This window comes from Phascolarctos cinereus, unplaced genomic scaffold (genome assembly GCF_003287225.1).
Source record: "Phascolarctos cinereus isolate Bilbo 61053 unplaced genomic scaffold, phaCin_HiC Scaffold_4;HRSCAF=312, whole genome shotgun sequence".
NCBI lineage: Eukaryota > Metazoa > Chordata > Mammalia > Diprotodontia > Phascolarctidae > Phascolarctos > Phascolarctos cinereus.
In genome coordinates, this window is record NW_027555847.1 from 659,237,029 (window position 1) to 659,343,739 (window position 106,711).

At 46.4% G+C, this 106,711-nt stretch overlaps 9 protein-coding genes and 2 non-coding genes across 15 annotated transcripts; 3 read left to right on the forward strand and 8 right to left on the reverse strand.

Annotated features, from left to right (window-relative positions):
- Positions 1-21,865: 21,865 nt before the first annotated feature.
- Positions 21,866-40,614, reverse strand: MAN2B1 (mannosidase alpha class 2B member 1). Its single transcript, XM_020994900.2, has 24 exons — positions 40,352-40,614; positions 39,745-39,847; positions 38,008-38,181; positions 37,639-37,832; positions 37,378-37,510; positions 37,057-37,202; positions 36,587-36,703; positions 36,397-36,479; positions 36,188-36,308; positions 35,830-35,908; positions 35,563-35,672; positions 35,358-35,465; positions 35,060-35,176; positions 33,813-33,998; positions 32,286-32,383; positions 32,042-32,159; positions 24,928-25,046; positions 24,724-24,825; positions 23,706-23,793; positions 23,138-23,218; positions 22,784-23,026; positions 22,533-22,688; positions 22,340-22,448; positions 21,866-22,161 (listed from the first exon to the last, which is right to left on the reverse strand). Exons 1-24 carry the CDS (start codon positions 40,463-40,465, stop codon positions 22,046-22,048), a joined length of 3,015 nt encoding a protein of 1,004 aa, XP_020850559.1. The 5' UTR covers positions 40,466-40,614; the 3' UTR covers positions 21,866-22,045.
- Positions 40,615-40,710: 96 nt separating this feature from the next.
- WDR83OS (WD repeat domain 83 opposite strand) lies at positions 40,711-42,376 on the reverse strand. The gene is made up of 4 exons (XM_020994908.2): positions 42,268-42,376; positions 41,661-41,766; positions 41,412-41,509; positions 40,711-41,231 (listed from the first exon to the last, which is right to left on the reverse strand). Exons 1-4 carry the CDS (start codon positions 42,315-42,317, stop codon positions 41,165-41,167), a joined length of 321 nt encoding a protein of 106 aa, XP_020850567.1. The 5' UTR covers positions 42,318-42,376; the 3' UTR covers positions 40,711-41,164.
- Positions 41,764-45,276, forward strand: WDR83 (WD repeat domain 83). 2 transcript variants are annotated; one of them, XM_020994907.2, is made up of 10 exons: positions 41,764-41,872; positions 42,493-42,609; positions 42,805-42,925; positions 43,212-43,317; positions 43,674-43,722; positions 43,814-43,940; positions 44,031-44,098; positions 44,173-44,281; positions 44,731-44,845; positions 44,920-45,276. In XM_020994907.2, exons 2-10 carry the CDS (start codon positions 42,507-42,509, stop codon positions 45,070-45,072), a joined length of 951 nt encoding a protein of 316 aa, XP_020850566.1. In that variant the 5' UTR covers positions 41,764-41,872; positions 42,493-42,506; the 3' UTR covers positions 45,073-45,276. The 2 variants fall into 2 exon arrangements, with proteins under 2 accessions (XP_020850566.1, XP_078010050.1); XM_078153924.1 differs by lacking the exon at positions 41,764-41,872 and having other exon boundaries at positions 42,407-42,609.
- Positions 45,092-48,393, reverse strand: DHPS (deoxyhypusine synthase). 2 transcript variants are annotated; one of them, XM_020994906.2, is made up of 9 exons: positions 48,051-48,393; positions 47,285-47,449; positions 46,998-47,119; positions 46,821-46,917; positions 46,583-46,669; positions 46,268-46,373; positions 46,028-46,131; positions 45,471-45,596; positions 45,092-45,380 (listed from the first exon to the last, which is right to left on the reverse strand). In XM_020994906.2, exons 1-9 carry the CDS (start codon positions 48,279-48,281, stop codon positions 45,285-45,287), a joined length of 1,134 nt encoding a protein of 377 aa, XP_020850565.1. In that variant the 5' UTR covers positions 48,282-48,393; the 3' UTR covers positions 45,092-45,284. The 2 variants fall into 2 exon arrangements, with proteins under 2 accessions (XP_020850565.1, XP_078010049.1); XM_078153923.1 differs by having other exon boundaries at positions 45,471-45,514; positions 46,010-46,131.
- Positions 48,394-51,310: 2,917 nt separating this feature from the next.
- Positions 51,311-57,545, reverse strand: FBXW9 (F-box and WD repeat domain containing 9). Of its 2 annotated transcripts, XM_020994904.2 has the most exons (10): positions 56,615-57,545; positions 56,297-56,436; positions 55,024-55,152; positions 54,811-54,923; positions 54,604-54,695; positions 54,186-54,334; positions 53,891-54,004; positions 53,451-53,540; positions 53,304-53,369; positions 51,311-53,215 (listed from the first exon to the last, which is right to left on the reverse strand). In XM_020994904.2, exons 1-10 carry the CDS (start codon positions 57,075-57,077, stop codon positions 53,141-53,143), a joined length of 1,431 nt encoding a protein of 476 aa, XP_020850563.1. In that variant the 5' UTR covers positions 57,078-57,545; the 3' UTR covers positions 51,311-53,140. The 2 variants fall into 2 exon arrangements, with proteins under 2 accessions (XP_020850563.1, XP_020850564.1); XM_020994905.2 differs by lacking the exon at positions 55,024-55,152.
- GNG14 (G protein subunit gamma 14) lies at positions 51,804-52,424 on the forward strand. The gene is made up of 2 exons (XM_020994910.2): positions 51,804-51,896; positions 51,985-52,424. Exons 1-2 carry the CDS (start codon positions 51,804-51,806, stop codon positions 52,108-52,110), a joined length of 219 nt encoding a protein of 72 aa, XP_020850569.1. The 3' UTR covers positions 52,111-52,424.
- A 98-nt stretch (positions 57,546-57,643) lies between the features above and the next one.
- TNPO2 (transportin 2) lies at positions 57,644-69,905 on the reverse strand. 2 transcript variants are annotated; one of them, XM_020994903.2, is made up of 25 exons: positions 69,753-69,905; positions 69,082-69,194; positions 67,961-68,036; positions 67,119-67,268; positions 66,855-66,961; positions 66,500-66,633; positions 66,178-66,259; positions 65,871-65,993; positions 65,660-65,778; positions 64,907-64,967; positions 64,541-64,712; positions 64,201-64,353; positions 63,871-64,096; positions 63,424-63,595; positions 63,247-63,333; positions 62,922-63,029; positions 62,680-62,838; positions 62,132-62,219; positions 61,770-61,868; positions 61,571-61,666; positions 61,032-61,107; positions 60,746-60,845; positions 60,562-60,636; positions 60,352-60,484; positions 57,644-60,235 (listed from the first exon to the last, which is right to left on the reverse strand). In XM_020994903.2, exons 2-24 carry the CDS (start codon positions 69,178-69,180, stop codon positions 60,377-60,379), a joined length of 2,670 nt encoding a protein of 889 aa, XP_020850562.1. In that variant the 5' UTR covers positions 69,181-69,194; positions 69,753-69,905; the 3' UTR covers positions 57,644-60,235; positions 60,352-60,376. The 2 variants fall into 2 exon arrangements, with proteins under 2 accessions (XP_020850562.1, XP_020850560.1); XM_020994901.2 differs by having other exon boundaries at positions 61,032-61,137.
- Positions 63,674-63,743, reverse strand: LOC144457336 (small nucleolar RNA SNORD41). Its single transcript, XR_013486649.1, has one exon. It is a non-coding gene; the product is annotated as a small nucleolar RNA SNORD41 (small nucleolar RNA).
- On the reverse strand, positions 64,796-64,866 carry LOC144457337 (small nucleolar RNA SNORD41). The gene has a single exon (XR_013486650.1). It is a non-coding gene; the product is annotated as a small nucleolar RNA SNORD41 (small nucleolar RNA).
- Positions 69,906-71,904: 1,999 nt separating the features above from the next.
- Positions 71,905-75,543, forward strand: LOC110214258 (RING finger protein 11-like). Its single transcript, XM_020995083.2, has 3 exons — positions 71,905-72,249; positions 73,400-73,569; positions 74,166-75,543. The coding sequence occupies exons 1-3, from the start codon at positions 72,088-72,090 to the stop codon at positions 74,335-74,337; spliced, it is 504 nt and encodes a 167-aa protein (XP_020850742.1). The 5' UTR covers positions 71,905-72,087; the 3' UTR covers positions 74,338-75,543.
- Positions 75,544-76,419: 876 nt separating this feature from the next.
- On the reverse strand, positions 76,420-79,842 carry TRIR (telomerase RNA component interacting RNase). The gene is made up of 3 exons (XM_020995082.2): positions 79,405-79,842; positions 78,478-78,555; positions 76,420-78,203 (listed from the first exon to the last, which is right to left on the reverse strand). The coding sequence occupies exons 1-3, from the start codon at positions 79,804-79,806 to the stop codon at positions 78,096-78,098; spliced, it is 588 nt and encodes a 195-aa protein (XP_020850741.1). The 5' UTR covers positions 79,807-79,842; the 3' UTR covers positions 76,420-78,095.
- Positions 79,843-106,711: the final 26,869 nt, after the last annotated feature.

Consider the following 106,711-nt stretch of genomic DNA (forward strand, 5'->3'; position numbering starts at 1 on the left):
TCTATCTATCTATCTATCTATCTGTCTACATACATATAATTTTTCCCCTCCCACTACCCTAATACTGACAAAGGTCTCATGAGTTATAAATATCATCTTTCCATGCAGGAATGTAAACAGTTCAGTCTTAATAAGTCTCTTATGATTTCTCTTTCCTGTTTACCTCTTCATGATGGAACACATTTCTTACCAGACTTATAGATTGGCAAAAATGTTATGAATAAATGAGATAACAAGCAAATAACAAGCAAAGTTAGATGTAAAATGGATAATTTCAAATATATTAAATTTAAAAGTTTTTTTAACAATAAAACAAACATAGCCAAGATCTTAAGGAAAGCAGAAAATGGGGGGGGGGGAATTCTATAGACAGTTTGTCTAATAAAGGTCTCCCATCTAAAATATATATAGAACTTTGTCAAATCTATAAGAATATGAATCATTTCCCAAGTGATATGTGGTCAAAAGATATGAACAGGCAGTTTTCTGATGAAGAAATCAAAACAATTTATAATCATATATGTCAATATAGTCAAAAAATGCTCTAAATCATTATTGATTAGAGAAATGCAAATTAAAACAACTTTGAGATGTCATTTTATATCTACCAGATTAGCTAAAATGATAGAAGGGGAAAGTGACAAATGTTAAAGAGGATGGGGGAAAATTGGGACATTAATTCATTGTTGGTGGAATTGTTAACTGATTCAACCATTTTGGAGAGCAATCTGGAATTATGCCCAAAGCATAATACCTATAGGTAGTTTATAGCTAGTACCTTTGACCCAGCAATACCACTACTTGGTCTATTTCCAAAAATAATTAGGGAAAAAGGAAAAGAACCTATATATTCTAAAATGTTTATAGAAGCTCTCTTTGTGGTGGCAAAGAACTGGAAATTGCAGGGATGCCCATCAATTGGGGAATGGCTCAACAAGTTGTGAGATATGAATGCAATGGAATACTACTGTGCTATAAGAAATGATGATCCTGACGATTTTAGAAAAACATGGAAAGACTTGCACGAAATAATGAAAAGCCAAATGAGCATAACCAAGAGAATACTAATTGCAGTAACAGCAATATTGTTTTAAGAACAACTTGGAGTGAATAAGTGTTTTGACTATTATAAATGCCCAAATTAACTATAAAGGACATATGAAGAAAGATGCTATCTGCATTCAGAGAAAGAATTGATAAATAGAAGTATGTATAGAATAATTTTACATATATGTATATATATGTACATATACATATATATGTATTTGTTTCTAATGGTAGCCATGGGGGGAAGGGAAGAAAAAAGAAATTCACATAATCATTTTGTTGTATATTTGAAAGGAATAGCAAGTTGTACATAGTACATAGCAGATTTGCAGTTTCATGTGCAATCATCTTTTTTATTATGCGGTGTTATGGAAATGCTTGTTTTATTCCATAAATTAAAAAATAAAATAAGATGGCGATAACAACACCTTCTTTATAGAGTTGTTGTGAGGATCAAATAAGATAATGCATGTGTGATGGGGATCTGACCCCACCAACTTGCTCAGATGATAGAATCTCTCCACATGGTGGACACTAGGTCCCTAGAGGGTTTCAAAACGTTAAAAGAGCAAACCGAGGAAAATAGGTGGCACAGTGAATAGCTACCAGCCCTGGAATCTGGAGGACCTCAGTTTAAATTTGCCTTCAGGTACTCACTAATTGTGTGACCCTGGGCAAGTCACTAAACCCCAATTGCCTAAGAGAGAGAGAGAGAGAGAGAGAGAGAGAGAGAGAGAGAGAGAGAGAGAGAGAGAGAGAGAGAGCGCACAAGCCACCAGAATCCTGGAATGAGAACCTAGGCTCCATGCATCTTCCTACTGTGCGGAAGTCCCCAATTATCACTTCTTACTCCTTGAGGCTTATATCAATTCTTATCAATTATATCAATTCTTATTGCTGTTAGGCTGGCTGTAAAACTCAGTCTGGATTCTGACTCCTAGATGCCCTATAACCTCTTGAAACTCTCCAGGTCTTGGAGACTCTACTCTCTCCACCTAAAATGGGAGTGGGAGGGGAACGGCCAGGGTCTCGGGTCTCTTTCAAGCTCCCTCAGAGGGGAGAAGGCCTTAGGATCCATCTCCTTGCCATGAATCACCAGATACCTAGAGCATAACAGGCGCCAACCTTCCCCAGAGGCAGAAATAGAAAAAGGCTCCTCCCAATCACGTGGGTAGCCAGCCAGAAAACAGTTACGGAATGTCAGAAAAATAGTTGCAAAATATCTCTTCAAGGCATTTCCCCCACTTGTCCCAATTCTCCCACAAGCAAGCTTCCTAGTGGGGATGGTAGGATCAAGTGAGGAGTTCTTTTTGTTTTCTTTTTTTCTTTTTAGGCAGTTGGGGTTAAGTGACTTGCCCAGGGTCACACAGCTAGTGTCAAGTGTTTGGTCTGAGGCTGCATTTGAACTCAGGTCCTCCTGACTCCAGGGCCAGTGTTCTATCCACTGCGTCACCTAGCTGCCCCTCAAGTGAGGAGCTCTTAAAGGATGGGGGAGACATCCTATATATTTGTAGCATCAAAGAAAGAGACAGTAAAGGGTTGATTCTGGCCTAGCTCTTAGGTCAGGCTTTTACATCTCCGCTGAAGTGTTCTCTGGTACCCTGAAGGAGCAGGGGAGTCTCTCTTCTTTACCATTGGCTCAAGCCCCTACCACCCTCACTAGTGATAATACTATACCTCTTCTCCTTTCCTCAGCTAAATTCCCTAAGGAAGCTGTCTACACTTCACTTCTCCATCTCTCTATCTTCTAAACCAAACCTTCTCTATCTGGCTTCTGACCTCATTATTCCACAGAAACTGCTCTGTCCAGAGTTAGCAATGATTTCTGAATTCCCAAATCTAATGACCTTTTCTAAGTCGTCAAGTGCCTTGGACCTTTCCCCAATCTCTCACTTAATCATTGACTTCCCGGAGGTTCTCTCCTCTCCAGATTTTCATGACCCTGGTGTCTCCTGTTTCTCTTCCTAGATGTATGGCTGGTCCTTCTCAATCTCCCTTTGCCGGATCTCCTCTTTTTACCCTATACCATCTCTCCTGCTGATCTCTCTGTCTTTTTTTTTAAACTTAACAGTATTTTTCCCAATTACACATAAAGATAGTTTTCAACTTTTATTTTTGTAAGATTTTGAGTTCCAAGTTTTCTCCCTCCCCACTCCCCAAGGCAGCAAGCAATCTGATATAGGCTCTACATGCACAATCTCGTGGAGATCTCATTGGCTCCCATGGTTTCCATTATAATCTCTGTACAGATAGATTCTCAGATCTACATGTCCAGCCCTAACCTCTCTCCTGAGCTATAGTCCTGTAACACCAATTGCCTTTTGAACATCTCAAATTTAGTGTCCAATAGATATTTCACATCAACATGTCCAAGACAGAACTCATTATTTCCTCCCCCAAAGCCTTCTCTATCCTTCGTTTTTCTGTTACTGTCAAGGGCACCACCATTGTCCTTGTCTCTCAGGCTCACAACCTCGATGTCATCCTGGACTCCTCACTCTCACCCCTCATATCTCATCCATTGCCGAACCTTGTCATTTTTATCTTCTCAACATCTCTCTTATACATCCCCTCTCTCCACTCAGCCCCAATTCTAGTTCAGACCTTTATCATCTTGCCAGTATCCCAGAGGACTAAGGTACAGCAAGGCAGTAGAAGAGCTGAATACTAGTTAGTCGGTCAATGTTTATCCATTTTTCTCTCCATAAATTTAAGTATCTTTATTTTCTTGTTTGAAAAAAAGAATTGGCTAATAGGTTACACTCTGCTGAAAATTATATTGGAAGAATTAAGACCCACATTAATGGCCAACCTGTGTTGAAAGAAGCAACTATATAGCTTGATTAGACAAAATCCATTAGAATGATTTCCTTTCATTAATTACACAGGCCGGAAGTCTTCAGGAGTAAGACACAGTTAAGACAGCTGGTAGAAATGTCTCCTACCTACCCAGTGAGTAAAGAGTGAAAAAAAGTCTTGACTTGTAGTGAACTATGCCTCCGTCTTCCTGCCAGGAAAGAGCACATGCAAACACAGGAAGTTGTGGTTTAACAATCTGCCAGATATATTCTATACAAAGAAAGGCAAAAATAGTCCCTGCTTTCCAGAAATTTATGTTCTAAGACTATAGCATTATTAAAGAGACATTAATAGAATTTGATAAAATAATAACAAAAATCATTTGAAAAACAAAATATCTAAAGTATCAAGGGAAATAGTGAAAGGGTTCTAAAGCCACAGTTATTAGAAACATCTGCTATTGGTTAAAAAAAAAAGGTAGATCAACAGAACAGACTAGAAAAGGGAAGATTAAAGCTAATGGAACTCAATAACCCAGTATTCAGTGAAGTAGAAAACATAAATTACTTAGGAAAGAACTTCTTTTTGATTAAAAAAACTGCTGGGAAAACTGGAAGCAGTCTGGCAGAAATTAGACTTAAACTAACATCTTCCACATATTCTACGATATGTTCTAAATAGACATGTGATCTTAATATTTAATATTATACTATATAAAACTAAAGAGAATCAGAACTTAGGCCTCTCACAAATGTGAGCAGATGTATTCTTGACCAAACAAGAGATAGAGGCAATTACCAAAGATAAAATAGATAACTTTGATTACATGAAACTAAAAAGATTCTATACAAATAAAAATTTTAAAATAAAATTTTATGATTTTTTTCTTTCTTATATCATCATAAGTATCCTTCCTCCTTCCCCTCCCAAACAGCCATCCCATATAAGAAGTGGTATTTATTTAGAAAGAAAAATCATTAGCACAACTAATCAATATATTGAAAAAGTCTGAAAACTTGTGCAAGGTACAACATCTGTGAACCTCCCACCTCCACAAAGGGGTGTGTTGGGAGCATCTTCTCATACCTCTTCTTTTGAGTCTTCCTTGATTGTTATAATTTTGTTACATTTGATTTTGATTTTTTTGATGTGTCATTGTTATTTACATTATAGTAGTTACTGTGTTTTCTTGGCTCTGCTTACTTCACTCTGCATCAGTTCATACAGATTTTTCCATATTTCTCTGTATTCATAACACATATTACTTCTTACATCACCAAAACTACAATTTGTTTAATCATTCCCCAATTGATGGGCATCTATTTTGTTTCCAATTCTTTGCTATCACAAAAAGTCTGCTATAAATATTTTGGAGTATCTGAAGACTTTCTTATTATTAATTGCTTCCTTGGGGTATAAGCTCAGTAACAGAGTCTCTGGTTCAAAGAGTATGGATATTTTAGTCACTTTATTTGCATAATTCCAAATTGCTTTCCATACAAAAGTAAAATTAATGCACCCAGGATACGAAGGGAAGTAGTAGAAAGGGAAAAAAAAAATCTTTGTTTCAAATTTCTTTGATAAGGGTTTGGTTTGGGGATATATAAACCATTAACATATATATGCATATGCATATACTATATATGTATACACACACATGTACGTGTGTATATAACAGATACATATATGTGACCAAAAGCCATTCCCCAATAGACAAGAGGCTAAAGAATACGTTTTTGTTTTTTGGCTAGGCAATGAGGTTAAGTGACTTGCCCAGGGTCACACAGCTAGTATTATGTGTCTGAGGCCAGATTTGAACTCGGGTCCTCCTGAATTCAGGGCCAGTGCTCTATCCACTATGCCACCCAGCTGCCCCGAGGCTAAAGAATATGAACAAACAATTCTCAAAAGAAGAATTACACATGATAAGCAACCACATGAAGAGTGCCCTAAATCATTAATCATAAGGCAAATCAAAACAACCCTGAGGTTTCACCTCACACCCTGCAAATTGGCAAAAATGACCTCAAAATGGGAATAGTCAGTGTTATGAGAAGACAGGAATACCGGTACGTTGTTGATGGAACTGTGAAATACTACAACCATTTTGAAAAGCAATTTGGAATTACGCAAATAAAGCAGAAAGAAATAAGAAAGTCCCCCACATACACCAAAATATTTATAACACTCTTTGTGATAGCAAAGAATTAGAAAGAAACAAAGCAGATGTCCATTGTTTGGGGAATGGATAAATAAACTGTAGTACAAGAATGTAATGGAATATTACTATGCTATAAGAAATTATGAATGTGATGAATACAGAGAAGCATGGAGGGGCAGCTAGGTGGTGCAGCGGATAGAATACCGGCCCTGAAATCAGGAGGACCTGAGTTCAAATCCGACCTCAGACTAAACACTTGACACATACTAGCCATGTGACCCTGGGCAAGTCACTTAACCCCAATTGCTTAAAAAAAGAGAGAGAGAGAAGAAAAGAAAAAGAGAAGCATGGAAAGATCTACATGAACTGTGGCAGAGTGACGTAAGTGAAGCTGAGAAAACAATATGTACAAATGACTGCAACAATAGAAATGGAAAGAGCAAACACACACACACACACACACACACAGAGTAAATGTTGCAAAATTTTGAAGAATAAGCGTGACTTAAAAGAAGACATTCCCAACCCACCCTTTTATCAAGGTAGGAGATCCACAAGTGTTGTAGGTCACACATATTTTGAGACTTTTCTGATAAGTTGATCAGCTGTCCTGATTTTCCCCTCTCCCCCAACTTTAAAAAAAATGATCTTTATTATCTTGACTTCTTGGAAGAAGCATTTCCCTGGGGATGGGGGGCATCTGATGACTGTGGATCAAAGTTAGGAGGTCAAATTAAAAGTAAACAGAGTTATTAGAATGCTAAAGAATTTCTATCAGAACGCTAAGGAATGCCAATGCTCCCGATGAGAGCAAATTCATATTTGTGGGGTACAGATTTCATTTGTATAACCTGATAGGTAATGCTTAGAGTACACAAGCCATCAACAGCTTCCCACAGCAATTTAAGATAGAAAAGTAAAGCATTCCACAGGAGAGGGATGGATAGAGATATAGGAGAATCAGCCAAGAGAGAAAAAAGGTGTATTTGGAATGTAACTGACAGGATTTAGGATGGGAATAAGAAAATATTCCCTGTTGAGGAGCAGGAGACAAGAGGAGAGACCAGATACTTTTACAGTTGTGAAAGCAGTCCTTTCAGACAAAATTTCAGGGTCTTTTCTCCAATGACAACTCATAGTTGTTACAATAGTAGGTGAGACTATTGGTCCTTGCACAGGATTTGGGGACTTTCTAATATTAAACCCTAGGTTGCTGGGGGATTTCTATATTGTTGTGGTTCCTAATTTGCCTTCACAGTTATATGGGATGATTCTCCTGGTGGGAAAGTTATGGTAGGGAAAAATATGGTGATGCAAAAAATAAAGCTGTTATTTTCTAGCCATTTTTCAGTCATATCTGACTCTTCATGACTCCATTTAGGGTTTTCTTGGAAAAGATATTGAAGTGGTTTGCCATTTCCTTCTCCAGCTCATTTTACAGGTGAGGAAACTGAGGCAAACAAGTTTAAGCCCAGGGTCACATAAGCTAGTAAATGTCTGAGGCCAGATTTAAAATCAGGAAGATGAGTCTTCCTGACTGCAGGCCCTTCATTCTATCCACTGCATCACCTAGCTACTCGTGAAAAACAGAAGACAACAATAAAAACTTGTTTTTTAAAAAAACCTATTACATAGTTTTCTAACTGGCTTTGTTCCACTCAGATCTATCCTCCACTCAGCTGGAAAGGTAGTTTCCAGTGGCTACCTATTACCTCCAAGATCAAATATGAACTTTGCCAGTTAAAACTCTTCATAACCTTCCTGCTGCGGAAGCATATTAAAAACCTCCTTCTTAGTAAACTGGAAAAATTTTTAAAATATTTTCTCATGCAAATTAAAACAACTCTGAGGTACCACCTCACACCTATCAGATTGGGTAACATGACAAAGCAGGAAAATGATAAATGTTGGAGAAGATGTGGGAAAATTGGAACACTAATGCATTGTTGGTGGAGTTGTGAATTGATCCAACCATTCTCGAAAGCAATTTGGAACTATGCCCAAAGGGCTATAAAACTCTGCATACCCTTTGTAGGTCTATATCTCAAAGAGATCAGAGAAAAAGGAAAAGGACCTATATGTACAAAAATATTTATAGCAGCTCTTTTTGTAGTGGCAAAGAATTGGAAATTGAGGAGATGCCCATCAATTGGGGAATGGCTGAACAAGTTGTGGTACATCAATGTAATGGATGTGGTATATGAATGTATTGTTCCATAAGAAATGATGAGCAGACAGATTTCAGGAAAACCTGGAAAGATTTGTATGACTCATGCTGAGTGAAGTGAGCAGAAGCAGGAGAACATTGCACACAGTAACAATAACATTGTTCAATGACTGACTTTGATAGTTTTAGCTCTTCTCAGCAATGCAACGATCTAAGACAATTCCAAAAGACTCATGATGGAAAATGCTATCCACATCCAGAGAAAGAACTATGGAATCTCAATGCAGAAAGAAGCATACCATTTTCTTTTTTTTGTTTTTGTTTTTTTTCTTTCTCATGGTTTTCCTCTTTAATTCTGATTCTTCCTTCACAACATGACTAATGTGGAAATATGTTTAATATGATTCTATGTGTATAGCCTATATCAGATTGCATGGTGTCTTGGAGAGGGGGAAGTGGAGGGAGGGAGGGAAATTTGGAACTCAAAATCTTATAAAAGTGAATGTTGAAAACTAAAAATAAATTAATTTTCAAAAATAAAATAATGTTTTCTCTAACCTAAAAATGCATTCCAGACTTCCCATTTTGAAAGTATACGACAAGTATACTGAAACTCCTTAGTGTTGCGGATTAAGGGTGGAAACTACACTTCTCCAGTTAAGAGCATGGTCTTCTCACACTGATTGGCTGCCTGGCACCATTAAGGGCAGTGTCTTTGGTTGCATTAAGATATTGAACTGATCTCAAAGAGGTCATTCTTTTCATTCCTTAAAGGGAGTGGTCCAGGAAGGAGGGAGCAGTGACTATTTTGGAACACTAACCCCAAAATGTCTTTTAATATATTAAGATCTTTTCCCCATAAAAGTGATCCCAAATTATCATAGGGTAGAGTCATATTGGAGGGCATGGAGTAGACCATACCAGAAATGGTTTGAATAGAAATGCTATTAGTCAAAATAGTTCCTGGGAGACATATACAGTATACTCCTTTCCATACACTCTAATGATCTGTCTACTTGCAATTCCTCAGACACTTACTAGCTGTGTGACCTTGGGCAAGTCCCTTAACTTCGTTCCCCCAATTGTAAAATGTAGATAACAACAGCACCTACCATGCAGGGTCGTTGTGAGGATCAAATGAGATATTTGTAGAGCACAGTGCCTCTCACATAGTAGGCTGAAGGGTTAATGTATAAGACCTTCCCTACCCACAGCCTAAGCCAAGGGACAAGGAACTTCCCTAACGTATTGTTCTGGGATTTGTTCCAACCAAGACCACCTTGGGGAACTATTCCTTAAAAAACAGGTCTTGAGGTAAACATCCAGGGACTTGGCTAGTTCCTGGGTATTGACCCGAGACATTTTTTGACATAACAAAGTTTGTTCTTGAGGTTGGAGAGTTTTGGCCAAAACTCTCAGGTCTTTAGGATTAATCACCTATACCCTGGTTCCCTGCCTTCTTTGTGTAAGGATGATAAAAAGGGTCTCTCTTGGGAAAGTAACTCTGGGAGTCTCCCCTCGGAGAAGATGCTCTGCCATAGGGACTTTCCCAACCGAGACCCTGACAGCTGTGACACAGGACTCCCCCAGCCAGATGTTCAGAAGTTGGTGCTTCCTAGGATTGGTGATGTATTTCTTCTTCTTTATCTCTCTTTCTGCTAATAGTCTTTCTTTCTAAGATTGTATGATCATATGTCATCACATTTATGTGCATGTATGTTTATGATTATTACCATTATTAAATCATTTATAATCTAGGAAAAGTGTGAACGTGTCTTTGTGGGTACAGATCCGAACCCAAGAAACAAATTTCAAGCGCCGTGCAGCCCCTAACAATTGGCTTACTCTTCCAACTGGAGTCACAAACAGGATCTGTGTCACAATGCCATTCCTAAAAAAGTCAGGAGAAGTTAAAGTTAAAGAACAGGAAATTCCTGGCTGGGAAGGGCTCCCAAATTCCTCCCTTGCTGAAGAGTGGGCTAAGAATACTGGCCCTTGTGAGGATTGGGGGAGCTGTCTCAAACAAGCTGAACCACTGAATCTCATTAGCTGTTTAGAGGAGATTCCAATAGAAAAAGGGAAAGAGATAGGGGGAATAAGTAGAAGAGGATGGGCTTTATTAACAGGATGCCCTGCTGAAGAAACTATACCCTAGCCTTCAGCATTTGAAAGGGGATTAGGATAAAGGCCAAACTCCAGTGCAAATTAGGGAAGTAAAACATAGAGATTATAGGCCCCATATTCCCATAACTATATATTGGAAAAACAGTTCTACAACTGTAGCAAAAGCTCTAATTGACACTGGAGTGGAGGCCTCCCTAATTTATGGGAATCCTGATAAATTTAAACAAGGAAGACCCATGATATTTACAGAATTAGGAGGAAAAGAGATACGAGAGGAAAAGTTACTATACCCATTAAAACAGGACAATTACCTTGTCGAGATTATACTGTAGTAATAGTACCCATTCCTGAATATATAATTGGAATAGACACTTTAAGAGGAAAGACTTTTCAATATCAGTTTTCTGTTCAGGCCCTGACCATAAGGGCCGTGCTAGTAGGAAAACTTAAAATGCCCTCTGTGTCTTTACCGCCACCCACTAAGACCATTACCCTAAAGCAGTACCATATACCGGGAGGGCAGGAGGAAATCACTGCTACTATTAAGGAATATGTTGATGTAGGAGTACTGATTCCCACTACTCCTGAATGGAATAACCCTGTATGGCCAGTGAAATCGGATGGGACATGGAGAATGACTGTTGATTGTAGGCTATTGAATAAAGCTACTCCTCCTTTGCTCACCAGCAGTACCTGACACCATTACTTTGATCTAGGGCATTGGTATGTGGTGATAGACTTGGCTAATGCCTTCTTTACCATACCAATAGATCCAGCCCAGTGGGATTACTTTGCTTTTACTTGGCAAGGGAGACAATATACATTTACTGGCCTACCACAGGATATTTATATAGCCCCACTATTTGCCATCGGATAGTGGTGGAACATCTAGATGAGTTGAAAATGAAAGGAAGTGCAGATAATTATACTGATGACATCTTAATACAAGGTGAAGACTGTCAAATGGTGGAGGGAAATTTGCATATTTTATTAGAGCATATAAAAAGTAAAGGATGGGAAATCAACCCAAACAAAATTCAGGGACCGGCACAGGCAGTAAAATTCTTAGGGATTTACTGGAATAAAGGGCACAGAGAAATGCTTCCTAAGGCGAAGCAAAAGATAATAGATTTTCTTCCCCCTGCTAATAAAGCTGAGGCCCAGAAATTCATGGGACTTTTTGAATATTGGAGATCATATATTCCCCTTTTAGGACAAATATTGCGCCCACTTTATAAGGTGACTAAGAAGAAATATGAATTCAATTGGGGCAAGGACGAGGAAAAAGCATTTGAAGAAGTCAAAGCTGCAATCCAAACTGAGTTAGATTTATGGTCTATGGAAAATGGCTCTGTAGAATTATAAGTATCAGTCCAGGAGGGATACGCTAATTGGAGTCTATGGCAAAAACAACAGGGCAGGAATGTTCCCTTAGGATTTTGGTCAAGAAAGCTGACCTCTGCAAAATAGAAGTTGAAAGAATCCACTGAACACCTCCTGAAAGAGATTCCCAAAGGAAAACTCCTAGGAATATTGTAGCCAAATTCCAGAGTTCCCAGGTCAAGGAGAAAATATTGTAAGCAACCAGAAGGAAACAATTCAAGTATTGTGGAAACACAATCAGGATAACACAAGATTTAGCAGCTTCTACATTAAGGGACCGCAGGGCTTGGAATATAATATTCCAGAGGGCAAAGGAGTTAGGATTACAACCAAGAATCACCTGCCCAGCAGAACTGTGCACAATCCTTCAGGGTAAAAAATAGGCATTCAGTGAAATAGAGGACTTTCAAGCATTCTTGATGAAAAGACCAGAGCTGAATAGAAAATTTGACTTTAAGGTACAAGACTCAAGAGAAACATGAAGAGGTAAACAGGAAAAAGAAATCATAAGAGACTTATTAAGGTTGAACTATTTACATTCTGCATGGAAAGATGAAATTTGTAACTCATGAGTTCTTTGTCAGTATTAGAATAGTTGGAGGGAAAAAAACATATGTATGTATATAGAGAGACAGATAGATACATACATACATAGAGGGCACAGGGTGAGTTGAAGATGAAGGAGTGATATCTGGAGAATAAAATTAAGGGGTGAGAGAGGATTACATGGGGAGAAGGAGAAAGGGAGAGGTAGAATGGGGTAAATTAATTCTCATAAAACACAAGAAAAGGCTTTTACAGTGGAGGGGAAATGGGGGAAGGTGAGAGGGAATGAATGAATCTTATTCTCATCGGCTTTAGCTTAAGGAGAGAATAACATACACACTCAATTGGGTATAGAAATCTGTCTTACCCTACAGAAAATGGGGGGGGGGAAGGGGACAAGAGAGCAGGAGGATGATAGAGGGGAGGGCAGATTGGGGGAGAGGGCAATCAGAAGCAAACACTTCTAAGGAGGGACAGGGTCAAAAGAGAATAAAATAAATGGGGGTTGGATAGGATAAAGGGAAACGTAGTTAGTTTCTCACAACATGACTACTATGGAAGTGTTTTGCATGACTACACATGTATAACCCGCATCAAGTTGCTTGCCTTCTCAATGAAGGTGGGTGGGGAGGGAGGAAGGGAGAAAATTTGGAACCCAAAATTTTAAAAACAAAAGTTTAAAAAAAATTGTTTTCGTGTGCAACTCAGAAATAAGATATACAGGAAATGGGGTATAGAAATCTATCCTGCCCTACAGGAAAATTGAAGGGGAAGGGGATAAGAGAAGGAGGGAAGAGATAGAAGGGAGGGCAGCTTAGGGGTATTCAGAATGCATGCCATTTTGGGGTGGGGGAGGGACGAGAAGGGGAGAAAATTTGGAACTCAAAATCTTGTGGAAGTGAATGTTGAAAACTAAAAATAAATAAATAGATTTTTAAAAAATAAAAAAAATAAAGCTGCCCTCTGCTGGGGAAAATTATTCCCCTTTTGAACAACTTTTAGCTGCATATTGGGCATTGGTAGCAACAGAACAATTGACAATTGGTCATGAAGTGGTCTTATGACCCAAAACTCCTATAATGCATTGGATAATGAGCACCTCTGCCTCTCATAAAATAGGGCATGCCCAAGAAGCTAGTATTATTAAGTGGAAATGGTATATTTAGAATACAGAAAAGACTGGGAAAGCAAGAATTTCTACATTACATGAAAAAGTTTCAGAATTGGGAATGACACAAAATGAGATACCACTGGCAAAAGCCACCAGGAATTCACTAGTAGAATGGGGACAGGGATATGACAAGTTAAATTCTGAAGGAAAAAGAGATGCATGGTTCACTGATGGATCGGCTAAATATATAGGACAAGTAAGACATTGGAAATCAGGGGCATATAACCCTACTACAGGAGTTACTTTGGAAAACACAGGACAGGGAAAGTAGCCAATTAGCTGAGCTAATAGCCATGCATTCAGCTATAAAGAATGAACAAGGGAAAGAATGCCATGCATTTACAGATTCCTGGGCTGTGGCTAATGGATTAACTACTTGGATGCCCATACGGAATGAAAATGATTGGCAAATTCATGGGTGGGCTATATGGGGAAAAGAATTGTGGCAGGACATATGGGATTGGTCTCATAATACTAACATTTCAGTTTTTCATGTAGATGCACATACTTCGGTGAACACCCCAGAATGTGAGTATAATGTACATGTGGATCAGCTAGCCAAAATAGCAACAATACATCAAGAAGATCAAGAATATTATTCATTAGCGCAATGGGCTTATCAACAAGTGGGATACCAGGGGGCAGCTAGGTGGCACAGTGGATAGAGCACTGGCTCTGGAGTCAGGAGGACTTGAGTTCAAATCCAGCTTCAGACACATAACAACTCACTAGCTGTGTGACTCTGGGCAAGTCACTTAACCCCAATTGCCTCACCCCCCAAAAAAAACCCCAAATAAATAAATAAACTGAGTTATAGACAAGTGGGACACCTCGGAGTCCAAGCCTTACCCAGGTGGGCCTTGGACAGGGGAATTTCCCTCCCAATATCTCTATTAAAACAAATACCATCTGAGTGTTCCATATGCCAAATGGAAAAGAAGAGACCAGTTCCCCACACCGTGAAAGGTGAACTAGCCTGAGGAAGGCTGCCCGCCCAAATTTGGCAAATTGATTATGTTGGTCCCTTACCATTGGACAGAGGTTGCCGGTATATTTGTACCCATGTAGATACTTATTCTGGAGTATTGGTAGCATGCCCATATAAGAATGCCACTCAGAAAAAATACTTGTAGGACTACAGACGTCATTACTTTATATTACAGATCCCCTCTACAAATACAAAGTGACAATGCAACACATTTTAAGGGAAAAGAAATAGACCACTGTTGTTTATATCATAATATAGAATGGATTTATCATATACCTCATTATCCCCAAGCAGTGGGATTAATTGAAAGGATGAATGGGTTATTAAAAAAGAAACTTGGACAATTTGACAACAATTCTTATGCAGGTTGGAAAGATAAAATTCATTTGAAGCTTTACAACAGCTAAACAATTGGCCTCTAAAACCCCTTTAGGATGAATGATGATCCCTAATATTCAAATAAAGATGCAGAGGCCGAAAAATCAATAACATCACAATGGTGGGCTTGTGATCCACATGCCACACTCTCCTTCTTAGGAACAGCCGGATCTGCTGGTTATGATTGACATACTTTAAATCCTGTAGATCTTCCTATAGGGAAGATAGTTATTATTTCCACAGGAATAGGAGTAAAAATCCCATCTAAACATCTTGGGCATATACTTCTTCAGTCAGGCTTCGTTGTTAAGGGGATACATATCTTAGGAGGAGTAATAGATTCAGATTACATGGGGGAAATGAAAGTGATAATGCAAAACCTGGGTCCATAACCAGTGGTTTGTTCTGCGGGATCTAGGGTGGCACAATTAGTAATTTCCATCTATTTCAAGGAACAACGGGAGCAAGTAGCAGAACCACCTTCAATTTCCACCAGGTGTGGAGGATCTGGAAGTGCTGATTGAAGAGCAGGATCTAAAGTATGGGTTAAAAGACATGCCTCTGATATGCCTCGAGCTGGCGAGATAGTGGCAGGAGCAAGGATGGTACCGTGGTAGTGGCATTTGCTGGAGGTGACAAATTGTACCATTATCCCCTAACACAATTGTTTTTAAGTGAATAGTGTCTTACAGTTTATCTTATACTTATTGGAAGAGTAATGGCACAATGGGAGAATACACTGGTGCGATTGGGAGAAGCAGTGGCAACCACTGGACCACGAGACTGTTGGGTTTGCCAGGAACATCCTCAGTCCAGAAAGAAACCTCCCATAGGGCGTGGACTGAATAAGACAGTGCAACAAGTGCCACAACCATACGCTTCCTCCCCATTAATAACATCACCTGATCAAAAGCCTTTATTGAATACTCCCTGCTTTTCCACAGGAAATCCATTCTATAATGTGACATATAAGGAAAGTCAACATTTTGGGAGCATTTTAATATCCCCAGAGGGGAGAGTCTAAATTGGCCCTTTCACCTGTTCATGTTTTACTAATGATGATTTCACGAATTTCCTGCCTAATTTTATACATATAGCTTGTGATAATGGTACTCGCTCTCCTACTTTATTTAATAGAACCAGTGTGTATATGTATGTACCTACTAATTATTCTTACTGGTTTATACTAAATGCTTGACTTCTTTCATTTCAGCAAGGTTACAAGCTTTTTCTTTTTACAAGTGAAGCCTTTGTATTGGCTGGTTTTCTCCGCATGGTGATGCTTGTGACATGCCCCATAGGAGCTGATGTTTTTGGTTTTCTCCATATGGGTGATGCTTGAGGCACGCCCCATAGGAGATGTTGTTTCCAGTCCATGGACAGGTCAGATCTAGAGGCCGACTGAAGGGTTAATGTATAAGATCTTCCCTATCCACACCCTAAGCCAAGGGACAATGAACTTCCCTAATGTATTGTTCTGGGATTTGTTCCAACACAGACCACCTGGGGGAACTATTCCTTAAAAAACAGGTCTTGAGGTAAACATCCAGGGACTTGGCTAGTTCCTGGGTATTGACCCGAGACATTTTTTGACATAATAAAGATTGTTCTTGATGGAGAGTTTCGGCCAAAACTCTCAGGTCCTTAGGATTAATCACCTATCCCCTGGCTCCCTGCCTTCTTTGTGTAAGGATGATAAAAAGGGTCTCTCTTGGGCGTCTCCCCTCAGAGAGGATGCTCTGCCGTAGGGACTTTCCCAAATGAGACCCTGACGCTGTGATACAGGACTCCCCCAGCCAGATCAGATGTTCAGAAGTTGGTGCTTCCTCGGATCGGTGATGTATTTCTTCTTCTTTATCTCTCTTTCTGTTAATAGTCTTTGCTTCTAAGATTGTGTGATCATATGTAATCACATTTGTGTGCATGTATGTTTATGATTATTGCCATTATTAAATCATTTATAATCTAGGAAAAGAGCAAATGTGTCTTTGTGGGTACAGATCCGAACCCGTGAAACAAACTGTAAGTGCCGCACAGCCCGAACACCTTTCTGTTACATGGGTGCTTAACAAATGCTGGTCCCCTTGCCTTCTGGTGTATCTCTCTATCTCTTGTGTCTATGCTGGTACGTGGTGATTGCTTAGTGTTTATTGGTTGACGTTGTCTCCTATCAGACTCTATATTCTTCTATAGCTAATATAGAGGAATTTACTTTGCTCAGCTGGGCATATTTATTATAAAAGTTTTTTTTTCCTTTCTCCCCTCCAATTCATTGGGAGATAAATGAGTTTTTGCTCATTAAAGAAACAAGTTTAGAAGAAAAAAAAACAAGCAAAAAAAAAGGTGGGGGCTGTTTCTGCCTTTCTTTGTATCCCCAGGCACTTAGTACAGCATCCAGCACGTATTAAACATTCAAGAAATGCTCCCTATTGACTGATTTAGAAGCAGTGGCCAGGAGAGTTTCTTAGGCCATCACAGTGCTGTCGATTCTAAATAACAGACATGGCCCAAGTATCTTTTATACACTCTCAGGGTTAATATTCTAGGCTATAATTTCTTTTTTTTTTAATTTTTATTAATTCATCTTAATTTATCAACAATCACTTCCACAAGCTTTTGAGTTTAAAATTTTTCTCCTGCTCCCTCCCCAAGATGGCGCACAATCTGATATAGGCTGTACATATACATTCCTATTAAACATATTTTCACATTAGTCATGTTGTAAGGAAGAATTAGAACCAATAGAAGAGACCACAAGAAAGAAGAAACAAAACAAAACAGAAGAAAAAAATAGCAAATAGTGTGCTTCGATCTGCATTCAAACTCCATAATTCTTTTCTCTGGATGTGGATAGCGTTTTCCAGCATGAGACTTTTGGAGATGTCGTGGATCCTTGTGTTGTTTGAGAAGGGCTAAAGTTTATCAGCATTAGTCATCCTACAATGTGGCTGTAATTGTGTGCAACATTCTGCTGGTTCTGCTCACTTCACTCAGCATCAGTCCCTGCAAGTCTTTCCAGGTTTTTCTGAAGTCCACTTGCTCATCATTTCTTATAGCACAATAGTATTCCATTACGTTCATACACCACAACTTGTTCAGCCATTCCTCAACTGATGGGCATCCTCTCAATTTCCAATTCTTTGCCACCACAAAAAGAGCTGCTATAAATATTTTTGTACATGTGGGTCCTTTTCCCATTTGTATGATCTCTTTGGGATACAGCCCTAGAAGTACTACTGCTGGGTCAAAGGGTATATGCATAGTTTTATAGCCCTTTGGGCATAGTTCTAAATTGCTCTCCAAAATGGTTGGATCAATTCACAACTCCACCAACAATGCATTAGTGTTCCAATTTTCCCATATTTCCTCCAAAGTTTATCATTTTCCTGTTTTGTCATGTTACCCAATCTAATAGGTGTAAGGTGGTACCTCAGAGTTGTTTTGATTTTCATTTCTCTAATCAATAGTGATTTAGAGCATTTTTTTTCATGACTTATAGATGGTTTTAATTTTTTCGTCTGAGAACTACCTTTTCATATCCTTTGACCATTTATCAGTTGGGGAATGACTTGTATTCTTATAAATTTGACTTAGTTCTTCACATATTTTAGAAATGAGGCCGTTGGGGCAGCTAGGTGGCGCCATGGATAGAGCACCGGCCCTGAAGTCAGGAGGACCTGAGTTCAAATTCGGCCTCAGACAAAACATTTGACACTTACTAGCTGTGTGACCCTGGGCAAGTCACTTAATCCCAATTGCCTAAAAGCAAAAAAAAAAAAACAAAAAATGAGGCTCTTATCAGAGAGACTGGTTGTAAAAATTCTTTCCCAGTTTTCTGCTTCCCTTCTAATCTTGGTTGCATTGGCTTTGTTTGTGCAAAAACTTTTCAATTTAATGTAATCAAAATTATTTATTTTGCATTTCATAATGTTCTCTATCTCGTTTGGTCATGAATTTTTCTGTTCTCCATAGATCTGATAGGTAAACTATTCCTTGCTCTCCCAGTTTGCTTATAGTAGCAGCCTTTATATCTAAATCATGAACCCATTTTGACTATTTTGGTATATGGTGTGAGATTTTGGTCTATGCCTAGTTCAGGTTGTAATTTCTGGTCTGGCAACTAAGAGTAAAATGTTACAGGAATAAACTCAAAATCACCTATTGTAGTGTTAATAAATGATTATATAGCATATAATCCCAAGGATTACAGCAGGCAGCCCAGTGTCATAGATACAGTGTTGGGCCTGAAGTCACGAAGATTTATCTTTGTGAGTTCAAATCCAGCCTCAGACACTAGCTGTGTCGCTTCACTCTTTGCCTCAGTTTCCTCATCTGTAAAAAGAGCTGGAGAAGGAAATGGCAAACCAGTCCAGTATCTCTGCCAAGAAAACCCCAAATGGGGTCACCAAGAGTCGGACATGATTCAACAACAATCCCAAGGCCCCCACAGAGAGGCCTTAGACTTTACTTTTAATTCTGATACATTTTCAGAGAAATTTCTCTGAAATTTCTCCTCCCCCTCCGTCCACATCTTCCCTGCCCTTTTCTACTAGTTTGTATATACTTAAATTGGGCTGCAGTTTGAACATCCTTTCATATGTTCCTGCAATAGAACTATAGATTTGGAGCAGGAAGGAGCCTTAAGACATCATCTAGCCAATGTCCTTCATCTTACAAATCAGGCCCAGAGGGGTTAAGTGACTTGTCACTTCAGGTCCCATAAGTTATTAAGTATTGGGGCTAGAATGTGAAAGCAGATTCTGATTCCAGGTCTAGCACTGCTTCTCCTGTATCACAACCTGAAGAGTAAGGAGGGTGAAGATAACATTGGATAGCCAGGCTTGAGCCAGATCATGGGGATGGGGGTGGAGGGAAGGGAGAGAAGGACAGGATTGGGAGCAGAAGCTTGAGTTTCCAGGCAACGGGAGAAACACATAAGACTTCTGAGTGACAAGATCATAGCAGTAACTTACAAAGAGTAATTGGGCCTTTGTGTAGAGAATGGGTCAAGGGAGTCAGGAAGACCATTCAGGAACTGTGCCAGGATACCCAGGTGGGTACACGAGCTCAGGAGATAGACTCAGCTATTTTCCAGGCTTGCTTCCCCTGCCCCCCCCCCAATTTAGCTCTGCCTTCCCACCATTCTGTCCCTTCTCCCATTTTGTTTCGATTGATGGGTTTGTATAACAGTAACTAAGGCAGCTAGGTGCTGGGCCTAGAATCAGGAAGACTCCTCTTCCTGAGTTCAAATCTGGCCTCAGATACTTTCTAACTGTGTGACCCTGGGCAAGTCACTTCACCCTTTTGCCTGTTTCCTCATCTGTAAAATAGAGAAGGAAATAGCAAACCACTCCAGTATCTTTTGCCAAGAAAACCCCAAACGGGGTCACCAACAGTTGGACACAACCAAAACAATTAAACAACAACCACAGTTAACATTTCTATATTTCACATATATGATGCATCCTGTGTCATCACTGCCGATTTCATCACCATTTCATCCCAAGCTTCTTTGGCAGCATGGACTCCCACCTTTTTTTCTTCTCATTACTCTTTTGATAACTGTTTCTTCCTTGAATAACTCCGATGTGTCCGTGACTCATTTTATTGGATACTGAGGAATTTCTCTGTGGTTTCTTAACGGTCTGTGGGTTCAATTTCAGGACGTCTTCCTTCAGATTTTTGTCCTCCATCTATTCCCTAGCCTTCCTCCCCTCTTCCCCCAACCCCATCAGGGTTCTTCATTGGTATGTTTTCTTTAAAAGTTTCATCTTTGCCTTTTGCCTTTCCATCACATTCATTTCCAAATATATTACTTTTCCCTCCAGAGCCTGGGAGCCTTTCCTTGGACCAAAGATTTGAGAAAAAAGTTGTTTTTAAATGTCTTTTTTATTCTTTCTCCTGAGGGATGGTGAAGGATAGCATGGGCAGATGAATGCAAAGCTGGAGTATGTCAATGAAACTTTAAGTGCAGAAAGTCCAAAGCACCTACTGCATTGGACAGCACAGGCCGTGCACCGAATCTGTGTTCCCCTGGCCATGGGAGGAGGATGGAGTCGTGTCTCCACCTCTGCCAGCAGGGCCAGGCTTGGACGTCAGCACCACAGGATTCAGTTGCCTTTTCTTGTTCTGTTTACATTATTGTGGGCACGGTGCCAGCTGACTCCTGTCTCTGACGGCTCCACTCTGCAGTTCTTCTAAGTCTCTCCATGTCTGTCTGAATTCCTGTCATTTCTTACAGCAAATTAGCATTTCATTCCATTAATGCGCCCCTTTTGCTTTACCATTCCCCAGTGGATGAGGTACCCATTTTGTTTCCAGTTCTTTGCGGTCATGAAAGTTGATACTACCTAGGACTTTTCTGTCTTTGGGTTAAGGTAAGGTTAAGGGTAAGATCTTTGGGTCGGTGAGCTGCTTTGTTCCTTGTGGTGTGATTTAATTTTCTTCTGAATATTTCTGGCTGGCATCGTTTTTTAATGTTTTTTATTGGTGTTTTTAAAGGGAACACTGAGGAGATAGGCTTCCCTAAGGTCTAGGTCACTTTTTAGAAATCTGGTTGTCAGTAAGGCCACCCTGGGCCCTAAAGCTGGCCTCAGTCCTCTGGCTGATTATTTTGTTTGCTAAAAAAGATTAAACTCTTCTAGTGGCATAAGGCTGTGGCTGGGCAGGGGAATCTGCCCCTAGTCCCAACTTCTCATAGGGTTGCTGTTGTGTGTGCGTGCATAAGTGCATGTGTGCGTTTTGGGGGGAAGGGAGTTGAAGGGAGAAGGAGATCAGGGCTAAGGCCTGGAGAGATGGAGTGAAAGAGTCAAGACAGACAACTGCAATCCGTTCCAGAATTCCCTTCCCCTTTCTAGGAGCTGCAAAGGGCAAGGGCCAGGTCAGAGAGGGAAGTGTGAGGGGGCCTCTGGATGGCACTGATGAGGATCTCTCCTCTCAACACCTCTACCAAGGGGTGTAATGGAGGGGTTATTTCCTGTAGAGTTAGGCCCCCCTCTTCTTCCTCCTCCTCTTCTTCGTCATTTGGTCACACAGAATGACACACAGGAACACCTGCCCTCCCCGCCAACCCTACACTCCACAAGGAAAAAAGCCATCATCTGGGAGCCACAGTCACGGACACTTTAATGTCTTCATTGGTGATGGCAGCAGTAGGAACCAAGAAACTCCTTTTTTTGAGGACCTAGAGAGTCCAGCCCAAGGTACAGAGGGGCAGCACTCGCTGGTCCAGCCTCGGTGGAAAGAACATGGTCTGCGAAAGGCAGCTCAGGGCTCAGAACCTCATCTGTCCCTTTCCTTGCTCCAGGTGACAGAGGCCAGGAAGGTGTGGATTTCCATGGGCTGGAGAGTGACAGCAGAGGGGTCCAGGGAGGGGGCCGGCTGCACAGGAGCAGGGCCTGTTAGAGCGAGACCAGAGAGACAGGAGATGAAAGGAGTGTCACATCTCAGCCCCGGCCCCAAGAGGCTCCTCCTTTGTTCTAGGTCCTGCCTACCAAGGCCCCCTCTGGCCACACTCTGGGGCTCCCCAGGGACAGGGACCAGAAGCAGCTATTCTGTCCCCTCCCCAGCCAGTACCTCCTCCTGTGCTGGTCCTCCACTGAAGCCTGGTGGCCTTGGAGAGGGGCTGGTCAGCTGACAGAGTGGTCTCCTCCAGGTGGCTGATGGTGAAGGCGGAGAACAGATCCTGAGAGACCAAAGAGAAGCTGGGGCTGAGTGGGGTCCTCTCCCATTTCCCTCTGCCCTTCTCTTGGTCCTCCCCTCTACTCACCTGTAGGTTCAGGGTCACTGGCTGGGACAGGTTGAACATGCTGCCCTCCCCATGCCCAAAAATGTGCTCCAGGCGCAGCAGGACTGTGTTGGGGCCCCAGCGGGCCAGGGTCAGCAGGTGCACCGCTGGGGGGAGCTCTCTTTGAAGTCCAGAGAACTGCCATAGAGGGAGCAGGGAGGAAAGATGGGTCCATGGAGCAAAGTGTCCCCCTTGCTAAGGCCCACCCTGCTGGGTCTGGGACACACTCTCACCTCTGTGAGCGCAGGGGTCCCCGGACTGTATGGGGTGCCCTGCCCCACAGGGGCCAGCACCAGCTGAGGGGCCAGAGCTTCCCGCTGGGCCTGGGGGCGGTGTTCAGCAGCCGCTGCATCCACTGTGTCCAGCAGCACCAGGTGTCTGCCCCGCACCACCAGTCCTGTGCCAGGCCAGTCCCCGGGCTCCAATAGGGCCTCTCCTACCCCTCGGTTATCATCCACCAGTAGTCGCCGGTGAACCTGCAGGAACACTGGGGCATCAGCCTTGGGGGCACAGAGGAGTGCCAACATACACTCACACAGCCCTGAGCTCTTTCCGCCCCATCCCACCATCTTCTTCACCTAACTTACCATCAGCTCCACGGAACCGTCCCTCAGGCTACTCCCCCCTTGGGACCTGTCTGTCAGCACTGTCAGCTGGATCTGCCCATCCTGGGGAGCAAGAGGGAGAGGGAGTCAGGATGATTCTTTCTAGGACAGTAGGTAGGAGCTCCAAGCTCCACTGAAGCCTGCTTCCAGGTCCCCAGAGGCTGGGGACCCACTGAGGCCCACTGACTGACCAGTCAGTTAGAAAGCATTTCTGAGGTGCTTACAATGTGCCTGGCACCATACTAAGCACTCGAGATCAAAAAAGGCAAAAAGAGTCCTTCCTCTCAGGGAGAACCACGATGTGGAGGGATAAGACAACCTGCAATATGGAGGCGTGTACAAGCTACAAACAGAACAGAAAGGCGATAACCCGAGAAGGGGAGGCTTCCAGCAGGGGGCGTGGGAGCTGGGGAGAAGGCCCACAGTACGTTCTTTACCTTTTGACCTCAATGCAAATCTGCCCATTGGAAGTAGGGGCTGCCCTGATGTTGCTGGGCCCCCTGGGAAGTCTTATTAGCCCTGATGAGGATGAGCACACTGGGGGGATTACCGTGATGTAGATGCGGCTGTTGACAGGGTAGTAGTTTCCAGCCACAGGCTCAGTCTGGTTTAAATCCCATGTGGGCCGATAATCCCGCCTGCAGAGATGGGGACAGGCTGAGGTCATTTATGGATCACTCCAGCCTTTGCTTCCCCATTGTCAGGGCCCCAGCAGAATGGGAGCAAGGTCCTGGGAGCCACTGCTCCATGAGGAAGCCTTCCTGGAGGCCTGCTGGGGGGCAGGCCTCATGCTGCATCCTGGGGTACAAAGACAAAAAATGCAACCATCCCTCATCTCGAGGAGATAACATTCTACCAGAGGAGACAGTATGTAGAGGTTTTGAGGTGTGTGTGCGTGTGTGTGTGTGTGTGTGTGTGTGTGTGTGTGTGTGTGTGTGTGTGTGTGTGTGTAGGAAAGGCTACCTTTAAGAGATGACATTTGATTTGAACCTTGAAAGGAACAAGGGATTCTGAAAGACCAAGGTGAGGAGGGAGGGCATTCCAGGCATGAGGCACAGCCAGTGCAAAGGCCTAGAGGTGGGAATGCCATGTTAGAAGGACAGTAAGAAGGCTTGTTTGGCTAGACCACTGGTGGGGTGGAAACGGAATACATATGAAGGCTATAAGGAAGATTGGGCCAAAGGCCCTATGGGCTTTACACTGGAGCCTTAAACACTAAATACTGCGCTGGGTCCAGAGGCACAGAGATGGAAGATGGGGTCATGTGCCAACTCAGCTGGTCACAGCAGCGTGTGAAGGGGAATAACGTCTCCCATGGCTAGAAAGAGAGGCTGAAGCTAGCCTGGGCAGGATCGCAGGTCGAGTGCTGGCAGAGACTTCAGAGGACGTCTATTCCCATGCCTAACTTTACAGGTGATCACAATGGGTCCCAGCCGGCCTAAGTGATGTGCTCAGTGTCACACAGTGGCAGAGCTGGGATTTCAATCCAGCTCTTCTGACCCCAAATCCAAAACTCTCTGGCCAGTGTACCAACTCCTACTTCTGGCCCTTAGCCTGGAGCATCCTACCTCCTCTCCAGGATCTCCCGCCCATTGCTGTCAGTGTAGAAACGCCCGTTGGTGTTCAGCTGGGTGTCAAAGCGGCTGATGATCTCCTTCCCCCAGCCATCCCTGTGGGAATGAGGCAGATGCAGAGAGCACAGAGGGTCAGAGGCAGGCCACACCCTGGCTGCCCTCCTCACTCCCACCCCCCGCTTTTCCCCTGCCACTCACCCCACAGGCACAGGCCCCACTGTCCACTCCAGCTCCACGTGCCGCTGCCCAGGGTATAGCCGCACAACCTGGGAGCACCAGGCAGTGAAGTTCTGATGCACCTCCTGCACCAGGGCCTTCTGAGGGATGAAGAGCAGGGCACCGTCAGGGGAGAAAGCGCTCACTCTAACCCAGTCTGAGCCTCTCTGGCCACCTACACGACATCTACCTAAGGCTGCTGAGATCCTTCCCAAGGACCAGCTCCATCCCTCGGCCCAGCCCCAACCCAGGGAACCTCTGCCCAAGACTTCTATGCTCTCCTGGGGAAATGTTCTTTTTTTTTTTTTGCTTTTTTTTGGTGAGGTAATTGGAGTTAAGTGACTTGCCCAGGCTCACACAGCTAGTATAAGTGTCATGTGTCTGAGACTGGATTTGAACTCATGTCCTCCTGACTTCAAGGCCAGAGCTCTATCCATTGCGCCATCTAGCTGCAATGCTGGAACCTGGAAATGCTCGTTTTTGATCAAGTCAATCAACCAATGAGCCTTGATGAAGTGCCCACCACCACATTGTGGGCACCTTGCCAGGTGCTGATGATAGGAAGACAAAACTTCAACCATTCCTGCAGGCTCCCAAAGAAGCTTATGGTCTATCAGAGGAGCCAACATGTAAGTAAATACGGAATAAACAGAAAATCAATACAAGGTACTGAGGGAAGGCAGGTCAGGAAAGGCTTCATGCAAAAAGGTGGTGCTTAAGCTGAATCTTTTAGGATGTAAGGGGTGTTAGGAGGCAGAGGGAAGGAGGAAGTACAATCCAGCTTGGGGGAATGGCCAGTGCAAAGGCCCAGAGGCAGGAGATCAAGAGAGGAAAGGAAAAAAGGCCAATTTGGCTGCACCCCAGTGCCAGAAGGGAGACATTGTAGAACAGGACTGGTAGAAAGAAAAGTTGAGGTCAAAGACTTTAGAAGGCCAAAGAAAGGTGTTTATATTTTATCCTGAAGGTGACAGGAAGCCGCTGGAGTTCATTTGAGTAGGGAAGGAAGTCACACAGTCAGATCTGGACTTAAGGAAAGTCACTGGACTGAGGAGAAGACTTGGAAGGGTGTCACAATAGTCTAGGAGATAAGTCATGGTGGCCTAAGTAGAGTGGCGGTCATGTAAATAGGAAGAGATCTGAAAGATGCTGTGACAAGATCGGGCACATAATTGGATACATGGGGTGAGTGGGTCAGAGGAGTCCAAGGGAACGCCTAGGGCACAGAACCTGGGATGCCGGAAGGATGGTGGTGCCCACACAAAAGTGGAGAAAACCAAAAGAGAGGAGCTTTGAGGGAAATGACAATGAGCTTGGCTCTGGACACGCCGAGCTTGAGATGTCTACAGGACATCCCATTTGAAATGTTAGTTGATGATGTAGAACTAGAATTCCAGGAAGAAACTGGGGCTGGATGTATAGATCTACAGAGATGATAGTTAAACACAGGAATATAGGAACTGATGAGAGATAGACACAGAGAGAGATGACAGAGACAGAGAGAGGAGAGAGAAAGAGACAGAGAGAGATACTAGGGCATAGCTTTAGGGTATCCCCACGGTTAGGTTTTTCTGAAGGGATAATGGAGAAGACAAGGAGGATATTGACTGACAAAGTTGACCAGGGGAAGATTATCAGGGATGTCTATGGAACAAAATTCCTTAAAAACCACTAGATCAGAAGTATCAAATTCAAACAGAAACAGACACCCAGGGACCATATGCTGCGTTAGAAAACCATACATTACCATTATCTATGATGTTGTATTTATTCTGTAAAACAATTCCCAATTACATTTTAATCTGGTTCACCAGGCCTTAAGGCAAGCCCCAAGTCTGATGCCTCTGTACTAGACAGCAGCCACATTACCAATCTCCCTTGCAGAGAGCTAAGACTCCTAGTACAAGTTGGCCCCTGTGATTCTCTGCACCTCAGGCGACCTGCCACAGGCCTGGTCCCAAAGGAAAATGACACTTTTTTCCCCCTCAAAATATCTCCTGCTGTATTGGGACTGGCTCAGCTGGGTGTTCTGTGTAGAGCCTATTTATTTGGTAGAGGAGTAAACAGCCGGTTAAGAACATGGTGTCTGAGAATGGATTCCCAAAACACCAATTAAAATATAAAACCGACAGGATCTTGGCTAAGGATACAGTATTTCTAACAAGGGCTGGTATTAAAAAAAAAAAAGTATTCACTTGAAGTTCTGCCAAGCAAATCAAAAGGGCTTTAGGGTGAGAAGGAAGGGACGGAAGAAAACTGCTTACACATATCTCCCAAGCTAAATGCCACAGAGTAATCACAATGCAGGGATAATAGTAGAGATGTCAGAAAGTCGCCAGAGATTCCATCTAAAAAAACTGAGCAAACCCCAAAATGGCGCCGCTGGCTTCAAGCATCCATTCGTGTCCAGGCACAAAGTGAACTAGAACTCTCCAGGGGGCGTCCATCCCACTCACAAAGAGCAGCTGTGAAGAATGGAATCCTCAAGGCCCAAAGAGAAATGATTCCACTGAGCAGGAAGAGACCAAACATCGACTCAGTTACTATGAAACTCTTATCCTGCTTGTTTTTTCTGCCAAAGAGAATCACCTTTAGACTGGAAAGGAGCATACACAACAGGCTCACAGGGCAGTGAAAGCTAAAATGAGGAAGGAGATAATGCCAGCACCTCGCTAAACCTTGATGAATTAAGTCACTCGGCTCACGCAGACTTTGAGTTGGGGAAATGAGAGCTAGACAATGTTACAACGTTACAAATTGGATTCAGAATGAGTTGAGGGGCCAGTCCTAAAGCATAGTTATTAATGGTTCAATGTCAATATGAGCAGAGGCCTTTAGTGGAGTGCCCCCTGGGATCTGACCTGGGTCCTTTGCTGTTCAACACATTTAGCAATGACTTAAAGATACAGGTGGTGCGCTTACAAAATTAGAAATGACACAGATTTAGAGTAATAGTTGACACAGATACAGATTCAGGATCTTAAAAAAAAACCAACCTCTGACAGATCAATTTAGGGACAAATCTAATAGAATGAACTGACTAAGAATGAATATAAAGGTTTATACTTGGTTCAAAATCCAGCTTCCCAAGTAAAGGATGAAGGAGGCATTTTGAGACAGTATTCCAGATAAAAAATATCTGGGGGCTTCAGTGGATTGCAAGATCCATGGGGGTATGCTCCAGCAGCCAAAGAAGCTGGCGTGACCTTGCACCACCATACCAGGCAGCACACGTGGCTGTGGTGTGTTCTGCTGAGGCCACATGCAGGGTATGATGTAACCAGTAGGCTGACTCCACATCACTCCCCTTCACAAGCTTGGTGCTGTGGCCACATCAGTCTACTTGCTCCTCCACATATTCAACATACCATCTCCCACCTCTACATTTTTGCATGACTGGTTGTCTGCCTCACCTCTAGCTCTTGGAAGCTTCAGCTCCCTTCAAGGCTCAGCTTGGATGCCACTTCCTTTCAGGAAGTCTGTCTTGATTTCTCCAGCTGCTAGTGCCTCACCATGACACCTTCCCTACCTCCAAAATACACATTTTTTTTATCAGACCTTTGACTTCACTGGTATAGGCAAATCCCAATAAAGAAAGGTCCTTCCGCCAATGCCACTCAACAAATGATCTATAACTTAGTCTTAAAGAATTGTGGGAGAAGTTAAGTGACTCACCCACAGTCACAAAGTCTTTATTGTCTGAGGTTGGACTTGAACCCAGGTCACCCTGATTCCAAGACCTCAGCTGTGTCAACCTGCCTCTTGTTTTGTACATACCCTATATTAATTTATTGTAACCAGAACGTTAGCTCCCTGAGGGCAGGGGTTATCTCGCCTTTCAATGTGTGTTTCCTAGCACATGCCTCATATGTAGCAGACACCAAATAAATGCCTATTGATTGACTGATGCTTTGGTTCTGAGCACCACATTTTAGGAAGGATGTTGATAACCTGAAGGGCCTCCGGAGAAGGGGAAGGGGAGAGGAACTTCAAGGATGTGTCCTATGAGGACTGGCTGAGGAAAGTTGGCATGGTCCCTCTGGATCAGAGAAGACTGGGATTTAAATGACCATCATGTGGACTGGAGACTTGACTTGTCCTGCTTGGCCCAAGAGAACAAAACTAGGAGCACTGAGTTGCAAAGAGGCTGCTCTAAGTGCCAAAAAAACCCTTCCCTAATAATGAGCACCTGTCATCTAAAAGTGGAATGCACTACTGTGGGAGACGAGTGGGTCTGCCCTCACCAGAAGTCTTTAAGAACCGTAACACTAGAGCCAAGATGGCAGATCAGGGGCAGCCACGCAGATGAACTTTCTCAATATTCTCTTCCAAATAATTTTAAAATAAAGCCTCAAAATTAAATTTTGGAGTGGCAGAGCCAACAAAAGGTCAGGGTGAGACATTTTTCCAGCCTAAGAAAACTTAGGAGGTCAGCAGAAGAAGCTCGTGACACCCAGAGTGGAAGTCTGTCCAGAGCCCATACTCATGGCAGCGGCAACAGCTTCCGGAACACTCAGCCCCCAGACTGTAAGAGGTCTGATGACTGGTCAGAAAGAGATTATAGGGCACTGAGTAGAGCTGGCACTGGCTGGCAGTTCTGGGCTGCAATTTTAGGGCTCGGTCACAAAGGCGTTGGGGCACTGGTCACAGTACCGAAGCAGAGAGGAACACTAGGTATTTGTGGCTGCAGGGGACCAGGAGCCCTGCCTAGCTAAAGGCCAGAGCAGGAGAGCAGCGACCACACTTCTCCCAAGATCACACCACCCTGGAAGCACCAACAACTTGCAGACCCCCAGAACCAGCTCTGAAAACGGCAATACAAAAAAGCCTGAAGCTTGGGGCAGTGCCTCCCCACCCCAAGGTGATCAGAGCCCAACTTTCACATAAAGTTCAACATTAAAAAATGAACAAACAACAAGAAAAGAATTTGACCATAAAAAGCTACTATGGTGGTAGGGAAGAGTAAGACGTTGCTTGTCTTCTGTTCTCAAAGAGAATCACGACTTCAGGAAGGTGATGGCATGACTTGCACATGAATTGGATTTAAGTGAGGCAGGGCTGTGCAAAGTCACCAGCCTCACCTTCTCCTCCAGAGCCATCTGGGTCCAGTGGCAAGACTAAGACATACATTCAGAGGAAGAAAACCATATGAAAACAAACATAAACACAGCCTCAAAGAAAAATACTAAATGGACCCAAGCCCAACAAGAATGCCTTAGAAGAGTTTTGTTTGTTTGTTTGTTTGTTTAGGCAGTTGGAGTTAAGTGACTTGCCCAGGGTCACACAGCTAGTAAGTGTCAAGTGTTTTGGTCTGAGGCCGGATTTGAACTCAGGTCCTCCTGACTTCAGGGCCAGTGCTCTATCCACTGTGCCACCTAGCTGTCCCAAGAATACCTGGAAGAGTTAAAGAGATTAGTGGAAGAGGAAAAATTGGAAAAAGAAATGAGAGTGATGCAAGAAAATTATAAAAAGAGAACTAACAGTTTGGCAAAAGAGGCATAAAAAATACTGAAGAAAAATAACATCTTAGAAATAGAATTGATTTAATGGCAAAAGAGGTATAAAAATTCACTGAAGAAAAGAACTCCTTAAAAATGAATTGGGTGCAGCTAGGTGATAGAATGGATAGAGCACCAGCCCTGGAGTCAGGAGGACCTGAGCTCAAATCTTGTTTCCTGAAAGAGATTCCAAAATGAAAACTCCCAGGAATATTTCAGCCATTTTCCAGAGCTCCCAGGTCAAAGAGAAAATACTTCAAGCAGCCAGAAAGAAACAATTCAAATATTGTGGAGCCATAGTCAGAATAACACAAAATTTAGCAGCTTCTACAGTAAAGAATCAGAAGGCTTAGAATATGATATTCCAGATGGCAAAGAAGCTAGGATTACAACCAAGAAAAACCTACCCAGCAAAACCAAGTATGAAATCCTTCAAGGGAAAAAAATGAACATTTAACGAAATAGAGGGCTTTCAAGCCTTCCTGATGAAAAGACCGGAGCTGAACACAAAATCTGTCATTCTGGCACAAGACTCAAGAGAAGCATAAAAAAGTAAGCATGAAGGAGTGATCATAATGGTCTCAATAAAGTTAAACTGTTTACATTCCTATATGGGAAGATGATACATGTGACTCCTAAGAACTGAGTCAAATTAATCAAAGCTACCTACGGTCATTTGAAAAAATGCTTTACCTTACTGTTGAGCAGAGAAAGGCAAATTAAAACAACTCTGGGGTACCACAGATTGGTTAGAGCAGTTGTGACATATGACTGCGATGGAATACTATTGTGCTGTAGGAAATGGTGAAGGGGGTGGTTTCAGGGGAAAAAAACCACGGCAAGACCTACACGAATTGATGCAAAGTGAAGTGAGAAGAATGGGGAGATCATTGTACACAGTATGAGTAATGCAGTAACGATGATCAGCTGTGAGAGACTTGGCTACTCTGATCAATACAACGATCCAAGACCATTGCAAAGGACTTGATGAAAAAATGCTATCCACCTCCAGAGAGAGTGCTGTTGAGCTCTGAGTACAAACTGAAGTATAATTTTCTCACTTTCCTTTTTTTTTTTGCTTTACAAAAAAATATGGATAATATAGAAATGTCTTATATGACTTGATATTAAATTGCTTGCCTTCTCAGTGGGTGGGGGAGGGGGTAAGAGGGAGAGAATTTCAACTTCAAAAAGAAAAGAACGCTAAAAAGAATAAACAATGCATTTTTTAAACATTAAAAAAAGAGCTATAACACTCGATACTCAGCGATACTGAGAAGGCATTCTGGTTCAGGTACGTGTCGGACTAAATGAGGCACAATGTCCCTTCCAACTCTGAGCCTACTTCCAAGGCCAGGCTCATCGCTGGCCAATCAGGAACTCTCCTAGTCTCTGGTTGGCTTTGGGGAGGTTCTAGCTACAGTCTTATTTAATTCCTGTTTTAAGAGACTTCGCCCCAAATATTCTTACACTTGTAAGAATGTGACTTCTTCCTAACTCTCAGCTGGCTCACAGTTTATAAGAGACCCACCCCTGCCTCCTCACAGTTCCCCCACATCCAGAGCTTTGCCAGGTCTGGGCAGCCACACCCTCCTAAATACCTTCACCAGACGGGTATTGGCCCAGTGCCTCAGAATAAATGGTTTTGTTTGCTCTGGCCTGAAGATGTAGGCCCCAGAGACCTGTGGGTGCATAAAGTCCCCATTGCTGGCATTGTACCTGGAGGGACAGAAGAAGACACACGGGGAGTTACAGGTCAGACTGACTTCTCTTATCACCTCGTACCCCCAGATACCTCATGAAAAGCCCCTGATGATCCTTCACAGGGCCCTCCCCTTCACTTACCAGTAGAAGGCCTGACTGACTGGCAACCGCAACCCCTGGTCAAGGTTTTCGATCTCCTGCAGTAACCCAGTATTTGGATCAAATGTAACCCTGAAGTGCTGAACAGAAAGACAGGTAGGGAAGCTTAGGAGGGAGGGGATGGAAATGGGGTCACTGAATCACAGAATAGGACCTCAGCCACCCTCTAGGCCAACCCCCACCTGAAAGGTTTCCACTATCACCTACCCAACTAGTGGCTGTCTGGCCTCTGCTTGCAGACCTCCAAGGAGGAGGAGGAGGGCCCCAGGCAGCCTAATCTGTGAGTGGTTTTATCTGGGCATCAAGCCTACACTTGCTTCTTTGCTCCTTCTAGCCATGGTTTCTCGTTTTGCTCTCTAGGACCAACACCACCTAATCTCTACCACACAACAGCCTTTTAAATACTTGAGTCTTTGCTTCTCCGCTTTACACAAGCCTCATTAGTCAAGAGAGCCGCTATGCTTTCTATGGCATGCACTCCAGGCCCTTCATCACCCTGGAGGTCCTCGTCTGGACGTTCTCTAATCAAGTTGCAGACCCCGGAAGGGAACATCATAATCCAACCCGAGAGGCGGGGGACAATGCAGAGGGAGCTTCAGGCCTGACTCCACAGCCTGGGCACAGCTGGAGAGGAACAGTGAGACAGCTTCTCAGAGCATTGGGCTAACTCGAATAAGATGAAATTCAACAGGGACCCATGTCAAGTCTTACACTGGGGTACAAAAGAATTCAACTTCACTAGTATCAGATGGAGGAGGCAGAGTTAGGCAGCAGTGGGTCTGAAAAGGATCTGGGGTCTGAGTGGACCACTAAGCTCAACGAGTCAGCAGTGTGCTGTGGAAGCCAAAAAAGCTAACGGGATGTTAATGAGCTTAATGAGCTGCATCAAAAGGGGTAAAGCTTCCAGGAACAGAGAAGGGAGGGTCCCACTGTTCTCTACCCTGGTTAGACCTCCTGGGGAGTGCTGAGCTCAGTTCTGGGCACCATGGATTAAGCTGGACATTGATAAGCTGAAATCAGGACAATAAAAGGCCTTAAATCCATGTCATATCAGGATCATTTGAAGGCACGCTCAGCTTGGAAAAAAGGACTCAAGGGGAATGTAATAGCTGCCTTAAGTATCTGAAGAGCCATCCATGGAAGGAGGATTAGATTTGTTCAGCCCCAAAGGGTAGAACCAGGAGAGATGACTGGAAGTCACAAAGAGGTGAACTGAGGCTCAGTGTCAGGAAAAGTGTCACCAAATGAAACAGTCCCCTTCAGGAGGTGGTGGGCTTCCCTCCTTGGAGGTCTTCAAGCAGAGACTGAATGGCCACTCGTTGGGTACATTCTTATGGTGGGTCTTTCGGGGCACGAGTCGGATTCGACACCCAATGAGGTTCTCTCCAACACTGATCATGCGATTCTGAAATGGGGGCCCATCACCAGAGAGCCAAGGTCTCCTTCCCCCCAGCCCTGGCCTGTTTTATGAGGCATTTCCCACTCTCATTCCTGCTCTCAGCTGCTCACCTCATTCTGGATGACCAGGCGGCTAAAACTCTGGGCTCCAGAGGTAGAGCAACAATCCCTGAATTTCGGTATTTTGCTGGGCAGACGGGTCACTGAATAGATGCTGAAGCCCAGGGGAGGCGCTGAGGCTGGAAAAATCAGCTCAGGATGGAAATTATCTGATCCTTCAGATGATACATCAATAACCTGGGGAGGGAAACAGGGAAGGGAAATGAAGGCACAATAGGCAGCCTCTGTCTCCCTTAGCCACAAACTGACTGGGGAAGTAGTGCCTAAGAGGAGTGGTACTTACACACTAATGTCCGAAACCTGAGCATTCTAGGGGAAAATGATATGTGGGCTCAAAGGACAGAGGGTATGGAAATGTCAGTGGGGGAGATTAAGAGTAGAAATTCTGTTTTCCAAGCAGTTTTTTTCAAAGAGTGGGTTCTTATCCCAGAAGCTGGGGTCTTTGGGTTTATCAAATAATAGATTACTATAGCCATTGACTACTGTGTTTGCATCTTTAACGTATTCCACTGATCCACCTCCCTATTTCTTAGCCAGTACCAAGCAGTTTTGATGACTGCTGCTTTATAATACAATTTAAGATCTGGAATTGCTAGGCCACCTTCCCCTGCATTTCTTTTCATTAGTTCCTTTGATATTCTGGGCCTTTTGTTTTTCCAAATGAATCGTGTTATTATTTTTTCTAACTCTATAAAATAATTTTTTGGCAGTTTGATTGGTATGGCACTGAATAAGTAAATTAGCTTAGGTAGGATTGTCATTCTTATTATATTAGCTCGGCCTACCCATGAGCAACTGATGTTTTTCCAATTACTTAGATCTGATTTTATTTGTGTGAAAAGTGTTTTGTAATTGTGTTCATAGAGTTCCTGGGTTTCTTTTGGGAGGTAGACTCCTAAATATTTTATAATGTCTACAGTAAGTTTAAATGGGATTTCTCTTTCTATCTCTTGCTGTTGGGCTTTGTTGGTAATATATAGAAATGCTGATGATTTATGTGGGTTTATTTTATAGCCTGTAACTCTACTAAAGTTGTTTATTATTTCAAGTAGTTTTTTACTTGATTCTCTAGGATTCTCTAAGTATATCATCATGTCATCTGCAAAGAGTAAGAGTAGAAATTCTGGAAGACACTAGAGGGAAAGGTGAAAAGACAATGGGGACTGTAGAGGGTTTGTATTTTTTTCTGGTGGGGTGGGGGTGGTTGGGGAAGGGCCAAGGAAACCATAAGGGAATACCTCACTGGGCACTGTCTGCCCACTGGGACTTCTCACATGGTAGGCCCAATCCTTGACAGGCAGTCGCACAGTCCAGGTGATGCCCCATGCCAAGGGATTGTACAGAACAGCCTGGAACTGGGCAGCCCATAACAAGGAATCAGACCAGGGTTCTTGTGCCTGTACCACAACCTCCCACCCCGTCCTTGCTCCCAGGTTCCACCCTGTGCCCGGCAACCCCAGCCTCACTGCTCTCATGAAGGAAATTCATTCCACTCTCTTCCCTTTTTCCTCCCTGGCCCAGCCCAGCCCCACGTACATGGTTGGCTGTCTGGGTCAATGGGCACACACTGATATTCAGCTGGTTACAGAACACAAAATCCTCCTTGGAGCCCCTCAGGCTTGCCAAAGCATTGCTCACCAGCACCTGGGTGGGGGAGAAGGCATGAGTGTACATTACAGGAACCTTGGCCCCCTTTCCAGCCTCTCAGGTGCCCTGGTCCAATCTCAGCTCAGCCCTATACCTGGCACTTCTCCCAGCCTGCGGCCAGTTGCCGGGCATAGTCGTTGGCCACATGCTGCTTGGATGTACCACTGACAGCATCGTGGTGCTGGGCCACAGCCATGGCTTGTCCTGGAGGAACCATAAGGGATAGCATGTCAGGTCACATGAGGGTGAGAGGGACTAAAAGGCTGGGAATGAAGAGGGAAGGAAATGCTCTTCTATGTTCTGAGGAAAAATTCGGCTCCCCCCCCACGTTCCCCCGCCCCCCAGGAACCCAGTCACCTACTAAGGCGAGCACTGCTGCCTTGTCCATAGGGTCCCATTAAGGCTGCAGGCCCAGCCAGTACCTCCAGCTGGTTACACACCTGCAGGGAGGGGGACATGAATGAAAGAGTCTGGGGATCTAGGGAAAAAAGACAGGCAGAACCTCCTTTCTTCCTTCCTTTTGTCCATTCTCTTCCCATTGCTCACTAATCCTTTCATCCCATCCTCAATGAATCCGGCCTACTCCCAAGATGGCCCATTCCATCCTCCACCCAGGAACCCTCATCCCTTTCCCAAAGTCCCCTTCCTCCTCTCTCCCCAGAAGGCCCTCATCCTCTTCTCCTTCTCCCAAGACCCTCCTCTCTCCCTAGCAGGCCCACCTGCAGAAATTTATGGCTCAGGCGCTCATAATGCTTGAGGGCTGGGCGGCTGGTGAAGTAGCCAGTCCAGAATTGGTGAGGGCCATCTGCATACGGGAAGAAGTCATCCTGCTTCACTGTCCTGGGGCATGGAAGTAGGGCAAGAGTCACTGCCTGCCCCAGGAGCACTGGGGCTCCCAGCATCTCCCCCACCTACTCCCCTCCCATACCAGGTGAGGTTGGCCTTGTTCAGCTGCCACAGGTAACAGGCCGGGGTAGAGTAGAGGACGTTGATGAGGCTCCCTTTGCTTTGCTGTGGGGCAAGTCAGGACAGGAGGGTGACTAACCTGGCCTCCCGTTCCACCTGGCTGCTCCCCTCATTCCACAAAGATGTTTCCTCTCCCACTGACAAGTACCCACCTGGGCATTGACCATCTCAATCAGCTTATCCATGTTCTTGAACCACATGTTGGCATTTTCATAATGGAAATCACTACCCATGGTCATCACAATGTGGTTAGTGCGGTAATATTGGGCCTGCATAATGGGGGACAGGTTTGGATTCTCAGCTACTGAGTCTGCAGCTAGGGAGGTAGGGCCAAGCCACACTCTCTCCCCCACCCTCTACCCCCCAGGTTTCAGCTGGGTCTGCTGTCTACAATGAAACACCTCACAGGACTTCTGCGTGGGGTCAGTTTCTGGTACTGGTCAGCTTTCCCTGAACCAGCACAGGAAAATGGCCCAAAGCTATAGGCCTCAGGAGGGTGCCCTGAAGATGGAGAAACCTTAGAATTTATGTCTAAAAGGCAGAAGCCATGTGGGCCATTCCCTGTCTGCCTGGGGTCGCTGACATATAGGGATTCTGATTCATGACCAGGGACAGGTCTGACCTGGACAGTAGAGATGTTCAGGAAGTAGTTGACCAGTATTTCTGCATTGTACTCTGGGCTGTCAGGATCATCCACCACCGGGTAGTCAAAGCAAAGCACGTCCCAGCAGAGATTCAAGGGTGGATTGTAGCCATTGGGTAGGACACCTAGGACCAGGTGGTCAGGTCAAGGGTTCTCACACTCCAAGCCCCACACTGCTCTCAGGAGCTCCCCCAACCTCAGCCCCTATTCCCAGTCCTTCTTTCTTCTACTTCTAGTTCTCCCCAGGCCCTGTGAGTGCCTAACAAGCTTCAGGGAAGAGAGTGGGGAAAAGACTCTCACCAGTGAAGAGGTCGGCTTGAGGAGGCTGTAAGTTGGCACTTGCCCTCCAGACCTGCTCCATTTCCTTCTGAATCTTCCTCCTCTTCTTGTCTTGATAATCCAGACGGCCAAAGAAATAGCCATCAAAGCCCATCTGCAGGAAGGGAATCAGAGAGAGGTCAGGGCCTATGGTTCTTAACATTTGTGGGGAGGGGAGGGAAGGGTCGCCAGGCAAGAAGGGGAGGCAAAGATGAGGCAGACTCAGAGAACACTGAGGCAGACCTGGGCAAAGAGGGACGCTTGCTCCCGTGAGTGGCCGAAGGGATCAATATGCCAGGCGACTCGAGGGCGGCCACAGTCCCCAAAGGTGTCTTTCAGGAAGTTCAGCCCTAAAGTCATCTGGTCAATGATGGCTGCATAGTATGTGGTGGCCTCATCATTCATGACCCAGCCACCGTTGGCAAACTGGAGCCTCCCTATAGAGTAAAGGATGGGGTCAGGGGAGTTCTCCCAAAGATGGAGGCCTAAGGTCCCGACTCCTGCCCCCCTGCCCTCTGGAGGCCTGGCTGCAAGAAGCCAAGAGCAGGCACCAGGCTGCCAGCCTGCTCTGGGTCAGGGTGGGCCTCCACTGTGGCAGCACCCATTCCTCACCCTGGCAGACCAGTCGTCGTACGTCCTGCTGCATCTGGGCTGTCTGCTGCTTCCACCAGTAGGAGAAGAAAGCGATCTCAACATAGATGAAGCGACGGGACTCGTTGGCCAGCAGAGCTGATACCACCGAGTCCAGGATGTACTGAACGCCAGCACGCTGGATGTTATCTCGAGCTGTGGGCATTTAATGCAATTCAGTTTCTTCAAATGTTCACTAAACACCTCCTGTGTGCAGAGGCCTGTACTTGGTGCTATGGCTATAGAAATGAAATCAGAGAATCAGAGAATTTTTTTTTGTGGTGAGGCAATTGGGGTTAAGTGACCTGCCCAGGGTCACACAGCTAGTAAGTATCTAGTGTCTGAGATTGAATTTGAACTCAGGTCCTCTTGACTCCAGGGCTGGTGCTCTATCCACTGTGCCACCTAGCTGCCCCAGAATCAGAGAATTTTGAGAAAACAATATTTTCAGCTGGGGTGGTGGGGTGGATATGATGGAAGGAAGCCTTAATGGAACAGACGTGGGTAGGGGAGAATGGTCCTTTCTAGCCCGTAGAGATGGAATGAGCAAAAACTCAGAGAATGGAAAACAACAGGATAAAAAAGAGGAATAGAAAACAGTCCACTTTGGTTAGACTAGAGTATGTGAAGTGGAGCAATGTGAGGTAGCTGGGACAAGGAGGTAGCCTGGAGTCAGTCTACACATGGGCTTTGATTTCCAGGGTCAGGAATTTATACTTTAGTTTGTTAGGCAATAAAGAGCCACTGAAGGAGAAGGACATGATCAGAGTAATGATTAAGATTAATTTGACCACGATGGGGAGCTTGAATCAGAGGCAAGAAACTGAAGACCAGGGGAACTGGTTAGATTAGACAATTGTCTAAGTAAGAAGGAATGAGAATTTGACCTAGGGTGGTGGCCCTGCCCATGGAGAGGGGGACAGATAAAAGAGATATGAAGGAGGCAGAAGTGTCAGGACTTGCCAATCAATGGGAAGCTGGGAGGGAGGAGCCAAAGTTAACTGAAGTTGGGTGACTCCTAAGGTAACATATGGTTTAATGGGGAGAATGCTGGACTTGGGGACAGTCACCTTAGGAATTCCCTGGCTAGCCCACAGAGTTGAGAGGCAAGTGCTTTTTGAATCTTAAAATGCTACACAAGTGTGAGTTATTATTGCAGTGATGATATCAGCAAAAACAGAAAAGGGAAAAGGCAGGTTTGGAATAGGGAAATACAGTTTCATGTTGGTTATGTTCAGTTTTAAGTGCTGGCAGGATATTCTGGAAGTATACAGGGGTGGGTAACTAGATCTCTGGAGAGAGGTTGGGCCTGGAAATAAAGATTTTGTTTTGATCCCATCTAGCTATGGTCACAGGGTAATTATACAAACATAAAACTTGTACACTTATTACTGTAGTATTAATGCTGCTTTTTTCTGTTCAAGTGTAGAAGTTGCAAAGAGGCATATTTGGGATTGGTGTCAGAAAAAGATCCCTGAGTTATCCCAAGGAGAACAGGAAGCCTCAGCCTCACTGACGGAAGCTGAGGGCAGAACTTCCAAAGGAATCTGGCAGAGAGACTTCCACTTCATATCAGCTGAGTGGGCCCTGAGAGCAGAATGGCCCTTGGTCATGGGTACCCTTTCCCTCCCAGCCCAGAAAAAAGGACAATGGAAGCTCAGAGACCCCGAGACTGGATGACTGGCCCCCTGGTTAGTCCCAGACTGCCCTTCCTCTTACCTCCATAGTAATACTGATCCACAGTCTTGAGCCAGCCGACATCATCATGGGTATGGGGCAGGAAGTGCACATTGAGCATAGAGGGCTGGGTGGCCGGGCACAACTGGGCAGTGGGCAGAGACCCCCACCATAGCAGCTGTTAATCACCAGAAATGCCAAGCCCCTGGCCAGCCCCACCTCTCCAGGTAGGGCCCCAAAACACAAGATAGGGAGAAGGCATGGAAAGACTTGAGGGGAAGGGGGGCATTTGATGAGTCCACAGTCCAAGGTCCAACTTCCTTGCACCCTCATCTAGGACATGACCTCACTGCTCACAGGAATCTTCCCCAAAGATAAGCCCCAGCAGCCCACTGCAGAGCTGCACACTGAGAAGCCCCTTCCCCCCTTAGGGTCCCCCAGAGAGATGTACCCAGGAAACACGAAGCGGTCAGGGTGCAGCCGAGCCATCCTTCCCCCTCCCAGGGTCACTTCCCCTTTTCTCTCCCGGGCAGGCTCGGTCACGGGGAAAGGGAGAGGGGGCCGGGCCCAGCACGAGCCCCGGAGGGCGGGCGGCTCCGGCTCAGCCCCGGCCTCCCCCGGCCCCAGCTGCACGCCGCCGGCCTCTCACCTCATAGTAGTCGCAGCGGTCGGCCTGAGCCCCGGCCCCCGCGCACAGCGCCGCCGCCGCCAACAGCAGCTGCAGCAGGAGCCCCGGGGCCCGAGCACAGCAGCCCCCGGTCATCGCTCGCCTACCAGTGGGCAGCCCCAGCCTCAGCGGCCCAGCTCCGGCCCCAGCGCCGCAACAACCCGCCCGGCAGCACCGCCGCCCGGCCCTTCAACCCTTCCTCCGTCGGAGCAGGACCCCGGAACAGGGGCCCAGCCAATGGCCCGCGAGGGGGGCGGGTCCGTCACCCGACCAACCAATCAGGAGGCGGGAGAGGCGGGGCCCGAGAGAAGAGGCGGAGAATGAGCAGAGCCGGGAGAAACTTTCTTACACATCCATCTGTATTGGTTGCTACAGGTAGTTTACAAGCGGTCTGCCTCGGCCCGGGGGCGTCCGTCCCCAGTCTCGGCCTCCTGGGAAGGACCCTGGCCCAGGAGGGTGGGCAGACACTGTGGCGAGGGGCCAGGCAGGAGGTGCAGGATCCTCCTCTGCCCAAGGTGCCTGGGGCAGGGAGGCTGGAGAGGAATCTGGGGCTGGGGGGCACTGAGAGGGTCAGGGCCCAAGAACAGGCAGTCCTTCAGCAGAGGTAAGGTCAGAGTGGGGACGTTCCACCGAGGACTCACAGTCTGAAGCCCCTGATTTGGAGCAGAGGCTGGGAGGTGAACACAGGAGTGAGGAATGAACCAGTTTCTGGCTTTTTCTTCATCCTGGCCCATGAACCAATAGTGAAAGCCCTAGGATTCTGAGGTCCAGGCTGAAGAACTAGGATATTGGTGTCTACCACGGGGGTGTCATAGGCTGGGGGTTCTGGAGGTAGGACATCACCACAGCAGAAATGGAGAGCCTGGTTGGGAGGAAAGAGGGTGAGGCTGGGGCTACGAAGCAGCCCAGGAAGAACTAACTGGAGCTCTTTGAACCCTCTGACAGGTGAGGAGAAAGGAAGGCAAGAGGGGTCAAGCACACCGCCCCTCCTTCATGACACTGGGACCCCCCACCAGGGCTTTGTCCCATCCCGGGGACTTACATGAAGCTGCTCATCATCTGCTTGGTATCTTCAGAGCTTCGAGAGTTGGCAAAGCTGATGAAGGAACAGTAGACAGCAATCCAGGCACACCACTTCAGCTGGGGAGAAGAAAGGCAGAATCAGGCTGGCCTGGAGTCTTCTCCCTCTCTGACCATGAACCCTTCAAACCGGAGGTCTGAATCCTCACCCCAGGGGCATGTCTTCTCACCCAGGCTGACTGACCCTCCCCACCCTGTCCCTGGGCTGCACCTTGAGCATGAGGCCGCACATGCTGAAGATCATTCCCAGCAGGTTCATGTAGTCCGGGGTCGGATCCTCCAGGGCCGGGTTGTTCTCCGTGGCAGGTGGCTTGTACCTGGAACACGAAGGTGACACGGAAAGGGGCTCTGTCAGCCCATCTCGAAGCCCAGGGAGGAGAATCATTGAATAGGCTTTCCGTGCCCAAGCTCTCTAAGCTCAGGGTAAGGAAACAAAAGGAATCACTTTCTCCACCCTAGATCTCTCAAGTACAGGGAGCGAGTCATGAGAACGGCTTTCCCAGCCTGGGACCTGAAAGCAGGAAATCGAGCCAAGAGAAATAGCTTTTACTCCCAGGATCTGCAAGCGCACGGGAGACACGTAACCAGGTTACCTAACCCCGATGTCTAAGCGCAGGCTGGGAAATCAAAGAACCAGTTTCCCCAGATAAGGATCTCTAAGCGTAGGGTGTGAAGTCAAAGAGCCAGCTTTCCCAGGTGAGTCTAGGGAAATAGCTTTCCCTCACAGGATCTCTAAGCTCAGGTTGCAGTTATGGAATAGGCTTCACTGTAAGGAAATCTCTGAGCTTGGGGGGGTGAAGGCGGGGCTGGATTCTCACCTGAGCACCTTGTTGGGCCGCCGAGGGTCCGACATGTTGTTCGCGGACATCGCCGGGCCGGGAAGGGGCGGGGTGTGCGGCGCGCGGTAGAGAAGAAAAGCGAACCACCGGTCCTGACCCTACCCCTTCCGCTCCTGCCGCAGGCACTTCCGGTACCATACAACTCCCTAAGCTTGGGGGAGCCTCTGGGGTGTAACACTGAAGACTCGGACATTTTCGTTCCAGTTACCGCCCGGAACATGGCGTTCCCAGAGCCAAGGCCAACGAAGCCGGAGCTGCCTCGGAAATCGGTGCGGAGCCTGCCCTGCCGCCAGGGAGCCGTGCGGGCTGTGCGCTTCAATGGTCTGTGCTCTCCTTAGCCGGGAAGGGAAGAAGGGGAGGGAGAGAGAGGAGGAGGTGGGAAGGGAATGGGGAGAAAAGAGGGGAGGCGGGAGGGGGGGAGGAGGGAAAAAGGAGGGAGAGAGAGAGGGAAGGTGGGAGGAAGCCGGGGAGAGTGGAGGAGGGAGGCGAGGGCTCGGACTGTCTCCTTCCGTGCAGTGGATGGTCGATACTGCCTGACCTGTGGCAGTGACAAGTCACTGTGCTTGTGGAGCCCACTGCGGGGGACATTGCTTCGGACGTACGGCGGCCACGGGGCCGAGGTGCTGGATGCTGCGGGGTGAGGCCCCCCATCCCCCAGTCCTTCCTGAGCTGTTCCCGGAATGTGCCTTCTCCATTGAGGCTCTGGTGCACCCGGTGCCACCTTACCGAGGCCCTCTCTTCTTCCCCAGGTGTTTCCATAGCAGTTGGAACTCTCCTTTTGTTCCAAAGTCTACGTATCCACAAACTATGAACTAACCCCCAGGCAAAGGCTTCTCCCCAGCCTCTGTACCCCCACCCTCCGCCTTCATATAGCTATCTCCTGTACCCAAGTGATCCCTGTATTCTTGCACCCTACTCTCCAGTTCATTTGACAACAGCCGCCTGTGCTCTGGAGGAAGTGACCGAGCTGTTCTGTTTTGGGATGTGGCATCAGGCCAGATTCTCCGAAAATTCCGGGGCCATGCAGCGGTAAGAGCAGGGATTGGAAGGACTGAAGGGGAATCCAAAGCTGTCCCATTCCCTGCCTTCTTCCTAGCCCATGGCCCGAGAGAATCTTAGTCTTCTTCACCCCCTACCCCACCAACCTTGCACTGAGTCCTTACTCAGCTGTCTTTACCATACCATACCATGCTATGCTTCCCTTGCCTTCAAAGTCCAGTTTAAGGGCCACTACTCCCAAGAAACCCTACACAACCAAGTCATGCCTTTGCTCCTTCCCACAATCTGAACTACACTCACTTGGTTCTGGGTGGGTCTTGTGGCCTCACACAATAACCCACATTGACCAAGCATTCCTCTACCCCCATCCCATGCTGCCTTTCCAGAAGGTGAACTGTGTGCAGTTCAATGAAGAAGCCACAGTGATTGTGTCTGGTAAGTTGAGAGTCCTGGGGGTAGGGGAAGCTTCAAGAGCCTAGGTCCTGCCCCTGCTTCCATTTCACTGGGAGCTGGGTTTGGGCTCCAGGCTCTATCGATTCAAGTGTCCGATGCTGGGACTGCCGCTCACGACGACCTGACCCTGTCCAGATCCTAGATGAAGCCAAGGATGGTATATCCAGTATAAAGCTGTCAGACCATGAGATCTTAGCAGGGTGAGTGCCAAAGTAGGGAAGAGATGTGTCTGTCAGAGACCAAACAAAGCCTGGACGCTCCCAAGCCCCTCCTCTTGTGTCTCTCCCCAGTTCTGTGGATGGACGCTCACGGCGCTATGACCTTCGGATGGGAGAGCTGTATGCAGATTATGTGGGAAGTGAGTATTCAGGGCACAAGGGGCCTGGGAGGGCATAGCTGGGAGCACTGATCCTCACCCTGTCCCTTTTACAGGTCCCATCACTTGTGTGTGCTTTAGCAAAGATGGCCAGTGCACCCTCATCTCCAGCCTCGACTCTTCCCTTCGACTCCTGGACAAAGATACAGGGGAGCTGCTGGGAGAGTGAGTAAGCCTACAAAGCAGCTGGCCCCTCTTCTATTTACCCAATGTTCAATGTGAATTAAGCTCCTGTGTACAAACCTCTCCAGGCACAGAAAACAGACCCAAAGAAAGCTAGGGCAAAGGGGGATAACAGGTGTACAATTACAAAACATGAGATGGCGAGAGAGGCACCAATCAAAGATGACTTTCCTGGGGAGTGTGGGAAAGTTTCATGGTTCGAGGTCATGCCTGGGTTAGGCCTTGAATGAATGGAGAAGGGGGATTTCAGCAAAGCCAGACAGAAATGACTACATCCTAGGCCCAGGCACAGAGAACTGAGAGAGAAAAAAGTAGAGCATTAGATAAGGCAGAGTAAGGCTACCATAGGAGATCCCTGAATGCATGTTTCTTGCAGTAAGGGGTGGGAAGTCTCGAGCTCTTAGGGGGCTAGCCTGACGTCTCTCCCTCAGGTACACAGGGCACAAGAATCACAAATACAAGCTGGACTGCTGCCTGAGTGAGCGAGATACCCATGTGGTCAGTGCCTCAGAGGACGGAAACGTCTATTTCTGGGACCTCGTGGAGGTAAGTGCCCACAGCGACTAGTACCTTGCCTCCTCTCTCTTCCTTCTCACTACAGTCTGTCTTTTGTGTCACAGGGCACTCTGGCTTTGACCCTACCTGTGAGCCGAGGCGTAGTCCAGTCCCTGGCCTTTCACCCCACCGAGCCCTGCCTGCTGACTGCCTCAGAAGGCAGCGTCCACTGCTGGCGAGAAGAGTCGTTTGTAGCAGAGGATGAGTTGCCGGCTTGAGGGATAGCACAGACATACCTGGATGGGACGCGTGGATTTTATTGGCTTTAGGGATCTGTACCTAGAGACTTTATCTCAGGCCTAGGTATTTGCTGACCTTGGCCGGGGCACCATGAAAGCTGGGGATGTCTAGGGAGTAAGTGTGAGACAATAAATAGGAGGGGTCAGAAACCAGGACCCCCAGCTTCCAGGTCCTAATTGGAACCAGCCGCTCAGTCGTTGTTTTTCTCAGGAGTGAAGGCGCCGATTTTCTGGGCAAAAGTCTCTGCCACAAGCAGAGGGAAGACAAGAGAGGCATCAGCATAAACCTGGGGGAGGAAATTGGAAGACAGGGAAACATAACTAGAGGCCCAAGGCTACCTCCCCCTCTCAACACCGCAGCCTGAGACCAGACGTGCCTTAACGGGCTTTGCATCCATTCGGATCTTGCCCCAGGACACAGCTTCATCTGGCCTTGCACCCGAGTCTGAGCCGTCAAATTCCTGGGCTGTGTTGATGTAGACAGCATAATCAGCCCCATTCCTCTGTTGGGACAGGTTAGAATGAGGGGAGATGAGGGAAGAGTGGGTTCAGCTGACACTCAACCAATCACATCAGTACTTTAGACACAGCTCTCTCGATGCTCACAGCAGCCCTGGTGAGACAGACTACGGGTAATAATCCGATTTGACAGATGAGGATGGGTTCAGAGCTTAAGCCACTGGTCCATGGGGTCACAGGACAAGGGTCAGAAACTGGATTTTAAACCACATCTCTCCTATCTCCAAGTCCCACACTCTTGCCATTATACAGAACTCTGAAGACTTTCACAGTAATATGTGGGGAACAAGAACATTCTGGGTTGGTGGGAACATTCCAGAAGAGAGAGCAGCATTGTCAAACAAGTCACAGAGTCCTTGACATGCAGAAAGAAAGATGCCCAGGTGTCACAGCTGGCCCTGCAGGGCGGCCTTACCATGAGGTTAGCATTGGCAATGTGGTGTTTCACCAGGCCTCCCCCGAGGATGATCATGCCTGTGTGCTTGGCAAAGATGGCCTGAGCATTGATGAGTCGTAAATCTGGGCAAAAGAATCGGGCTTTACTGGTGACTCCTGGTTTCCCAATGCCACTACCCTCTTTGAAGCATGGTTCCCCTTTCATGCCACACCACCCTGCCCCACTGTCAGGCCCTAGGAGGTGCGGGGGAAAGCTCACCTTCCACAATGTCCAGTACAAGCCCTGGTTTCTTATATGAATGGAAGAAGACCATATCCCCAAGAGATCCATCTGTCAGAGCTGGACTTAGCACTGGGATATTGTTCTAGATAGTGGAATCAGAAGTCACTACAGGGTGGGGATACAAGACTCCCTCTCTTATCTATACTCTCCCTCCCCAACTACTGGGCCAAAAGAGAAGAGGATGAAAAAATGGGAAAAGGGCACTGAGTTCAAAGATCATAGGGACAGGGCCTCAGGGATATTTGGACAGAAATCTTAACACTCCACACCTTTTTCACTAATAGGTCATACCTTCTGCGCCCAGTAATACACAGACTCAGGATTGTTGATCTCTTTGCCCAATCGTGCAATCATCTTCGATGGTGTCCATTTCACCCCCTAGGAAAGGACAGGCCCTTGGGTCTCTTGACCTCAAGGAACACTTCCCCTCCCAATCCCTGCATGCCCCACCCCTTTGGTCCATTGGTGAATGCCCTCCCCAATGACCCCTGACCCAGGCCCTCTATCCCACTCCCTGAACTGTAGCCACCTCTGTATTTTGCTCCAGAACCATCTGGTCCAGAATCGGCATTAGCCAGTCCTCAAACTTGCAGTAATTGTTATTAGGGACAAGCAGGTTTCCAATCCTGAAGGGTTAAGGGTCAGTCACTTCAAGGCTCTGAGGCAGAGAAGCCTCCACAGTGGCCCCCCCCTTCCTCACCCATACCTATTGATGCCATTTTGTCTCAGGTCCTTCCCCTTCAGGCTAAATTCGCCCAGATATGTGGGTGCCAGGCATTTGATCAGATCTTCCTCTATACCACCTGCAGTTGTCACTAGAACATCCACCTGCAGGGCCAAGCCCAAGAGAATCAGCAGAAATCACCCTTGGCATAAGTGGTACTTTAGCCGCCCCTCTCCCCAGCTCCAAACCCACTCCTCTCCCAGCCAAAGGAGATCTTTCACTAAGCTCCTGAGGGTCTCCAGGCCTTGACCAAGGCCACTCTCCCGCACCATATTATGCTGCACCAGGTAACGAATGGTCTCTCGGACACCAGAGCTGATGAGATTTGACGTGTAGCCCAAGAAGATGGTACAGCCGGTCACTGGCCGATGGCTTGGATTCAAGTCTGTGCGGTTCTCCTCCTCCTCCCCCAGAGGCTCCAGCTTTTTCTCAATCTGGGAGAGAAGGTGGAGTGACTGTGATATCTCTCCAAACTTAAAGCCTGGGTTTGCTGGGAAGCAGGGCCCACTTAAAGGTAATGTTCCTCGAATTGTTCCATAGATGCAGAAACTGAAGTCTACTGAAGATGAAAGACCAACCCAAGATTCCAAAGGGAAACGAACTCATCCCCTGACTTGGTCCCTTAAACTCTGGATTGGGCAGAGGTACACACAGTGACACATGCTTGTATCTCAACACTTGTTCACCACTGAACACCTTGTTGCCAACAGCTTCTTTCATGCTTTGACAGTCTCCTCAGTATCCCATTGCCCCTCCAGGCTTCACCCCGGCAACGATTTCCCCAAGTTTGAAATTCCCTTTTACCCCAGGGTAAAGGCTCTCATCTTCGATCCACAGACATCAAATTATGTGGTTGGCTCCTTCACTGCTGGGTCTTCCCTTCTGGGAGCTTTGCATACAGTGGAATTATCCCTTATTCCCTCACCCACTCCTCTCCCAATGCTCTTGACATTGACGGACCCTCACTTGTCCCCATTTCTTCCTAGGACCCCAACAGTCTTAACCTAGCCCTCTTCTCCAGCCCCGCCCCCTCACCATGGCGTTGACCTGCTGCACGGCGCGGCCGAAGCTGGTGGCCTGGAAGCCGGTGGTGGCGAAGGCGCGCAGGAGAGCGCCATAGTCCAGGCCGCGGTTGAAGTCGTAGCCCCGGACCTGGACGGCCTCCACGGGCAGCGCCGAGCTGTGCCTGAGGACGGCGTCCACAACTCCCGGGGGCGGTCGTGGCCCGGGCCCCTCCCCACACTCCTCCTCCGGGGAGCCTTCCATGCGCCCTTTGGGGGAGGTTGGAGGCCAAGGTCAGGCCGCCCCGCCCGACCTCGGCTCACCGGGCGCTCAGCGCGATCCCGGCTTGCCGAGGAAGTGAGGACGGGGACCTGAAATGGTGAAGGACCGGAAATGTTGCACATCACGTGGCGATGGAGGCTCAGCTCCTTTTTCTTGACCCTCATTTCTTCTACGGAGGCCGCCGAGGCTCGAGAGCTTCGCGCGCGCTCTCCCGCCCTCTATCGATCACCCGTAGAGGGCCTCCAGGCTCCCCGCGTTGGTTCCTGGTCCCACGAGGCAGGGCGACGGTCCTTGCCTCTGCATGGTGTCTAGGAGATGCACAGGGTGCGGACTCTCCTGGCTTGGGCAGGGCCAAGGCCTCCTCACAGCTCTGGAGCTGAATAAGGTTGGTCAACACCCTGCCCCTCTGGGTCTCTAGTCCCCCTCTCTGTAAAATCACGGACTGGGAGGTAGAAGGCACGTTGGCGATCCCTTTTCTAGCCCAGTGTGCCCATTTCACAGATCAGTCAACCAGCAAAGCAGTGCAGTGCACTGAGCTAGGAAAGGGGAAAGACTGAAAGTTTAGACAGGCCATTATAACTGCCTTTATGCAGCTCAGTCTAGCAGAGAAGCTAGATTGTTTTCAGTCTGACTCTTCCTGACCCCATTAGGGTTCTCTCCGCAGTCGTGCTGGAGTGGTTTGCCATTCCCTTTTCCGTTTCATTTGATGGATATAGGAAACTGAGGCAAACAGTGTTAAGTGACTTTTCCAGGATCACACAGCTAGTGTCTGAGGTTGCATCTGAACACAGGTCTTCCTTATTCCAGTTCTGGCACTCTGTCTGCTGTGCCACCTACCTGCTGGAAGCTAGCCATGCCAAGGCATAAAATAATACACCTTATATAAGGGTAGTGGAAAGCGAAAAACGAGGGCGGGCTTACCACCCATGAAGGAATTGGGGCTCAGAGAGCTTGATGGACTTGTCCAGGGCACACAGCATCTAGGTAGCAGCCAGGAGCCCAACCACTGTCTCCTAACTCCAAATTCAGATCTTTTTCCTTTGCACATTAGATCTCCAGAACTTTGTTACATCACACACCTCATCGGTCAACAACGTTTGGACACATAGACTAGATCAATGGTCTCCAAACCTTTTGATACCATGCATCTTGCCGATTAAAAATGTTTGAGCACATAGCCCCGATATGTGTATATTTATTTGTAACTTCTCTACATAAATTTATTTATATGGAGGTGTATAATGTATAAGGGCAGCTAGGTGGCACAGTGGGTAGAGTACCAGGCCTGGAGACAGGAAGACAAATCCAGCCTCAGACACTAACTAGCTGGGTGACCCTGGGCAGATCACCTAATGCTGGTTGCTTCAGTTTCCTCATCAAGTGAGCTGGAGGAGGAAATGGAAAATCACTCCAGTATCTTTGCCAAGAAAACCCCAACTGGGGGGGAGGGGTCACAAAGAGTTAGACCCTACCGAAACAACAACGAATAATGGTATAGTGGATAGAGAGCTGGATTCAAATCCTGACACATGGCAGCTCTGTGATGATGGGCAGGTCACATAACATTGAGGTGCTCTGATGTCAACCTGCACTGGAAAAAGGAATTTCCTTACCTAGAGGATCCCCATAAGAATGAAAATCACAGTCCCTATTTCCCTACCACTGTGATAACATATGCATAATAACACTTATACAAAAATGTAAATTTAAAAAACATAATCTTTGATCACGTGGTCCAACAGGGCACCATTGACATTTATTGAATAAGGAATAGCATGGTCTGACCTGTGCTCTGAGAAAATCACTGGCAGCTATGTATGTAGAGGACAGATATAAGGCGGGGAGGCCAATTAAACTATTGGTAAAAGTCTGGGTGAAAGGCTGAAAGGTCCCAGCAAAGGTGACTGGAGACAAAAAGATCATTGTGAGAGATAAAAAGAACACAACTATTGATAGGTTATGTGGGGTAAGACAGGAATTAAGGACTATGGGGTGGCTTTGAGTGTGAACACCGACTTGGGTACCAGGAATAGGGAAGTTCCTTAGGCTTCAAAGGACCACAATGTATCCTTATTCTCGGTGACTCAGTGACAATGAAGTGGGAAGAAGAGAGAGGGGACTTCTTCCTGGGAGGCATGGTCTGACCATGAGAGGATCTTGGTGGCACAGCCTTGCCTTGGCCTGCACTCACACGTGCCACAGGTTGGCTGGGTCAGGATGAGGTTAGAAGCACCCTGAGGGACAGGTACCCGGTGAGGCCACAAGAGGTCAGTGGTGGGACGTGGTGCGAAAGATTGCAGGAGGTTGTTTGTTCTGAATTTCACCAATACGAATTTAAGCATTTCCATTTAGATAGTAGAAGAGGAAAAGGATCCCTTATTATATTCAGATTATTTTTCTTTTGGTGTGGATGTGTTGGAAATCAGCCCACGATTGCTTATGGAGGGGAAGGTGAAGGGCAACCCATCTTCCCACTCCTCTGGTCACGTACCCGTTGGAGTCATACCCCAGCACCCTCGAGAGTGCATGGACTCTACTTTGGAGACCACCACTGTAGGTGCTCTCTATTCCTTCTGGTTGTGATATCCTATAATCCATAAAATCAGGCAGGATTCTGAGACATCAAGCTATGTGGTTGGACCCCCAACACTAGGTTTCTTCTGGGTTCCTGCCTGACAGATATAGGGTTACTGTGATGTCCAACCCTTGCCCACCCCTCAAAGGGATCACCCACCCCACAGCCACTGCAGCTGCTGCTGTTTCCTGGCAGTGACATTTCACTCCCCAGGTGTCCTGGCTTCAAAGGCACTGGTGGGAAGGAAGAAAGGGACAGCCTAGACCCTAGGAGTCCAGGGGGCTGGGCTATTATTAGTGGATGGGGGGAGCTGCATTGCTCCCTGGGCACTAACCAGAACCAGACCCTGACAGAGAGAGGAACACTCTTCTTTGGAGAGGTGAGGAGCATAGGATTTAGGATAGGAAGGTTAAAAAATTATTTAGTCCAAAAAAAATTTATTTAGTCCAGTATTTTTATTTTACAAACAAAGAAACTGAGGCCCAGAGAAGGAAAGAGATTTGAAGAGTTGAGCCTTGAATCTGGATCCTGAGTCCACATTCAATGCTTGCCTAGCCTTTCTTGCCTTCCAGGAAAATGATCCATTTCTCCTCAGTCTTCGGCCTGGGCCAGCCAGGGCATTTCAGGAGGAAAAAAGGAGATGAAGGAAGCAGGCTTGGGAACCATACTATTTAAAGCTAGGAAAGGTTGCAGAGATCTTCTCATTTCTCAGATGAGAAAACTGAGGCGGGGGCAGGGTGGGATAACTTGTCCTAGGTTTCGGTCACACAACTAAATGGCAGGACAAGGCTATGAGCCCAAACAGGTCCGGGAGTGACTCGGGAAGGGACTGGGGTGTGGGGGCTGACAGCTGATGTCTCTTGCTGCAAGGAGCCAGGGGAGCTTGATCGCATTCAGGCAGCTCCAAGTCCCTCTCAACAACACGGCAGATGTCCAGCAAGATGTCAAGTGGCAGTGACATAGGCCAAGCACGCTGGGCAGTGGAGCAGCTGCGGATGGAGGCCGGCATTGACCGTGTCCAGGTGAGGGCTTGAGACTGGGAGAGGATGGGCTGGGAGTAGGGATGGGCCTGGGTCCCTGAGGACTAGCTAGGCCCTGATCTGGCCCTAGGTATCCAAGGCAGCAGGGGAGCTCTTGCAGTACTGTGTGGAACATGCCAAGAGTGACCCATTCCTCATGGGCATCCCAGCTGCTGTCAACCCCTTCAAGGAGAAAAAGCCATGCACCATCCTGTGACCCCCCCTCTCAAGGAACACCTGTGTCTTTAGACACCCCTACTCTTGGATTCCTTCCTTCAAATTCCTCATTCAATACCCCTATCAACAGACTCTGCACCTTCCTGTCCTAAGGTGCCCTGGCACCAGGTCCCCATGGCTTGAGATATACCCCACCCCTAGCACCTCACTGCCCAATATCCCTGAATCCTGAGACATTGCCATCCTGTGCCCCACCTCAAAACCCCTTGATCTCCTCTCCCATCCCTTCAATTCCAGAGGGTCTGAGAACCCCAGGAAAATACGAGTCAGGTCTTATTAAAGTCCTCAGCTCTGTGGGTGACTCTGAGTTCATATCTGGGAAATAGAACCAAGAACTGCTGTTCTCCCAAGGACCTGGGTGTCCATACATGCATCTCACAGCCACCCACTGCATGGTCTCTCCCTCAGTCTCCGACAAAAATGCTTCTCCTGTCACAGTCCCAATGCTGCCATCCAGTAGGCTGTGATTGAATGTCCATGGTCACAAACACTGTCTCAGTTGCAAAGTCAGACGGGACAGCCCCAGGCGCAAGTCACACACAGACACACCATCTCCATGCACGTGAAGGCACAAAGGCACCACATCACAGGCGGAGGCCCGGCAGTACACAGGTCACAGCAGCGGGGAATCATCCAATGGGTTTATTCCTGAGCTTTGGCCTCAACAGCAGGAGAAAGGGGTATTCCAATAATAAATAACAGGGAAGTGGGGGGGAAGGGAGGGAATGAGGCCAAGCCTTCACTGGAAGGACCCTCAACACTCTTCTGGCCCTGGGTGATGGGGTTTATCCCCCATCAGGAGCTATGAGCTTGAATGGTGGCAGCAATATGATCCCAGCCACTACAGAAAATGGCCAGGGGCTCTGCTAGCACCACAGAACCAGGTCTCAGACCTGGAAGGTTGGGACGGGCCCCAATAACAGGGCTTGGGGCCGTGACGGGGGAAGTGTGGGCAGCAGCACAGGTCCAAAGATGCCTCAGCCAGACCCAGTCCTCTGGGCCCCCCTACTTCAGGGCGTCAATCGCCACACCTCCAAGGACAGGCCCCCGGATGCAGCCACCACCACATTGCCATCCGCACAGACCTGGCAGGGGGAAATCAGGAAGAGAAACCTCACTGAAGTGCAGGGGGGAGGGGCTGTAGCAAAGAGAGCCTGGGAAGAGGGACCTTACCCCATTAAGAACATTGTGGTGGCTTCGGGTACAGATGGTCCGTGGTGGGTCAGTGGGCACATGTACCTGGGGAGGAGAAACGAGGCTCAGGGTCTGGAGGCGAGGGTCTGCAGTTCAATTTGGGGATCCTGGCCAACTGGTGCTTACCCGAATGGTCTTGTCCGTGGATGTGGTATAAAGTGACCCCAAGGAATGTTCAATGCCAGTGATTTGTGACCTATGCCCCACATCGAAGGACTACAGGGAAGAGACACAAGGGATGGGACATGCAGGGTTTTTATCACCCAACACCAGGCCCTGCTCTCCTCACACCCTCTTAACCCTGTTCCCAACTAAGTTCATATTCCCAGAGCAGCTGCTGATCCAGGGCTCTTCTGCCCATCCCCTTTCCCAACTCTTAGAATGAAAAACAAAAACAAAAAAGCAGGCTTAGGGATCACCCAGCCCAAACCTTTCATTTAACAGAGGAAGACACTGAAACCTTGGGAGATTATTTGCCATGGTTCTCCCTCCTACCCCAATGCCAGAAGAGAAATGGGCAAGGGAAGAGGTTGAGCCAAGGTGAGTGGAACTGAGAAATACCACACCCTGACATGCTTGAACTGGCCTCCGTGGTTCTCGAACACATAGAGCAGGCCCTGGTTGTCCCCAGCCCAGAGCTGGGGCTCTCGGTAAGACATGCACAGTAGGTATGACTCCAGCTGGTGGCAAGAAGAAGGCAGCTCAGAGGAGAAAAGATCAGGCCCTGCCCTCCACCCCGCCCCAAGGGCCGCTCAGAGGCTGAGCACCACCCCTTCCCCCTAGATCCCCCCATCAAGGATGGAGTTGTGGAGCCAGTCCCCACCCCGACCCTCCCGTCCTGGCCCTGCTGGGTCCCGGCACCTGCAGCCGTTGGAGGACGCTGTTGGTCCGCCGCTCAAACACCACCAAGGTTCGGTCCTCACTCCCCGAGATGATGTACTGGTCATCCGCCAACAAGGCCAGCACAGCGCTTGAATGCAGCCTTCGGCTCTTCACCAGGGCCTGGCCCGCTGCGCCAGGGGTGAGTCGGGCATTACAACAGCTGGTCACTTTCTGCCCTCCCAAGGGCTCCAGGTCCAGGCCAGGTGGATTCTTGGGAAGGCCCCCCTTCTGAGGCTTGATCCCTGGCTGTGACAATACTATCAGCCACCCCCAGCTAGTACAAGGAGCTCCTTGCTCTCAACCCTGGAAGTGTCTTCTCTGGCCAGACAAAGCCCTCTTCTACACTCCCCTGGGGACCCCGCTTTCCCCATCTCCGCCCAGGATTCTGGGCACCCACCTCGGGGGTCGTAAACAGTAACTTTCTTATCATAGGTGCCAGTGACCAGGATGTCAGGACGGTAGGAGAGACAGAGCACTGCAGCCTTGCCCCTAGGGAGACAGGAATGGGGCTCGGGGAAGGGAAGTTGGGCCCTCTGGGCCTCACACTTCTCCATCCCCACATGGCCTGAACTTTATCACTCCCTCCCCTATGCCCACCACATACCTGATCTCCCCAAACTGCTGCCCATCAGCTTCCATGTCCCAGAGTTTCACAGTGCTATCCCAGGAGCCCGAGCAGACGCGGTTATCCTGGGCAGCCAGGGACCAGACCCAGCCCTGGAGAATTGGGGGAAATCAGGGCATGGAGTCCCGTTCGGGAGGCATAGGCATGAGCCAGCAGAAGGATCACCCCAGAGCCTGGCTCCCGATCTCTCACCTTGTGGGTCCCGCTCCGCTGGGTACCCAGGGCCTTGACCAGAACCTTGCCTGGATCTACTCCAAGCTGTCTTAAGTCCCATAAGTTGACATTTCGGTCCCGAGAGCCAGAGACACAGAGTGCCCCACCCTGAAGGAGGACACAGGTGGGGTGCCAGGGCCATAAAAAGCATAAAATACAGCCCCAGGACAGGACTTAAGAGCTAGATGTGACCTTTGAGATATCTGATCTAACCCCATCACAATACAGATGAGGAAACTGAAGCCCAGAAAATTTAAGCTCTATGCCCAAGGTCACAAATTAAGTTCTTCAAGTCCAGAGATCTTTCCACTATGCTTAGACTTGGAGTTCAAATCCTGGCTCTGGTAATCGGTAATAACCAGCTCACTGGGTATGAACACTGACGTTCATCATAGGGTGTTAAAGTAAACCAAGGGCTTTTTTTTTTTTAAGAAAATGGCACTTGAGCTATGACTTGAAGGGAGCTAAGGTGAGGAATATGTACAGTAAAGGTCTAATTCCAAGTTGGAGGAAAAGCAAACAGGCTAGTTGGGAAGGAATGCAGAAGGAGGAAGAATGAGAGATACAGTAAATCTCAAGAGACAGATATTGTGACACGCTCTAAATGAATGCTCTTTAAACAGCATTTTCATCTATAAAAGCTTCTCAAGCAGTAGAGCGACATGGATGAATGGGATGAGGAGGACAGTGGAGGCAAGGAGGTGAATTGTAACCATCAGAGCAGATGAGGGCCTGGGACTTGGATCTGAGAGATGTTGTGGAAGTAGAAGCAATTAGACTTGGTAGCTAACAGGATATGGAGGTAATGGAGAGAGAAGACTTCAAGATGCTGGTGCCCTTGGCAGAAACAGTAAGCTAGGAAGAAGGGTGGGTTTAGACAAAAGAAAGGAGGAGTTCAGTTTTGGACATGTATCATTTGACAGGTGGAGATGTCCAACAGGTGATATGAGAAGTGGAGCTCAAAAAGTAATTAAACTCTAGTTGTATGACCCTGGGTAAGTCACTGAACCCTGAATGCCTCCAAAAAAAATTGTTAAATTTTTGAGCTTCAGTTTTTTCACCTTTCAAATATAGAAATTTCTCATCTATCACTTCTCTCTCTCTCTCCCTCAGAGGTTATGCTTTTCAAACCTACAAAGTTATAGAAATCGGATCTGTGACCATAGCTAAGGTCTCCTGCAGCTCTAAATCCTCCACTTCAAATCCAGATTGCTTCCAACCTCCCCACCCAGAAGACTTGCCTTGTCCTCACCTGCAGCAGGAGCACAGAGTCGATGGACGCAAAGTGGCCGTCAGACAAGCAGAAGTATTCGGCCCGTCGCCCATCGTCTGCCCAGCGGCCCAAGTGCTCCTCCAATTCGATGCAAGCAGCTGGCCAGTCAAAGTCCTCCTCTGGGGGTGGGGGGTAGTGAGGTCTGAACCCTGCCCCACCCACGAAGCCTGTCTCCTCTCTAGCCTCCTCCCCAGCACAGCCTCACTACCTGATTCAGCCCCTTGCTTCCAGACACGTGGCCCAGGAAAACAACTCGGCACCCCCGAAGGCCCCGAGTCCCTCCCCCGGTCCCCGCACCTTCCACCACGGGGTAGGCCCCCCCCAGGAGCTTCTGCACGCGGATCTTCCACATAACCTGGTCTTGGACGATGTCTCTGAGGGTCCGACACACCAGGGGCAGGACCCCCAGCACCAGCCTCGCCTCCAGGTAGGAGCAGATCTCCAGGATCAGCTCCAGCGGCAGACCCAGCAGCCCGGACGCGGCCGGGCCGGGCTCCGCCCCGGGGGACCACCTGGACTCACGCCACAACTCCGCGGGGGCTGGCCTAGGGCTGACCGTGGGCGGGGGAGCCAGGACCGTGCGGGCCAGGGCCGGGCCGGGCGAGCCCAGAACCCGTTCGATGTACTCCTGGGCTTGGGCATCCGGGTCCGTCTCAGGGTCCGAGTCCTCATCCCAGCCCTGGGAGTCGTCTGGGGGTAGCTCCATGCTGGGGGATACCCTGGGGAACCAAGTTGGGAAGGGGAGGCACCCTGAGAGCATACGATCACAGGGTAAGGGCTGGAAGGGCCCTCGCGGGCCCTCACTTTATGGAGGAAGACACCGAGGCTCAGACGAGGGAAGTGACTCGCCCAGTGTCACACGAGCAGTATAATGACAAAGGCAGGTCTCGAATCCAGCTCCTCTCGTTCCAATCCAGGGCTCTTCCCACCGCACCACACTGCGCTACACGGGGCCTGGTCGTGAAGGGGCCCGGGGTATGGGGGTGAGAAGCGAGCGCGGGCAGATGGGCCTGCCCTGGAGCCGCCCCACCTCCCACCTGTCACCCGCTCGGGCGCCGACGCCCCAGCTACAAATATTTCGTCTCCAAGGCACCAAGCCGTTACTTCCGGCGTCGACTGATGACGCAGCACAAAAGTAGCCGGCCCGTCCACGAGCCGGAAGTAGAGGAGACGTTCGCTTCCGCTACCTCTGGGCGGGGCTGCTCGGGCTGGGGGAGCGAGGATTGCTAGCAGGCTCCCCGGTAATCCCTGGCCCCCACCCCACCAGACGTCGGCCCGTTCATCATCCCGGGAAGGAGCAGACACAAAGGCGGAGGCCAAAAAAACTTGAGTCACAAGAAACTGGTTTTTAGTCAACAAAAAATTATACATAAAATGAGAAAAATCTCATTGGAGCAAAGGTGCAAGCAGTTGCTTCAACACTAATCCACAGCAGTTTTACCATAGGAAACATTACAGCACATTTACAAATGTACAAATCGAGGATTCAACAGACAGGAGGCTAAAAACTAGAGTCAGCACCGTCACCCAGGCCAAGCGAACTCCCGAAATCAGAAACTAACTCAAACAGAGGCAGAGGCAGTTGGATCATGGAGCTTTACCTTCATTGTGCAAAAACCCGAAAATTTTAAATAAAACAAACTAAAAAATTAAATAATCTGGAAAAAAAAAAACCTTGTTCCTCCGTTCCCCTTCTCTGGGCCCCGCGGAGGCTAAACCTGGACCTCTCATCCTGAGCTGAGCAAAGGCATAGCCCGGACTGCTACAAGGTTATGCCTCCAGCACCCCAGGGGAAAAGGTTCTCCAAATAACCAGAATTTTTAAAATAAAATTAACAAAAAATAAAAAAAAAAACATTTGTAAACGGCTCCCAGAGACCTGCTCGAGTTTTTACGCGATTTAAAAAAAATTAAATTAAAAAGCTGAGCTGAGGAATGTGCGTGACAACACGCTTGAAATGGTAAGTGAGGGATGGAAGAAATGGAAGGGACAGACAGGCCCTGACTCAAAGCTACAGGGTTCCCCATCCTGAGGTGGAAGGAAGGCAGAAGTTACAGGGCATCAACCAAGAAAGGGAAAAAAGGGAGATCTTAGCCCCTAGGGAAGGGCTGACAAGACACCAAAATCCAAGAACAGAGGAGACAAGAGGGAGCAGAAAGCTGCTGGAGGGGGAATGCTTCCCAGTTAAGTTTGCTTCCATCAAAGCCCATTAGTAAAACACTGGGGACACAACACAATCCCTCCTCACCATAATTCCCCTTAAACCCCTTTCACCCATCCCCATCTGGAGTCCTCCAAGATCCTGACAGTCCTCAGGCTCAGGAAAATCACCACACCTGGATTGCTTAGGTCCAGGCCAGGCAGCATTTAGTAAAGTTCCTGTCCTATGTAATTCTACCTCAAGTAACCACTTCTCCCTTCTGGGCTCTTGGTGAGGACTGAGGGAATGAATAAGTGGAAGTGCAGTCCATTTCACTTTCCCCTTAGTCAGATTCATCAGGCTCTGAGATTCCTGCTGCTACCACTTGGCTGACTTAATTCCCAGCAAACAAAATCATCCAGAAGAAAGCCTTTCTTGGCTACTGCCAAAGCTGGTTCCAGCCATTGTCCCAGGACCAAAAATGATAAATAAAATGAGACAAGAAAAGGATGGCCAAGAGGCCATAACAGGACAGAAAAGGAAACAGGAAGGAACCCCTAAGGCAGTCCTATCAAAATTTCTAGGAGAGAAAAGAATAGATACTAAAGTTGTATTCAGTTATGCTCAGATATCTTAGGGCTCATCCACATATGGGGAACCAACAGTGGTAGAGAAGCAAACAGTCCTCCTCCCAGTGGGAAGATTGCTGAGCAGCCTCAGGACAGAGGCTGGGAGACAGTGGACCCAGGTCGGAAGGGCTCACCAAATGCTCCAACCCCCCTCCCAGCTGCTACCTCCTCCCCCCTTGACCCCTCCCATGGGTTTGAAAGGGAAAGGTGAAGTAAACGCAGCAGCAGCAGCAGCAGCAGCAGCAGCAGCAGCAGCAGCACGAGATACAGGTGCACAACCAGTGAGAGGAGAATTCGCTGAGCAGTGGCTTTGGAAGCATGCGTCTCTACAGTGCTGACCAGCATAGCAGGGCCCAGGGCCCAGGAAATGGCTCCCCTCCTGGATGAATGGCTGGGCTACACAGCCCAGAGGAGGCTCTGTACCTTCTTTTTCTCCCTCCCCACCCTTGGCCCCAAGGCCCTGGGCTCTCGCCAGCTGGGACCCTCTGTCATGGCCTTCTTCAGACCATTGCACAGCACCTATTACAGAAGCATCTTAAACTCTAGATGAAGGTTACATTAAGTCATTATGGCCTAACTCACAGGATTCGCTACTCTAAATGTCACCATGCAGTCAGGGAAAAAGGTGGGAGAAACAGGCAAAGCCCCCTCCCACCAATCTGGATGCACCATAATCCCCACAGCGACACCCCCCACCCCGCCAGACTGATGGGCAGTACCAGAATAGTGGCTGCTTGTTCTATTTTTCCTTTCATTTTTAAACGCTTTTTAACCCTACTCTGTGCGCACTCGAGAGACCATCTGTGTCAGTGTCTCTCAGATCACGAGAATAATTCCCTTTCCCCGTTTGTTTCCCCTTCTTCCTCCTCCTCCTCCTCCTCCAAAACAAGATCCTGTTGCAGCGAGTCCTCCCCCCACCCACCGCCCCCCGTGTGGCTGGCACTGCTCAGGCTTCTGCCAGAGATGAAAGCCCCTGGTTTGTAGAATGAGCGTGGAGGCCCCCCACCCCCCACCCCCGCGATGGCAGGAAGACGGGAAGTCATTTAGTTTTGTGTCCCACGTACTCCTCCCTAACCCCCCACTGACAGGGCACTGCAACACCTGGATGCTGATGAGCTCCCAGCAACCCCTCCCAACACCGTCAGGAACCTGGAATAGGAGCAGAGGGGGGGGCGGGAATCAGCAGCAGGGCTCCCCGCCCCGCCCCAGACCCTAGCTGCCTTCAGGACCACCCTCCCAACCAGTCCCAGAGGCTGGGTACTCACCTAGTGCGTGGTCTCCCTGCTTCACCTAGACGCCATAGAAGGCAGCTAATCTCTCCTTGAGCAGGGGTGGGAACTGCTCTGAAAACTGCTGCCAGTTCTCTTCCCCTACCTGGTCTTTGAAGCCATGGAGTATCTGAGGGAAGGAAAGGAGGGACATAGCAGAGGTGCCACGGCCTGAGGCAGAGGGGAGACAGGAGCCCCAGGACTCACCTTATAAAACATGTCCCGCAGGTCATCCTTAGGGCTCACCCAGGAGGCCACAGCGTCACAGAAGAAAATAAAATCCTGAAAACGAAGACCCCACCCACTCCGGCTGTGAGGGGCTGCCAGCACCCCCAACGTCCTGGTCCCAAGGAGGAAAGCCTCTTCCCCTCCCATTCCCCAGCCCCTCTACCTGCACAACCCCTCCAGGGTTCACCCCAATCATCATGCAGATGCCCCGAAAGGCCGAGTCCTTCTCCTCGTTGTCTCGGATGTTCCTGAGAGATGTGCACCTGCAGCAGGGCAGCGGGAGGGTGGGCTCGGCAGGCAGCTCAGAGAGCACCGGCCCCGTCAGGAAGACAAATCGTAGGAGGGACACAGGAGGAGAGACGGGGCAGAACGGAAGGCTGACATGCACTTTGGGACAGGATCAGGGCCTGGGGGAGAGGGGGGAAGGGGAGGGAAGCACACACACCCACCAGGGCCTGATGAATTGCTGGAGCATGGGCGCCACCTCCTGAGGGCACACGTAGCCCAGGCGGCCGATGGTGATGGCTGGAATGGCAGAGGGACTCGTCAGGCGACCTGAAACCCCGAGTGGCCCCGGGACTGTACGTGGCAGGGCCTCTGGGTGGGGGCACTGACCCCCGCCCCGGCCCCAGCCCCCCGCAGACTCACTCGAGGGGAGCCAGTGGGGGGACAAAAGATGCCTGGTTCAACTGTGCCAGGCTTCAGGCCCCAGTGGGGGGCTCAGTCCCTTGACCCCTATTTGGGGAAGGAGGCTGGACTGGGCCAGTGGCCCAGAGACTCGGGCTATTTCCTGTGCGTTTCTCTCTTCCCCAGATCATGGGGAGAGGAGGACTGGGGGCCTGGCCCCAGCTAGTTTAGCACAGTGGTATAAGGGCATAAGTGGCTCCAAGGTTCAGGGGAAAGAAAGGGAGACCCCCACTGGGGGGGAAACTGGCTCCCCATGTTGATGGTGGGGAAAAGACTGCCCAGGTTGGGCCTGGGCTCCCACCTGTGTTCTCCAACAGGGTCTTGGGGGTGTTGGGGCGGTTGATGATTTCCACCAGATTGTTGAGGACCATCTGCACATAGGGCTGCATCTCGGCCCCTGGGAGGTATGGAGGGAGGGGGAGTGATTAGGGCCGCAATTAGTCAGTGACTTCCCGCCTCCTCTTCTACCCCAAACATTTTGTGGGACCCTAGGTACTCACCCATCTGCATGCAGATCTCCCCAATGGCCCAGGTGGCATTGTTGCAGACGGAGATGAACTCAGGATTTAGGTTAGTGCCCAAGATTGGCATGAACTCAGCTGAGGAGAGAAGTTAGGAGTGAGACACTGCTACAGAAGAAGAAGTACAGAGAAGGGGAGAATATAGCCAGAGCTCCGGGCCCAACTTTGAGGACTGAAACCTAACGCTGTCCCTGCCCCAGGCATTCTTTGGACTAGACAGAATGTCTGCAAACAAGATCGATGGCACCCCCGCAATGATTTTTCTCCAACACCTCCTAGGAGAGTGGCAGAGCTGGAGTATGGACTATAAGGTGAGGGGGCAGCAGATCCTTAGCAAATACCGATGCAGGGCTTGACATGCATGAAGCAAGCTTTGGTAAGGTCTCCCAGGAGAGCAAAGGAGCTCTGACGGACTTCTGGCATGGTGTCCTGGGGAAAGGGGGAAACAGCCAAAGTCAGTGTCCAAGGAGGTGGGCACAACCGTCTCTCCAGCTAAACGGCTAGCTTCACTGATGTCCATGACTTTACTTCTGCCTTTTCCTCCAAAACAGTACTTCCCCATCTTCTTCCTTAAGAAAATCCTATGCACTCTCAAGACCCAACTCAAAGCAGCCACAAGGCATCCCTCTCATCACCCCTGCTGGAAGTCGTCTCTCCTTCCTCTGACCTCCCACAAAGCCTGATGTTTATGTCACTCTACCAGCTACACACCTGGCTTTGTACTGTGGTTCTATTTGTAACTTATCTTCCTTATCTCCTCAAAAGACACTAAACTTGGGGGGAGGGACTGAGTCTTATTCCTGTTCATACCTCAGCTGCTGGTTCAAGATGCCACACTCTAAAAACATCCCTGTTTGCTAAGTGAACAACTGAAGGGAGGACAACTCACCTGCATACACTGGAAAAGCAGAGTCATTATGTTGCTTCGAGCAACCAGCTGTTCCACTTGGCCTCCCAAGCCCTCAGCCAGGCCACTGAGGAGGTCAAGGGCCACAATCATGAAGTCCTTGTCCGGGGCCTCATACTGGTCTGGGTGCTGGTTGTACATCTGTGGAGTGCAGAGCAAAAGTAAGGAGAGACCTACAGAGGGAGGAATGGGCACAAGAGGATCCCAAGGAGCCCGAGACCTACCATAGCCTGGGCCAGCGTCTTCTGGACAAGCGTGACACAGCGCTGATACACAGGCTCACAGTAGGGCAGGAACCCACTCTGGAGGGCTGTGGCCACAGACGACAAGCACTGTGTGGGTAGGAAAGAGGTGGTTAGAGGATGGGCTAACAAAGCCTGGCCACCATGCCATGATGTCCCATGTTACACACCAGGTGTATAATACCTTTGGAGACACTCAAAGGTCTGGCTTTGGGGACAAGGAATGGACAAAACGAACTCAAACCATTCTTCCTCTGAGAATGGAGGAACTAGGGTAACAATCAACCACACACCTCTCCCCACTCACTTCCAATAATGGGAAGAGGTCCTTGTCTTCATCCTTCAATTCATTCCATTTCTGGATCAGAGGGGGCATTAGCTTTTGGATGTATTCCTAATGAGGACAGAAAAATAAAAGAGTACTGAAGGAGAAGAGAGAGTAAAGAAAGAAACTTTCAAGAGTTCCCAGGCACTTAACACTTACGGGCTGGTTGAGGTGGTGGCCCACAGAGTCAGCGAGTGTCCCAATGGCATCATAGAGGATCAAGAGGTTCTTGTGCTGGTACTTGCCAAAGGCGAACACAAGAGTGTCCAGGATGAAGCTCAGGTAAGGGACCAGCTCTGTGCAGGCCTCCTCCTCCAGGGTAGCAAAGGCACTGTGGGAAGCGTTTGGGCATCAGGTTAAGGGCAAGCTCAGGTAGCCAGGATGCCCAAGGGAAGAGGACTGGCATGCCCAGGATCAGTCAGTATGAATACAACAGAGATCAGTTTGACATCAAACAGTAACTTGTTCATCATATCCAGGGAAGACGGTAACCCAAGTTTAAAGGCTATTCCCACCAAGCTCCTAAGACCACCCTTGCTAGGTGCTCAGTGTCTAGGTGCCAGGGCAGGTAGCACAGGCTTGGAAAGGGATTCATGGTGGCATCACCTGCAGGCTGCCTCCTGCACACGCTTGTTGCCATCCAGGATTCGCTTCAGCAGTTCGGTCATCAAGGGCTTCAAGTGCATGTCTGGCGGCTGGCTGACCACCCAGTGGGCATAGCGGCTCAGTGTCCAGCAGGCAATGGATCGTACCAAAGCCTTCTTGTCTGACAAGCACTGGATCAGGTGGGGGATGAGCTCAGGCAGGTATGGAACCATACCCTGCATACAGCCTGGAAGAGTGAGGAGGACACATCCTCAGCAGGCACCAATGGCGGGCACATCTAAGCCAGGTACTTCCTACCCTCTGCACTCCCTGACCCACTTTGGCTCTCACCCTCAGCAATGGCTCCTAGGACCAGGATTCCAGACTCCTTGATGACCCACTCAGGGTGAAAAAGCAGCCCCTTCAGCAGAGGCAGCAGGTGAGGAAGCAGCTCCTCCCGGAACACATTGGCCAGGACGTCCAACGCCGCCGCTGAGCACTTCCCTACAACCAGGGAAAGGAGCAGTCACCCCCTACAGCAGGCACCCTACCCTCTCAGGTCCCACAGGATCAGACAAGGTGAATATGATCGTCATCATCTCAGGAACAGGGATGACAACTGCCTCAGGGAAAATGTCCTTGGGCATCAGTCCCTACCCCTTCCCCTCCTCTAACACCAGCCCCAACACACTCAAGTTCCAGTCAGACAAAGTGTCATCATCATCATCATCATCCTCCTCAGGATCCTCGGGGTCCTCGGGCCGCTCCTCCTCATGAGGCAGCGTCACTGTGCGAGACTTGTGGAACCGAGGCTTGATGTCTTGCTCGCTGTCTGGAACGGCCTCATCTTCCTCCACGTCCCCCTGCAGGGAAGGCCCAGCAGGGGTGATGTTGCTGGGTAGACATACCTCCTGCCACCCCCTTCCCCTTTTCAGAGCAAGCCTCCTGGGATCAGACAGTATGAATACATGAAACCTTCAATGAACATTCAGGCTAAGAAGGATGCATCACTTCCCAAGGGCCGAGGGCACCTCCAGCTCACCCCCAAGACCCCTACCTTGAGCAGGATGATGTCTATCTCAGAGTATTTCATCCCATTCACCAAAATTGGAATCAGCCTAGAGAAGAGAAGAATAGCTCGTGGCCAATCTGCCCACAGGTCTATCCACCCATCCCTGGGGGAGAAAGGGAAGAGGGGCGGACAGAAGAAAGGAGGGGAATGATTGGGAAGAGCTTAAGCAGTAGCTCCCTGAGACCTGGATGAAACCTCTCAGTTATGCCAGCTAGGAAATAACTAGAGTCAAAGACGTCAGCAAATCCTTCCCCAGGATTTACATCAAAGTCAATTCTTGTTTCTTAGAATTAAGAGCTTTTAAACAGTTGTTATATTCCTCGCCTAAAACACACAGACACACACATTTGTAATTCTAAGATACCTTAGAATAAAGGTATTAACACGAAGCAAGGCCATTCTAATCCTATAAACTACCAAAGTGTACATTTGTGGGAGATTTTAAATTTTTAAAGTGGTTTAATCTATATTAGGGACAAAACACTGTGGTTCCCAGAGGCTCCTCTTTTCATCATTTACAAAGATTTCAATGGCAAGAAAACCTGGACTAGGAGCCAGGAGCCATATTCTAATTCTAGCCTCACTTCTGCCACCAAGTAGTAAGTTCTATGACCACAGGCAAGTCATTCAATCTGAACGTAGAGAAGTAGCAACAAAAAAGGCCAGGACAGCAGGACCCTCCTGGATGAGGGGCAGGGTGAGGAAGGAGAGGACTTCAGATAGACAGTCAGGACTCACTGCACCAGGTGGGAAGCCAAGACTTCCTTGCAGATGGGTTGTTCAGCTAGCGTCAGCCAGAACTCACAGGCCTCCAAGGCCACATTTTCATCATGGTCCTGAGTCCTTTGCAGCATATACTAGAGAAGAGGAGAGGGGAGAAGAGGATCAGCACACTATGACCTTTGCTGTCCTAGGAAGGCCACCTCCCTCTCCCCAGACCCCTGCGCACCTGAATGATACTATGCATGTGGGGGATGAGCCGATCGATCCGGACTTCCAGCAGCATGACCAGCGCCCGGCATACGTTCTTCCGAACCTCTGGGTCCTCATCCACCGCCAGGGCAAACAGGTGCTAGACATGCCCCCACCCCACCCCAACCCATAAAGTCAACAATTTGAACCCGAAAGCGGCAAAAAGGCCAGGACCCAGGTAGGGTCAGTGTTCCTCCTTCCTAGTACTAGTGTACCTAGTGCATTCCCCAACTCTTTCACCATCCAACCATGAGCCTGTCAGTCACTAACTACAAAATGCCTACCTCAATGAAGGTGTCAATGTTATCCATCAGCGCCTGGGCCCGGTCCATAATGAACTGATTTACACAAGCAATGGCATGGGACCTGGAGAAACAGAACAAGAATGGAGGCCAAGATTAGCTTAAGGAACAGGACAGGGCAAGAGGGGACTAGCAATCCAGTCCATTCATGCCAATTAATAGCTCTGCTCTAGCAGGTGCCCTCTGCTAAGCCTGACAGTCCTGAAGCAGGGAGGATATGCCTACAACTTCTCCATGCCCTCCCTCCTCCCCAGCCTGGATTTCCTGGACTCCAGTGCTCAATCTCAGGAAGAGCCTCACATACCGGATCTTCGGGCTACAGTGCTTGAAAAACTGCAAGAACTTGGGGATCATAACGTTCAAGGGACGATTGAGCGCATCGCTGTCCAAGAGTTCTGACGAGTCTTCACAGATCTTCTGTAAGGCTCCAAAGGCCCCCTATGTGGTATGTGAGAAGGGAACTGTGGAATATCAAAGGGATAGGAGAAGTGCACACAATCCTCTCCCCACAAAGAAAAGAAGGTATAGCAACCTGAAAAGTGTCTAGTCCTATACGCAGCCTAAATGGGCCTGATATCCCCTGCATAGCTCCCTCCTGAGGAGCTGGGACAGGCAGCATATTCTAATTTATGCCTATGGTGGCTGCATATGGTGGCTACCTCACATGTGTTGTAGTCCTCAGAATTGAGCAGGTTACACAGCTGGGGCAGCAGTTCTGGCCACATCTGGAGCTCTCCCTTGGAGGCAATGGTGGTGATGAGGATACCTAATGTGAAGAAGGGAAAACCAAAAATCCACGAAGCTATGAACTGGCTTCCTGGTGTCTGCCTTGAGGTAGGGCATGCAAGGAAAGAGATGGAGGGAGATAAAGCCTTACTGAGACAGTATCCTCACCCAATCCAGCTCCCCTCACCCCACCTTACCAATAGTGGCTCGGATGAGTGAGGAGGCATCACCAATATTGTTGAGACACTCTTGCTTGATAAAGTCAGCCACTGGTGGGGGAAAGCTCTGGTAATGTGCCTTCACATTGTTCTTCAGAATGAGGCCACTGAGGGAGCGTGTTGGTTCATCTGGGGAAAGGGATTGAGGAAAACACTGGAGCAGAAATTATAATAGGCTCACTTCCTGCCAGCCAGAATTATCCCCCAGGCCATGGGGAACGGCAGGATCCAGGGCTACACTGAAGAGCCAGAGAGATCAAGTCGGCCCACTCTACCTGTCAGTGACCTGTAAGCTTGCTGTATCGGTAAGGGAGAAAGGGCTCCAATCTACCTTTCCAGGTACATTTCTTATTACTGGCCCTCACACATGCAAATGCTTTGCATTCCAGTCAAACTGTACTGTAAGCAGAACAATGTTGTGCTGATCCTTTGCACCTTCACATTCACACAGGCTATCCCCCTAGAGCTCAAACGAACTGCCTGCTCATCTCCATCTCTCAATGAAGCCTCCCCTGATTCTGTTTCCTCAGGACCTCCCCCACCTCCCTAGATTTCACTGTCTGCAGATCACACTGTATGTCACATCTTACTTGCTCATGTATGACTTCTATCACATTGATATTCCTCAAGTACAGGAATTTTCCATTTTTCATCACTGCATCTTCAGTGAAGTGACTTAACCAGAACAGGTGCCTCATAAATGTCTGCTGATTTGGATCTGCTGAACTCAAGAAGATGGGGCTGCAAGACCCCTTAACCCTTAGGCCGGACACAAGAGAGGCAGGGGCAGGGGAAAGTAGCCTAGGGCCAATCAGACTTACCTTCTGACTTCAATCGTGTCAGGACAAAGATCAGGTAGTTGTTAAAGTCAGGAAATTGGTTTAGTTGCTTCAGTTTCTGTAGGGCAACATTAAGGACTAAGCCAATTCAGTACTGACCCTTCTAGACAACACAGGTGAGGAGTTAGGTATGAAAAAGGGAGGAAATTAAGACTCCTGGGACACTCAGTACTTCCTAACATCTTCTATCTTAACAAATCCCATCCATCCTTAATGGTCATCATCCTACTATATGCACAACCCCCAAACAAGCTTTATTAGCCCCCCACCAATGGGGAAAGATGGAGTATTTACTAACTGGCCTAAATTCCACTCTTTATCCTTCTCTGTAGATAAGAATCTCACACGAATGCCTGGCGAGGATTTAGCTCAGTGGTACAGCACATGTTCAACCCCTGGTATCTCCAGAGCTCTTTTAGAGGCAGTGTGGCAGAGTGGATAAAATACCATACTTGGGTGTCTTGGGTTCAAATAACACCTCAGGCTAAAATTTGTGATCTTGTCCAAGTCATTTACCTTCTCTGGGCCTCAGTTTTCTCATTTGTAGAAGGAGAGAGTTAGATTTGATGACCACTAAGCCTCTTTCCAGTTCTCAAGCTATGATCTCATGGTGTTTCCTTCCAACTAGATCAGAGGAGCTAGAGTTGGAAGGGCCCTCAGATATCATCTAAGTGCAACCTCTTGATTTTACAGAGGAAGAAACCAAGACTCAGTGAGAAGTGACTAGTAGAGAAAATAAATAGTGGAATCAAGTGTTGCAGAGAAGACCTTTGATAAAATTCTAGCAGTCTTCCTATTACATCAGGGGTTCTCTCACCCACCCCCTCCCATGCCAGAGTGCTGGCTGGGGACAGTAGTAAACTGTAGGTACTTTTTAATGCTTAAGGATGAATTAGGGGAAAGAATATACAATATGCCTACACCATGTGATATAATTGTTAACAGGCCTGGGAAACCTAACCTACTCCCAGCCTATGGTTCCTGCGGGGGGGGGGGGGGGGGGGGGGGGAAGGCACCAAGGAGGCACAGCCCTAAGTCCCTCCACTCTCTCTTTCTATTAAGACAATCAACAGCAGCAGAGAGGTCAGCCAGCCAAAGGATACGTCCTGGACAACCCGCTGAGTGGCCGTGTTGGGGGACTGGGAATCCTTGAGGAGCTGGAGGACCTGCTGGAGGCCCTGTTCATCTGGCTGCCAGTCCATGGTGGGGGGTTAGTCTAAATTGCGGTACGGAAGGGAAAAGAAGGCAGATTAGATTCTTCTGGGCAGTTCCTGGTCACACAAGTGGACATCAGGGCTGCACCCCGCCCCCCCCCCGCCCCAGAAGGGAGGGATGAGGAGGCAGAAAAGCCCCCGGGGCCACGTGGGGAAATGGGGGAGCAACAGCAAACCCAAGAGCTTTTAGTGATTACCCCCCACACCCCGTTTCCAGCTGGGGACCCCGAAGCGCCGGATCCTGGGAGGAAGGGGAGGACCGGGGCCCCTCCTGGGCCGGGCTGGGCTGAGTTAAAGAAGAGAAGGCGTGGGGGGAGGGGAGGTGCCGGGAGGTGGGTGCACGCCGGGCTGAGGCCTCGGCCCTCCTCGGCCCCATCGGGCCCGGGCCGCCGCCGCCGCGCCCAATCACCCCCTCGCTGCTTGCCCTGCTCTCTCTCCGGCCCAGGGCCCTCGAACAGGCCTGGCCGCTCCCCGAGGCCCAGCCCGGCCCCGGCGCTCCTGATCCCTCCCCGCAGGCCGCGGCCGGCAGCTCCGACCAGGGCTCAGGCCGAGCCACTCACCGGGACCCGAGGGTGACCGGGGCGGCGGAGAAGACGGCGACAGACGCGGCGGCGACGGCGGCGGCGGCGGCGGCGGCGACTCCTCGCTCTGCGGCTTCTCCCGAGACACACACGGGGAGGAGCGAGGAAGCGAATAAAAAAAAACGCGACTTGGCCTGAGCCGCAGCGGCTTCCGTCCGCCGTTCAAACTGTCTCCCCCCAGCCAATCAAGAAGCTGGGCGGGCCCTGTGACTAGAGAGGAGGGAGGAAGACGAAGGGGAGGCCTGCGGTGGTGGGAGAAGGAAAGGCGGAGCACGTCCTCGAGTGTGTCACGTGATCGGCGACCGCGACTAAGCAAACCAGAAGGATTCTGTCACGTGATGGGGAGACCGCTACTTTTTGGGTCTCTCTGGCCTTTGGGTCCTCCAGTCTCTCGTTTACTTCTCTCCGCTGGCACCAGGGACGACCCCTGGGTCCTGTGAGGAGTGCAGGAGTCCCCTATCACCATCCTCAAGTGAACGCATCTGGCTCGTTTCCTATCCAGGGCCACCCCTTTTCCATGCTCCATTTCCCCCCACCCTTCCTGAGGTCCAGTTCTGCCACTACCGCTTTATGACTTTGGACCAATCAATTAATCTCGCTGGGTTTCAGGTCCTTCACGCGAAGAATGAGGAGGGCTGAACTGGATCACCTCTAAGGCCTCTCTTCCAGCTCTGACCTTATTATCCTATAAGTGCAATGTAGAATGCTGGTCTAGGAGATGGGACACTGTATACTATATTCCCTCCTGTTCCAGACTGGCTTTCCAAATTCCCTGATTTGGTTTGTTTCCTTCTCGATAAAATGGAGGAAGTGATTAAAGATCCCTTCCAACTCACAGTTCTGTGATTCTAGGATTGATATACACACTAACAGCCTAACCTACTTTTGCCCCTTACCTTCCTCAAGCCTCCCTGATTCTTGTCCTTTGTCCCTTCCTGCATCCCTCCCCACACTGTTTCTGCTGCCAACTTCCTAAAACCTCAGGCCAGACAGGTGTATGAGAAGGTCGTTGGCATTTTGTTTGTTCTGTGTCCTCACCCTGGGGTGGAGATGTAATTTATTGGTCCTTTCCCACCCCACCCTCCCATCATTGCCATCCATCAAGTGTCTGAAACATTCCAGTATTTAAGAAATAGGAGAGCAGGAACATGGGGACAAAGAACAGAAAGCCCTGAGGGAGAATAAAGTAGCCATTGTAATTGAGGAGATCAGCCAAAGTGGAGGAGAAAATTAGGGTGGTTAGATTGAGGAAGATGGGTGTGTGTGTGTGAGAGAGAATTAAAGGAAGCAATCCACACTATGAATTAGGATTATGGCCCTCATCCTTGAGTTACAAGAGAGTACAACACAGGAAAGAGCAATTTTATGTCAAAGATCCTGAAATTTAATCCTTGCTCTACTGTGTAACTTTACATAAAGATTTTGTCCCTTGTCTCAGTTTCCTTCTCTCTAAAATAAAGGGAGTTCTAAGTCATGATCCTAGGAACTCCCCGAAGTGGCCAGTCTTTGCAGCTTAGGCCCAAGGGAGGCTCTGCACCTCCCTGAAATCCTCCTGGGTTTACAGAAGGATCCTGAAGGGCAGCCTAGGGTGGGACTAGGGATCAAGGCCCCTGCAATGAAAGGACTGCCATGGTAAGAATGAGGGAGGGAAGCCAGAAGATATTTTTTCTCTCTTTTATCCTACCCAGGTCTCAAGGCCTTTGCCTTCATTCTTTCCGCAAACATTTCTCAAAGCTACACTACCAGGTCTTATTCCCCCTTGCAGGAGGAGACAAGAATGGAAGAATAAGATCAGTCCCAGACTAGGTTACAATCACTTAAGGGAAATAAGAAAGGTCCATGAATAATTGCAACAGAAGGCTGGATGCTGTCCAAACAGGTTACAGTAGGCCCTCCCCCCAGGTCACTTCAGAAGTCACCTTAGGTGTATGGGTCTACAGAGCTTTGGGAACTCAGCACAGGCCAGAAGCAAGAAAACGTGGCTCCTAGCCCTGTCCCTTCACCCCCAAGGAAGCAAGTGGAGACGCCTCACCTGCGCGTGCACAATGCGCATGACAAGCTCCTAGCTCAATTTCACGCTCCTCCCCCGAGCACACCCATAACTACGATTCCCACGATCCTCCGCGCCTCGAGCTGCTGCACTTCCGGCTGGGGCTGTAAACAGCGGAGAGTCCAAGTTGGGCCGACAGCCCAGCGGTGGAGAGGGGGATGGCGGGGTTCGGCCTGTCCGGGGTCCCCGGAGCTGGAACGGACGCCGGGGCCTGGGAGCCTGGAAGGAGGTGCCTCGGCCGCCGCTGAGCGGGCCGGGCCGGGCATGGGGAACTGCCTGTCGTCGGAGCGGTCCGGCACCAGAGCTGGGGACGAGGCGGGGGCTGGAGCCGCGGACGACCTGTCGCTACTCAACGACTCCGGGGACGGGAACAGCTTTCCCGGGGACCCGCCGCCTCTGTCGCCGCAGCCCCCGCCGCCCTGCAGGGTGAGCACCGCGCCGTACGGGCCGGACTGGGAGCCGAGGAGCCGGGGCATTTGCCACCCCCCGCGCCCCAGAGAGTCAGGGAAGGGCTGGGCACAGGAGGACCCCGGGCATCTGCCATCCCCCTAGCACCCCATAGAGGCCGGGCAGGGCTGGGAAGTATCTGCAAGTACCTCCAAGGAGGCTAGGCATTGCTTTAACGAGGGGAATTCTGGCATTTGCCACTACCCACCCACTGCCCCAGAAACAGAGCAGGACTGGGGAACAGGGGCCCTTCACAATCCACCCCCAACCACCTAATTCCCCAGAGAGACAAGGCGAGGTCAGGCAGAGGGGACCTCAGGCATCTCGCCCACCACCGCCAAGAGAGGTAGGGCTGGGCTGGGCACAGGGAAACCCTGGGCATCCACCACCACCACCTCAAGGGTCAGGCCAAACTGGGGACAGGAGGACCCCAGCTGTCCACTTCAGTGACCCTGAGGGTCAGGCTGTGCTGGAGACAGAGGAAACTTTTGGAATCTACTCCTTTCACCCTAAAGAGTGAAGAAAGGATATGGTAGAGCAGAGGGAAAGGGAATAGAACTGGGTTGGTGATTGGGGGGGGGGACCACGGAATTTGCCAAACTAGGCTAGGTCAGGACTGGGGGCAGGAGGACCAACTCTAGGAATCCCAAAACAAAAGAAACACAGAAGCCCTCCTATTGAATAAGATCATTAGGTAGTGGAAACAGCACAGGATTCAGAAAGACCTGTTTCAATTCTGTCTCTGCCAGTTACTAGCCCCATGAACTTGGCCACGTCCCTTCCCCTCTGTTTTCTTCTTTAGAAAATAAGGGGGTCAGGTTAAAGGCCTCTCCAGCTCTAGATCCTATGATGAGACATAGAGACAGTAATGGACTGAGGTAGGACTACGGGCATAAAGGGATTAGGGCTCAGTCCCATTCATGGATTAGAGCACTTGATTTTGTGAGTAATAATTGGATCCCTAGGGAACCAGAGAGGAGGTTCACAGGGTACGTAGCTCATAGATCCCCTTAAAACAGACCTCGAGCTAGACCACTTGAGGCTGATAGGGGGCTAGACGCAGGCAGGTTGAAAGATGAGTTCCCCAGAGACAAATTGCCATGTACATCCTATCCCCATCCCCCCCCAGGGACGGGAGCCAATCCCAGTGTACCACCCATCTCCGAGCCAGAGCCGACTGGCCACACAGCTCACAGAGGAGGAGCAGATCCGCATCGCCCAGAGAATTGGCCTCATCCAGCACCTGCCCAAGGGCATCTTCGACCCTGGCTCTGAGGGGTCCGAAAAGAAAATGAAAGAGTAAGGGTGGGGATCAGGATGAGGATGCCCCAGGTTCATCTCAATCCCACAGCCTAGTCCTCCAGGGAGCAGAAATCTGAGACCCCTCAGTAGCCGAGGCTTTCAATCTTTTTTTCTTTTAGGAAGGAAGTCTGGGGAAACATAGGCCCCTAAGATACACCGTTGTGTTCTTGACTGGACCCTGGAGCTCAACCCCAATTGGACTGTTTGTGGAGCTCCCGTCCATGTCCTGTTCCCCCATCCCAGTTCTAGCAGCTCTTAAAGGGCAAGGTTTTGGGTCCCTCTCAAACTGTGAACTAAAGGGCAGGGCCAGGATCTCTGCTTTTCTGTTTTCTCCAGACAGATCCCTAAGAGCAAGGCCAAGGTCTGCCATTCCTTGTCCCCCCCAGGCCAAGATCCTTAAAGGCAGACCCTAGTGTGTCCTCAATCAACAGTGTAGTTCAAGGCTGGGTACTCAGGGTGGGGGAGACCTCTATGGCAATCAGAGCTGAGATGCTGGGCTGGACTAGCCTGGGAGTAGAGGGGGATTGGGTTGGGGGTAGGGTGAAAAGGGTGAGAACTGGTGCTATGTATTCATCCATCCCTGGTCCCTGCAGGTGTGTGATCTGCATGTTGGACTTTGTGTATGGGGATGCCATACGCTTCTTGCCATGCCTGCACACCTACCACGTCCACTGCATTGATGACTGGCTCATGCGCTCTCTCACATGTCCCTCTTGCATGGAGCCAGTGGATGCAGCCCTGCTTTCCTCCTATGAGACAAGCTGAATTTGGAGCCTGGCAGCCAACATGTCCCCTGGGCCTACTCAGGTGAGCCCCAGGGGAAAAGCAGCAGCCACTGAAGCTAGACATTTTTCACATTTGGGGAACATACCAAAGAATGCTGAAACTAGGCTGGCACCCACTCAAGAGGTGGTTGTTCCATGGATGTCCTGGCCTGAAACAGACCAAGCTGACACTTCAGTGTTCCTAGCTCGAAGTTTGACTCTTTTTCAAGTCAAGTAACTAGTTTCCTCCCCCACCCACCATGGACGATTTTTACTGCTGAGTTTTTAAAGATGATCCGGAAAGCTTAATCTTTCTTTCTCAACCCATAATGATGAGCCCTGGAGCCCAGTACCTAAAACTTCCCCTAGGGGTGATGGGAGAGGAAGCGGTTCAAATCCTAATTCTAGGAGTCAAATGTCCACTGTGGCTAAAGCCCAGTGAGGATTGGGGTGGTAAGGGTGCAGGAGGAACAGATTATATTGGTCCCCTCTCTGCTTGGGCCTTTGCTGGTGGCACAATGAAAACTAGGCAACTTTTACTAACAAGCCTGATTATTTTGATTTTCCTTTGAACCTACCATCTGGGGATGTGAGAAGGAATCTTTAGTCTCTCTTCTACCTCACTCTGACCAGACCGTTTTGGGTCAGAATCCTGGAACCTCCTGAGTTGGGTCAACTTTGGTCACTCACAATATCTGCACTCTGTTCTTTCATAATCTTGGGAGATGGGCAAAAGGGGATTGGGGTATTCATCTGTCCTTCCTCTACTCCCTGGACAGATTGAATCTTACTTGCCTTAAAGGCCTTGGTTTTGAGCTAAGGACAATGGGTCATGCATGACTTACTTTGGGGAACAGGGTTCTTAGGTTTGGGGTTTTTTTTAAAGCTAAACTAATTTCGTGGAGCAGGGATGCAGAGAGGGAAGCAGCATGACATGGTTTCATACATATGGCTCACCTGAGGAGGAACTGTCTTCAACATAGCCAAGACAACCCCACTCCCCCAATCCCAGGGCACAGCCCTCCTTTTTGCTGGCAGGGACTCTTGCCCCAGTCATTTGGGTGTCCCCAGGCCACCCTCAATGCAGGGGAAGGGTGACTAGAGAGGAGCCTCATAAATGATTATCTCTGGGCTAGTTCTAGTAGAAGAGATGAACAGGGCCCCTGATCATGTGGAAGACAAGCAATAAAATGTGTTGCACATAAAATGGGACCCTTGTGCTGTCTGAAATGGGAATCAGGGCTGGAGATCAAGAGCATTCAGTCCTGCTACAGTGCCAGACCCAAAGGAATAAGATTAAGCCCAAGCACTAAGTAAAAGACCTATGGTCTTGTTAAAGCCACCAACAGGACAGAACTTCAGAGTTCAGGCTCCCTGAGGAAGATGAATAAGAATCCAAATTCGTCTGGGTTCCTTAGGAAGTATGGTCACAGCCTGTCACAAGCACACTGGTTCTACTGAATAAAACCTGAACAGATGACTGGCTTGGCTCAGCTCACTCCAGAGAGTAGGTAGAATTACTCTCCCCACTTATGAACAAACTTAGGGCAGTGTTTTCTCTGTAAGGAGCAGGATCTTGAAGGGTGTTGAAGTCTCTTCTTATACTGAGCTCAGATCCTATCTGATGCCAGTATGTTCCTGATGAACCAAGGGGCAGAGCTCAAGAAGCCTGGGGCCTTATATCCACAGCTGGTGAAGTAAGCAATAAAGGCTATTTAGGATACTGATTCTCATAGAGCCTGGGCTATTCCCAGAAATCAGCTGTCAGAGAACTAGGGTATCAGCAGATACCTGTGGCCTGGCAGTTAAGAGGTGAAAGCAGGAGGGACAGCTAGCCAGTGTGTTTTCTGGGTTCAAATCCAGACTTTCTGCCCCTTACCTTCTAAAACTGTGACCTTGAGCAAGTCACATCCTTTGTAAGCTGTAGTTTCCTCATTTATAACATGAAAGGATCAGACTAGGCAGATTCTAAGGTCCCTTCCAGCTCAACATCTGAGCCTGTGATCTCAGGGACTCCAGCTTAGAATAAACTAGCAGGCAGGGGACAGAAGCTGCCTCCAGAAGGAACACATACAGGCAGCTCTTAGATCACTTTTTTATTTTCATTTAAAGTCAGCATTTTTAAACATTAATTCCTTGGGGAAAGGTAAAGGAGCCACACAAAGGGACATGTGTGGGGGAAGAGAAAGGGAGCCAGAAGGAAGAATAATGACCAGTGGCTACTCCAAGTTCAGACAAGCAGAGCAGCACCACAAGACAGCAGGAACTACACCTTTACCACCCCCTGCATCCTGAAGCATTACCTCACTGTCCAGGGACAAGCACCATCCATGCTACTTGGGGGGGGGGGGGTTTAGGAAGAAAAGGGAAAGCACAAGGAGCAAATGCCCTAACCAGCCGGGGGGGGGGGAAACTTGCCCCCAAAGCTACCCAGGACATTCAACTGGGATAGGACAAAAACATCATTCAGTGGCAAGGGACAGTCTTCACGCCCCAGTCAGGTTCACTTTCCCTAGCCAAAGGGCAAAGAGACACACGCTGGGTCAAAGGAACTGTCCCTTCAACATTCTCCCAACACAACACACAAGAAACACTTGCCCCACCACACTTCCCCAGGCACCTAAACACAGGCTGAAGGGGATAGTTAAAATAAAGGCAAAAATCAAAAAGTTAAATTTGAGGTGTCCCTGAAACATGGCCTTAGACAAGAGCCTTCAGAGGAAAATACATACTCAAAAAACAGCACACTTATGAAGGGGATGCAACAGGGCAAGCAAGAGGTTTAAGTTTTGGAGTGGGTCGAGGGAAAGGGGGACAGAAATATGGATTTAGGGCATGTGGACACCAAATTATTTTTAAAAATAAGTTTTAGAAGAGTCTTGCTTCACCTGAAGGTGAGGGGGTTGGCACAGATACTGGCCTCACAGCAGGCCAACCAGTTACAATAGAAGTCTCTGATGTTGGAACTCCCTTTGAAGGTCATAAGGACTCAGAGGGGCCCTGGAGAAGGGGATAAGGACATCTAGGGGAGGGACAAGTAGAAGACTAGGGGTGGAGAATAAATGTCACAGGAGACCTGGGCAGAGGAAAGAAGTCAATCTAAAGAAAAAGTGAGGAACACCATCAAAACTCCACTGAACTCCATTGTCCAGTGCCACCTGCCAACCCCACCCAAACCACCGCAGCCCAATACATTACAGGGTAATAAAACAGGAGCCAGGCTGCTAAGAGACCCAGCAAAATCCCATCTCTAGAAAGAGGGTGTTTCTGACAAGCCCTTACCATACCCAGGGGACAGAGATGGTTTCCCAAAAGATACCACTGAGTCTACCAAACCAGAGGGGCCCCTAGAAAAGATGGCAGCACCAACATAAGCCCTGGGTACAACTCCGGGAGAAGTCATTCTCAATTTCCTAACCTGTCTTTTTAATTCAAGAAAGAAAAGAAAAAACAAAAATCCTCCAACTATTTAGTTGAGTTCTTTACTTCCCAGAAGTGATGGGAAAGAAAGGGAGGGAGGGATGAAGGATTGGACAGAAGGGTGGTGGGGAGGAAAAAGATCGAGAGAAACAGTAAACCACATACTAATAAGTCTCAGAAGTCAAGTGCTCAAGGTATAAAAAGTCTTGAAGAATCATCCGCTGGCGCCAGAAAGCTACAAGTTTGTCTTCTGTGTTTTGAGTCCTTGGTGAAAATGCTATTGTTCTTTTGCTGCGTTAAATAAGTATGTACAATGCAGAAAGTCCTTGGCGGAAAGAGTTATTTCACCAGGGGCCGGGTTTTGTCATCATCACTGCACTGATGTGCCTTGTATTTTTTCACTTCCGCCATGTACTTGGCCCAAGCGTCTCCTTTACTTGTCATAACCTGGGGAGCAAGGGACAAAGGAGGGGGGAGACAGGCACAACAAGCCATGAGGCCTAGAAGCAAAGGGCTTCAGGATGCCTAAGGGCCAGTTCTCCCCCTAGGCCTTAAACCCTGGCCTACTAAATAAGGAGCCAGGTTCACAGTAGCCTAGGAGAAGGTCCTTTCAGCTCTGAAGTCTGGACTTTTGTTTTGACTTTGGCCGGCCACTCCTATTTCTCCCTTGAAGGAAAAGCCACCCCTAGACCCCAGGACTGCACGTGCTTCAGGCACTCACCTCATCCTCCGTCTTCTGCTTCTTGGCTACTATTCCTGTCTTGAGGGCTAGCTTGTTCCCGCCTCTCCGCTTGCCCACCTGGGTGAAGGGATAGAAGACTGCAACCATTATAGGAGCCCTGGGGGCTGCCCTGGCGGCCATGTAGCCCACTACACAACGGGACAGGGAGTCCTGGCCTTAGATCATCTTAGCTCCTCATGCCTGTCGTGTAGTACCAAGCCGTGCCCAGCCTGGCCAACCTACGCAGCAATCAGAGAGGAGCACAAGGGACTTCTCAGGACGATGCAGCCCGAACCTGCTCAGTCAGCCCCGTCAGGGCAGTGAGCCTGATGATAAGCCTGGCTCCACCTAACACCGACCTGACCCCCATCCCCCGACAGAGCCCTACAGCTAACCACAGAGGTTAGATGACAGCCAGCTGCCCGCACCATTTGGTCATCTCAATCAATGGCTAGTCTTGGAAAGACCTGAAGGCCCCAGCTCCAGCGTCTGATGTCTCAGCATCAGTCTGCTCGTTTCACACACATCTTTCTTAGGCCGTCTCCCCTCCTTCCCGGCCCCCGAGTCCCTTCAACAGCCTTCCAAGCCGTGGCACACCCGCCCCTCCCACCCCCTTCCATCCAGAGCAGGAGCGGTAGCAAAGGTCAAATTTGGGGGGATGACAACAGAAGCGGGGCCCGGCCGGGCCGCTCCTGGCTTTAAAAGGCGGGGAGTGGAGGCCCTGAGAGCGACGCCCCCCCTCCCACACCGGGGCGCCCAGCGCCCGAGGGGAGGCCCGTGCTACGGGGCCCTCGGCGGCGGCAGCGCCCGGCCCGCCCTCCCCAGCTCCCGGGATGGGCCCTCCCTCTGTCTGTCCCTCGGTCTCTCTGTCTGTCCCGGCGGCGCGGCGCGGCCCGTCCCGCCCTCCCGCGGGCGGCGGCTCCTTACGAAGCTGAGCGCCGCCGGGCCGGGCCCGCTCCTCCTCTTCGGCTCGCCGCCGCCGGCAGGGGCGGCGGCGGGGGCGGCGGCGGCCCCGGGGGGCGCGGCCGGATCGTCCGGGCTCTGCTGCTGCTGCCGCTGCCGCCGCCGCTCCTCCTCCTCCTCCATCTTCCGCTTGAACAGCTCCAGGAAGCTGCCGTCGTTGGCGAACAGGTTCACGCCCCCCGAGGCCGGGCCCGACGCCGCCGCCGCGTCCTCCTCCTCCTCCCCGGCTCCCGAGCCCGCCCCGGACTCGGCCCCGGCGCCGCCCGGTCCGGGCCACCGGCTCCCGCCGCCTCCGCCGGCGCCGCCGCCCGCGGGGCCCGACGGCTCCCGGCCCGCAGGCTCCGCCCGTCTCCCTCGGGCCGCCATTTTGTGACCAGGTGCCGCGCAAAGGAGGCTGGGAGGGCTCCGGCCCCGCGCAAAGCCCTCCCTCCCCGCGGCTTCCGGGCAAAGGATTCTGGGAAGCAACATCCTTTCTCTCCATCACCCCTCCCACGCCTCTGCTCTCCGCTCCTTCTCTTAGAGGGGAGGAGGCCTCTGAGAGTCAATCCTCGCTCACTGCCCGTTATCCCGTCTGAGCCTCAGTTTCACCATCTGTAACAATGTGTGTAGAGCCTAAGTGTTTCCTCGTTTAGAGGGTCGGCCTTCCAAGGTTCCTTCCAAATCTAAACCCACCAATCCCAAATCGCTTTTACGACCTCGGGCGAGCCAAAGCAGTTTATTTAATACAAAGCATATCTCTTTCAGACACTTTGCTACATATATGACCCTAGGTACGTTTAACCTCCCAGAGCTCGATTTTCTGCCTGGCTGAAATGAGGGTAATAAAACTTTCGCCTCCTAAAGGAATGCACATTGTGTAAACTTTAGAGCACCATATAAATGTGAATTATTATTGGGCAAGTCATTTCCTCTATCTAGACCTATTTCTTCCTCAAAGTGCTGGTTAGTCTAAGAGACTATAGCCCCCATTCATTGATTCGCTCAAGAACCCTTTACTAAGTGCGTATGTACAAACCACTAAACTTTGACTCCCATGAGGACAGAAAAATAGACGTAGAGTCCCAGACCTCTAGTAAGTTTTTTTTTCCTAGGGAGAGAACAAATGAGTGAATGAAAAACATTTATTAGGTACTTAATCTTCTATACTATTTCACTCGGTGATCTCATCAGCTCCGGTGGAATTCAATTAACTTCTCAATGCGGAAGTGTCCAGTCCCAACCTCTCTTGACTCCACCTGCCTATTAGACATCTCAGACTGGATGTCTCCTAGGCATCTTAAACTCAACAAGGTTAAAAATGAATTCATTGTTTCTCCCCCTCCCGCCTTTTTTCTTCCTGATTTGTTGGTATCATCCTCCCAGTCATCCAGACTGAGAACCTAGGTGTTATCCTCAACTCCTCATTCTCATCTCCCACATCCAATCATTTGCCAAATCCCTCCTTTTCTTACCTTTCTCACATCTCTTATATGCTTTCTTCTCTCCTCTAGCATATTGTAGGTGTTTAACTAATGTGCCCAACACTGTGCTAAGTATGTAAAAAAGCAACAATCTCGGCCTTCAAGGGACTTATATTTTAATTGGGAAAAACAGCATATATGGAGGAATATGGTTGCTAAGGAGGAATGTTTAGGTCTAGGGAGAGTCAGTCACAGGGATGGTGATTGAAACCAAAGGACTGGAAACCTAAACATGCAATAAATGTATAATTACAGTGATGATGCACAGAATATCAAAACGTTAGGCACCAGGTCATGATTGCTGACATGTAGTGCTCTAAGGCTTATATGAAGCTTTTCAAGTTAACACTCTTAAGGACAAAGAAGGAAGATCCTGTTCTGGTGCAATCTGGAAGGGTTAATGGAGATGAACTTGGACTTGGAAAATGGCTAGATCTCAAAAACTGAAGATGGGGGTGGGGAAGGACATCTGAGATAGAATACAGAGTGACCAAAGGCAGGCTAGTGTAAATTGTTTATATGAGGTTTAGCAAATAATCCAGTTTTCCTGATAGTGTAAGTGAAAGGGAATATTAAGGTGAGACAAGCCGGGAAAGGTAAGAAAATTAGGGAAGCCTCTGTATGATCTCAAATATCGAATGCATGCAGAAGCTACAGTGTGTACTCATATAGATCTTGGGGTCTACAAAGCACCCCAAAGACATGTTGACCAAACCTAGGAAACCAAGCCCACTGCTTGAGCAACAAGGGTATGACATGACATTCCAAGACATGAGGGTGGGAGTCAGGGGTACTGGGTCACTGGTCCTTTCCTCAGCAGTCCCTTTGGCTTCTGCCAAGGTGATCTGAAGGGGCACAGGACTCAAGAATAAGAAGTCCTGGGTTTAAGGAATGTAGTGGGTAAAACTTGCAAAGAGGCAGATTTCAATTTTTTAAAAAACTATTTACTAAGCATACATTAAGTATACACTCTGGAAGGAACAGTGCTAGCTGCTAGGAATAAAAAGGCAAAAATTAGACCAGCTCTGCCCTCTAAGAGCTTACATTCTATGGGTGGGATGGGAAGGAGATAAGGATGTATACATAGGTAAGTAAATACAAGAAGGACAAAGTACTCATTAGCAAAGGGGTCTGAGATGGAAGCTAAGTTTTGAGAGGCAGAGATAAGGAGTTAATTCATTCCAGGCAAAAGGGAATAGCTTGTTGTCTAGCCTGCCTACACTGTGGAGTGAATATCCACTGAGAATTCTGTCTTTTATACTAAACACAATCAGAAGCCAATGAACAATTTTGAGTAGGGGACTGACATGGATAGATATCTGCTTTTAAATTTAGTAGCTGGTTTTAGGACAGAGTGTCAGGAGAAGAGACTGGAGGAAGCAGGGAGGGAACTGTGCTGCACAATTAGAATTGGCCAGTTGGGTCCCCAGTGGGGCAGCTCCTGTACTCAGAGGTTGTTGTTTGGCCTTTGTTCTAGAAGAGGACCATGACATCAGGAAGGTGATGCCATGACTTGCAAGTGAATTGAATTTAAGTGAGGAAGGGTTGTGCAAAGTCACCAGCCTCATTTTCTCCTCAAGAGCCATCTGGGTCTCATGAGGATGGGATCTGGACCCCAAAAAGGAAAAACCCTGCACTTTCCCAAGTAGCCAGATCTCTGGCAGTTGCCTGAGGCTATAATCTCATCAACTGGCCTTTCATGTTGGGCTAAACCCAATCTCCCAATTCTCCCTTACCCTTAACCTAGCCTAGTCCTCCATTGTCTTACCTCCCTATGGCTCTTGGCTGTTTCCCTAGCTAGGCTCCATTCTCCCTTGGCCACGAGGTCCAGGTCTTAGGCTTTCTGTTCACTCTAGTTTACTGGCCACTTCCATCCAGATCCTTCTTAGACCCCCTCCTCCAGTCACCCAAACTACTTGGGCACTCCTAGATCCATCCCACAGTCTTTCTGTATATAAGCTTCATCTTGTTTCTATTAAGGTGCTCAGATTCTTATAATCTAGCCAACAGCTCATAGATGCTCAGATTCCTTAAGAGTCTGGCTAATATGGCAGATCTTTAACAAACCTTGCCTTTGGCTGAAAGGCGGCTTGGGTCAAATTCTTTCAGACAGGACCCAAGTGTCGTGATCTCAGTGTTTCAGCATCCCTAAACCTCTAGACCTCATCAGGTCCAGTGGCAAGATATAGATCAGGATGACTAGAGATGCCCCTAGTAGAATTAGTCCTTGTGAGTAGAAAGAAAAGGAGAATGGCTTTAGAACTGGGGATTGTAGGAACCTCAGGATTCTACGAGGCAGAGCAAAAGGGAGATGAGAACACTCCAGTCTGTGTTAGGAACAAAGACGGGAAATGAACAGTTAGGTGTGGGGGGAAAGCCAGTATGTCAATTTGGCTGAAGCCTAGAATGCATGTTGAAGAGTAATGGGAACGAAATCTGCAGAGTAGCTGGAGCTGTTTTGTGAAGGCCTTTAAATGTCAAGCTCAAGTTTCCTGAACAAACAGACCCAGTCCCCTTCTTTCTTATGTGATTGGAATTACCCCATTTTAGCTTTGATACCTTAACTGGGTAAGAACACTTTTTGATTAAATCAAAAAATCAAGACTGAGCAGTGAACAGTGCCTGTAAACCTTCTTCAAATAATTGAAGCTATTATGTCAGAGACTGAGTCGGCCAGAAATAATTTATATAAAAGGAAAAAAGCCACCTCAGAACTGGAGAGAGATTGTGAAGGTCTGGACTTGAGAGGGTGGAGCAAGTACAACATTTCCAAGCACACCTTGGAGGAACAAAGAGATTTTAAGATTAGATTAGACAAAACATTTTTTTAATACTTACTAATGCCAAGCACTATGATAAACGCTGGGAATACAAATGCAAGCAAAAAGAAAGATGCCTGATGCCTTCTAGGAGCTTACATTCTAATGGATATAGCACATAAAAGAGAGCTGAAAAGGGAGGGGGTGCTAAATGCCAGGTGGCAAAGTAGTCTAGAGTCAGGGGCTAAAAGTAAGCATGGCTGGCATGAGTATTTTCTCAAATGGAGGTTGTGAAGAATATCTCACCCATCAGAGCCAGGAGGCCCCGGGGGCTAAAGATGTCTCAGGCTTGAGAAGGCTGCTGGGACAGAGTTGGAAAGTAGTAGGAAGAATTGACCTGTGGTAGAAAAGAGATGTCCAGAAGTGTCATTGGCTTTCCAGGCACCTGAGAAAGGAGAACCTAGTTCAGCTCTTTTCCCAGCTTCCCTTGCTGATGCCACAGATAATATAATGTAATCAGCTGTTCTGTTACCTAAATGTTTCCACTAAATTGAATTTTGCCTCAGCCATTGAGAAGCCAGGGGTTAATTAGTGACAGATATAAACATAAGGTTGGACAGAACCCAACTGCCCCTGAGATGTTAAGAATTTTCCTAACTAGGAGTTAAGAGTGATTAGGACTGAATTCAGAATTTCTTGTCTAAAATAAACTCCCTAAAGGTGACATGGACCTTAGGGGCCATCATATTGCTCCTTAGACTTAATATGAGCTAGTAAGTGTAAGAAGGTATTACACTTTAGAAAACCTTCACCAGTCACTACCATCTCTTTGACTTATCGTCCTGTATATCTCTTCCCTTTCTCAGTAAAACTCTTCTTACGAAAGAAAAAAGGTGATTTACATTAGTTACCTCTACTTTGTCACAACTCACTGACTCCTCAGCCCCTTGCAATTTGGTTTCTGACTCCATCGTTCAACTGAAACTGCTCTTTCCCAAGTTAATAGTGATTTCTTTATTGCCATATCTCAACTCTCTCCAAGTTTCCATGACACTATTTTATCCAGTTTCTTCTCTACCTGTATGAGCATCCCTTCTCAGTCTCCTTTGCTGGATTGTCATCTATTCTAGATCATGCCTGCTAATGGTAGATGGCCCATAGGGCTCTGCCCTGGTTCGTCTTCTGTTCTCCCTCTATTCTATTTCACTTGGTGATTTCATCAGCTCCCATCATGCTGATGATTCTCAGATGTATTCATCCAGCCTTAACCTCTCTCCTAATCTCCAGATGTGCATCTCCAACTGCCTAGTAGACATGTCAAACTAGATGTCCAGGAGACATCTTAAACTCATCATGTCCAAGGACCCAAGCTCGTTATTTTTCCTCCAAAACCCTACCCCTTTCCAAACTTTGCTATTACCGTCAAAGGCACTACACTCCTTCCAGTCATTCAGACTCACAACCTAGGTGTCATCCTCACCGTTTCTGATCCCTCAATAGTGCCAGACATTGGTGACCACAATCTCATCCTTGATATTCTCACCTCAGAGTTTTCAAGATACTGCTCTCTCTTGGTTCTCCTCCTTCCACATGACCATTGATTTTCCATGGTCCTTTACTGGATTATTATGCATATTATGTTTCTTAACTGTGGGTTAGGGCTCTGTCCTGGGTCCTCTTCTCTTTTCTCTCTATACTCTCTTGGTGAAATTATCAGCTCTCTTAGATTTAGTTATAATGTCTATGCAGCTGATTCACAGATCTATATATTCAACTTCAGTCTCTCTCAAGTTCCAGTCCCTTATCACCAATTCTCTTTTTTAAATTAAGTTTTATTAAAATCTTTCGTTATTATAGCACCTGCATTTCCCATTGTATCTTTTCTCCCCACTCTTTACCAAGGAGCCATCTTTAAAGTACAGAATTTAAAAGGGGGGGGGAGTTTAGCAACACAAAGAAAATATCAAAAAACAAAGGTTGATATTTTATGTAGTATTCCACACCTGTGGTCTCCTTCTTCTGCAAAGAAGAAGGATAAAAGTATATTTTCATATTTCTTATTTGAAACCAAGCTTGGTCATTTTCATGTGGAAGCATTCAGTTTAAATTTTTTGTTCTTTCTTCCTTCCGTTTACATTATTGTCGTCATTGGGTATATACCTTTCCTGGTTCTGCTTCCTTCATTTTGTATCAGTTCATGTAATTCTTTCCAATGCTTCTCTTTATTCATTGTATTCATCCTTTCTTACAGTATAGCAACATCTCATTACATTAATGCACTGCAATTTGTTAAGCCAGTCGCCAAATGATGGGCATCTATTCTGTTTCCAGTTCTTTGCTAATCATGAAAAAGTACTGCTATAAATATTTTGGTGTTTGCAGGCTTTTTCTTTTTGTCATTGACCTCCTTGAGGTTTTTATCTAGCATTGGAATTTCTGAGTCAAAAGGCATAGACATTTTAGTGACTGCCATTCATAATTCCAAGTTACTATACAGTTTAGTAAATTAATTCACAGCTTCACAAATAACACATTAACGCACCCATTTTCCCCCTCAACCCTTCCAACATTGACTATTTCCATTTCGTGTCATCTTTGTCAATTTTCTGGATGTAATACAAAAACTCTGGGTTGTTTCTCATTTCCTTTATTTTTAATGAGTTGGAACATTCTTTCATATGGTTATTAATAATTTCCAATTCTTTTGAGAACTGTTTGTATCCTATAACTGTTTATTGTGAAATAGCTTTTCATCTTGTATATTTGTTGACTGTCTATATAGATTGGATATCATACCTTTATCAGAGATATGTGATCCAAGGTTTTGTTTTTCCCGCTAGCTGATCACTTCCTTTATCCTACTTGCAATGATTTTCTTTGTACAAAAGCCTTTTAATTCATGTAATAGAAATTATTTATTTTTATCTTTTGCAATTGTCTCTGATCCTTTGGTTGAGAATTCACCTCCCACTTGTAACTGTGAGCAATATACTATCTGTTTCATTTATAATATTTTATGATACAATCTTTAATATTCAAGATACATATTAATTTGAAATTTATGTTTGTATGTGACTTAAGATGTTTGTATAAATCTAATTTCTGTCAGACTGCTTTACTATTTTCCCAGCAATTTTTTCCTAGGTAATTTATGTGTGGAAGTTTATTGAACACTAGGTTATTGAGTTCACTTATTTCTGATTCTCCCTTGTCTACTTTGTTCCAAGTGGTTTTGATGATTACTCAAATGGATTTGTGACCTTATTGACTTGGGACATAAGATGCAGACTGAAACTCTTTTGTGCCTGCCCATCCCATGTGATGCTTGTTCATGCCCACCTAACAAGTTAGAGACCTTCCTTAATTTCTCCTAATATTGCAAGACTACCAATAGAGGACTCTGGCCATCTACTTGTCATCCTTTACACTCACCACAACCCATCTGCTCTTTAAGACATACAAATTTTTAATGACATCCTTTATTCCTTTTCTTCTTTGGGGTTCCTCATTGGTTGTATGTTGTATGCAGCTCACACTGATCATATACCTTTCCATTGCCCTCTGAGTGATACATATCTTTAGTTCTTCAGAGGTAGTGATGTTCCAGGTCTTGCTGTGATATGGCAACACTGAAAAATTTCTGTTTAAAAATGGACATTTGCTGTTATAGGAAGCTTGAGCTCTGTAATTTCTGGAAAGCAGTCTCACTTTCTGTCTTCCTTTTTAATTCTAAGCTCAGCTGTATTTTAAATCTCTGATATTCATACTATTAAGAAAACTGTATAGGGTATCCTCTTTGACACATGTTGAAATCTAGACAACAGACCTTCTTCACCCATTTGATCTTTCTTGTGTGGATGAACAGGCCAAACTATTATAAGTGATTATAGATCTCTTCCAAGAAGCTTTACAATGGCTCAGGGATTGAAGCAACCAACATGTCATCTATAAACAGGAACATCTGGATGACCTCATAATCCATAATCCTGACCTGGGCATTGCACTGGATCTACCCCATCACTGCGACAAATATTTTTGATGAGCACACCTCTCCTTATTTTATGCCTCACCTAATTTTTTTTTCAATCAGAGGACCGTTGAACAAGGTTATTCCCGTCGTTATATTTTCTAAGAATTTTGAATGATACCAATACATGGATGGTATACAATTTTTATAACGAGCCTGCAAGATGGCATTTTGTCCTAGAGTGCAATGCTTTTTCGTAATTAACAGTAAGCACAACATGATCTTATATTTCTTTTATCATTTAGTCAACTGTGACATGGTAAAGATGTCCACTGTTGAATATTGTTTGTTTGTTTTTAAGCCCAAGTGTTTTGTATTAATACTTTCATTGAGGAAGTCCTCAATTTGTGTAGATGACCTCACCCCTCCCATAGAAATTTCACATAGATAAGAAAGTAGACATATAAATTGGTAAAGGTAGATGCTTTCTTTTTCAATTCTTTTTGGCTTCAGTTAAGTCTGAAGTTTTTTGGGGGATTTCCCCCGCAATTTTGATATCTTCCCCCTACATAAGAGGAATCTAGGTAGCACACAGTAGATAGAGCACTGGGCCTGAAGTCTGAAAGAACTGAATTCAGATCTAGCCTCAGACCTTTACCAGTGATGTTATCCTGGGCAAATCACTCAACTTCTGCCTCAGTTTCCTCAACTGTAAAATGGGGATAATAATAGCACCTAATACACAGGGTAACTGTGAGAATAAAATGAGATATTTGTAAAATGCTTATCACAGTGCCCAGCATAGAATAAGTGTTTAATAAATGCTTCTTTCCTTCCTTCCTTCAGATATTCTGTGAATTGTCCCCTCAATGCCCTTACAATTGCATTGCATCCAATATGGATCTCCTATGTACATCACTTGACCCAATCTGGCTAGTTTTCCTGTTTTTATTCTCTTTAGTCACATTTCCACTTCCTCTGAAAGCATCTCTGGGACTGTGATAATAGGGTCTGAGTATAGTGGTTCTAATAACCTTGATAGAGAAGTTTATTATAATTTTTGCTAATCTCTTCCATTTTTCTTCTGTTTGTATTATTTTTTCTCTCTTCTTCCTTGAGTGCTCCTATGATGACTATGCTTAGTTGGATATTTTGCCAAGTTTTCTTAACTGATTTTTTTGCCCTCTGCTACTTCTCTCTACTTTATCAGAAAATATGGCTTCTAATTGTCTTTCATCCTTCTTTGTAAGATTTTATAGATAACAATAGCTAAAATATGTCTTCTCATTTGGTCCTCACAACAGCCCTGTAAGGTATGATTATTCACATTTTATAGAAGGGGAAACTCAGAGTGAGAGTTTAAATAACCAGCCTAGGGTCACATAGCTACTACTGTCTTAGGCAGGACTTGAACTCAGGTCTTCTTTTTTAATTTTAAAAAATTTGTTTAATATTTTATTTCCCCCCCAGTTACATGTAAAAACAATGTTTAACATTCATTTTTTAAACTTTGAGTTCTAGCACCTGCCCTGGAGTCAGGAGGATCTGAGTTCAAATCTGGCCTCAGACAGATAACACTCACTAGCTGTGTGACTCTGGGCAAGTCACTTAACCCCATTGCCTAGCAAAACAAAACAAAACAACAACCAAAAAAGCCTTTGAATTCCAAATTCTCTTCATTTCTCTTCCCCTGTCCACCTCACTCCTATTGAGAAAGCAAGCAAATCAATATAGGTTATACATGTATAGTCATGCCCAACATATCCATAATGGTCATGTTGTGAAAGAAAACAGACAAAAAACCTCCAGAAAAATAAAGAAAGCTAAAAGAAAAAAGTATGCTTCCATCTGTATTCAGACACCATCAGTTTTTTCTCTGGGGATGGATAGCATGTTTCATCATAAGTCCTACAGAGCTGTCTTGGATCATTGTATTGCTGAGAATAACTAAGTCATTCACAGCTGATCATCTTATAATATTGCTGTTTACTCTGTTGTTACTTTGTACACAGTACATTTCACTTTGCATCAGCTTATGTAAGTCTTTCCATGTTTTTCTGAGAGAATCCTACTTATCATTTCTTCTCCCTTTTTTTGGTTGAGAATTCTTTTTTTTTTGTATTTTATTTTCCCCCAGTTACATGTAAAAACAATTTTTAACATTCATTTTTAAAACTTTGAGTTCCAAATTCTCCCCATTCCTCCCTCCCTATCTCACCTCCACTGAGAAAGCAAGCAATTTGGTATGGGTTATACATGTGTAGCCATGCAAAACATATTTATGATAGTCATGCTGTGAAAGAAAAGATAGACAAAAAAAAACTCAAGAAAAATTAAGTTTTTAAAAAAGTATGCTTCCATTTATATTCAGAGACCATTAGCTCTTTCTCTGGGGATGGATAACATTTTTCATCATAATTCCTTCAGAGTTTTCTTGGATCATTCTTGTATTGCTGAGAATAGCTAAGTCATTCACAACTGATCATCTTAGGATATTGCTATTACTTTGTACACAGTATATTTCACTTTGCATCAGCCTATGCAAGCCTTTTCAGGTTGTTCTTAGAGCATCCTACTCATCATTTCTTATAGTACAATAGTATTCCATCATAATCACATACCACAACTTGTTCAGCCATTCTCCAATTAATGGACATCCCATCAATTTTCAGTCAAATTCTTTGCCACCAGAAAAGAGATGCTATAAGTATTTTTGTACATATAAGTCCTTTTCCTTTTTGTTTTTTTATCTCCTATGGGATATCTAATAGTGGTATTGCTAGGTCAAAGGGTATACATGATTTTCCCTTTGAGCATAGTTCCAAATTGTTTTACAGAATGGTTGAATCAATTCACAATTGCACCAATAGTGCATTAATGTCTCCTTTTCCCCACATCCCCTCCAACATTTGTCATTTTCTTTTTCTGTCCTATTAGCCACTCTAATAGGTATGACGTAGTACCTAACAATTTTTTAAATTTGCATTTGTCCAATCAATAGTGAGTTAGAGAATTTTTTCATATGGCTATAGAGAGCTTTGATTACTTCATCTGAAAACTGTTCATATCTTTTGATCATTTATAAAGTGTGGAATAGCTCTTATTTTTATAAATTTGACTCAGTTTTCTCTATGTTTGAGACATGAAGCCTTTATCAGAGAAACTTCAAAATGTTTTCACAGTTACTATTGCTAACCGTATTTCCCTCCATCCTATTCCCTGCCCCCTTTTATTTTATTCTCTCTCGTCTCATGGAGTCCCTCCTTAAAAGTGTTTTGCCTCTGACTACCCCCTTCCCCAATCTGCCCTCTTTTTTTCCACTGCCCCTCCCCTACTCTTTTTTCACTTCCCTTCCCACTTTCCTGTAGGGTAAGATAGATTACTATACTCAATTGAGTGTGTACGTTATTCCTCTTTGAGCCAATTGTGATGAGAGTAAGGTTCATTCACTCCCCCTTACCTCCCCCTCTTCCCCTCCACTGTAAAAGCTCTTTTTTGCTTCTTTTATGTGAGATAATTTACCTCATTCTACCTCTCCCCTTCTCTTTCTCCCAGTATATTCCTCTCTCACCTCTTAATTTTAATTTTTAGATATCATCCCTTCATATTCAACTCACGCCTGTGCCCTCTATCTATATATACTCCTTCTAACTGCCTCAATAATGAGAGAGTTCTTATTAATTACAAGTATCTTCCAATGTAAAAACATGAAGTTTAACCTTATTAAGTCTCTTATGATTTCCCTTTCCTATTTACCTTTTTATGCTTCTCCTGAGTCTTGTATTTGAAATTCATATTTTCTATTCAACTCTGGTCCTTTTATCAAGAATACTTGAAAGTCTGTTATTTCATAGAATATCCATTTTCCCCCTTAAGGGTTATACTGTTTTGCTGGGCTGGTGATTCTTGGTTGTAATCCTAGCTCCTTTGCCTTCTAGAATATCATAGTCCAAGCCCAATGATCCTTTAATGTAGAAGCTGCTACATCTGGTGTTATCCTGATGTGATACTTGAATTGTTTCTTTCCGGCTGCTTGCAATATTTTCTCCTTGATTTGGGAGCTCTGCAATTTGGCTATAATATTCTTGGGATTTGTTTCAGGAGGTAATTGGTGGATTCTTTCAATTTCTATTTTACCCTCTGGTTCTAGAACATCAGGACAGTTTTCCTTGATAATATATTGAAAGGTGATGTCTAGGTTCTTTTTTTGATCTTTCAGGCAGTCCAAAAATTTTAAAATTCTCTCTCCTGGATCTATTTTCCTGGTCAGTTGTTTTTCCAATGAGATATTTCACATTATCTTCCACTTTTTTCATTTTTTTGTTTTGTTTTACTGTTTTATTGTTTCTTGATTTTTCATAAAGTAATTAGCTTCCATTTGTTCAATTCTAATTTTTAAGGAATTATTTTCTTTAATGAGCTTTTACATCTCCTTTTCCATTTGGCCAATTCTACTTTTTTGTTTGTTTGGTTTTTTTGTGAGGCAATTGGGGTTAAGTGACTTGCCCAGAGTCATACAGCTCATGAGTGTGATGTATCTGAGGCCAGATTTGAACTCAGGTCCTCCTGACCCAAGGGCCAGTGCTCTATCTGCTGTGCCACCTAACTGCCCCCATCAATTCTACTTTTTAAGGAGTCTTTTTCTTCAGTGAATTTTTGTGCCCCTTTTTCCATTTGGTCAATTCTGCTTTTTAAGGCTTTCTTCTTCCCATTGGCTTTTTATATCTCTTTTTACCATTTGGCCTAATCTGTTTTTTTAAGATGTCATTTTCTTTGGTGTGTGTGTGTGTGTGTGTGTGTGTGTGTGTGTGTGTGTGTGTGTCCTTTACCAAGCTGTTGACTCATTTTTCATGATTTTCTTGCATCACTCTCATTTCTCTTCCCAATATTTCCTCTACCTCTTTTATTTGGTTTTCCAAATTCTTTTTGAGCTCTTCCATGGCCTGAGACCAATTCATATTTTTCTTGGAGGCTTCAGATATAGGAGCTTTGACTTTGTTATCATCTTCTAAGTGTGTGTTTTGATCTTCCTTGTCTCCATAGTAACTTTCTATGGTCAGAATTTTTCCCCCTTTGTTTGCTCATTTTCCTAGCCTATGTCTTGACTTTTAACTCTTTGTTAAAATAGGGTCCTGCTTCCAATGTGGAGGGGGCACTCTCCCAAGCTTCAGGGTTTTTTTGCAGCCATTTTCAGAGATATTTCTAGGGACCTGTAAGTTTTCAGTTCCTCCAAGATGGTATGATCTAAGGAGACATATATTTACTACTCTCCTGGTCTGTGCTCTGGTCTGTGAGTGACCACAAGCACTCTTTTCTGCCCTGGAACTCTGAAGAGGATTCCTGCTCAACTCTGGCCACAAGCTAGGGTGTGCTAGTGCTCATCCTTGCATGGGGATTGTCACCTAGGACTGCAACCCAGATCTGAGTATGGGTAAAGCAACAGAGTCCTGCTTCAGTGCTAGCAAAGAGACCCTTGTAATCTCTTTCTGATCAGCTGTTTGACCCCCTTGCTGTCTGTGGGCTGAGAGCTGTGGAAGCAGCTGCTGCCACTACTGATTCAGTGGCTCCCAAAGTCTGGTCCTGGTTTGCTGGGGCCCAGTCTGTGCTGGTGCGGCTTGCATAGGACTGTGGTCCCCTCTCACCCAGGTGTGACAGACCTTTCGTGCTGACCTTCTAAGTTGTCTTTGGCTGGAAAATTATTTCACTCTGTCCTTTTGTGGGCTTTGCTGCTCTAAGAATTGTTTTATGGCATTATTTAAAGGTGTTTGGAGGGGCTTTGGGGAGAGCTCAGGTGACTTTTCTCTGCCATTTGGTTCCACCATTAGACTCAGGTCTTCTTGATTCCAAATCCAGATCTCTATCCACAATGCCACTTACCTTCCTATGTTCTAAGCTGGTGTTGCCTTTGGTAGCCTTTAGTAGCAAGTAATTAAAATGTTTGCTGAGTAAGGCACTTTCTGGGCAATTTTAATCTCCTTGTTGCAGCAATTAATTTACATTGATTTAACTTCTGGATGAAATTGTAGTTGGTATCAATGTCATTTCTGTTGTCCATCTCCCACTTTCTGTTTTCGGTAGCTTATTTAAACAAATCAGGGTTTAAAAAATGTTTAACTCTGCACTATACATTTTCCTCATTAGTCTTTCTTTTTGTTTATTATAAATTCTGGCCGAGGGTCTGACTCTGAGTCATAGAGAGCTGACTCAGGGATAACTTGCATGTGCACCAGTCTTTTCCCTATCTGTTAAAATGGTCAAGGGTTGGACTCTGACTCATAGAGAGCTGACTCAGGGATGGCTCACATGTGCACAAGTCTTTTCCTGTCTGTTAAAATGTAGTCGAGTTCATTCTATGTGATGTTATTTAGCGTTCACCATGTGCAGTACCTACTAATCCTATTTTTGAGATGTAATGATATGTAGAGTTGTGAAGGTGCTATATAATCTGCAAGTCATTGGCCTCTCTCATTTCTTTTTACTGAACAGTCCTTTCCCATGGATTTCTCCTCACCTTTTCGTTGAAGGCATCAAGTATCAGAGCATATATTGGTTTGATCTGGATAGTCTTATGAAGTTTTTGTAGACTTTCTCAGCTCCTTAGTCCTCAGCAACTACTCTACCAATTTCTTTCTTATTACATTCTCCTTTTTGTTGTTGTTGTTGTTGGTTTGTTTTTTGTTTGTTTTTTTGTTTTTGTTTTTGGCTAGGCAATGGGCTTAAGTGACTTGCCCAGGGTCACACAGGTAGTAAGTGTTATATGTGTAAGGCCAGATTTGAACTCAGGTCCTCTTGAATCCAGGGCTGGTGCTTTATCCACTGTGCCACTAGCTGCCCCCCAACTTCTTTCTTTGCCTTATCCAAGGAATACCTATGAGCTATCTTCTATTTACCTGCAACTTTCTTTGGGTTTTATTTATAGCAGGAATATCAAGACTGATATGATGAAGCTCTTCCAAGAATACATCTACTTAATAGTCACTGAATAAGTTATCATATAATATGAAGTCTAGTTAAAGTTTGTTGGTGGTCTAAAAATGGTGTAATACTTAGCTCCCTCTCCCCCATTTCCCACCACTTCGCCAATGTCAATGCAGAAGCAGAAATGGGACTTCACAGGACTGAGGTCTATTGTTTATTTTCCTCAGTTATATAGGTTGCCATGCTCAAAAAGATTTCATCACCACATGCCTAGCCTACTGATGATGTGGCTCTCCTTGAGTAGCTACACTGGTCTCCAGAAAACAGAATTTTCTGCCAGAGCTTGTGTTCTGTTGGCATAGCCTTTGAGAACCTAGAGTTATTTCCATGCCATTCCCATTAGTCTAAATACTCTTTTATATCCCCCATCCTATTCCCTGAGTCTCTTATTTCTTTATAAATTTAGAAGACTTTCATTCCCTTCTAAATGTATATATTGTTCTCTTTAACCCAGATCAGATGTAAAGTTCCCTCGAAAAATTCCTCCCTTTTCCTCTCCCCCCTCCCTATCCCCTTAGCCTTCCATTTCCTTCTGAATTTAGAAGACTTTTATACCCTTCTAGATATGTGTGTGTGTGTGTGTGTGTGTATATATGTATGTATGTATTGTTCCCTCTGTAAGGAGGTGGGTTAAGTAATAGGAGGGCAAGGTAGTGTGTAGAAGTAAAGTAGAAGAGTCAGGAGTGATATGAAATAAAATAAAGATTAGTAGAATTTATTAGAAAAAAAAGCAGGTATAGCAATCATGCTCTCAGACAAAGTTAAAGCTAAAATAGATTTAATCAAAAGAGAAAAATAGGGAAACTACACTATATGTCAGTCATAGTGTTTCAGACTATTTAAAATAACTAGGTAGTATAAGGTTGGAACATTGCTATGGTGTAGGAAATGATGAGTTGGTGGACTTAGAAAAATAAGGAAAGACTTGGACTTATGAAGGAAAATGTTATCCACCCTTAGAGAAACAGAGGACAAACAAGTATAGTGAGGTCTTACATAGACGCATATGAATGTATATGTCTATATATGAGTATGACTATAGATATCTAACTATATGTACATATATATATGTTTGTGTGTGTGTGTGTGTATGAGATAAATCTGCACTTAATTGTAGCCTTCTTGGGGAAGGCAGGGAGGAAGGGTGAAAAAAAGAGCAAAGTAAAAAGTGCCAACAAAAGAAAATTTCAAGGAAGCAAAGAAAAGATGGATATCTCTGAACACAATGTATAGTATTTATCATATAGGCTTTCTTGAAATGGAAATTTAGTGCTGTATATTTTGAATCCTCTCTTAACGTTCTGATGAGCACATGGCAATGCTTTTTTCTTTTCTTATTTTACATTTAAATTCATAATGTTTCTTTTTCTTTTCTTATTGTATATTTGTTTTAGTATTTAAGTTTAAAATAAATATTTTTTTAAATACCTGCATCATCAGGAGCTAGGGATTTCTTGAACTCCCAGGAAGAGGAGAAAATGATTTCTAGCAACTAGGATCTCCACCAGAGACCAAGAAGCCCAAGGAAGATCAGTGAAACCCTAGCATTGGACTTAGAGAGATTCCAGAAGCAACATAATGAAGAGAGCCCAGGAAAGCTTTTTCCCCCAGGAGGAAAAGCTAAGGAATCAGCTTTCTGGCTGGACAGAATGTCCCCAATCTCCCTACCAACATTCAAATGGACATACAGCAGCCATTCCGGGACCCTCCCACTCCTGTCCTTTCAAATTTCCCAGTGCTCTGAATCCCACTGTCTTGGGCTCTTGGAAGATTTGCTTTCTGCATGCTGAACAAGGAAAAGCATGAGAGGCTAATAATATGTACGGTTGGTTTTTTTGTTTGTTTTTTTGAGGCAATTGGAGTTAAGTGACTTGCCCAGGGTCACACAGCTAGTAAGTGTCAAGTGTCTGGTCTGAGATCAGATTTGTACTCAGGTTCTCCTGAGTCCAGGGCTGGTGCTCAATCCATTACGCCACCTAGCTGCCCCTTAATATGTATGTTTTTTTAAAAAGCTAATTAATAGCTATGGTAAAGTTGCAGCCTATGAAATAAGTTTACAAAAATCAATAGCATTTCTACATAATAATACAATTCAGGAGAAAATAATAGAAAGGAAACCCATTCAAATGAGCACAAAATGAAGAAAATATCTGGGAGTCAATCTACCAAAGTACATTCAATATCTATAGTGATAAAGGAAACCCATTCAAATGAGCACAAAATGAAGAAAATATCTGGGAGTCAATCTACCAAAGTACATTCAATATCTATAGTGATACAATTACAAAATTCTCTTTAAAGAAATAAAAAACAACTTAAATAATTACAGGGAAATTCAGTGCTCCTGGATGGACTGTGCTAATATATAAAAAAATGACAATACTACTGAAATTAATGTACAAATTTAGTGCTATACTAATCAAACTATCAAAGGTACACTTTAAAGAGCAACACAAAAAATAATAAAATTCATGTGGAACAACAAAAGATCTAGAATATTGAGGGGGGAAATGGGGGGGGAGGTAGGAATGAAGGAGATGGGGGTATAGCACTTTCAGACTTTAAGTTATATTATATAAACCAGTAACCATCAAGTCGAGGTATCTCTTTCCTCCCCAGGTGTCCTCCTCATGGTTGGACTGGGAAGCCCCACTTCCAATTTCTGGAATTCTATAAACTGTTTCTAATATAAACTCAAACTTAACATGTCTCAAACATGAAAACTACAAAAACTCTATCTTTCTCTCCCAAACTATTCTTCTGAATTATCCTATTTCTGTTGAGGCACAGGAATTCCATCAATCACCCAGGTTCAAAATTTGATAGTCATCCAACATTCTTCACTCTCTTTCAATCAATAAGTGAACCAGAAGAGCTCAAAGCTAGACAATGGAGATAAAAGACAAAAGAGAAGAGGCTCTTGCCTCCAAGAAGCCTGTATTCACTAAGAGACCAAAATATGTTCATATAAAGATATACAGAAATACACACACACACACACACACACACACACACACACACACACACTATTTGTTTTTGGTGGGGGAGGAAGTGGCATCTGTGGGAATCAATAAAAGCTTCTTCATGTGGAGAGTGGCATTCCCAAATTCTCTCCTCACAAAAGCTTTTCTCAACATTCTCTCATTAAGCCTCCTACACTTTCCCTTCTTTCACTCAAGGGAAAGGATTTCGCCTCTTGCAGAGAAAATTTAAGACATTTGCAGTGAGCTCCTTCTTATTCCCTCCTCATCTCACAACTCCTTGTCCTCATTGTCCACTTTTTTCTCATTTCTCAACTTTTGACAATGAGCTGACCCCTTTCCAGATATGACAGATAGCTAGTGCAAAGGATCTAAGTGTGAAGGGACTAATGATTAATAAGGCTGAAAAGATAATTTGGAACTGGGTTGTAAGGGGCTTTAAATTCCAAACAGGAAAGTTCATATTTGATCCAATAAATAGTAAGGAACCCCTAGAGTTTATTGTGTAGGGAATGGCATGGTCAGATCCATGCTTTAGGAATGGCAGCCATAGTTTGAAGTAGTGGGAGAACTGAGGCCCAGAGATATATACATAGCCTCTAGGAGGTTATTAAAATAGTCCAAGAGAAAAGGGATTAGGGTCCAAAGTGGAGGGGAGTGGCCCTATGGATAGAAAGAAGGGGATGGCTGCTGGAAGAATCAACAGGATGTGGTAACTGATTAGATATGAGAAGCTTCATACTTCACTCAGAAAATGAAGGCCATTCACTGAGAGCTCTTTCTTCTCCCTTTCTTCTCCCTGACATCATCCTTCATTCTCTCCTCCTTTCCCCATAGTCTGTGACAGTGAAGTGGCCCTTCTCCATGCCAAGGCAAAGTTCTCTTCGTGTGCCCTTGATCCCATCTCTTTCCACATGTTCCAGCAGATTGCAACTTCAATCACCCTCTTTTTATTTTTTTTTACTTTTTTATTATTATTTTTAGGCAATTGGGGTTAAGTGGTTTGCCCAGGGTCACACAGCTAGTAAGTGTCAAGCGTTTGGTCTGAGGCCAGATTTGAACTCAGGTTCTCCTGACTTCAGGACCAGTGCTCTATCCACTTTGCCACCTAGCTGCCCCAATCACCTTCTTTTTAAAAAATCTTCAAACTCTCCCTATCCCCTAGCTCCTCCCCTACTGCCTTCAAAGAAGCCCAATTCTCTACCATGCTTAAAAACCCTCAACAGACCCTACTTTCCCCGCCCCCCCATCTTCCCTTTCCCAGTTTGACTAGTGGGGGGAAAAAAAGTTGTCTACATTCATTGCCTTTGCTTGTTCTTATTTCACTCTCCCCTCAACTCTTTGTAATCTGGCTCCCACCACTTGACTAAAACTGCTCTCTTCAAGGTTACCAGTGAGCTCTTAATTCCCAGATCTGATGGTCTTTTTTCAGTCCCCATCCTTTTCCACCTATCTGCTGCATTTGACATTATTAACCATCTTCTCCTTCTTGAAGCTCCCTCATCTTTCAGCTTTTGTGACATTGTTCTTTCTTGGCTCTCCTACCTGGTTGATCACAATCCTTGGTCTCCTTTACTGGATCATTATTCACTTTGTGTTCCTTGTGGGTGTTGCCCAAGGCTCTGTCCTAGACCCTCTTCTCTCTTTATACTCTTTCACTTGGTGACAGCTTCCTTGGGGTTAATTATCATCTTTATGCAGGTGACTTCTAGATCTATAAATTCCAGTCTTCTCTAGAGATGCAGTCGCAGATCCCCAACTCCCTAAAGCACATTTCAAGCTGAATGTCCCCTGGGCATCTCAAACTGAACATGTCCAAGAGAACTCATTCTTTCTCCCCAAACCCATTCTTCTTAATCTCTCCATTTGTAAGACACCACCAACTTCCCTATGACACAATCTTGACAATCACACAACCCTAATAGTCATCCTTGACTTCTCTCTTCCTCACCCACATGCTTAGCTGCTAAAAGTTGCCATTTCTACCTCCACAATATCTCTTGCACCTATCCCCTTCCTTCTAATCACACACAGCTATCAGCTTACTTTGGGCCCTCCTTACCTCTCACTTAGATTATTCCAATGGTCTCCTAATTGGTCACTCTTCCTCAAGTATCTCCCCACTTCACTTCATACTCCACATTGCTGTCAAAGTGATTTTCCTTGAGTGAATATCTGACAGCACCACTCCACTACTCAATAAACCTTGAAGTTCCTATTGCCTCTAGAATCGTATACAAATTCCACTTGGCTTTTTAAGCCCTTCACAACCTAGCTCCAACCTATTTTTCCACTCTCTTTCTTTATACATTGCTCCCCCTCCTGCATCTAGCTGTCTAGCTAAAATGACCTTCTCTTTGCTCCTTACCTAACACTATCTCCCATCTCCTTACCTTTGCAGACCTTATCCTTCATATGCTCTTCCTCTCCACCTCTACCTCACAGAATCCCTGTCTTCCAGCTCAAGCATCACCTTCTATGTGAAGCCTTTCCTGATTGCTATAATTGCTAGCATCCTCCATCTCAAGCTACATTGTATTTAATTACTTTGTATTTATTGTGTTAATATGTATTCTTTCCACACTCATATGTGTACTTGTCTCCTTTGTTACAATGTAAATGCATTGGCGTAGATATTTTTCATTTTTTATCAGTTGTTTCATTCATTGTATTTGGGGGAGGGCAGGCAATGGGGTTAAGTGACTTGCCGAGGGTCACACAGCTGGTAAGTGTTATGTGTCTGAGGCTGGATTTGAACTCAGGTCCTCCTGAATCCAGGGCCAGTGCTCTATCAGCCCATTTTTTTTTTCATTTAAAAAATTCTGCTGTAAGAGTGGTGTCAAAACTACTGTATCCCATTTTAGCTTGACCAAGAACACATCACAGTTCATCAAATCACTTTAAACCAAGTTCAAGATGTGTTTGAATGCCGTTGGATGAAGTGAAGTGATGTCAGAAATATGTTCCAATTGGCTGTGATATTTCATTGAGTCCTCTGTGTCCTGCATAAAGGCATTGTGTTGGCTGGCATGGGGGGATTTTCCAGAAATTGGGGCATGTCACTCTCCAGCATGTCCCTGAGAAGGAACTGCCCTGAGGGAGAGGAAAAGTCCATTGTTTCAGCCCTGGCTAGGTCACCTCCCTTCTGACTCTGACCAGAGGACGAACTTCTAGTTCTTATGGGTCCAGAGGAAGTGGGCATTCTGATCTTCCTGTCAGTGTCCTGAATGGTGTCCCTGGATCACTGGCAGAAGTGTCTCCATGCACCAGGAGTCAAGGACAAACTGGACACCGACTCACCATGCTTCAGGGCATCTTCTTGTGTACCCCACAAATGGGAATAAATGGCTTTCAGGAACCAGGAGCTGTGAGTCACCCCCCTTTGCCAAGTATACCCTCTAAGCTTGAATCTACTTTCTGTAAACTCTAGGCAGCTAGGTGTCATGGTGGATGGTGTTAGGCCTGGAGTTAGGAAGACCAGGGTCTTGCCTCCAATATTTCCTAGATGTGGGATCCTGGACAAATCACTTACTTTTGTCAGCTTCAGCAAATGATGATAATAGCATCTACTTCATGTGGTTGCTGTGGGAATCAGGTGAGACAACATATAAAGCACTTTGAAAACAAAGAAGTATGTGAATACTAGCTATTATGATGATGTACTCGTGGGAGAGTATGCCAAAGATTTTACTGTCTTAGTAAATACCTCTTTCTATAAAGCTACATAAGGATAGCTGACTAAATTAATTCCTAATTGATAATCTTCAGAAGACAGTTTGGAGAGGTAGGGAAGCAAACTAATAAATTACCCTGGAACCCTGAGGGAGAGATAAAGCCAAGGTCTAGGGACCTGACTCATCAGTAGGTGTGGGAACTGGGATAGGAACTGGGCTACAACAAACTTAACAAAAATCAACGCAAATGAGCATTTCTATATACACAGTAGAAGAGAGGTGTGTCCATGAAATTGCACATCTCTATTATGTATAGCTTGCTTCCTTTTTCTTAAGTATAAAGTACATTTAACAGGTTTCTTTCAAAGCTGTCTTGCCTTTCAGTGATTCTTTCTGACCTTCCTTCTCTTCTTTTCTGTACATTTAAACTCTTTCAATGACCCTCTCTTTTTCTTTTTTTTGCAACTCTATCTCGTTTCTCTCTCCATGTCCACTCCCTCCCCCCTTTCCCTCAGTTGAAGAAAAAGAAAAACAGAACATTTGTAACTAATATACATAGTCAAGAAAAACAGATGCCCATGTTCACTGTCTGGAAATGTGTGACTCATATTGCAACTTAAATCCATCACCTCTTGGTCAGGAAATAGTAGCATTCTTCATCACTGGCCCTCTGGAATTGTAGTTGGTGATTGTATTGATCAGAGTTCTTAATTTAAAGTTGTTTGTCTTTACAACATTGTCCTTTTATAAATTGTCCTGGCTGTGCTCATTTCACTACGCATCAATTCATACAAATTTCTTATGGCGCAATAATATTCTGTTACATTCATGTGCCATAATTTGCTCAGCCATCCCCCAAATGACAGGCACCTCCTTGGCTTCCAATTCTTTGCTAGAAAAAAAAAGAACTGCTATGACTATTTTTGTACATATAACTCCTTTTCCTCTTTCTTTGACCTCTTTGGGATACAGGCCTAGTCAATAGTCAAAAATCATTTATTAAGTGCTTACTATGTGCCAGGCATTGTGCTAAGAGTTAAAGATACAAAGAAAGGCAAAAAGTCAGTCCCTGCCCTCAAGGGGCTCACAATCTAATGGGGGAGATGACAAGCAAACAAATATGTATGTACAAGGTACATACAGGATAAACTGGAAATAATTAAGAGGGAAGGCACTAGAATTAAGAGGCATTTAGAAAAGCTTCCTGTAAAAAGATGGGGTTTTAGTTGGGACTTAAACGAAGCCAGGGAAGCCAGTAGCTAGTGATGGGGATGGAGAGCATTCCAGATATGGCAGACAACCAGAGAAAATGTCCAGAGCCTAATGGAGTATCTTGTTTGTGGACCAGCCAGGAGGCTAGAACCATTGGATCAAAGAGTGTGTGGGGATGGTATAAGGTGTAAGAAGAAGGGAAGGGTAGGAGGGGGAATGGTTATGAAAGGCTTTAAATGCCAGGGGACTTTTGTATTTTATCCCAGAAGTGATTGGGAGCTACCGAAATTTACTGAGTTGGAGAGATAAGGTGATATGGTCTGACCTATGGATTTAGGAAAATCAGTTTGATGGCTGAGTGTAGGATGGACTAGAACAGGAAGAGATTTGAGGCAGGCAGAGTAGAAAAGTTGTCTTCACCATGGCTGGCCAGTTCGTGGGGAATCTTCCAGGTGAGAAGTCATTGCTGTTTTCTTTCCCCTCTATAATCTTGGCAGTTTTTCCGTACAAAAGAAATATTTTTTGGCCGCTGTTTTTTTTTAATGATCTGCCCCCCCCGTACCCCTATCCTTGCTAGCTGCATCCACTGAAGATCATGTTACTCAACAGAGATGTCACTGGATCAAAGGCTATGTGGGTTGAATGACTTTTAGCCTTCATTCCAAAGAGCTTTCCAGAAAGTCTAGACCAGGGGTGGCAAGCATACTGTAAAATCTGGAAGTACTAAATAAATGCAAACTTAGTATTTGTTGTATTCCTATCATTTCACATTTTAAACATTCTCTATCTCTTCCCATTGGACTTTGGTAGTAACATAGAGAAATGCTGATGGTTTATATGGATTTATTTTATATTCTGTAATTTTGCTGAGGTCATGGTTTCAATTTATTATTATTATCGTTAACAGCTAGCATTTATATAGTATCTACTATATGACAAGCACTAAGTGCTTTACAAATGCTATCTCATCTGATCCTCACAACAACCCTGTGAGGTAGGTACTGTTATTATTCCCATTTTACCACTAAGGAAACTGAGGTTAAGTGACTTGATGAGGATCATATAGCTATTATGTGTCTGAGTCCAAATTTGAACTCAGGGCAAATAATTTAACTTCAATCAGCTTCAGTTTCCTCAGCTATAAAATGGGAATAATAACACCAAACTAACAGGGTTATTGTATGAATTAAACAAGACAACATATGTAAAACAACTTGCAAACCTTAAAACACTCCATAAATGTTAACTATTGTTATTATAATTGTTATACCATCACTATCTATTTCACTCTACAATTCCATGAACTTTACTTTTAAGTATGTAAATGCTATGCCATCCAGGGCTCACATACACACATGTACATTTACGGGTATTGATTTTGGTTTCTTATCTGTGATGCCTTTAAGCTAAGTGTTTTTAGCTCGGGATCCCAGGAATTTGGGGTGTTTTTTAAAATACTTTGACAACTGTATTTTAATATAATTTGTTTCCATTTTAATTCTATGTGTTTTATCTTACGCATTTAATATCATGCTGCTGAGTTCATAGGCTTTGGCAGACTGCCAAAAGTGGATATGACCAAAAAAAGGGGAAGAACTCCTGTTTTCAGAATAACCTCTCTCCTCGTCTTTTTCGCATGTCTGTTTTATTGTTGCCTTGGCTAAAATCATGATGGCTACCCCTGCTTTAGCTCACCTGGCATATAATAGAGGATTCCCTGTATTTGTTTCTGCAGAGCCTAGCACAGTGCCTGGCACATAGTAGGCACTTAACAACTGCTGATTGATGAAAGAAAAATCTAGGATTATACAAGACACAGGTGACAAGAAAAGGTATTCCAGGCATAAGGAATAAGCCAATTAAAGGAAAGGATACTAGAAATGTACTGTTCAGAGGAACAAAGGATGTTTGGCTAGACTAGAGTACATGAAGTGGTTTAACATATACTTCTGGAAAGGCAGGTGAGGACAAGGTTGTGAAGGGCTTTACAAGTTAAATAAGGGAGTTTATATATGATTCTAGAGGCAATATGGAATCCCTGGAATTTATCGGATAGGGGAGTGACATCATCAAGTCTTCTGCACTTCAGGAAAATCATTTCAGCTGAAGGGTGAGAATGTGCTCAAGTAGAGAAGAGACTTGAGGAAGGGAGACTAATTGTGAAGATGCTGAAATAATCAAAGTGATTTGGGGGTGGAGCTCTTCCTGGGGAAGACACTAAGCCTAGTTATATAGATCTGGAAGTCATCCACAGAGAGATGATCACTAAACCCATGGAAGCTGAAGTCACCAAATGAGAGAAGTAGATCCAGAACACCGGAGATCACCCCAGTGAGGGGACATGATGTGAATGATGATCCAAGAATCGGTGGTCAGCCAGGTAAGAGAACCAAGAAAAAATAGTGTCAGAAAAGCTGAAAGGTGAGAGGATTATCAAGGAAGAGAAGATGGTCATGAACGTCAAATGTAGCACATAGGGAAAGAAGGGTAAGGACCAAAAAAAGACCATCAGATCTGACAAATAAGAAATTACTGGTCACTTTGGAGAGAGCAGTTTTAGTGCAGTAAGATAAAAGCAAGTAAAGGCAGCGAAGGTAGACAGCTTTTGGTAGTATATCTCAAGGGAACAACAGGGTTTGTTGAGGATTTTTAAGCATGGGAGAGAATTAGGTTTGTTTGAAGGCAGCAGGGGAGGAGCTAGCAGAAAGAGAGTGAAGATGGGGATGGGGCAGGAATGTTTGAGGTTGCAATCTGCTGGAACAGATTAGAAGGGAAGGGATCAAAGGCACATGAAGAGGACTTGGCCTTGGCAAGGAGGAGGGCCACCTCACTGTCACAGAATAGCAGAAAGGAGGAGAGAATGAGGGATGATGTCAGGAAGTTCTGAAATAAGAAGGGGGGAAGAGTTCTCAGTAATGGTCTTCATTTTCCAAGTAAAGTACGAAGCTTCTCAAATCTAATCAGCTGAGAAATCCTGCTGGTGTCGTCCATTCTCTCTACCCATAGGGCCACCACCCTAGTTCGGACCCTAACGCCCTTTCTCCTGGACTTTTGTAATAGCCTCCTGAAGATTTTATATACATCTCCGTGCCTCAATTCTCCCCAGCCCTCCACTCCATTCTCCACATGGCTGCCATTCCTAAAGTGTGGGTCTGATCATGCCATTCCCTACCCACTAAACTTTAGGGGTTCCCTATTACTTGTTGGACCACAAAAAAAAACTGCTGATGATTGGAATTTAAAGCCCTTTATAACCTAGTTCCAAATTATCTTTTCACTCTTATTAAACACTGGTCCCTTCACACCAAAACCCTTTGCACTAGCTATCACCACCTGAAAACCATGTGTCACGGGCCACATTTCATATATAACACACACATGTGTGTTATGTATGTACACATAAATGTGCGTACATACACAGACAGGTCATGGGCCACATTCCATATACACACATATGCGCACACTTTTCCCTAAGATATGTATATATGTCTCTGTGTATGTATATATATATATATATATGTGTGTGAGTATATACACATATATATATATACATGTGGGAGGAGGGAATGTGGGTGTGTGGGTGTTCGGGGCAGCTAGTTGGCAAAGTGATTAGAGTACTAGGCCTGGAGTCAGGAAAACCTGAGTTTAAATACAGCCTCAGACACTTCCTAGCTGTGTGACCCTGGGCAAGTCACTTCACCTTGTTTGCCTCAGTTTCCTCATCTATAAAATTAACTGGAGAAGGAAATGGCAGACCACTCCAGTATCTTTGCCAAGAAAATCCCAAATTGGGTCACAAAGAGTCAGACACAGCTGAAACGAATAAGAAATATGTTTACATATATACATACATATATATGCACACATATTTATATACAGTACATATTCTCAGGAATATGCCCCATGACCTGAGCTTTTGGAGGAAGACACACACACACACACACACACACACACACTGTGTGTGTGTATGTATGCGTGCATATATACACATATATTTTTATTTATACACACACATTTAATATTAAATACTTATTTAATATACACAGACACAGTTAACTTCCCTGATAAAATGTAAAACCCTTGGAGACAAAGACTACTTCATTTCTGTCTTTGTACTGCCAGTGCCCAGAGTTACTTCTAGACTGAGTATTTTAACCTAGGAGTAATAGGGAGCTACTGAAGCTTTTCGAGTAGGGGGATCGACGGGTTCTTGGAACTATTAACTTAGCATCCGGGCAGA

Coding starts and splice junctions, on each gene's coding strand:
- DHPS (XM_078153923.1), bottom strand. CDS start 48,281: ATGGAAGGCTCCCCGGAGGAGGAGTGTGGGGAGGGGCCCGGGCCACGA. Junction 46,374..46,582: donor TGTATTACTGGGCGCAGAAG/GTATGACCTATT, acceptor TCCACTATCTAG/AACAATATCCCAGTGCTAAG. Junction 45,381..45,470: donor TGGATGCAAAGCCCGTTAAG/GCACGTCTGGTC, acceptor TTCCTCCCCCAG/GTTTATGCTGATGCCTCTCT.
- GNG14 (XM_020994910.2), top strand. CDS start 51,804: ATGTCCAGCAAGATGTCAAGTGGCAGTGACATAGGCCAAGCACGCTGG. Junction 51,897..51,984: donor CCGGCATTGACCGTGTCCAG/GTGAGGGCTTGA, acceptor ATCTGGCCCTAG/GTATCCAAGGCAGCAGGGGA.
- TRIR (XM_020995082.2), bottom strand. CDS start 79,806: ATGGCGGCCCGAGGGAGACGGGCGGAGCCTGCGGGCCGGGAGCCGTCG. Junction 78,556..79,404: donor GCCCGGCGGCGCTCAGCTTC/GTAAGGAGCCGC, acceptor CCCTTCACCCAG/GTGGGCAAGCGGAGAGGCGG. Junction 78,204..78,477: donor AGCAGAAGACGGAGGATGAG/GTGAGTGCCTGA, acceptor CTTGCTCCCCAG/GTTATGACAAGTAAAGGAGA.
- WDR83 (XM_020994907.2), top strand. CDS start 42,507: ATGGCGTTCCCAGAGCCAAGGCCAACGAAGCCGGAGCTGCCTCGGAAA. Junction 43,318..43,673: donor AATTCCGGGGCCATGCAGCG/GTAAGAGCAGGG, acceptor CTGCCTTTCCAG/AAGGTGAACTGTGTGCAGTT. Junction 44,282..44,730: donor ACAGGGGAGCTGCTGGGAGA/GTGAGTAAGCCT, acceptor TCTCTCCCTCAG/GTACACAGGGCACAAGAATC.
- MAN2B1 (XM_020994900.2), bottom strand. CDS start 40,465: ATGACCGGGGGCTGCTGTGCTCGGGCCCCGGGGCTCCTGCTGCAGCTG. Junction 32,160..32,285: donor GTCAGTCAGGCCTTCTACTG/GTAAGTGAAGGG, acceptor CTGTCCCTCCAG/GTACAATGCCAGCAATGGGG. Junction 23,794..24,723: donor CGGGAGATCCTGGAGAGGAG/GTAGGATGCTCC, acceptor CCATCTCTGCAG/GCGGGATTATCGGCCCACAT.
- FBXW9 (XM_020994904.2), bottom strand. CDS start 57,077: ATGCTCTCAGGGTGCCTCCCCTTCCCAACTTGGTTCCCCAGGGTATCC. Junction 56,437..56,614: donor GGCCTACCCCGTGGTGGAAG/GTGCGGGGACCG, acceptor CCCCACCCCCAG/AGGAGGACTTTGACTGGCCA. Junction 54,696..54,810: donor CAGCAGTTTGGGGAGATCAG/GTATGTGGTGGG, acceptor CTGTCTCCCTAG/GGGCAAGGCTGCAGTGCTCT.
- WDR83OS (XM_020994908.2), bottom strand. CDS start 42,317: ATGTCCGCGAACAACATGTCGGACCCTCGGCGGCCCAACAAGGTGCTC. Junction 41,510..41,660: donor TGTGCGGCCTCATGCTCAAG/GTGCAGCCCAGG, acceptor TCTTCTCCCCAG/CTGAAGTGGTGTGCCTGGAT. Junction 41,232..41,411: donor CAGATGATGAGCAGCTTCAT/GTAAGTCCCCGG, acceptor CCTCCCAACCAG/GCTCTCCATTTCTGCTGTGG.
- LOC110214258 (XM_020995083.2), top strand. CDS start 72,088: ATGGGGAACTGCCTGTCGTCGGAGCGGTCCGGCACCAGAGCTGGGGAC. Junction 72,250..73,399: donor AGCCCCCGCCGCCCTGCAGG/GTGAGCACCGCG, acceptor ATCCCCCCCCAG/GGACGGGAGCCAATCCCAGT. Junction 73,570..74,165: donor TCCGAAAAGAAAATGAAAGA/GTAAGGGTGGGG, acceptor TGGTCCCTGCAG/GTGTGTGATCTGCATGTTGG.
- TNPO2 (XM_020994901.2), bottom strand. CDS start 69,180: ATGGACTGGCAGCCAGATGAACAGGGCCTCCAGCAGGTCCTCCAGCTC. Junction 64,968..65,659: donor TTGGCTTCCCACCTGGTGCA/GTGAGTCCTGAC, acceptor TCTCTTCTCTAG/GCTGATTCCAATTTTGGTGA. Junction 63,596..63,870: donor GTGCAGGAGGCAGCCTGCAG/GTGATGCCACCA, acceptor CGCTTCCCACAG/TGCCTTTGCTACCCTGGAGG.